Source organism: Panthera onca, chromosome C2, assembly GCF_046562875.1.
Source record: "Panthera onca isolate mPanOnc1 chromosome C2, mPanOnc1 haplotype 2, whole genome shotgun sequence".
Lineage (NCBI taxonomy): Eukaryota > Metazoa > Chordata > Mammalia > Carnivora > Felidae > Panthera > Panthera onca.
In genome coordinates this window covers 153,690,552-153,821,062 of record NC_138347.1, presented here as the reverse complement: position 1 = coordinate 153,821,062, position 130,511 = coordinate 153,690,552, and the positions used below count along the sequence as shown (strand labels likewise).

General features: G+C 47.5%; 1 protein-coding gene across 1 annotated transcript; it reads right to left on the bottom strand.

Moving 5' to 3' along the window:
* Positions 1-44,671: 44,671 nt before the first annotated feature.
* Positions 44,672-123,769, bottom strand: TRANK1 (tetratricopeptide repeat and ankyrin repeat containing 1). Its single transcript, XM_078432524.2, has 23 exons — positions 123,512-123,769; positions 120,073-120,199; positions 117,372-117,522; positions 114,404-114,522; positions 111,629-111,712; positions 111,243-111,381; positions 108,611-108,745; positions 96,688-96,858; positions 87,794-87,955; positions 85,334-85,588; positions 83,296-83,472; positions 79,712-82,642; positions 74,221-74,420; positions 73,768-73,905; positions 68,742-68,888; positions 66,660-66,816; positions 63,377-63,465; positions 59,550-59,653; positions 59,306-59,438; positions 54,065-54,210; positions 48,028-51,077; positions 46,765-46,863; positions 44,672-45,692 (listed from the first exon to the last, which is right to left on the bottom strand). Exons 1-23 carry the CDS (start codon positions 123,763-123,765, stop codon positions 45,592-45,594), a joined length of 9,069 nt encoding a protein of 3,022 aa, XP_078288650.2. The 5' UTR covers positions 123,766-123,769; the 3' UTR covers positions 44,672-45,591.
* Between the last annotated feature and the right edge of the window lie 6,742 nt (positions 123,770-130,511).

Genomic DNA, 130,511 nt, shown 5'->3' with positions numbered 1-130,511 from the left:
TAATCGAATTAGATTACAGTAGCTAGAAAACTGGACTGGGCCTCAGTCTGAGAAAGCTAGACTGTAGCACAACAATATGTGTAATCTGTATTGAATCACCACACTTGCCTTCAAAAAAAAGAAGAAGCAGTAAGTAAATGACATCCAGTCCTAAGATTCCAGAATAAGACATGTAGGCATGCAAAGTTAAAAATGTACATAGGCCCATGCGCATTTGCAAAATGTATCCATATGCATGGTTCATGACTATGTATGGGACACTGACCCTGACAGAGCTATGATGAAATTGCTAAATTGATGGCCCAGATCCTATCTAAAATTTTAAGACAAATGTATCAATGACTCCATTGGCCTTAAATAAATCCTTTCGGTTTGTCTAGATGTCAAATGAAGGATAGGTGACCTCAGGTAAGGTTGCTATCCTCAAAGATAAACAGAGAAAGTGGACGGAACGTTCCTGATTCTTACATTTAGTCGAAGGCTTGTTGCTCTAAGGCAGGGATCTGCCTACACTACATGGAACACTACATGGAACTCACCGCCAAATCTGGCCCTTTGCCAGTGGGTGTAAATAAAGTTTTATTGGAATGCAGCCACATCTGTTCCGTGTATTGTCTACGCTGCTTTTGAATAGTTGTGACAGACACTGTGTATTCTGCAAAACCAAACATATCTATTGCATCTTTTTCTTTACAGAAAAAGTTTGTGGACCCTTGTATCGTCAACACGTTTCTGTGGTCTGCCTTTGGATAAAATGGGGAAAAAAAAAAAAAAGCAAGCCCCCAAAGAGTACTTATTTGTTGCAAGCTTAATAACGTTGAAAACTTTTATGGAAAAGAAGTGAAAGCTCCTCATTCTCAGGTTCAAGGCAGTCATTCTGCTTTACTCCGGCCCTTTCAGTGTCCAACCGCTCAGTAGATTTACCCCCTCTCTGAACATTCTCAAAATCCCTACCAAGGAGAGAAGCCCAATGCTAGAGGGGAGACGAGCATTTCTGATCTATCAGGAGCTTCCATGAAGGGACACCTCTTGTTAACCCCCTAACGCTGTGAGATAGTAGGGTCATCTTACCGTTTGTCTCCATTTTCCCGTATTTTTAGACACTTAGGAAAGCTGAGAATTGGAAAGGTTAAGAAACTCATCCCAAATCACACAGCAGCCTTGTCGGTGGCAGAGGTCAAATTGGAACCCGGGTCTGTCTGACATCAGTGCCCATGTTCCCTCCACCGTGTCTTGCTGCCTGATAGATTTATCCATGTATTCCTCCAGTAAATAATTAGCAGGCCCTTCAGGAGTATCTACCGTGTTCGGTGACTATGTCACCATGCCAGGCATGGTGAGGACACAAAGATCCTCAGAAACAATGAAGAGTGACCGCTAACCACAGTAAGATACATTTCAAGTAAGATTGCTGAGACCCCTCCCACCTCAGAAGCCCCCTCAATCCACAGTCTAATGAAACAAATTAAGAGTAACTATATCCTTACGATAGTTCCATGATTTTATTTTTCTAAACGATACAGTGTTGAGTGTGCAGATCGTATCCATTATGTAGGGACTGTCGGCATCATGTCAGAGAATGGCTCATGAAATCTGAAGCAATTTCTCCAACGATTCAGTTTTTCTTTATCTAGATTACCTTTGAATTTATATTAACCACCACTCCAGACATAATTCTGGCGTCCTGTTGGCGTGGAACCCACCAGACTGTGATGAGTCAGACACAGTCACTATGCTGGGTTTTCTAACTTGGGTGTCATTATTTTTTCAGTATGGTCTTAGGCAATCTTTCTTGTCTAAAACTTAAGAAACTGGAATTTTATTCTACACTCTTGGTAGAGCATCTTAAATTTCCAGTGACAGCTCTGGTTACTTAAGATAATTATACTATTTCTTTCTACGGACCTTTCATAGCCGTATGAAGCCTTTTGTAGAAGCCTAAAAGTGGTAAAGAAAATAGTATCGTAAACGTTGCCACTCTAAATAATGTTTTAAATGTAAATAGTGGGCACCTGGGGGGCTCAGTCGCTTAGGTGTCTGACTCTTGGTTTCAGCTCAGGTCACGATCTCAGGGTTTCGTGAGTTTGAGCCCCGCGTCCGGCTCTGTGCTGACAGCATGGAACCTGCTTGGGATTCTTTCTTTCTACCTCTCTCTCTGCCCCTCTCCCACTCACGCTCTCTCTCTCTCTTTCAAAGTAAATAAATAAACTCTTTTTTTAAAAAATGTAAATAGTGAAACTCCAGTAGAAGCATCCAATGTGAATCTGTCTGTGACAAGTGAAGGATGCTAGGGAATGATGTGTGGTTTCACACACACGGGGGGGTTTTCTGCAAGTCGGAGGTTCAACGGTGAAGATGTAAAAGCTTCCCTTCACTGGAGCATCAATCTACTAAACCCCAATGCTCAGAAGCAATCTGTCTTGAACCCCTGTTGAACAGATGACTGGAACTTGTCGACACTTTTCATCATTTTCAGACGAAGCACAGTGAGAGCCACAATTACAGGCTACCCGGTTTCTCCGCACCCTCCCCAGAATGTTATGTGTCCCAGTGTGAAACTGACAAATTGTGAATTAATGGCTGAAAAAAAAGACTAAAGGCTGTGGATGTGTCACTCCCTGCCGTCCTCCTCCCAGCAAAAACAGGAATGAATGTCTTATAAAACCAGCCACAAGGATCAAGAGAGAGTTATGCCTGAGGAGAAAGCAGAGAGGGGTCGTAGCCAAAGTCCCTTAGCTAATGACAATACAGGGAGTCCCGTAAAATCAGCAGGATACAAGAGGAAAGGGCAGTCTGCACTGTGTGTGTGCGTGAACGACAGAAGTTCTTTTGGCCTAGATTTGGACAAAGTACTGAAGGGTGGAATCAAGCTCTTGATAAAAATATGAGAGGAAAGTTCTCAATGACCCTCACGCTCCAGGAGAAGAGATTTTCTTTTTTTTTTTTTTTTTTTTGGCACCTGTGCTGTGAATTGGAAAACAAGTGTCGGACTCAAGACTGATGGAGCCTCAGCCACATGGGAAGCCAAAAAGAATATTCAGGGCCAATCCATACACAGCTTGATCAACAGAGGATTGTCAGCGGTCAACAGCCCGCCCACTGGTCCTGGTATCATGTCGAAGGAGCCAGTGAGCGTCATGAACATGATCAAATTAGAGCGACCTACCGTTTGCTTTCTCAGCATGCTGTGACAAGGAACCGGCAACAAGAACAATTCTGCTTTTCCCACACTCAAGGGTGACTCAAGAAATGTGCTCCCATTAAATTACAGAGATGGAGATCGTAAAAATGGCTTTTTCATGCCATTGATAATATAAAAAAGATCTCTTCTCTGATTCCAAGTGGCAAGGGTCAGTGACATATTCAGCATCTTAGAGAGGCTGAACTTACAACCTCAAAGCTAGTAAATATATAGCAATTGGAAAGATCAAAGATAAGTTAGCAGAATTTCAGAGAGAGGTTGAGCTGTGGCACAAATGGGTCCATCACAGAATGGGATTTTTACCCAAAGCTTTATTTTTCTTCATTCATCAGAGAAAAGTCATTGTCATATAATTGAACATGTTGAAAGGTCACATTCAAACACTGCACCAGTCCATGAAGAAAAATCTTTCCTGGGCCAAGAAGTCAAACAAGAGCAGAACTGGCATGCCGGTGGGAATCTCTCCCAAGTTCAGACACCGATCCTCCAGGGCTCAAAGTGCAATGTCACTCGCAACCTGACAGACTCTGAGTATAATCTTCAGCAAGAAATTTTCTGGGTGATAGTCCAATTCCAATATCCAAACCAACTAACAGAGCTGTCAAACACCTGCTGGTATCCTGAATGCCTGCGATGGTGATTTAGTAGAAATAAAGGAGTTAGGAAAAAAAACAGCTAGAGAGAGAGTAAGCCCGACCTCCCGTTCATGCCGGGAGATAAAGACGCTCTTGTGAGAAAACAAAAAACACTCTTCTCCTACATGATCTGAACCTATTCCTGTATGTCCTGACTTTTTATCAACGTTTTTTTTGTTTTTGTTTTTGTTTTTTTTATTTATTTTTTGGGACAGAGAGAGACAGAGCATGAACAGGGGAGGGGCAGAGAGAGAGGGAGACACAGAATCGGAAACAGGCTCCAGGCTCCGAGCCATCAGCCCAGAGCCTGACGCGGGGCTCGAACTCACGGACCGCGAGATCGTGACCTGGCTGAAGTCGGACGCTTAACCGACTGCGCCACCCAGGCGCCCCATGTCCTGACTTTTTAATGTCATGCTTTGTAATATTTGAAAATTGTGATGATTTTTTTGAACCTTAAGTTGGTTAAGTTGCGTGATCCAAATCCCTAAGAGTGGTCTAAATTAAAAGACAGAATAAATTCCCAAAAAAAAAGCATGTTAAAAACAAAAATACCACCCGTGGCACAACTATGTTTGCAATATAAAAGCCGGGCAGTTTACTGCTGGGTCTGGATATCCATTGTCTTTTGTATGTAGTCCTTGAAGTTGTCTTTACAGTTGCATAGAACCTTCCTGGTTTGAAATTTCAAGAATGTTCCAAGTGTTCCATGAATCTTTAGACCATCCCACTTGCACTGAGAGTGGGTGGAAAACATGAGACCCGGGGAAATGAAACAGCCTTTTCTGTGTCACCGAAAAGACTAAGGATGAAAAAAAAAAAAAAAATGCCCTAACTTTGTTTTGGTTCACTTTAAAGAATATCATTTCTTGCAGCATTTAGCACCAAGAAAATTGGACAAAACCCCCTCAAATTAAGTTTCAGAGACGTTAGAAAAATGTAGATTTTTTTAAAGCTATTTCCAAGAAAGCATTTAAAAAGCACAATTATCTAACAAAGCAAAACTGATAATTATGTAATTCTACAGCACTTGGCAGCATGGTAACTTTCGTTCAAAGGAATGGGTGGGATTCGTTTTATTCCTTTGTGTCTACAGAGCTTCTTGCCTCAGATCTCCAGAGATCTCTAGGGCAGATCTCGAAGGTTATCACCAAGGAAATGTCTTCCAGGAGCAGCCACTGTATTTCAGTCTTTAGGAAAACAGAAGTTGAAAAGTGCAAATGGAAATTAATGGTAATGAAAATAGTCAAGATACAGTTTAATGAATGTTTTCTCTGAAAAACGAAAGCAAATGACATACAGTGACAGGAGACTTGGTTCCCAGAAGGATGGCTCCTCCTACACCTTGAACTTTAAGAAGGTCTCACCTTGGTTCTTAGGCAGGACCTCAGTTACAGAGCATCTATTTCATACTAAGTTCTGTCTTGCTAGTTTTACATGAATTGTCCTATTTACTCCTTACAACAACCTATTTGTGGAAATTGTCATTCCTGTTTCAAAACTGAATCTGATAAAGTGACTCTCCAAGATCACATGGCTAATAAGCAACAAAAACAGGATTTGAACCCAGATCTGCCGGACACCAAAGTCTACGTTTGCTTACCACACCACACTGTTGCCGGCTGGGAAATGAGTGTATTGGTTAGTTTTCACTGTGTAACAAATAACCCCAAAACTTAGTGACTTCAAATCGCAATCACTTATTTTGCTCATGATTTTATGAGTTAATGGTTTAGGCTGGGTTCAGATGGGCAGTTCCTCTTATGCTGGCTGGGCACCTGCAATCAGCTGATGGGTTGGCTAGAGGCTATCTGGTCCAGGGTGGCCTTGACTGGCATTGCTTTTCTCTGCTCCATGAGGTCTTTAGTTATACAACAGGTTAGCTCAGGCTTGTACACATAGTAGCTGCTCAGTGTCCCAAGAGACAAGTGGAAGTGTGTAAGACTTTTTGAGACTTAGACACATCACGTCATTTCCAGCACATTCTATTGCCCACAGCAAGTCACAATGCCAGCTCACATTCAAGAGAGGACACATAGACTTCACTTCAAGACAGGAGTTGCCAAGCCACATCATGCACCACCTCTGTGATTCTGTTTCCAGAAATCCACGGCCTTTCTCTCACCATGAGAAAGCATCGCAGAAACCTAAATTAAGGAACGTTCCTCAACATACCTGACCAGTGCCCTTCAAAAGTGTCAAGGTCATGAAAGATAAGGAAAGACTGAGGAACTGTTACAGATCAGCAGAGCAAACCCAGGGAAGCATGGCAACTAAAAGCAACATGGGTTTGTGAATTGGATCCTGAAACAGAAGAAGGGCATTGGTGGAAAAACTGGTGAAATCTAAGTAAATGTATAATTTTATTAAGATGTAAAGTGTACTGTTTGTACAGCAAGTTATAAAATTACCTGCTTATTCCTGACCTTAAAAAGAATGCTTTCTCTATTACATCATTAATAGTTTTAACTGATGGCATTTATTAAGTCAAGAAAATTCCTGTCCATTCCTAGTTTACTAAGAGCTTTTCATAATAAAGGTATGTTGAATTTTAGTAAATTTTTTCTGTATCTACTAGAACAATCCTATGGTTTCTATTCTTTGATATGTGAATAATTGACCATATGTTAATTTATTTAATTTCCTAGAATTAAGACAATCTTTTTTTAAGACAATTTTGTATTCTTCAAGTAATTCAACTAAATAACAGTGTATTAATTTTTTTTCAGACATTGCTGAATTTGGTTTGGCATTATTTTCTTTAGGATATGTGCATTGCTATTTATGAGTGAGATTCATCTATACATTACCTTACTTCATTCTTTCCTTATAAGAGTTTGACAGAGAGGTTGTACTAGCCTGCTTCTTAAAAATGAACAGAAGTATTCCATTTTCTTATATTGTCTACAGCACTAAATATAAAATTAGAGTTAATGTTATTGCTATGTTTTATAAAATGTTACTGTGAAGTCAGCCAGGTCTAGTATTTTCTTTGTAGGAAATACAAAGAAATGCTTGATTCAATTTATCATAGGACTATAAGACTATCTAGATTCTCTGCTGCTTTAAGAATAGGTTTTCATAAGTTATGTTTGCCTGAGAATTCACCCATGAATCTAATTTTTTAAATGTGTTGGCATAAGTTAATTCATAAAACACTCTCAATTTTCCATTCTAAGTATTTTCTAAATTCCATCATGATTTTTTTTTATGAACAGAAGTTGTTTAAAAATGGGAGTCTTTATTTTTAATCTCCAAATGTATGATTTTTCTAGTTATATTTTTATTATCGATTTCTAACTTAACTGTGTATAGGCATAGTGCCATTCTTTTAAAAATTGCTGTGGATAGCTTTATGGACTCACCTGCAGGCAACTTTTTTACATATTCAACATATCCTTAAAAAGAATGGATATTCATCAATTCTGAATGCAATGTTCTATATGTGTCTTCTAGATGATTCTTATTAACTGTGTTTTTAAATTTTATATATCTCTAGTGATTTTTTTTACTATTTAATCTATTAATTATTGACAGTTGTATTTTCTAATGTTGCACCATGATAGTAGATATCACAGCAATTTTCAAACATTCTCTTTTAAAGCAGAATACTTTTTTCAACTGAAATCTTACATAGAATTAAATTCTTTACCAGAATGTTCTTGGTAAAGATTCATTTTATATAGTCAGATTTATAACATACTCATGGTAAAATTAAGTGATGAACACAAGGAGACATTTTTGAGAACACAAAATTTTGAAATAAGAGCTTATGGAAGATAAGGTATTATGTAAGGCCCAGCATCCAAACGGCAAGGTGTCCCAAGATACAAAAGGGAAGGTGACCCAGATGTCTGTGGAGTGCGAAAAGTTTGTGGGAAAATGTTCAGCTTCAGTCACTCTCAAAGCAACATAATGCACTGGGGAAAAAACAATATAATGACAGAACTTCTTTTTGCCCAGAGTACTCAGCGCTGACCGACGCGCAGTGAGATGAACACTCGCAAGTGTTGCTTTTATACTGGTACAATCTCCAAAAAATAATTGGCTCTGGGGGCACCTGCGTGGCTCTCTCGGTTAAGTGTCCGACATCAGCTCAGGTCATGATCTCACGGTTCGTGAGTTCGAGCCCCAGATCAGGCTCCATGCTGACATTATGGAGCCTGCTTAGGATTCTCTCTTCCCCCTCCCTCTCTGCCCCTATCCCACGTGCTCTCTCTCCCAAAATAAATAAATAAATAAATAAACTTTTAAAAATAATAGTAATAATTAGTTTTGAGAGTCTGCAAAAAAAAAAAATATTTACATCCTTTCTCTCAGAAATTTCTTTTCTAAAGCTCTGTCCTGGAGAAATAATCTTAGGTACAGAAAGGTGAAAGAAGCTAATGTTTACCCCATGCCTACTCTGTGAGACGTTTTGCTAAGGGTTTAAGACCCCGAAAAACCATGCGTTAGATATAAAATAGATACTATTGATTCCGTCTTATACAACATCTAAGTAACTTAACTCACATCACACAGTTAGCCATTCTAGTCCAGCTTTATCCCATTCTGAAGACTCCAACTCTGTGTCTTTGAAATTTCTTGACGATCAAGAACTGGTAGTCAGAAGAGCAGCCGTCCCTCATACTTCTTGGTATCACCTTACCTTCCTTCCCTCTTACCTGGAGTCACAATGGCTCTGAGAAGCTGAGTGGGAATTTGAGGTTTCAAGAGACACAGCTGAAGCCCTCAGCTGGAGGACACCGATTACCTCCCACACACATGTCATCAGATGAAATTTTGCTTTATTTCCATTTGGGAAACTGTCAGCGGAAAACATCTGCATGGAAAGGAAATTCCGGGAGAAACCCGAGAGGGCAACTGTGGGAGCTCCTCGTAAAGTTCTCAGTTCTCAGTGAAAAGTCCGTCTTCAAGTGCATAGAGACAGATGTCAATGTGTCTTGGGAATTGCCCACAAGAAATCCACTCAGTGGGAAAAAAATGTGTTCCGGAGACATAAAAATAATGCTGCTGTTAATAGTCATCAGCGATTCCCGTGAGACCTAAATCATGGAACATCCAACGTGACTCAGGGATATTCCAGGGAATAGTGAATAAGATTTCCAAAGCCCTTTCTTTCTGCTCAGTCAACATGAGGCTGACGAGGCCCGTCAGGCTCGAGTGCTCTGGGTAGGCGGGGCAGGGGAAGAAGGCACTCCCCCCAAGAAAGGGACCCAAGGGAATGCCAGGCTACATCCTCCATTCCGACGTGGACTTTGTGGGCAAGAGCACTCTGAGTGACGGCCGATGTCTGCCATGCCGGTCTTGGGGTGGGAGCCAAAGATCGCTCAGGTGCGCACTTGCCTTGTTGAAAGTCAGAGATAAGGTCTGTTCTCCTGGTTAAGATCAGGCTTTATACCTTGGAAAGAAACAGTAATTTTTGGCTTTTCGAAAAGAATACAAAATACGAAAGACAGCGATGGCCACTCGTGACCATAGCCTATTTGAGCTTTGGCCAGGAATCAGGGTGCTGCCTGGCCTCCCTAGTTCGCCACCCTTCTCCTTACTGCTTCTCACACCCTCAGCTCTGCCGGCTTGGGAGGAGGGCTTTCTCAGCACGGGTACACTTAAGAACTAGGGGGAACCTTTGGATTCCCATAGGATTTGCATCCTTCCCAAAATCTGCGTGACGACAAGCCACAGAAAGAACAGGTCATAAGGAAATCTCCCGGAACACTTCACCCACCAGCCAGACCCACAGTCCCCAAAGGTTTCTGCGTTTCTGAGAATTCCCTCACGACCAACATAATAGTCATCCAGGTCCTTGCATTGTTTCATCTATGAGTCATCCGAAACTTTAAAATTCAGAGGCGCTAGAGAAGAGCAGAGAAGCATCAAATAAAAAATGAATAATAAAAAGGTCATATTCAATTGCTGTATTGTTTCTTTTTTCCAATTAAAACTTTCTTCTTTGGTCTTTGGAAAGTAACCAAAAAAAAAAAAAAATCTTAAAAGAAAATATATGTAATGAAAGCAACCTAAATATAGAAGGAAGGGGATGGCGGGTTCACGAGAAATTTTCCAGCCACAGTTTTTATGCCTCTCTCTCTCAGCCCCTGCATCTAATACACCACAAGTCCTGCCAACTTGCCTCCAAAGAGACGCTCAGATGATCCGTCTCCGTCTCGACTACCACCATCGTCTTCCAATCTGTCATCACAACCTGCCCCAATCACTTCCACGACCTCCTAATTCCTATCCCTGCTTAAATTTTCATTCGTCACCCACCTATCCCACACCAGAAGCTGAAGAAGATTTCTTAGAACACAAATATGATTGGATCATGTTCCTGCGTGAAAGTCTCCAGCGGCCAATAAACATTCGAAAAGATGTTCCCTTGTTTACTCATTAGAAAAATGGGCGTTAAAAACACACTGAGGTGTGCCGGGTGGCTCAGGGGGCTGAGTGGCCAACTCCCGATTGCAGCTCAGGTCATGATCTCGCTGTTGTAAGACCGGCCCCCGGTTGAGCTCTGCACTGAACGTGGAGCCTGCTTGGGATTCTCTCCCTCCCTCTCTCTGCCCCTCCCCTGCCTGTGCGTGCACACATGCATGCTCGCTCGCTCGCTCTAAATAAACAAATCAATAAACATTCAAAAAAAAAAAAAAACAACAACAACCACAATGAGATACCTCTACAAAACAACCAGAAGGGCTGAAAACAAACAAAGATGTAAAATGCCAAGTGTAGGTGAGTGTGGAGAGAGAGGGCTGGAATTCTCGTACTTGCTGAGGAGAACGTAAAATGATGCCACCGCTTTGGAAAACAATTTGATAGCGTCTACCGAAACTGAACATATAGCCATGCTGTGACTCTGCAATTACACCATTAAGTGTATATATCCAACGCTAACCTGCATTTCTCTATTATGTTCACGCATGTTCCGCACAGCACGGTTCACAACAGCCACCAGCTAGAAATTTCCCCAGTGCTCATCCACATTAGAATAAACCAAGGAGTGGCTCAGTGGGTTGAACGTCTGACTCCTGATTTCGGCTCAGGTCATAATCTCACCATTCGTGAGTTCAAGCCCGCTTTGGGCTCTGCGCTGACAGCATAGAGCCTGCGTGGGATTGTCCCTCTCCTTCTTTCTTTGCCCCTCCCCTGCTTGTGCTCTCTCTCAAAATAAATAAATAAACCTAAAAAAAAGAATAGATAAACCAAGTGTGGTATATTCGTGCCATGACAATGACCAATCTACATCTATGAAAATGACAGATGAATCTCATAGAGATATTATTTTGAGGGAAAGAAGCCAGAAACCAGAGTACATAATTGTAGCTATTACTACATCTTGTAATTCCATTACCTATTGTAATTCCATTTATATAATGGACAAAAACAGGCACACGAATACAGTATATGTTGTTGAAAGTCCAGATCGTGCTTCTCTGGGAAGGCAGAGTCAGGACTGGAGGCAGGCACAGGAGGAATCTCTCTTGGTTTCTGGGAACGTTCTATTTTCTGATCTGGGTGCTGATTATATGGATATGTCATTTGTGAAAACTTCAGCAAGCTGTGTGCTTACGTGCACTTTTCCGTATGTGTTTATGGTTAAATAAAAAGTATTTAGACGACTCCATCCCTTGCCATTAAGAAGAAATTCCAAATCCTCAGCCTGGCCACAGGACCGTAAATCATCTAGCAGCTGCCCACACCTCCAGCCTTCTTGTGAACCACTCACCCCTGGCTTACTAACTCTAGCCACTCTGACCCGGAATCAGTTCCCTGATGGTACCTCATGACTTCCCGCCTCAGTGGCTTTGCACCTGCCGTTCCCTTGGCCTGAAATAGTGGTTGGCAAACTGTAGCTGGTCCACAGGCCAATCCTGCCTGCTCCTTGTTTTTGTAAAGAAAGCTTTATTGGAAGGCAGCTAACCGTGCCCACTCATTTATATATTGTCTACAGTTGTCTGGTAGGACAAGGGCCACGGAGATTGTAAGACGTACAAAATTGAAAACATTTACCACCCGCCCCTTTAGAGAAAAACTTGCCAATCCCTGGCTCCAAACACTCTCGCTTGCCTGTTCTACCTTCATCCGTCTAACTCCTGGTCACCTTTCAGAATTCAACACACGTTCTTTGCTCAAGGAAGCCCAGATCCATATCTTACATGTTCCTGGACCTTTCTTCTACGGCTCTCCCCTCCTTCGGGTCCTCAAATGGCTTCTCTTGCTCTCAGAGTAAAATGTCAGTTGCTCACAGCCTATTCCCTCACATGATTTGGCCCATGTGTACCCCTCTCTGGCCTTTTCTCCTACACTTGCTCATTTTGATCTGATCTGAACGTTGGCCTCATTTCAAGACTCGGTCAAGTTCTTCTATACCTCAGGGTCCTTGCCCAGCCTGTACCCTCTGCCCCAAATGCTCTTGTTCAGCCTTCTATCTAGACGACATTTGCTCCTTCCTCACATGTCAGCTCAGTAGAGATCAGTCATAAGACAGGCTACCCCCTCGCTGGCTTTAGCACAGCCAAATGCCGGCAATGGCTCCTCACTGGGGTTGGGGCCGTGAGGTCCCACCCCCTTCCAATTTTGAGCCCCCTTCTTGACCTTGCCCACACCCACCCTTGAGTCCTGCTTCCACTTTCCCCTCAGCAGAGGCTTGCCCATTCCTCAGACACCACAGTCCCTCACAGAGAACCCACCTCTTGACTTCTCAGAATGGGCCTCCCCTGGGCACCACCCCCCGCTGATGACCTTCAGAGAAGTACCTCCCATGGTATCTTGCCCTCTGTCCTACCCCAGAACCAGTTATGCCCCTCACTAGGAAGGGGACAGAGTTCCCTCAAGGAGGGGCTCTGGGCCTTCTTTGTGCTTCAGACGTAGAAATGAACCACCCAGGGTCTCCACTGAGAGAGAACGTGTTGCCTACATCATCATTTCCTTTGGGGGTCATCTGCAGAAAACCCCCTCAGCTGAGAAGGGCTGGAGAAGGCCCCCTTCCTGGGGTAGCCCACATCGGTGACTGACTGAGGTAAGGGATTTCAGTCCAGGCAATTCAGGCCACCTCAGGATACTCACTCCAGGACACCCTGCCAGGGTGGCTGAGACCTTGTTGGCCCAGCATTGCAGTTTGACCTCTCCCTCTGCCCAATCTTGCTTGACCCCCTTCCCTCGCCAGATTTTGACTCTTAGTACACGTCTTGGACTCCACACTCTGTCTCGGCATCTCCTTCTGGAGAACCCAACGTGCAACACTTATTTATGTGGTATTATGGAGTGAGCGCAGAAGTTGGGGTCAGACAAATCTATGCCTGAATCCCACTGCTGGTTCTCAATGGCTGGATAGCCTTTGGAGAGTAATTTAATGTTCTAGCCTCTTCCTCAAATGGAGATGATAATACCTTCATTGCAAGTTGGCTTCTACGATTAATGGAAATTGTATTATGTGACAGATTGTTAATATGGAAGTTAGGAATGAGATCCCAAGCTTACAAATATCAGATATCAAACTGAATTGAAGGACAGGGCTTCCTGCAGGACTTTCAAAGTAGCTGTCCCAAAACGGACAGCCTGATCCTTGGAATTCCTCACACGTCAATTTATAAACAATATGACTTCAGAGTACATCTTAAAAGAGAGTAATTTTGAGACTCACTTCATTCCTGGAGGTAAAGACAAGTGGCACTTTTCACTTTGCTTTGAGACAAGAAAGAGGGGTTCAGAAAGCTGATTGCCCTACAGTTATGGAGATATGGTGGCCCTTCTCCCATCCCCATGAGGGAAATCAAGGGTCCAAGAGATGGGCTGGATGAAGTGGATGGGGGAGAGCTTTGACTGTAGTGGAATTATCCTACACTCCCTAACGGTGTCCAGGTAAAGAATGCGAGAGTATTTCTCACAGACTGGGTCTGGGGCCTGCCCAAGAAAGAGCCAGTCTAAGAATTGCCTTAGGTATTGTCTAAGAGGGAAACCTAGAAAGAAAAATGGAATTTAGCTCTGGAGAGGCTGAGGATACTGCCTGAGGGTCTAACTGTGTGACCTACATCATCTTAGCTGACCTTGAGAAACCAAGCGTTAACAGCTACAGTAAAGAAGACTTTACCTGGTTCAAGAGAATTGCGGGTTCACCCAGAGATGGGGCTTTATCCAGAAAGCACTCTGCAAGAAAAGGAGTCAGCGTCTTATGCCTGCCACATTCAGAGCTGCAGAGACCTGTATCTTACAAAAGCCCTAGTTCTTTCCTGACCTTTCTACCCCTATTCTACTCTAGAAGGGCCAGAAACCAATGTTATCAGACAGGGGCAGCAACAGAAATATGAGCAGAAATGCTCACACACCAATGAGCGTGAATTAAAAAAACAGAAACAAAAAACCCTGATAATAGCAAATGCTGGTAAGGATGCGGAAAAACTAGAACTCTCATACAGTGCCGGTGAGTGCAGAATGGTTTGGAAAAGAGTTCGACAATTTTTTATGAAGTTGAACGTACACATCCTGCATGAGCTCACCTACCACGGTTAGGTATTTATTATCCAAGAGGGGTGAAAACCACAAAGGCTTGTACTTGAATGTTTACTACGCTTTTACTTTTCCTCGTCCCAACCCGGAAACCCCCAAACACCCATCAACCGGCGGACAGAGAACTTAACTACAGTACATCCGTGTGATCGACCACCAGTACAATGGAACGAACTGCTCTGTGCGATGCCACATGGATGATCCTCAAATGCATTTGCTAAATGAAAGAAGTCAGACACAAAAACTTCACGTGGGTGGTTTCATTTCCGTGACAAATGGAAAGGCAAAACCGTAGGAACAGAAATCGCATAAAGGATGGAAATGAAGGGCAGGATTGGCTACAAAGGGGCACAAGAGCTCTTCTCTCAATTACGTAGTAAACAACAGCACTATGGAAATCAGAGAGCAAAATGAAAAATTGAAAAGCGGCAGAGAACTTGAAGGAAACACCACATTTGAGAGTGTTAAGACAGAGCTACCCTTAGTGTAATTTATCTCCTCAAACAAACCTAAAGTATGACTCATTAAGAGATAATTAAAAGACTGGTGGGCAACTCTGAAAAGTGAGGGGATTCTCATCCAAATCAGATAACGAACACACCAACTCATATAGGGGCTCAAAAATGTTCCCGTGCTCTGCTCAAAAAAATGTTCAGGGAGGAGGAAGCTTTCGTGCACAGAAATATAGCCGAATCAACCGTTAGAATCAATAACGGAGTTCATCGTGGTTTTCAGAAACAGCTGGTATATAAAAACCAATTATAAGGGAGACGGCATAGGGAGATGATTATTTGATGAGTAGAGTTTCGGTTTTACAACATGAGGAGAGTTCTGAGATGGAAGGGACTGATGTACAATAGTAGGAATGTATTTAATACCCCTGAGCTGTGCACTTAAAATGGTTAAGATGCTCAATTTTATGCTATGTGTATTTTACCACAATTTTTAAAACTGAAGAAACAATCAATAGCAATTCACTTTGGGGCAGTATCTACTAAAACTGAGCATATGTAAACCCTTTGATGGAGCACCTCAGCTCCTGGCTGTATGCTTTACAGAAACATGTACAGATGTTCACCGAAAGATATGTTTAAAAATGTCTGTAAGCATTGTTGTTCACAACAGCCCCCGAACCACAAGCCACCCGGACGCCCGTCAGTAACAGAATGGACTAAATAGATGGTGATATAGTCACATACTGCACGTGACTGTATCAATGAAAGTGAATGATTCACAACCCCAAGCGACAATACGTATGAATCTCACAAACACAAAATTGAGCGAAAGAAGCCAGATACGCATTGTCTGATTCTTTTCACACAAGGTATAAAAATAGGCGAAACTAACAGAGGAAGTTCGAAGTCAAGACAGTGGCAGTTATCACAGATGGCGTTGTGACTTGAAGGAGGCACAGGCGGGTGCTGGTCACGTTCAGATTCTCCATCTGGGCGCTGGTTATGCGGCTGTGCTCAGTTGGTGGAAATTCATTGAGTGGTCCCCTTATGTGCTTATTTCTCTGTGTGGTGTGTTTAAAAGAGATAATCCCATTTCTTTACATAAGCAAAACCCAATTAGATAATCTTCTAGGAAATAAAATAATATTAAAGGGGATCAGAATATGCCACCCTAAAGTATGCCGCCTTGGCATAAGGATGAGTTTGGGTTGAAAGCAATTGAGAGGAAACAGACACAAAGGAAGCTCTCTACCCTCCCCCCCCCCCCATCTGCCTAAGGGCAGGGTATAAATTTCCCTTTGTTAAGGTAACATAAATTTCTCTTTGTAAAGGTATCTCCTCCCTTACCAGGAAGGGAGGATGAGTCTTAGATTCTTAATCACCAACTCTTATCAGTAGAGAAAGCAGGGACTTGAATCTACATAAGACATCTTACTGAATAATCATTATTTTCCATTAGTTTCCCCCGTATATTTACCTTTCCACATTTACCGCTCCTAAAAGAGCAGAGTCAAAGAAAGAAAAGAGCAAATGCCACCACCCCACCCCTCCCGAGGGGCAGAGAGGGCTCCCACACAGACCCAGACGGTAGTTTCCAAATTAAAGCCTGGGAGGCTTACGGAAGAAGTCGACTCGGTTCTTCCATCACCTGCATTGTTTTATCACCTGGATCACAAGGGGCCTTCTGCTTCTCCCTTGGAGAGAACTCAATGCCCTGCTGTCCGAGAGTCATTCCCTCATGCAGCGGGTGCATGAAGCGGGTGAGTGCAGCGGGTGAGCTCCACCGGCAGGGAAGTAACTGGCAGACTCAGCCTGAGCAGCCCAGGGGCAGAGTGGGCCTGCACGCCCAGATGCAAGAGACTGATACAGGGCCTGGGAAGGGCAGAGGACCAAGAAATGAGGAAATGGGGATGCACCGGTGTCATTAAATGACCGATAACTACAGTGGATCAGGAGACTTCGGTCTGAAAACGCGGCTCCTGGAAGGGGCAAAGGTTGAGGCTGAGAAAATTGCAAGATCTTTTCCCAGCGTCTCTTCCTGGCCTGGTTCAATGATTTTATTTCACTGCCCTCAGGCCGACATATCATTCCCTGGCCATACTATCTGTCCTCAACTGTGACATTCCACAGCACGGGGTCCGCCTCTCCCTCACCGCCTCGGGACTAGGAGGAGACACTGGACACACTTTGTGCCGGCAGGAGATCGGGGCAGATATTCCCAGCGTTCAGGTCTGGGATCCGGTGGTTTAGGAGAGGGCCTCGAGGCGCGAGGGAAGCTAATCAGGACCGAGCAAAGTTTGTGACATTTGTGAGGGTAAATACGATTTTCTTTTTAAAAAGGCTTAATTCTTAAGCCTTGTTGAAAATAAGGAGACTTCTCTTTCCCCTTGTTTTTCTTTCAGATTGTCTCTCTCCGTCCTTTTCAAATGTGCATATACCTTCATAATGGCTACATAAGCTTCTTGCCAGCCTCCCAGCTCAGGCGTGTTTCCCCCAGGGCGTGAGAACCATCTTTTGGGAGTGCAAACATCAAGAGAGAAAGCACCCCTACTTCCAATTCCTGTGGTGTCTAAATTCCTAAGTTCCATGGGCATCTGGCTCTGATTCGCAAAACAGTCTCCGGCCGTAATGATTGGAGAAGTTTGGTTCATGAGTTCGAGCCCTACGTCAGGCTCTCCGCTTGGATCCTGCGTCCTCCTCTCTCTCTGCCCCTCCCTCCCCCATTTCTCTCTTTCAAAAACAAATAAACACTTAAAAAAAGAGGTTTGAGAAGTTTGTTTCTCCTGCAATAAAACCAGCCGAGGAGTCTCCCCAGTGACCATGCTACTTAGGACAATCATGTGTAACATAAGATGCTGTCGGGAGTCTGGGTTAAGCCTCAGTCGGTTAAGGCTCCGGACCCTCGGTTTCAGCTCAGGTCATGGTCTCCCGGCTGGTGAGTGGGAGCCCCTCATGGAGCCCTGCACTGCCAGTGTGAAGCCTGCTCCCGATTCTCTCTCTCTCTCCCTCTCTCTCTGCCCCTCACCCACTCTCTTGTTCTCTCTCTCAAAATAAATAAACTTTATTTTTTTTAATTTTTATTTGTTTTTGAGAGAGAAACAGAGACAGATCGTGAGCAGGGAAGGGGCAGAGAGAGAGATGCAGATCTTAAGTGGGCTCCAGGCTCTGAGCTGCCAGCACAGAGCCCGACGCGGGGCTTGAACTCATGGACCGTGAGATCATGACCTGAGCTGACGTCCGATGCTTAACCGACTGAGCCACCCAGGCGCCCCTAAGCTTTTTTTTTTTTTTTTTTTTTTTACTTTTAACGTTTATTTACTTTTGAGAGAAAGAGATCTCCACTATCCTTGTGGAGAGGATTTGCGGGTCAAGAGAAGATTTTGTTTTTAATCTATTTTCCCAACACCTCCTAGTTTAGGGTTGGTGGTATAAGGGAGAAAGGGGGGGAAATCCTTCTCTTCTACGGATCATGGGTTCTCCCCTGGGCCTAATAAATTGGACTGACAAAAGACAGATCTACCAGAGAAAAGTAAAGAGAAGTTTATTGACATATGTATCTCTCATACAGATGAGCATACCAGGGATGAGTAGTAGCTCAAAGGAATAGTTAGAATTGAGGCTTAAGAAAAGCCTACATTGGGGCGCCTGGGGGGCTCAGTCGGTTGAGCGCGCGACTTCGGCTCAGGTCATGATCTCGCAGTGTGAGTTCAAGCCCTGCGTCGGGCTCTGTGCCGACAGCTCAGAACCTGGAGCCTGCTTCGGATTCTGTGTCTCCCTCTCTCTCTGCCCCTCCCCCCGCTCATGCTGTCTCTCTCTCTCTCTCTCTCTCTCTCTGTCAAAAATAAAAATAAACATTAAAAAAATTTTTTTTAAAAAAAGCCTACATTTTCAGAGAAGTGGCAAGACAGGAAAAAGCGTTTTGAATTCTAAAGGCAGCAAACTGGGGTGCCTGGGTGGCTCAGTCAGTTAAGCATCTGCCTCTTGATTTCAGCTCAGGTCATGATCTCACAGTTCAGGAGGTTGAACCCTGTGTAGGGCTCTGTGCTGACAGAACAGAGCCCGCTTGGGATTCTCTCTCCCCTCCTCTCTGCCCATCCCCCACTCTTGTGCGTGCTCTCTCTAGGGCGTGCGTCCTCTCTGTCCTCTCTCTCTCTCTCTCTCAATGAATAAATAAACATGAAAGCTTGATGAGTGAATGTTTGCCCTGGGGAACAATATATGGTCCTGAGAAAGGAGCTCTTTGCCAACTGTACAAATCCGGTTACGGGAATTCCCTGACACAAATGAGGAAGCTGTTGACCGGGTCAAAGCCTTCATTCCCAGGCAGGAATTTTCTGGAGTGGACAGGTGATCTAATTCTCTGTCCTGATTGCTAAGCTATATGGATAAAAGTGGTCTGGGTGCTCACAAGAAGAGGCACGATAGGACCTGAGCTTTCAGCCCGAGCAGATGGTGATCCCAGCAACCAAGTCTGGGTCTGGAGGATGAGGGAAGGCCACACGGGGCCAGAATTACACTTGAATTTGGAGGTGTTAAGACTGAAGTGGCTATAAGCCACCAAGGTCGAGAGTCTGGTGGGCAGCAGGTGTTTATTGCTAAGAGCTGAGTTGTTGTCTAGGGGAAGGGAGTGCTGTGAGGTGTTGGCGGTTTTAGTCAAGCCATAGGAGCATTTCAGTGAAAAAATGGCAGACAGTGCTTCTATCCATAGTCCTCCATAGCGCTTTCAGGTGTGGGTCTGCTGGATCCCAGATGGAGCCAGCTTTCAGCCTGTTCCATGGAAAGTTCTCTTTAGAAGGAGAATTCTAAAAAATTTAAAGGAACCAATTAGCCAAGCAGAGCTAAAGAAGTCTATGTTCCAGACTTGACTGAAGACTACTTTAGTTTGGAATCCAATGAGCCTGTCTTCTGAGGACTAGGAGTTTGGATGAGTTTGTTTTAAGAGGATGGGTTTTGTAGAATTGTCCTAAAAGAGATACTTATTTCGTAAAGACTCCCTAAGATAAGTCATGGTTGATGGTCTCTCTTTGCAAGAACTGGTTCATCAGGGACAAGGGTAAGGCCAAGGAGGGGTCTGGAGAGGGGGCAGAGAGGAGCCTGAACAGGCTGGGGTTATGTGGGGGCCCCCTACTGAATGCTAGCCTTGAAGTAAGAAAGTAAGATCAGCAAGATATTCCCCCCCCCCCCCCCACAGGGAGCCAGGAACTTCTGAGTGGTAGTTTCCAAAGTATGGCTCTAGAACCATACGCTTAAGCATCACTGGCAGCTAGAGAGGGTTGCTGGTTAACAATTCACCTCCTGAATCTAAATTCTGCTGGTAGGACCAAAGATCTTCCTGTTCCACAAATCCTCAGGCTGAATCTCAGGAACGACAAAATTTGAAAACCACTCTCTGGGAATAATCTATCTGTGTCAAAATCTCAGCCAGGCCACTTATAGCTCTGTCAATGGTGGCAGATTAGTTAACTTCTCAAAGGCCATGTTCCCACTTCCATTGAGACCCTGACAAAAGGTCTCCCATGGGCCAGACTCTCCTCAGGCTCCTCTGAACAAGGCCTGACTTTTGGACTTCTGCATTCGTCGTGGCATTGTCCAATTTTAGCAAGAATATTTTGCTCCTTTAACAACTGACCATCTATCAGCTATGAGAATTGAATAAGATTAGATACATAAAGCAGTGAGTGCCATCCCTGGCACTTAGGAAGTGCTAAATAAATAGTAAGTAGCAGCAGTGGGAAAATTATAAGGAGAGCCCCGAATTATTAGGAAGGAAAATGCAGACCCTTAAAGTCACCACAGTTGAAGACAGATCTTTTGTCTTTTGCTACAAGTATGAAAGCCTAGAGGCATCCGGTGGCTACAGACCTAAACTTGATCCTATATGCCAACACCAATGGGTTAACTACCACACTCAAGATGATCTGTGCTCAATAAACTCACTGTCTTAGACCCTTCAGTACTAATGGTTTCCCTAGGTTTGTCCTTTCCTAGATGAAGCCTTTTGAACTCCATTCTGCTTATCCCCAACTCTCTGAGACCTGGCTCCAAATCTGAGTAGAGCTTACATATGAATTGACATGACCCTTCCAAGGTACCACGTCGGGGAGGTGAAGTCAATCTGGCTGCAACATCTGTCAGCCCATTGATTGTCAGGGTTGATTTGGTTGATCTGGCTGGTTAGGTGAGTGTCCCTTTCCTTCCTCACCACTCCATTGTGTCCTTCCCAAAGTGGTACGCTTGGTCAAAGAAGACAACCTTCCCTAGTAGAAGGCTGTTCTTTGCTAGCTGTGCTCCTCTGCTTAAAACCTTGAAGATGTTCGGTCAGAATCCTTGCAGGGGGCCCGAGTGGAGTTCTGTCTATACCACTTTCTCCAGCATGTTGATGCAAGGAGCTGCAGGCTCCCGTCAGCAATAATTCATTAGAAACCTAGGCTGGGGATCAGGGGTCCCTAACAGATCAGTTTTCACTAGGATACACTGTGGCCACAGATATCCCGGTGGCTTATATCAGTGGTTTATTTATCACACATCTGGCATATCTTCTGCAGCTCAGTTTTGACTTTTCTTTGTCGTTTTCATGGAACAGAATCCATGGCTAGAAAAGCAAACCCTACCATGGCAGAGAAAAGAGAACAAGGTCAAGATAGCACAATGGCTCCCAAAGTTTCTATGGCAAACAGCACACATCGGTTCCATTTACATTTCCTTGGCCAGAGTAAGTCATTTGGTTAAACCTGATACCCTTGGGATCAGAGAATCTTTTCCTCCTACATAGAGGACACTGCAAGTCACATGGCAACCATCAAAGATAAACGTCCTCTCATAAGGAAGGACAGCCAATAATTAGGACTGATAATGCATTCAATACATTTTCCCTCTTGGTCACAAATATTCGCTTCTTTGCCTTACACAAGCAGAATCCAGTCATCATTCGTCCAAAGCAAATATGCCAGAAATTCTTTTTAACTGCAGCACCAGGCTCAAAGTCCCGGATCTCATTATTGCAGGTTATAAAAATAGCCATTAATTCCTGCCCCTCCTCCCGTCTTCAGCCTTGCAAAGGGATATTGCAGATCCACAGATGTTCCCATAAAAGGGCAAGTTTATCTCTTCACCCACTGAATCTGGGCTTGGCCATGGGATTTGCTTTGGCCAATGGGACGTTAGCAAACATGACACAGGCAGAGGCTTCAAGAGAACTTGACCATGGGGCTCACCCTGTTGCTGCACTTCGATTAGGACCTTGAGACCACTATATAAATGAGCCGAGGCTCATTTACTAGATGGTGAGATAAATAACCCAGTGATCCCTGCCTTAGCTAGCAGCCAGCCAAACACCAGACAGGTGAGTGAGGCCATCTGAGACCAGCCAACCTCGGCCAACCCGCTAGCTGAATGCAGTCACTCAGCCGAACACAGCCCTAACTGCAGACCCGAACAACCATGAACTAAATTCAGGATTGTTGTTTTCAGCCGTCAAGTTTTGGGGTAGTTTGTTATGCAGCAAAGGCTCATTCAGGATGGATTCCACATCGGGTCTCTAGGTGATTCCTCTTGATCGGATCACCCCCTAAATACACAAGGTATCGTGCCTGTACCGTCAACTCTGGTTACGTTATGCTGGGAAAAAACACCACCAACAACCACCTAAAGATCTCCGTGGCTTACGGCAGCAAAGGACTATTGCTTGTCCATATTACACGTGGGCCATGTCAGCTATGGATCTACTCCACATACCTTCTTCATGCTGGGATCCAGCCTCTCCCTGGGACACAACACTCTCATGGCGGAGGGAGAGGCAACGGTGGAAACTCCGATGCCTTTAGAGCTTCTGTTTACATGTGGTAAATGGCACAGTCCATTGGCCAAAAAGCCAAGATGGCCAACTCTGATGTCATTGGTGGAAATGTCGTCCATCCACGGGCAAGAGCAACAAGATGGGCAAATGAGAAACCCGGGGAAGAGAAAGAGCTAACAACCAGGAATGATACAATTTACCAAACTGGCGTCCAGTTCTCTAGCTCCAACTTAGCTCTTCCTTCCCTGACCTCAGTTCCTCTGCCACAAAGTGGGGAGGGAGGGAAGGAGCGGGGTGGGGGGGGGGGGCGGGGGAGGAGTGAATCTCTGAAGTTCTTTTCCAGTTCTGGGCACCTGGGTGGCTCACTGGGTTGAACGTCTGGCTCTTGATTTGGGCTCAGGTCACGATCTCACGCTCATCGGATCAAGCCCTGTGTCAGGCTCTGCGTTGAGAGTGTGGAGCCTGCTTGGGACTCCCTCTCTCCTTCTCTTTTAAAAAAATTAAAAAAAAAAAAACATTAAAGCTCTTTTGCAGGCTTGCTGCTTATTTCTACAGTGACCATTCCCAGTTTTATGTTGATAGGCTATCGATCGCACATGTGATGCCAAGTGGCACAGCACCCCACCAGTGTCCCTCACCTCTGTGAAGGCAGTCAAGACGCTTGGACTTCCTGTCTCTCACACGTAGGCGTAGCTAACACAACCAGCTCCTGGCTCCTTCCACCGTCCCTAGGAATTCCTGGCGACTCCCCCTTGAAATCTCACAGCTGTGTGAGAGTTCGTATGTGGCTGGGGGGAAGCCTCACTCCTCCGGTCCCATTGCTTCTAGAACCTCACCATATAATCAGGGTGGATTCTGTCCGCCCATCGTGAGCCTTCCTGAATCGCTAGCTCCTACCCAGACCAAACCACTGCATCACAACATACACGTATGATTTTCTGTACCAAATGGTCGGGACAATCTCAGAGTACTGGAAACTTGAAGGAGTACCAGAGCAGCATGTTGGGGAAGGTCATTAAAAAGATGTGCCCACCGGTTGACCCGTGAGCTAGACCCAGGAGCTCAGCGACTCCTTACCCCTTCCTCTTCCTTGGAATGTGGGTTGTATTTGCCCTTCCTGCTCCCAGAGCCTGATGCGAGCACACAGCCTTGAGACAGCGATGTGTTGAAAACACCTGCACGGTATACAGGGGGCTTCCGGCCTTTTCCAGAGGGATGGTCCCTGTGGATGTTCCCAGCTTCCTCAGTCAGTCTTTTTCCTACTGGATTCCATTTTCATTATCCTCAACAAGGGTCTCAACTCAGTGTCCCCGACTGCTACCTGATTTAAGTAACTTTACCCTTCTAGGGCACCTGGGGGGCTCGGTTGGTTAAGTAACTTCACCCTTCTCACAGAAGGAGGGGGTTCCTGCACCTTACAAACTTTCACAGTGCTTCAGGCCCTTTTATGGCTGAACCATGGACATGAGAGGTGTCCCAAAAGACAGTACAAAAGATACAGCCCTTACAAGATGCAGAAAGTTTACTCGCAGAAAAAGCCTAAAAAAGCAAAGGGTTTCGGGGCACCTGGGTGGCTCAGTCAGTTGAGCGTCTGACTTTGGCTCAGGTCATGATCTCACAGTCCGTGAGTTCAAGCCCCGCATCAAGCTCTGTGCTGACAGCTCAGAGCCTGGAGCTGCTTCAGATTCTGTGTCTCCCTCTCTCTCTGCCCTTCCCCCATTCATGCTAGGTCTCTCTCTCTGTGTCAAAAATAAACATTAAAAAAAAAAGGCAAAGGGTTTCATTGTCACAGGTGGTAAGAACTGTGCAGGGAAAACCGTGTCTCCAGTCTCTCGTGGGAGCGTGAGATGTCTTCAGTCACAGACCCACTAATCTGTGACACTGAGCAAACACTACTGGAATGAGAATTTCCAGCATAGACAAGATTACAAAGGTTGAGATGACAAGGGTCCTTATGCGCCGGGACCTCTTACGACAAACTCCCCTGAGAGCTGGCTGTGTGCTGTGTGTAACTGTATGTCTCAGAATCCCTGTCTATGTGACAGGCCACCAATGCACACTGGTAGGTATGCCTTCTGAATGGCAGAAGCCAAAGAGAACATTCTCGCTGGTCACAAAGCTGAGTTCTCAGGACGCAGAACAAGACAAAAGGGAAAAACCCCGTCCGGTTTTTATGCAGACGACCCACCACAAAGCTTGTGTAAACAGACGCCAGTCTGATTAGAACCTTGAACTCACCAGTCTGTTAGACCAGCTTGAACAGCAGGCTGATGCATCCTATGCCTGTGTCCTACCCTTTGGGGTTTTTTTTTTTCCCTTATGACAAATGACACAACAGACAGAGACAAAGAAATATAGTAACCATCCCTGGGAGGAAAGGGATCCGTAAAAAGCGAGAGTACGCGTAGCAAATCTTTAACAGAGTCACCATACCCAAGGGACTAGTTCCACAAATATTTTCTCCTGCTGATTTAAACTCGGACAAAGACTCTTGCACCTCGGGGGGCACCACACCCTGCAGACAGAGATTCAGGAGGCTGATGTAGCAGGAATTCTTACCTTCCTTCGGCTTTGTGTCAGAGGTCCCAGGATCTCTCATCCACAACAGTCCCAGGAGCGAGCAGAGCCTGCCAACTGTGCCCAAACTGTTGGGGAAGGGAAGTTTCTCCCTACCTTTCCTGGTTCTTTTGGCTGGTGTACTAATTAAATCGACCCAAGACACATTAACAGGAGAAAAAAGAAATTTAATCCACGTGTGCGGAATTCTCATAGATGCACAACCTGAAGAAGCGACCAAAGTAGGGAGCTTTGATACTTTTTAAACAAAGACACAATAAATTTGTGAGGAATTGACGAGGCAAAGAAGTTTGGGGTAGGGGTAGTACATTAGTAAAGAAGCGACAAGTTGCATTTTGTACATTCTTGGCCTCCAATTCCCCATCTCCAGCAATAAGGGTGTCGTCTCCTTTTCTCCTGGTATAGGGAGGGTCCCGTCCACATGGGAGATTCATCGTCCTGCTTCCAGGGAGACAAAAGAGGGTCTGAGTGTCCTTCCCACATCAGCTGTTTCTTAAGTAACTTTAATTAAAAATAATCAATACACCGCTTTGGCTATTTGGGGGCAGACTGACCTGGGCCCAATTACACCTTTTCTGTAAGTTTGAAATTGTTCAAAATAAAAAATGCTAAAAATAAAGCCAGAGTGAAGAAAGCTAGGGGGAAAAAAAAATCCCAGAATGCTGATTTACACAATGGGTAAAAAAGAAACAAGGTCTCTCTAAGGGGCCACCTCTGTGTTCAGTGGTTTGGCTAAAATGGCCGTCTGCTTGAATTACACTGATTCATTCATACAATAAATATTCACTATGTCTGAATATATTCTATGTCAATGCTATGCCCTGTGGATACAAGAGTGAACAAAACAGACGTGATCCCCCATCTATAGAAGTCAGTGAGCTAGCTGGGGTTACAGGCAAGTAAAAAGGCAATCACAGCATATTTTACGGGCACACACAAGTGCTCAAACCCAGACTTTGGAGATGATGTAGTCTTCCCAAAGGGAATAAGGACCAAGGAGAGGGTGAGCAAAAAACCAGAAAGGAAGCTGATTTGCAGTGTGTGCAAATATGTATTAAAATATGTTTTCTATGTTCTCTGACCCAAAGGATAGTGAGTGCTAAAATCTCAGCCCTCTTGGAATCATCTGAGCCCTGATGTGGCAAGTGTTTGAGCAGAGCAATGATGTTCCTTTAGAGATGTCTCTCCAGGCATTGTTCAGCTCTCCATAAAGCAGACTCACCCTCCTTCCCCCATTCCATGGAGGTGGGCATGGGTGGTAGACCAAAAACCATCTTCCAAAAGTGACACAGCAATGCATCCCCGGAGCTCTGGGGATGTGCCTTATAAACGGTTGCTATGACAACAACCAACCGAGGCAGTTACCTAATGTGTGCTTCTCAACTGGCTCTGACCCACTTGCTCAGTGCTCGTGCTCCCCTAAAGGTTGCTCCCAAAGACGCCGTGTTTTACTGGATGTCTGGGGAGTCCTGTGCTGAGATAGTGTTACGGAGACTTGGCGTATGGAATGTGAAAGAACTCAAAAAGGAATAGCCACGGCATTTGGGAAAGAGACTAGTAATATAAAGTGATACGCATCTGTATTAAAATAACAGATTAAAGCTTAATGAATCTGGGGAGTTCATTGTGCATGAATCAGCATAAATTCAAGACTTTTAGACGTCTTGCCTTCTTTTGAAATTGCCATGCTCTGCTTGGAACATGCCTAGAGCAGTCTTGCAGCCCAGGTTATAGGACGTTGACCATTTTGCATGAAGGCACAGAGTCCTAACTCTCGGTCTGTGAAAGAAGGTAAGACTGAGTCACTCTTTGTACATCAGCAATGCCATCTGAGTTTTCTTGTTAGGAGCAGCATTGGGCTGGACCAACTGGGGACAGCCTAGAAGCAATCCATACTGGTGGGACTGGACACAGTATACTGGTGGCATTGGTCAAGCAGTATCTACCCTAGCCCCTCAGAGAAGCAGAGCTTGTAAAAGAACCTTGAGTCCCTGTAGGCTGGAGGAAAGATGTTCCTTTTTCTCTCACAAAACTGAAGAACTGAGTGGGCTGCCTGCCTACAAGGCTATGTTGAATAAGAGCCTTGTAGACGCTTCAAATGTGATGCAGCTGCAAAGCCAGGTAGTGCCTGGTTGAGATCATGAGAAATCGGGCTAAAATGTGGGGCCACACCCAGGTTAGCTGGGATATGCCTGTCACTTAAATGCCTTCAGGCTTGTCTGGAGGGTTCCAGTCCAGTGGGCTTGGAGGGCCAGCATGCTAATAATGAACACTAAATTCTTTCTGGGAACTTGTTCAGGAAAAACGTAGAGAAGAGCCATGGGGATCCGTACTTGATCTATTCCCACGGAAGGCTTATACCAAGAAGTTATACCAAGTATAACTGGGGATTTTCGAAAAGTAAGCTCTCAGAGCAGCTGACACAGAACTATTTGCTGTGAATGTCACCTGCCACAGTTGTGACACTTGGTCCTCACATCCAGCCAGTCCCGACCCCTGGGCTGATCTAGGGCGTGCTCCCTAGCCCTACCTCCTCTTTTTCTTTTATAAGCTCCCTTATTGCGAAACGTTGACAACCCAGCCTCTCTGCACCCTTGGGAAAGGATGGAGGGAAGTTTAGACAGGCTCCGGGAGGCTCATCACCCCACCCCTGCCCCTCCAATCATTCACTTGTTCAAGAAATATGTATGAGGGCCCTAGGGGCGGACACTGCTAGGTGCTGAAGATGTAGAAGTGAATAAAGAGATAATTCCAACTCTCAAGGAATTGCCATTCCGTTGGGAGAAGACAGACAGTAGAAAAGAAAACAAATACACAAGATAACTTCTAATTGTGAGAAAAAATCTAAGCAGAAAGCTTGACAGAAAGTGGCTGAGGGGCTAGAGAAGGTGGACCTCTCAGTGGCCTCTGGCCTAGTATGCTGGTGGCAACCAAAGGCTGCAGCCCTCAGCCTCCAAGGAAGAAGGGAACCACCTTGGGGGCGGGGGGTGGCATGGGGGTGGATCCCTCTGTCACTTCAGCAGATTTTGGCATCTGAGCCTTGTGGTCAGGCAACCCAGCCAGGCCACGGGCAATCTTGGCCATGAGTTTGGAGCCCAGGTAAGCGAAGCCAACTTCTGCTAAGCAGGAAAGCTCTCATCCAGAGCATCTTTGTGCCCGGGTGGCCTTGCCCCATAGGTCCTTGAAAGAGAGAGAGGAAGAGAAGCACTTTTGAGGGGGCAGAGTCAGAGGTCCTAACCCTTGGTCCGTGGAAGAGGCAAGATTGAAACATCTTTTCAAAACGGTGAACGTTGGAGTGCCTGCGTGGCTCCGTCGGTTAAGCCGACTTCGGCTCAGGTCATCATCTCTCAGTTTTTGAGCTCGAGCTCCACGTCGGGCTCTGTGCTGACAGTTGAGCCTGGAGCCTGCTTCCAATTCTGTCTCCCTCTGTCTCTGCCCCTCCTCCCTCTCAAAACTAAATAAACATTTTTTAAAAAAACGATTAATGTCAACAGCAACAATGCTTAGCAATAGACTAGGTAACTCTTGGTCAGAAAGATCACCCCCTGTCTCTTTCGATTACCTTTCCCCCCACCCCCTGCTTTCAGCTGACTGGCCCTTGTCTTCCCTGCACTCCCTGGTCCCACCATACGTCTGGCAAACTGACACTCAGGAGAGGCAGTCAGCAGCAGGGGCTGTCCCCAGATGGCCAAAGGGCTCCGAGGTGTGGACACCTATACCGAGCAGGAAAGATGCCCCTCCCACCCCCATGCTGACACCCCCCAATCACCAGCATTAGGTACATTCCTTCAACCTCAGCGGAGGACGGTGCAAGCATACTACTCAAAAATCAGCTCTTAAATCTTGTTGAGGATCCCTGGTATGTGACCAGTTTCTTCTCTGTTGCTCCTTTCAAGATTCTCTCTTTGGCCTTCGACAGTTTGAGTATGGCATGTCTACGTGTGATTTCATTTTCAGTTACACTTTTCACCTCCAAAATTTCTATGCATTTCCTTTTTTTATCAGTTCTGTCTCTTTATCGATGTCCCCTATGTCATGAGAGCTTGTTCGCCTGGTGGTCTTCAGATCTTTGCCCGTGATTTCTTTTAGCTCCTTGAACATACTTAAGACAGTTGATTGAAATTCTTTGCCTGGTAATTCCAATGTCAGGGTTTCTTTGGGGGCAGTTTCTATTAATTTCTCTTTTCCTACGAATGAGCCGGACTTTCTTGCTTCTGTTAATTTTTGCGGAAATTGTACTTTTTTAATGTTATAACCAGCAACACTGGAAATCTGATTCTCTCCCTCCCCTGGTGTTTTCTGTTGCTGCTGTTTATTATAGTCGTTTATTTAGGGAACTAACTTTACAGTCTGTATCATTTTTCATGGGTGGTCTGAATTCTCTGTTCCCATAGTGGTCAATTAATGATGAGACAGAGGTTTCCTTAGATGCCCTGAACGACAACGCTTCTAATCTTTGGGGAGAAGTTTTGTGTGCTTGGTGAGGCACCTGTTTAACATGCAGCCACACGCTTTAGAACCCTACCTTAACCTTCACTTCCGGCTTCTTCAGAGCCTCAAGGTCAGCAGCAGGTTAATCCTGAGGACCCTCTTGTAGTCGTTCCTAAGAGCGTGCGTACATGCCTGAGTCTGCACGTGGACTTCCATCGTTCCAGAAATTCGTCATAGCTTTTCACAGTCCTTTTAGGTATCTCATTACCCAGCCTTTCCTCCCGAGCTTTGAGGTTACTCTTTGGTTGGCTCTAACCGTTACCTATCACCTCAAGCAGCAACTAAGACATTAGCCTGTTAGCTTGTAAAGTTTTCTTTTTTGGTGTGTGTGTATTTATTTATTTTTGAGCGAGAAAGAGCACAAGCAGGGGAGGAGCAGAGAGAGAGAGGGAGACACAGAATCCACAGTGGGCTCTGAGCTCTGAGCGGTCAGTGCAGAGCCCGACACGAGGTCCGAACTGTGAGATCATGACCTGAGCTGAAGTCAGAAGCTTAACCGGCAGAGCCCCCCCGGTGCCCCAGTTTGTAAAGGTTTTCGACAAATGGCTTTCGGGAAGCAGATGTAGCAGTGGGCCAGGTCCAAGTTAGGCGAAATAAAGACAAGCTTTTGAGCCAGTCTTCCAGGGAACCACCATACAGTCAGAACAAATAATGAATGTAGTTCTTTGTGAATGAGGTTCATTCTGTTTCCTCTGGTACTAAGAATAAGTACTACTGAAATGGGGAGTAAAGAATGGGGTTGGGATAAGTTAAAACACCGCAAAGCTCCTTATCGTTACCAAGAATCAGCCATTTTTCTTGAATAACTATTCTCTGAGTTGCTATAAGCCTTTGGTTAATTTCCAGAGTTTCAAAACATTGCTTCTCACAGATTTGGCCCATTGTTTGCTGCTTTTATAGAAGGATGGAATTTAGAGGGCTTTATTGCATTGTTTTGTGACCTCTTCACCATATTTTTTGACATATTTTTTCAGCATATAGTTTCCAGCTTGATTTTTTTTTTTTCTTTCAGTACATTAGAGATGGGTTTTCTAGCTTGCATTGTTTCCAACAAGAAATATGCTGTCATTCTCACCTTTGTTCCTCTGTTCATAGTGGGCCTTTTATTCTCTCTGGCTACATTGCAAGTTTCTCTTTACCATTTATTTTAAGAAATTTCATCGTAATGTGCCTTGGTGCGGTTTTGTGTGTGTGTGTGTGTGTGTGTGTGTGTTTTGTTGTTGCTGTAGTCAGTTTTTGGTTTCATTTGCTTTGATTTGTGTGTGTGTGTGTGTGTGTGTGTGTGTGTACTTGGGTTTCATTGAGCTTCTTGGATCTATGGGTTTATCATTCTCATCAACTTGGAAAATCTGTCAGCTGTTAGTTCTCTCTATATATTTGGCTCCCTCCTTCCTTCAAGGGCTCCAAATGAAGTTACATTTAACCATTTGAATTTGTGCCACTGGCGGGCTCACTCGTGCTCTGTTCTTTTGCTTTGTTTTGTTTTGTTCGGTGTTCTTTTTTTCCCCTATGCATTTGATTTTGGATGGTTTTGATAGTCATACATTCAGGCTCGCTAATCTTTTCTTCTGATCAGCTGTCTGATCAGCTGTTAATCCTAGACAGTGCATTTTCATTTCACACAATATAGTTTTCATCTCTAGACGTTCAATTCAGATATTTTTTTAAGATCTTCTGTGTCTCTACTTAACATATTCAATCTTTCCTCTAGTTTCCTGAACACATGGAGTATAGTCATGACCATCGTTTGATGTCCCCATCTACTACTTCTGTCACTCGTGTCATTCCTGGGTCAGGAATGATTGATTTTTTTTTCCCCCTCATATGGGCTGCATTTTTCTTCTTCTTTGCCTTCTTAATAATTTTTTGTTGAATGCTACACATCATAATTTAACTTGTTGGATGTATCGCAGTCTTACAAATACTCTCGAACGTTGTTTTGGGGCACAGTTAAGGAACTTGGAAACAGTCTGATCCTTTTAATGTTAGATAGGACTGGAGAGTCATGTAGCGTAGGGTCAATTTTTCTCACTTCCGAGGCAAGACTTTTCTTAGCCCTTTTGGGATGCCTTATGAATTCTGAGGTATTCTACTCTGGTTTTGAGAACAGGCACTATTCCAAGCCCTGGGTGAGCTTCGTGCACCATCGCCCCCTCTAATCCTTTTGAATGGCTCTTCCTCTGGCCCCTGGTAGTTTCTCACATACAGTACTAAGCTAAATACCTGACCAGCGCCCTCTGCATATCTCTGGAGTTCTCTCTTCGTACAACTCACTTGTCTCCGGCACTGTGTCCTGAGACTTCTAGCCACTTTGGCTTTACCAGACTCCCAACTCCATCCCAGCTTAGGGAGACTTCTGGTCTCTGCCTAGCTTCTCTCTCCATGCATCATGTCCTAGGAATGCCCTCCAGGCAGTAAGCTGTGGCCATCATAGGGCTCACCTGATTTGTTTCCCACGTCCCAAGGCTCACTTTCCTGATGGTCAGAGTCTGAAGTGCCATTGTGTCATTTACTATTGTCCTTCTTTTGTTGTTGTTCAAGCAGAAAGGTAAGTCAAGTCCCTTTTACTCCATCTTTTTTCTTAATCGAAATATAGTTGACACACAATGTTATGTTAGTTTCAGGTGTATAACATATTGATTTAGCAATTACATACCTTACACAACACTCACCACAATAGCTATCGTTACCCTATGTCATCGTACAAAATTATTACATTATGAATAGACACGTCACTGAAAAGTAAACACAAATGGATTTTAAATGTCTGAAAAGGTTCTCATAAGCTCACTGATAATATGAGGAATGAGTATTAAAATTCAGATTACTGGATATAACTATTCCATGGGCAAAGGTTAGTAAGTGTAATAACACTTTGGTAAAGATATAGGAAAATACATTTCTCAGACATTGTAAAATTAATCATCTCAATTAACCATCAGCTCATGGCAATTTAGCAAAACCTATCAAAATCTCAAATGCACACACACTTTAACCCACCAGATCCATTTCTAAGAATCTATCCTACAGACATGTTCTCGTATGTATGCAGAGATGAATGAACGACATCATTGTTTATGATGGTAAGAGATTGGGAACAATTTAAACATCCATCAGTATGAGACTTGTTAAGCTATGTATGTTGTAATTGTAAAAAAAAAAAAAGAGAGAGAGGGATGTTTAATTAATTAATTAATTAATTTTAATTAATACATATAAGGTATGTTATTAAGTGAAAAAGAAAAAGGGCAGTAGCATTGGAATGAAAACTAAAAAGTCAGGAGGAAAGAAACCTTAATATTCATAGTATATTCTCGTGTAATTTTAATGTTTTGTCTTGTATGCGTAATTGTTGCGTTTACAGGCAAAAACCCAGTTGAAAATAACCAATTTCAAAATATATTATTCCAAAATCGCTGTTTTCAGTTTAATGATCAATAATAAGAGATAGTTTTATGAAGACCAATCTAACTCTGGATGTAGCAGTATTTGGGGGAAATGGTAGATTTTCATTAATAAGCCCAGTTCTTGGTTCCTCCTTGTACCCATGCCCTTTGTCTTTCTTAGATAACTTGTTCAGGGGTCTCTCACTATGGGTGGGACATAATTCCCCACTCCTGACATCCACGTGGCTGGCTTTGGCCAATACCGTGAGACTGAGGGTGGAGGTAAGCTCTAAGCCTGGGCTTCGAGAGACTCTGAATTTCAGTTTTCTCCCTGTGCTTCTGCTTTCTTCACGAAAAGGACAAGCCCAGGCTCACCCACCGGTCCCAGGAGGGGAATGAAAGCCAGACGGATCAGATCTATTCCAAATGAGACTGCTTGGCCATGCTTAGCCCAGAGCAAAGCCCCCTGGTGACCCACAGACACATGAGCAAGCCTCGCTAAGCTCGGCCAAGCCCTGGCTCATGACCTGTGAGCTCTAATAATGAATGACTGCTGTTCTCAATGGTTGTTAAGGTGGTTTGTTACACAACAACTTCTAACCAATTGGGCTGGTGTCGAGGTGTTTGAGATATTACCCTGGGTGATGTATGGTGAGACCAGAGAGAGAAAGTTGAAAGACTTTTACAGCTTTGTTACTTACCGTTCCCTGGGAGAACACAGCACACCATGCAGGGCCACTCAGGGAAGCACCAGGTTTGGTCAGGAGGCAAAACGAGAAAGGAGAACTGTGGGCACTGTGGCTTCTGAAGGAAGGAAGGGGCAGGCAGGATAAGCAGGTTTAGGACTGGCCAGTGTGAATAATTTCTGGGGCATAGAGTCTGTCCTTGACCGTTTGGTACCTGGCCCTGGGAAATTGGGGCAGCTGTATGGTAGCCCGTGTGTGTGGTGGCCCAGGTGTAAAAACCTGATAGGATCGAGGGTGGATTTAGCTAATCAGGAAGAAGAACTAACCAGCTTCTAGTTAGGACCTCAAAACTGGGTCAGGGGAGTGTCTTTTAAAACTGCAATACACAGGGTCGTATCCCCTGTGGTCTTACGGACTTTATCCTGTAGGATATGTGCTAAGCAGAAGCCAGAAGCAGGAATCGTGAGGAGAGGGAGGAAGCCGTACCACTTTTTCTGACTTAGCCTTGGAGGTAATAGTTCCCGTCTTCTATATTCTGTCCCTTAAGGTAGTAGCAAAGTCCCACTGGTGCAAGAGGAGGGAAAATGAAGCATCTCTTGGTGACGGGTGTCCAAGTGCCGGTAAAGCATGTGGACTAGAGACATTTCTGTGCCGATTTTTGGAAAACACAATCTGCCACGAGGGGGTGGAGAGAGAAAAGTTGAAGACGGGAGGGGAGCACAGGAGCGATGAGGTGGGGGTGTCTCTTAGGCGGGAACGTGCAGAGGGGCACGAGTGAGTTCAGCCGCGAAGAGCCCAAGGGAGGAAGCGAGCAGTCGCTGCCCCGTCCGTGGTGGAAGCAATGCTGGGAGACGTGGTAGGCAGCTAAGAGCTCCCACATCCTGCCCGACAATGTCATCTTCTGTAAAGGCATCTGTGCTACTGATGCGGGGGGGGGCGGAGGTTGATGGTTTAACAGGAGTTGAGGGAGTCAGAGGTACCTGAAGCTGTATCGGGTCTGGCTGGGGTGCATGGCTCAGGCTGGCTGGCGGGAGGGGCCAATCCGACTGCTGCCAAGGGCATGGAGGGGGGAGCCAGTAACATCCCTCGTGTTTCTACCAGTGAGGTGTGGAGCTGTGCTCGGAGAGGGGGTGAGGGAAAGACTCCGGCACACAGCCTCGCCCCCTCACACCTCAGTTTCTACATCCGCAGAGCGTTCACTGCCTGCCTCTCAAGGTCACTGGGAAGATTAAGCACAACGACAGCCCTGAGCTGCCCGCCGGGCACCGGGCGCTCCGCACAGAGGCCACAATTGCCGTGCTTGGGTAGCTCGTGAACATCCTTGAAGGAAAAGGAGCTGAGCGTCCATTCCTTGGCCAGGGACAGACTGATTCTCAGGCGTGGAAAGTATCTCGTGACACGAACGCCTGGGAGCATTTAGGGGGAAGGCGACTAAGTTTGACGGGGGAGATGCCTCACTTCTTGCTTTGCACCTGACGGAGCTCAGAGCCTCCCACTCACAGCCGGAGGGCTTGCAGCCTGGGTTTCCCGGAGAAACCAGCTCGTTGTTGCTGCAAGGGAAGTGCGTCTGTTTGAAGCTAAGACTGACATACAGCCCCAGATTCGGGCTGGAAAAAAGCCAGGAGGCTTGCTCTTCCCCCTGTACCGGGGCCTCCATGCATTTACTCTCTCCATGTCCCTTCTCAGAAGCCAGGCTTGGGGGGGGGGAGCCGGCTCCTCTGCCAGCCTGCCCGGCTGGCTGGCAGGGCGGGGCAAGGTAGCACAGGGGGACAGGGAACAAAGCAAGCAGCACTCAAACATTATGACAGTCCCAGACGCAAGCGCTCGAGAGCACGCTCTTGGCCCTGATTCTGTTTTAAGCTGTGAGCCAAAAATGTGTCTCATCCAGATGGGAAAATCTGTCTAGAATAGCAATTGTCTGCACCCACACGTACACACACACACACACACCCCACCACCACCACCGCCAGCACCAGCCCCATCAAATTTAGGGGGCTGTGCATTACTCCTGGCCAAGTAGTAGGTGCTTGGCTCCCAGGCCTTCCCTGCCCTCCCCCTCCGCCCCGCCCCGTCCTTCTGCCCCTCGGGGGCAGCTCCCGGTTCACTCTGGACGACCGCAGCGTTCACCAAAGATTTTGTCTTTACTTCCTCCAAAGCACATGTCCGACTTCGTTCAACAAGCCTTTATGGAGCACTTTGCCGTGGGTCAAGCCCCATGCTTACCACCAGGACAGGCCTCCAGAAGCTCCGGATCTAGAGCTGCGCTGTCCAACAGAACGTTTTGGGGCAATGGCAACGTTTTAGACCACAGAACCCCCAGCCACATGTGGCTACAGAGCACTGGAAGCGTGGCCGGTGTGACCAAGGAACCGAATTTTCAGTTATGTTTCATCTGAGCTGATTTTACTTAAAATCCCCATATGTGGCTGGCGACTGCTCTACTGGGCAGTCCAGGCTAGATGGGGACAGGCAGGCGCACTAAAGCCCTATTCCGCCTCTGCTAAAACGGCGCAATGGAGGTGTGGAGACTGCCTGCCGGGGAGCAGCGCGGCAACCCCTCCCCTGAACAATAGGAGAATTTCCACGTGGGGGGTTAGGGAAGTCTTCCTGGAGGTGGCGGCCTGGAGGGGGGGGGGGGGGAAGGGGATTAAGGGAAGGAAATGTTTCGACAGGTGAGTCTGGCTGGGAAAGGGACTTCCAGGCAGAAAGTAGCAATGGGCAGAAGTGCAGATGCTGGAAAGTGCAGTAAACCCTCGGAACGAGTAGGAAAGACAGGAAGTGCCTTGGGGGCAGAGGAGTCTGGACAAGTGATAGCCTGATCAGCAGGCTGGTGTCCAGGTGCCTCTGAGCAGTGGAACGACGTGGCCAACGTGAGCTTTAGGAAGCAGACGGTGTGGCTAAGCCACAAATAAGCCACAAAGCTGAGCAGCCCCGGACGGGGCGGGTGCTGGTCCACAAACCGGCACCGGTATACTGAGGGCGGTGTGACCAGAGGATTTCAACGACACGTTGCTCTCTCAAGGCAGTGTCCTTGAAAGCCACTCCCACCATGGGAAACATGGTTGAAACGAACATTCCAAGGACAGGGGAAGGGGTGGAGGAACCAGATCCAGCTTGGAGGTCATCCTCTCCATGACCGCCTCCAACAGGGTGCCGTAGTCCAAGTGAGAGGGAATGAACACCTGAGTCAGGACGGAGGAAACAGTTGGGGGGCAGGGGAGTGTGGACTTGTCTTCCAAGGACACTCCGGGCACCTCCTACTCTGTCCCACATCCCTAGCACCCGGCTACATTTCAGTCCATGAAATCGACTGTCAAAGCACGTAGTAGGCGTCCAATAAGTGTTTGCGGAAGGGTGGATGACATTGAGCAATCTCTCAGGCTGGGTGATCGATTACAAATTAGCTTTGGGAATAAAACCGAGTTGGAGAGTCATTCCCTCAGTCTCCAGATAGCTCCTGGGTGCCTACTGAAGGATGCGCGCAGAGGCACGGGGGACGCCACAGTGGAACAGCCCAAGTCCTGCCCTCGGGGAGGTCACGGTCTTGTTGAGGGACGCAACCAGCCTCTTCTGAGACTCCTGACTGAAGGGAAAAGGGCCCTTGATGGAAATTGAGAAATCAGGACCAAAACATGGCCCAAGGGGCAGAGCACTTATTTGGGGCGCTTGAGTTTACTGTGCCACTGACACTTCAAGGCAGAAAAGGTCAGCAGGTCCTTGGAAGAGGCGCTGGGGCGGGAAGACTTCCTATGAAGTCACGAGCACAGCAGGGAAACCGAGGCTGCAGGAGTGAGGGAGATGTTCAGGCAGTAGGATCAGAAAAGCGCAAAGGGAGGCAGAAGAGAAAGCTCACTGGACAGCCTCTGGGTCCCCCGCAGCCAGCCAGCTGTCCACACCCCACTTTCAGCGGTAGAGTCAACCGGATGCCATCAACCCTCAGTCCCCCCTCCACAGCCCAAAGTCACCATCACAGGCTCCGCCCTCTGCACTTGGGCCACTGGGGCTAAGAGCTCCAACCAAAGTCATTCTGCCTCAAGGGTTGCTCAGCAAAGCTGAGGCCTTTACCTGGTGCTATAGGCTGAGCCATGGCCCCCAAAATTCATGGATTGAGGTCCTAATCCCCACTGCCTAAGAGTGTAACTGTATTTAGAGATAGGGCCTTTAGGCTAATTATGATGGGCTCTAACCCAATATGACTGGTATCCTTACGGAAAGAGGAAATTGGGGCACAGACACGCAAAGAGGGGAGACCATGCAAAGATACACAGAAATGACAGCCATTTCCAAGCATAGGAGAGGAAGCTTCCAGAAAAACCAAACTGCTGGCACCTTGATCTCTGACTTCCAGCCTCCAGAACTGTGAGGAAATGCATCTCTGTCGTTTTAAGCCCTCAGTCTGTGGTACCTTGTTATGGCGGCCCTGGCCAACTAATTCACCTGGTTATCATCAGTGGCGGGGGGAGGTTTAGCCAAAATGCCTCTAGTTCTCTCCTGTCAGACAGCCCCCTCCCGCTGTGCAGTTTCTCTCCACCCCCAACCCCCACTCTCAATCCCTGCCTCCTCACCCTGACCCCATAGGCCCACTACCGTCCCTCAGGATGAGACAGGGATTTGTAGACCCTTCAGATGGCAGGCTCCCACTTTATTTGTTTAATTGACTCCCATAAAAAGAGTAGACAAAACAGTGTTTGTCCTTTGGCAAAGACTCCTTTTCAGACATATTTGTGGAGTGCAGTTCACTTGAACTAAACGGCAGTGGTTTAATTTCACCTGGACACCCCCGGACAGCCCGTGCACTCTTTTCCCTTTAAATTATATGCAAAGGAACAGACGGAATGAGAAATTCAACCACATGTACCTTCTTCCTTTATATCCCAGCCCTCCATACACACACACACTTGCGCGTGCAGGCAAGCGTTCAGAGATGCTATTCTCTACTCCTGGCAAGAGTCCTGCTCACTCAGAAGCTGTGCCCTTGGTGCCCAGGCCACATTCCCCCTCCTCAGCATAGATGGCCTGACAGCCCGGCATCTCCAGAGTCTATTTTTGTTCTAACAGGATCTCTGCTGCTTTACAATTTTTATTTGAAAGCCCTTGATAGGAGGAAAGTGCTTCCAGGAAAGCACTTCAGTTACAAACCTAGATCTCCCTGAGAACTCTAACCCAATTTGGGTTCTTAAGGTCTGGGTTTTGATGAGCCACAAGAGCTGATGACGAAACTCGGTGATCCTGCGGGTGGTTCTGAGGGCTCAGGTGTGTGTCATCAGGGACACAAAGTCTGGGATGACCAGCTGCCTTTCATGCAGCTCTTCTGGTCTCAGAGCCCTAGCAGAAGAGCTAAAGTGTTTTTCCCCTACGTCTGCCCCAGAAGCTCTGAAAAAGCTTGAAAAAAAAAGTTGAAAAAGTCACCCACCTCATCTGTAGTTCCGTTTCCTCCCTTGTGAACTCGGTAGCATTCCGTGTGAGGGACTCTTTCCCTTCCTTGGATGTGCCAGACCCCCTGTATTGTCCCCAGGGCCCTCCCTCGAGGCCAACAAGACCACCAACATGGCGGCAAGAATCCCCAACATCGTAGCTCTCACCAAGACAACGGACTTTGTGAACTGTGACAAAAAACAGATGCCGCCCCCTCCTTCCCCCAGTGCCAGATTAACACCTGCAAGTCGGCAATCGAAGAAGCCAAAGGACTCCAGAGAAATGGAAACACGCTGACGTTTGCTTGAAGGGAAACTGAACGGAAGGGGAAGTTGGTGGAGTAGAAGATCGAAGAATAGTGTTTTGATTCTCAAGAAAACCTCCACCCTTTCTGTCTCTATACACAAACTAACTTCTCTGTGGTCCCCACGCGCTGGGGCTGGAGCAGGTGGGTAGTCCTGAGGGACAGGGCTGGCTAGAGCTCCCAGAGCCTCAGTCTCCCTGGGTGGGATGGGGATGGTTGTGGTGGTAGTTACGTGAGCCAGTACTGAAGTACTTTTTCACTAAGTGACAGCCATTATGATTGTCGTAGCTCTTTGCCTTGTCTTAAGCCCCACAGCTAGATGAGTGTGTCTTCACAGCTCAGGACAGATGCCAGGGAATGTAGCAGGAGGGTATCATCAGTGGGGAGACTCAAGGTCAAGGTTGCTGCCAGGGGGTTAGAAGGTGTAGAGCCAAGAGTGTTAAGAGCAGGAGAAAGAGCCACCCGTGGCTCCCCCTTGACCCAGCACATTGGCGGGGAGGAAGCTCAGGCAGATTTGAGCAGGGGGCTCCTAACTACTGGAATATAATCTGGAGACGGATGTGGATGTGGATATGTACTCTTTTTGCAGGTTTGGGGCAGAGCGTTTAGGTAACAGTACAACGTTGTGGTATTTCTCTGGTCATTTCTCCTCACACATCTGTCTCCTTCAGGGTCCTTGCAGGACAGGAATCCAGGATTCATAGATCCTCCTGCCATAATAGCCATCTCAATGCCTAACATCTCAAATTCCATCTCTCTCTCTCTCTCTCTCTCTGACACACACACACACACACACACACACACACACACGCTCACTAAATTATCCCTGGCCTTCTCCAGCAAGCTGATCTGGGGTCTGGGATGCCTTGAACGTCCTTTTGGACCAACACCATGCAATTGCCAGACATCTGTGTCCCTGGGATCATCCTTAAGTTTATGACCCAAAGGATGGGCAAATCCACACAGCAGGTACAGTGGCCGCTCTCCCTGCAGCCACAAATATCTTTCCGAAGCAACTGAGACTGGCTTTGCCTGATCTTGTCACTCTAAATATGCTTTGGAGATCCTGACCGCAGAGCGCAAAGTCGGATGGCTGGCCAGAGGCCGTCTCCCCACCTGGCAACTTCTGTAACAGCACAGGGGTTAAGAGCTCATGGGAAGGCTCCCTGTTTAACCCGATAAACTTTCAGTCCTTCCCACAGCAGAGAAGCTGGGTCTGCCAACAACAGGAGATAGCTGATCCTCACTCCCACCCACCATCCGGGAAAATGTGTCTCCCACTTGCTAAGGGGGAGGGAGAAGCCATCAGCAAGGTACCGGGCGTTCTTTAGGTGGGTTGTTGTCTAGAAACGTCTCCTGGTGCTGCAGAATTCTCTGTTCTCTGCCTGACACGTCATCTGGCCCTCCTCAGTGGTGCTGCGACCCGAATGACTGATAGGACCTTTTGGGGGGAGGGGTTGCCCTTGGGAAGCAGGGTACTGTCACCGCTGTATCTTTGAAGTGAGACGTAAGATTGAAATTTGGCTCCTTATACTAGTTATGGGAATTCAGACATGCTCTTTAAAGCCTCTGAGCCCATTTGGGCATTTATAAAATGGAAATAAGGACACGAGCTTGTAGCTTGTTTGTAATTGCATTATACTCCCTTATTCCCTGCTTTTCTTCCATCGATGGACCAAGAACGGGAAAAGATTTCAGGCAACAATCTGTTTCCAGGGCAGGGAGGGGTAGTCACGAGTAGAGACCAGCTCTGGGGAAAGAGCTGGGGCAGCTTTTGTGTGCCCTTTACGGAGGTGGGGACATTTCTAAGAGGGCTTTGTTTCCAGGGACTTAACCTTCTTTTAGAGACCGAGGCTATTTTTAACCCAAGTTTTAGTGATTCTGCAGGACAGCTGTTTCAGGGAACTATGTAGGCCAGTCCGTGATATTTGGAGTCATGGTTTTAAGGTTAGGGAGTGGGATGGGATGGGGAAGAGCTAGAATAAGTCTGGAGTTTCCGGAGGCATCCACAGAGATCTACACTTACCCTGAAGAACACTGTAACCCAAATTCACTTTGTGGCCACTCAAGTGTCTAGATGGGCTGAACAGAAGAACGTTCTTTCATTACACTTCAAGTTAAGTGTCAGCTTCTGCCCTCTCTCTGTCCCCATTTGCCATGACCAAATCATGATGGAGAACAGATCGGCAATGCCCATGTTGGAGAGGCTGTGGGAGAAGCGATCTCTCACACCCTGCGGTGGAAACAAGACCGGGACAGCCCCTCTGGAGGCACTTCGCCAACATTATTAAAATTCAAACTGGAATCACCTTTGAACTTGACATTCCACTTTTTGTTTGGGGGGATTTAAAAAATTATTTATTATTATTAGATTATTATTTTAATCGTGGTAAAATGCACGTAATATACAATCTACTACCTTAAACTTTTGTGCGTGCAACACAACAGCATTAAGTACATTCACATTGTGCAATCGGTCTCCAGACTTTATCTTACTGAAAGTCTCTACCCATTGAACAACACCTCCCTATTTCCCCTCCTCCCAGCGTCTGACAACCACCATTCCACATTCTCTCTCCACGATTTTAAGCACGCTAGGTGATGCATATAAGTGGATTCGTGTAGTATTTGTCTTTTTGCAACTGGCTTACTTCACATAGAATCATGTCCTCAAGGTTCATCCATGTCATAGGGTGTGTCCGAATTTCCTTCCTTTTTAGGGCCGAATCATATTCAGTTGTATGTTTATTACCAGCATTCCTACTTTCAGGGATTTAAATTAGAGAAGCATTACAGCAAGTGTCCGGGAGCATCTGGGACGGTGTAAAATTGGAAGCAACTCACGTATTCAGCTGGGGGCATGGCTAAAGACCATGAATATGGTCCAGTTTTTAAAAAGAGCTAAATGTGCTGGCGTGGAAAAATGGCAAACACCAATGGCTCACTGAAAACTCAAGCTAAAGTGGAGGCTGTATGGTTCAATCCACTTTTGTAAAAATAAATACAAATTTAATTCCAAATTGGTGGTGCTGGTGACTGAGGACTCCGTAAGAGCTGGATTTTTAAAAATAGTTTGGATTATATTTGCCGTCATAGGAAACAGTAAAGATATTTTTAGAAATCGAGACGGAGGGATGCAGTGGACGAATCCTTGTTCAAATAGACGGTCAGAGAAGAACGTGCTTCACCCACTCAGGTGTTTCGGTGAGAGTGTCATATGGCCCGTGCCGATGATAATCCAGTAAGAAAAGAGGCTCTTCTAGAAACCCGAGAGGCCACGCAGATCTACCTTGGTCCCGTGCTTCCTATCCTAGCTGAACCCCATCCCACTGGCATACATGTGCAGCCGGCTGTGAGGAAGAGGGACCCTCAGTGTCCTTCCTTCCTCCAGTCATTACAAGACTGGCCCTTTGTCCCCAGAGAGAATTTGAGGAGAACAAGGGCTCTCGGCTAAGAACAGTCAGGCCAAAGCATGTACGTGTTGGTAGGAGCCATCCAGCCCCTTCCCTTCCCCCAACAATCCTCAAGGGCCCCAAACACCACCCTAAATGGTTAATGCTGACTGCAAAGAAGTGGGATCCATGTCTGAGGCAGTTAGGAAAACAGCTGATTGTTCATGATGGGGTTTTGGAAGGTCATCTGTCCCTGAGAATCCACCCTCTTGACTGGGGAGGTAGACACTAGCTATGTCCACGCTTGTCCAGCAGCGAGGTACACAGTGGGGGGAAGGACCACAAAGCAAGCTGGGGGTGGGGGTGATCACGACAGAGCTCCAGCCTGGGGGGACCCCTGAGGCGGAAGAGAGTTAACACAGTAGGTCTGTTAGCTTTTGAAAGGCTTGCTCGGAAAGGTGCCCCTTGGCTGGCGTCTGGGAACTTGAATTTCTGGAAGGTTCCTGCCGTCCTCAGAACCGATAACCGCACCTCACGGTGCTCACTGTTTGTACACCGTAGTTCATGCGGAACACCTGCTTTCCGTCTGAGACTCTGGGACTTGCTACGTGCTAGGCAGAGGACGCCTACATGAGCAGCCCCCGTCAAAAACTCTGAGCACTGAGTCGCTAATAATTTTTGATCGGCAACAATTCACATGTGTTGTCACACTTGTCAGTGGGGGAATTAAGTGTATCCTGTGGGAGTTCACCGGGAGAGGACCCTCAGAGGCCTGCACTTGACATCCCCCTCGACTCCGCCCATGTGCCTTTTCCCTTTACAGATGGTGCTCCGTAGAGCTTTGGCTGAGTCCCATGAGCCCTGCCAGCGTTCCCGAACATGAGAGTGCTCTTAGGGACCCCTTACACCTACCCCCTTCCCGGACTTCCAGGCAAGGCCTGGGACACCAAAGCCCCTGGACCGGGTGGGGCCTGAGGATTGAGGTCATCGGGGGAAATTGCTGACCATACTGCTGAATCCCATTCCTCTCTCCCCAGCCTCTGCACCCCTATGAGTCGAGGACCCCTATGAGTCGAGGAGGTAGATTCTCGGGAGTGGTTCTCTCCAGGGAGTTCTATCAGACACCGTTGACCCAGAAGGTAGCAGGCTCATCTGGCCCAGTCATGAGCCTCCTGGACCTTGAGGCATAGGATCAGAGGACAGAGGACGCTTTGTTTCTGGAGACTCAGCTGTCCTGCTCATCCAACGCAAGCAAATCCTGAGATCCCAGAGCCAAGACCTGAGGGTGCTCGAACCCATGGCAAAAGCTACAGAGCCACTGGGCATCAGGGCACGCACAAAGGGCTCTGAGACCATTCAACTCCCCTAAAGGGGAAACTGAGGCCCCACTGGGTTATGTAAATGAAGCTGCCACCCACATGATATGCATTTCTATCACTGCTGTTTTTCCCATGTCACCGCCTCTGTCCCACAGCAGACCCCGAGCTCCCACGGACTCAAGTGCCACATCCAGGCACTCAGTGATCTGACCACCCCAGGTTACACAGCTCAGTGGGGTCAGGAGAAGATTTGACCCCGGGTCTCCTGCCTCCCGGGGCAATGTTCTTGTTGGGGGCAGTCCCAATAGGCAGCAGTGACAAAACTCCCACAGTCCACACCCTAAACGCTCAGGAGACACAGGCAAGCCCTCAAGACACCGCAACCAGCTGTGAGTCCCCGGATGTCTTCATTTCAGAAGGCGTCAACCAGCTGGCCAGAGAGAACCAGCCCCAGGATCCACCCCTTGACTGAGTGGAGACCGGAAATAAGTCAACGGACAGCTCCACGTAAGAGAAATGATTTCACTTTATAAAAATGTGATAATATGGCAAGATTTGATTTTTTTTTTCCGGCAAGTGAAATTTATAAAAACCACCTGGAATAAAAATTAGAAACAAGGAAATAGAGTCATTTAGAAAGACAATAAAGAGAAAACGCTAAGCAGCAAAAGCAGCAGCAACACGGCGGGGGGGGGGAAGTTGGCTCTGCTGCGAGGACAGATCGGGGAAGGACCGACGTAAGCCGAGCTTTCACACAGGCTGAGCTGGGGGGCAGGGCAGAGGGTGGGCAGGAAGCGTGAGCGGCACGAAGGCCTCCAGAATGGGACCATACGGATGGCCGCTGGCTCAGTGGGAGTTGGGGGTAAAGCAAGAGCCTCCTTCAACCAAGAAAGTGAGACACATTGGGCTACATACAAACACTTGTGGAATGTCTGCACCATAGCCAAGGCAGAGTTAGGACCACCTCGGAGAGGCAGGCTGGGAATCCCCCACAACGCCCCCCAAGGCTTGCCTTCTAGGGCAAAGGTCCTGAGGCTCCCACCCATAGGACGCTGGGGAGTTCTTGACTACATTCTGAGGTAGTCTCACCGTCACTCGCACAGGTAGCTGGAAATGGTCACAAAAAATGGGGAGAAGGAGGGCAGAAAAGTTGCACGGAGACAAGAGGCCGTAACAGAAGGGCCCTGGCTGTAAGCAGGTTCAGAGATGAGCAGAGGGTGGCCTGGGGGTAAGGAGTGGCCAGCAGAGGGCCTACGTGGACCCTGGGCACACGCAGCTCTTGTAACGAGAATAAAAATCAAAGGCATGGCTAGACTCCCCCTTTTAAGCTAATTTACATTCTTTTCCCCCCCCATCTGCCCCAGCACTCAGAATTCTAAGTCAGGATGGAATGTTCTGAAGGCTTAGGAGGCAGCAGCCGAGCGGACATTAGTATTTTCTCGGCTTTCCACCTTTCCGCGAACGCCTTCGAGGACGGAGTTCACCAAAGTCCTCGGCTTCATTTTCGTAATCATCTTCCTGGACAATACCTGTTTCAAAAGCCAAAAAGAAACAAACACAACACTGGGAACAAAGCACAGAACGGTGATTTTTTTTTTTTTTTTCACACCACTGTAAAACAGAACGTGCTAATAAAACCTAATGTCTCTGTAATTGTTTTAAATTAAAGGGCAAAAAAGCCTGGGTCAGAGCCAAAGGAAACACCCTTCTCTAGAATTAAGTTCTTGTACAGGCTGGTGCCTCTGCCCTGATTTCAGAGGCCCTTTAAATGGCAAAGAAATCAAACAAAAACCCAAATTCAACCACAAACTCGAGGTGGTATGCCAGTCATCTCCCTTTTGAAACAATCACAAAAATCATGGTCCTGGCAGGGAATATATTCTAAGGATATTTTTCCCCGACACAGATTTTTGGGCCAAGTCCCTTTTAGTCTTCCCCGGCTCTGGGGTCTAGATTTTCCAGTAGCATCTGGATTAGGAGGACCCACAGAAGGGCAATCTGGGGCATATGAAATATACGGGCTAAGAAAAGATTAGGTCTGGCCAAGAGGGGGTGGCAGTTGGGATGGGCAAGAGGGATGATACAGAATTTGGCAAGATCGTTCTGTCAGGAGAGAAACCTGACTCACTCCGTACAAGCCCTTAACCCTCTAGGAAGGGGTGTGTAAGTCTCCCCTGTGATATTGTTTTGCTCACAAATGCGTTGGCGTTATATCCCCAAGGCCAGAACAGCGCTGACACAGACTAGGCCCTCAATAAATATTCGCGGACTTACATGAATGGTTGACAGAGGCGACCCTGTTTGCCAAAAGACGGCTCTTCAATACTTTGTCTACGCGTGGGAGTCACTGTATTGAGCATGAGTAGTGACTGGGTGTCATCGATAGGAGCCCATGAGCGGCACAAGAGATTTTGGAAAAAGCAACTAACATGAGCCCTCGGTCAGAGGGGGGAACTCAGATGTTACTCGACTCACTGGGGGAAGATGACCCTAGACAGTGAGTGGACGTTATAGGTGACCCCACTTCGCGTTGACCTGGGAATGAGCGGAACCAAGAGCCACGAGACCCAGAGCATCGCCCTGGGATAATTGGCTCCTTACCTTCCTCATTTAAGTGGAGCTCTGCCTTCATCAGCCACGCCCGCGCATCCCTGACGGACGGGATCAACATGTTGACCAAATGAGCCATCACCTCCTCTGCTACAGGAACCAAAGAACAAGAGCTCTGAGTGAAGGGGCTGCCGCAGGAACCAGGCAGGCTGGGAATCCCCCACAACACCCCCCAGGCTTGCCTTCTAGGGCAAAGTTCCTGAGGCTCCCACCCATAGGACGCTACCAAAGCCCCTACCTCCCAAGGGCCGTCTGTGTGCTTCCTCTGAGGGGGACGACGGGATAAGGACCCACAGCCACCTTCTGCCACCTCAGACGTAAATTGCAATTAAATGCTAGCCTGACGCCATCACTGTGTGACGGTAGAGGCTGCCAACAGCAAACCTTTCAGGGAACCTCGTTCAGCATGTCATTAAACCCACAGTCGGCTGAGCATCGGACTTCGGCTCAGACCATGATCCTGCAGTTCACGAGTTCGACCCCTGTGTGGGGCTCTGCGCTGACAGCTCAGAGCTCGGAGCCTGCTTTGGATTCTGTGTCTCCCTCTCTCTCTGCCATTCCTGGCTCATGCTCTGTCTCTGTCTCTGTCCCTCCCCAGAATAAATAAACATCAAAATGTCCTTAAACCTTACACTGGAGTGTCTGGATGACAGAATGAGTTTTAAACACGAAACTTCACTTATTTGGTACATAACACGACTTGCACTCGGTGTTGCTAGGAAATCGCGAACAAGGAAGTTAGAGGAAATCGATTCAAAGGCCACATAAGAATTCTTACTGTTAAGGTCTCACGCCGGGTATGGTTTAAGAACCCTCCTAAAAAGGAAGAGACCAGCTATGCAGCCCCATATCTTAGTCAAACGTTCAGAACAGAGTAGGTGCTCAAGAAATGGTCACTGGAGAACAGATCGGAAGCTTGAAGAGTTTCCTCGGGACGTTAAACGCCCTCCGTAGGGCGTCCTTGTCACAGAACTTGAAACGCCCTCCCGACGTCCTCGTCACAGAACTAGTGAGCAAGGCCCTCTCTTCTGTGTGGTGCCAGGGAAACCATCCCGACTCAAGATAACCACATGTTTTCAGTGGGGTGGGGTGGTTCAAATAATGGGGGTTTGCCGTGGTTTGAGAACACCCGCTCCTCACTTGTATTTCTGCCAACGCCAAGCTCTGTCATTCCCAGGACTTGATCTGACATGTGTTCTCAAAGCCTGGGTTCTGACACGCCCCCCCGGGCCCCAACTTCTGGGGACGCCTTACCACCAGCCCAGGCCTTCCGCCTGTAGAGGTCCTCCACCGTATCCGAGACCTTCTTGATGTTCTCCTGGACCTTCCTCTGCAACATGTGGCTGTGCTCTTTGGAGCCCAGGTGACTGCGGATCCACACGCTCTGCTCAATGTCCTGCACCAGCAGCTTGCCTTCGTCGATGGCCGGGTCCACCTTCTCATGGAAAAATTCGAAGTACCTCTGGTAGGCCACCTGCTGCCTCTGATGGCTTTCCAGGCGGATGTGCTGCTCGTAAGACTCGCTGTTCTTCTCCGGACCCTCCTCGTCTCCCGGCTCGGCCGTGGAAGGGGCCACGGCCTCCGCAGCCGCTCCTTCAAGTGCCTTCCCGGGGCCGAAATAGTTGTCAGGACCTCGGCTGAACTTCACCCCACACAGGTCACACTGGGTCCTGTCGATGTCGGCCTTCTTAAAGTTCCCGGCCCCGGGCTCCCTGGTCTCCTCTCGGAAGCACTCCGCCTGGGTGCTCACCCTTCTCCTCCAGCTGATGCACAAGGACACGACCAGGCACACCCTCCTCAACTTGCGCCGGACGGAAGCCTTCCGCTGCTTCCGGGAAAGAATGGCGGCGAGGACGGGGTCTCGGTCTTCCGACGCCAGCTCGTCCGTCTCGTCCTGACCGATCTCACACTCGGGGTCAGCAAGGTAGTCCGCGGGCTCCACGCTGGGCAGGCGGCTCAGTTTCACCTCCTCGTGGTAGAGGCCGCGGACCACGGGCCCTTTGGCGTGCGCGCTGTCCCACCGCCAGCAGCAGTCCATCAGGTACTCTTCGTCCCGCTCGAAGAGCAGGTCCCGCAGCGCCTCAGCCACCGACTTCACGTTGCCCGCCATCAATGCCCGCTTCGCCGCTTTCAGGAGCCTCTCGGGCACCCGGTCGGGGCAGTCCCTACTCATCAGCTGCAGCCTCGTCTGGATCTCCTGGAAGTGGCGGCACAGGAGAGGCTTGCAGTACGGCTGTAGGACCTCCTCGGCGTTGACCAGCATCACCAAGCACAGCACCAGGGTCCGCTCTGCCTCCCCGGACACCACACAGTCTATCTCACCGAAGGCGTCGAGCAGGACGTTGAAGTTCCCATTCTCTTGGCCGCAGAGCACCTTGACGAGGTAGGAGAGGTGGAACCGGAAATCCTGAATGGCTCTGGCCACGTCCTTAGGCTTGTATTCCTGAACGATGGAGAACACGTCCCCGGGCTCCCTGTCCTTCTTGCTGACCAGGAACTCCCAGTAGTGCAAGAGCGCGATGTAGCTCTTGGGGAGGCGGAGGATGGCGTTCTTCCGCAGGCGGGCCAGGACCACCCCGCAGTGGACGAACTGGAACTCCAACAGGGCCACCGTGTTTCCAATGCTGGGGATGAGCGGTTCCTTGCACCTCTTGACGAGGACGTTCATGAAACGGAAAAAGAGCCTCTTGTAGTCTTCTGGGTTCCTGTACACGTAGAACTGGTCGATGCAATTCTCCAGCAGCCGGATGAAGCACAGGTGGGTCTTCTCGGCACCGTCATCGTCCTTGTTGGGCGCCAACATGCCGAATTTTCCTTCTATTCCCTTCACCTTGCCGCCCCTCCCCCTGCCCCTTTCCTCCTTTTCAGCCTCTAGAGCTTTGAGTTCCCTGTTGTAGTTGTCCTCCTCCTGACGGAGCAGCTTTTCGAACTCCTCCGGATAGTTGGAGGAGACCAGGAACGCCTGCATGGCGTTCAGCCACAGGTCTGTAGACTCCCGGCGGCTTCGTGCCCTCTCGTTTTGAAACAGAAGACGGACGTACTCTTTCAGAGCTGCCCTGTACGACCGAAAGGATTTGTAGTTCGGTTTGAGGATCTCTTTGCAGGCCGTGGGGTTTTCTGACAACACTCTCTGGTGGAAATGCTTAGGGAAGAGGACGTTCAGGAAGGATTTGCAAAGGCCGTACATATAGCCAGACGAAACGTAATCGATTTCTTCGAGTTCCTCTGCTAAGATTTTAGGGAATACTTTCTTGGCTTCCAAAAGCAACCCGCTGATTGCCACCAAGTGTATCTTTGACTGAACCAAACACTTGGCCTCGCAGCGCCGCAAGGGCCTGTGGAAATCTTTACAGTTTTCGACCTCACATTTCAGGCCCACGATAAACCTCACGCAGACGCCTGCGTAGGTCTTCCCAAACAGGCTCTGCGTGATCTGACGCAGCCTGCTCAAAAGGTGTTTGTTGAGGGCCAGTTTCACCTGGTCGGTCGTTACCAAGAAACAGTCTTTTGTTTTCTTCTCTCTCAGGTTCACATCCAGGTCAAGAATGATTCTTGATATGGGTCCAGGGTCGTTCTGAGCTATCTGGCAATACTTGGCATCCACCTGAGAAATCCCAAAAAACTCGAAGCAAGACTTGACCATCTCCTTCTCGGCATTGTTGGTCACTCTTTTGAGGGCCCTGACCAGATTGAGGAGGACTTCCAAGCCCCCCGGAGCCAGGGCCAGGACCTTCTCAGGCTCGACCTCACACTGGCTGGCAGCTTGGTAGAGTGCCTCCACCACTCCCGCCGAGTGATTGAGTGTGTCAAACTTGAAGAAGGCGTCCTTGAGCTTTTGAAAGTCTCTCAGGATTACCCCCTGAAGGAACTGGGCCTCGGCAATGCTGGCCAGCTGGTTGGTTTCATAGCAGAGGTCAAGAGCTTCTCTCAGAATGGCCTTGGTATGTTCCACGTCCGAATCCCTGGCCACATTGAGGCGGGCAGCCCCCAGCAGACACGAGGCCTGGAAGTCCTTGTCGGCAGTCAGCTGGGCAGCCTCCAACAGGCAACCATGTTGCTTCATCAGCAAGGCGGCCTCTTCTCTCCGACCCTCCCCGTTCAGCAGGTCTGCAGCTTCCGCTAGCCGTCTGCGAGACTTCAGGAACACCAGCTGGTCTTCTATGTCCAGCTTCGAGAGGACCGCCATCATCTCCTTGATCTTGTTTGCATTCAGGTACTTTGCTGCGGCTTCCAGGTAAAACTGACCGGCAGAATAAGACAGCTTGGATATGGGAAGGGTCTTGGCCCTCAGCATTTCCTCGTACCTGCAATGACAGACGACCCAAATGTCAGCTCATTACCACCCAGGAGAAAATCTCCTCCAAGATACAGCACAGAGCAAGTCAGACACAAGTCCCACCCACGTGTAGATCTAAATTACAAAACAGGGCCTAAACTTATCCGGCATCTTTACGAGTGCTTCATTTCGCGGGGGTAAAATGAATTCTTTATTCTCCAAAGGAACGAAGTTTTGTATGTTCAATTAATGAAATGTTACGGCGTGACCACCTAAGCAAATGGAAGTTAGGTTTGAAAGTCAGTCTGAGAATTTAAAGAAATAAAAGTAAATAAAATTTTGAGAAGAAAACTAAGTAGATAAATGAAAGTCAATCTGAAGGGCAACGATTATGCATAACCAAAATTATCCCTGTAGAAAAAAAGAAACCCTTAAATTTTCATAAAAGCACGATCCTCATTTTGGGCCGACAACCCCACTGAGTTGGAGACAGGACTAAGGAGAAAGGGTGAAGACAGAGCATGACACGCCAGCGTGACATTAACGACATCAGTCTTCCTCTCATCACCCAACCTCTGATTTTTCTCTTCTGCCAGGTACGAGCGTGGTTGATAAGAGTGAGATTAACGAAGCTCCGAATGCTCCCCTTTACTCTGCTGGTCAAAGTCAGTACCTCCCACACTACCAATTTTCAAGGCACTGGAACAATCCAATAAAACATGCGTGCTTTTGAACCCTGATAGGACAAAACCCGTCTCCTCACAACCAGAGAAGTGCCCAGGCTCCTTATGATGGCTCAGAGTTATCCTACAAACATCTGCTTTCCTAGCTTTTCCTCTTCTACGAGAGGTCTCCCATGAAGGGTTGTAAATAAAGATGAAGAAAAGGAGTATACTTCACACGTGAGCTTCGGCTAATGGAGTAATGAGTACTTTCAGCAAGTGTAAAGAACTCCCCGGGTATTTCCTTTTCAAATCTACAAGGTCCACAATGCATTTTGGGTCATGCCGATTAGCCACTGAATTCTACACTCAATATGCACGGTGCTCAAAGGACACTCGGACAGATCTAACGTGAGTTTCCAGTTAATACTCAGATTACACTTAGATCTCAACTCAACACATAGGAACTCTCAGCTGTATACCTCAATCAAGCTGAAAAAGAATAATGAGAGAAAAATATGTTTCTGGGGAAAATCTGTGACGATTCAATGCTCTGCTGAAAACCTGAGGGCAGAAGTTTAAATAACTAATTAAAACTTAAAAAAAAAAAAAACCACCTCTTGGTCAGTTTTGTCATATGACTTCACAAGGGAATTGGTCTGGTCAATTACTCATATCACGACTGCATAGCACCCTGGTAACTATGTGCCCAACAAATGTCACAGCTGGCACCCTTTTATGGAGTGATAGTTTGTGTCCCCTGAAATTCATACATTCGAGCCCAATCTCCAGTGTGGTTGGATTTCGAGATGGGATCTCTAAAGGAAGTAGACTACGGTTAAATGAGGTCACAAAGGTGGAGTCCTGATCCAACAGGATTAGTGTCCTTATAAGAAGACACCAGAGAATGACCTGTCTTTTGCAGTCTCTCTCCATGTGGAAGTGCCAGGGAAAGGCCACCTGAGGACACAGTGAGAAGGTAGCCATCTGTAAGCCAGGGAAAGAGCTCTCAGCAATAGCCCAACCGGCCGGAGCCTTGATCTTGGACTTCTAGCCTCCAAAACTAGGAGAAAATGAATTTCTGTTGTTTAAGCCCCTCAATCCATGGCATTTCGTTCTGGTTGCCTAAACGGACTACTACATACCCGTTGCGTATATCATAAACGTAAGGGTACCAAAGACCCTCACGAAGGAATATGCTCACTTTACCAGCCATGGCACAGAACACCTACTTTTCCATTTCCAAAACTAAAACTCGAGGTACTGGGCACCTTTATCGAGGTGCTGGTTACACAAGTAGATCTATGTTTTGAGAATTAGGTGCACCTTTTTGACTACATATTATACTTTAACAAAAGCTAACTTCCCAAAAACCTGAAGTTTGAACACCTGGGTCCGTTATGTTCATTTTGTCACATGCAGAATTTGGTAGAAAGCAAAGAAAATGTAGAACCAACCCACACCCTGCTTCTCCAGGAGCTGAGAGTAGACTCAAACAGAAACACAGAATAGCGGTCTCTGTCATTCTAGCTGCCCCATACCACCAAGAAGATCTCTTCGGGGCACCAGTAACATGCCATTTCTGTATTCCTTGTCAACCATTAGCCCTGCCCATCTCGACATCATCTTTGGAATATGAGCTAGATAAAGGCTCGAGAAGGCCTCCGGTGGGTCATGTGTGAAGCTTATGAGGGTATGTGAACATACATTTCGTACACATATGTATGACTGCATGGCTGAGGGTCTGCCCATAGGTCACGGTGAAGCAAAGGCCTGACTGCCCACTAGTGCACTTACCTTCATCCGTCCATTCAGCAAAATTGCTACCTCAGCAGGTAAGGGTAGAGGACAGAACCATCATTAAGCACAAAATTGCCATGTGTCTTATATACACACTTGTAACAAACCCTTCATCATCTTCTGCCTCTTCTCATGACACTGTGTCAAAGCTTATAAAGAGAGTAGAATATATTAAATGTGAATATATTAAGAGCGTGTATGTTAAAGGCACTGGAATGGCTGCCGATGAGAGAGTGGGAACGGAGACCGGCCATGACGAGGAAGAGGATGAACAAACTGAAACCAATGGTGACTCTGCTGGGAACTGGAGATTATATTCCACTCTTTTTCCTCCCGCACTTCCCATTCAGCTCCTCGGTTAATCCTTTAGGTTTGGTTCTTGCTTTCAAGGAGCTCTTGACCCAGCACCGAGGCCACCACTCGAGTGGAAGGAGGGCGACACGGGCAGGGCGCTTCAGAAGAGCAGAATAACACCCTCCAAGGCAGGCTGCCCCCAGAGAGCAGCGGGAGGGAGGGAGCGGGGTGGGGGAAGGGAGAGAATAAAACCACCTACTTTTCGGCTGCAATAGCAGCTTCTTCAAAAAGCTCCTGTTCGCAGTACATTTTGAGTGCTAGATCGAATTCCTGGATCTGCTCAAAGCATCTGAAAGCATCTTTGTAGCACTGGCTTCGCTTATAGAAATAGGCCGCGTCTTTTATCTAGGACAGAGTAAAATACACTCTTAGAGTATTCATAGCATAACTTTTGATCTTAAAAATAAGCCAATACCACGAACAATATGTCTGCTATTTGTTAGGACCCAGTGAAAAATGCTAAGACATAGGCGATATTAGGAAAACAATTTCTTTATATAAAATTACATAAAAATTATATATAAAATGTAATACATATTGTATTATACATATTATATATTGTATAGAATTATTTATAGAGTGAAAAATAAAGTTATATCCCAACCTCACACCATATACAAAATTAACCTTCAGATAGGATAAAGACCTAAATGTGAAAGCTATTGGATGAAAACATAGGAGAATATCTTTGTGACCTTGAGGTTAAAGAAAGTCTTCAATAAAACCCAAAACACATAAACTTCCTTTGATGGAATCAAAACTGCTGAACAAAGGGTATGTGAAATAAAGTTAACAGAGAGAGGGCAAACATGAACATCCAGACCAGCGCCATCAAATAGACCTTGCAGTGAAGATGGAAATATTCTATAGCTATGCTAGCCAATATGGTAGCCACTAAGCACGTGTGAAGAGTAAGCACGTGGAATGTGGGTAGCATAACTGAGGAACTGAATTTTTCATTTCATTCCATTTCCATTCATTTTAACTTTAATTTCCACATGTGGCTAATGGCTATCATATTTGACCAGACAGATCTAGAACATAAAATGGATTCTTTCGACCACAAGACAAAGACTTTCCTGAAATCACAACAGAAAACTAGGCAAAGGATACAAACAGGCAGGTCACAGTGGGGGAAACTTGCGTGACTAACAAATCAATGAAGATGCTCAAGCTCACTGATAGAGAAACGTCAATTAAAACCACAGTGAGATACATCCATGAAATTGGCAAAAATTAGAAAACCAGAGCCCACTGAATGTGGTCAAGAACATGGGGCACGTGGAACCGTCCTGCACAGAGTGGTACGGCTGTTCTAGAAAGCAAAGTGGCTTCCACTTTCGCTTGGTGAAATTAAGTATATGCGTACCCTAGGGCCAGCAAGCCCATTTCCAGCAGTACCCAGGACCGGCAGGAGACGTGCTGTGCCACATAGTACTGTGTGTGGCAGCCGGGAGTTGGTGGCAACTTGGACGTTCACTACTAGGGAAATGGAAAAGTCAAATACAGGGGTCACAAACCTGGCCGGACCTCAACACTATAGCAGGGGGTGGAAAGAGTAAAAACCAGAACAATATGCTATTTACAAAAGCTCAAAACATACATGTATAGAAAATACTAGAATTTGTTATTCAATTAGGCATGCATATGGGGATGACACGTTACATTCACTGGAATGGCTGCCAGTGACGAGAGAATGGGACCGGAGACTGGCCATGAAGAGGAAGAGGATGAACAGACAAAAACCAACAGTGGGTTTGCCGCGAACAGAAGATCATATCCCGCTCTTCCCCCCACACTTCCATCCAGCCCTTTGGTTAATCCTTTGTGCTTGGCTCTCGCAACGTTTCCGCAATTCCCCTTCCCGGCACCCCACCGCCATCATGGCAACCCAAATCACATCCACTGGCCTGTCTGCTTCTACTCTTGTTGCCTACAGACCCCCCGCAGAGCCTCCAAACAACGAGCTCCGTGTGGCTCCTGCCATCAGAACCTTCCACTGGCTCCCTGTCACACGTCAACAAAATCCAGTCCCCACCACGGACTTGGAGGCCCTACATGACTTGCTCCTGCCGCCCTCTCTGGCTCATTTTACCACTTCTACCCCACTCACTCTGCTCTGGCCCAACCAGCTTCCTTGCCGTTCTTCAAGCTCGCCCACACGCTCACACCTCGGGGGCTGCTGCCTGCAAGGACGCTTGGCCCACGATGCCCTCCAGGTGTTTGCACCGTCTCTGCTCACAAGACAGCTCCCTGCCCGCCCCCTGCCCAAAACAGCAACACCCGACACCCCTCTCCCCTCACCCAGCCTCATCACCACTGGCATCTTCTATGCTACTGGCTTGTCCGCTGTCCCTCTCCCACACTAGGAACGGAAGCTCTGTCAAGGCAGAGGCCCCTGTATTGTCGCCTACCGACCACTGAGCACCCGCAGTGCCCGGCACACAGCCCGGGCGCGTCTGTTTGTTGAATAGTTCATTTCATAATTCTACTTACGGCACCTGAGGTCCAAAGAGAAAACAAAACCAAAATGAAATAAGCCAAAATATATTCCAGTCCCTCCAGTAAATTTTAGTTGGCTTTTATTTATCTAGACCATCTGCACCAAGTGCCAAAATTCAAAGAAGATTCAGGTATGAGGGGTGTCTGGATGGCTCAGTCAGTGAAGCATCCAACCTTGGCTCAGGTCATGATCTCACGGTTTGTGGGTTCGAGCCCCACGTCGGGCTCTGTGCTGAGAGCTCAGAGTCTGAAGCCTGCCTCCGATTCTGTGTCTCCCCCTCTCTCTTTGCCCCTCCCCTGCTTGCACTCTGTCTTTCTCTCTGAGGAAATAACTAAACATAAAAAACAAGGAAAGATTCGGGTGTGAGGTTCTTCTAAGTCCCGAGACCTCATAGAGCCGGGAGCATCTAGACCCATCTCGGCCACATGAATAAAACCCCATAACCGGATTACCTACCACCCCACCTCTTTCTTCCCCTGACAATGCTGATTACTCTGAAGGAAACCCCCCCCGTGTGAAGGCAGGCCCTGCCAGGTGCCAAGCGTGTGCCCAACCGGAGAGAGAGCAGAGGGCTGGTTCTATGCAGCAGCTCCCTGAGCGGAGGGCTCCCACCTGCCGTCCAGAGCAGGGGCCTTGAGAAGTTTCCGAGGGAGCCAATGTCGCTCTCAGGAAAAAGGCAAGAAGCGGATGAGGCAGAGGAATCCTTGCAAAATGGTCTTGCATCCCCAGGGTCCCCTCAAAAACACTTCTTGGCAGGGGTGACACACATTTAGGGGCTGGGAACAGGGGGGCAATTTGGTCTAAGGATACAGACGAAGGCTGCTGCCCAGCTGGTCAACGTGAATCGTGCCAGTTAGTGTGGCAGGATGACCACGTGAGGTCTGAGGCTGGCTGAGGGCTGCACACCCTTCCAGGGAGGGGGCTGGGACCAGACCCTTCCCTGGCTGGGGCTTGGAGCTGCTAGAATGTACTGGGGAGAGGAAGCAGACGAGGCTGCCACCGGTGGCCAAACCCGCGGAAGGGGAGCAGGGTGGCCTCCACGTTCTGAAGGTGCTGAAGTCCCGGAGGAGGGAGCACAGGCTATACTTATGGCCTCCTGGTCCCTGAGCCCCCTACTCTCAGAGGAAGAGCTCTCCAGGCTGGGGGTGGGGGTGGGGCGGTGGGCAAAGTGAGTCGATAAGGAAAAGGTCTCTGACTCAGTCAAGGCGGGCACTGCTGGGCAAAAACGGGAAGCAAAGGCTGAGGCTGGTTCCCTGTAGTTGTCAGTGAGTAGGTCCAAGGTGGCGACACAGGGCATTGAGGATTTGGTAGCTAAGGAACGTGGAAAGGTTAGAAGCTATGCTAGTTCCCGGAATCTTAGGACCCAAACTCCCACCCAGAGGGGAATCCCTATCCCATCCCCGTCTCCCACACCCTAACAGGTCGCACACCCTAATAAATGTGGGGCCGGGCAGGCAGCACCATGAGGGCCTCATGCTCTTTACACTGACTTGGGGGCCACATTTCAAAGTCCCCAGCAGGTGCCGCTCCCGCCCCATCTAATGCCCGGGATGCTCTGCACATCCAGGAGCTACTAGGTTTCACGGGGAGACGAGAGGCGTGGAAACCCACTTTCCTGCTGGAAAGCCTTTTACATGGCGGAATACCACAGCCCGAGCTGGGCATTCTAGAGCAAAGCTTCTCGAACCACCTCGCTCTACACCTCCCATCCCTCACAAGGGATACACTGAACATGAACCGTGTGAGTTCAGATAATGCCGTACCGCACCCTTGAAAGCTGCTCCGAGAACAGATCTTAAAAGGTTTCATTGAGGGGCGCCTGGGTGGCGCAGTCGGTTAAGCGTCCGACTTCAGCCAGGTCACGATCTCACGGTCCGTGAGTTCGAGCCCCGCGTCGGGCTCTGGGCTGATGGCTCGGAGCCTGGAGCCTGTTTCCGATTCTGTGTCTCCCTCTCTCTCTGTCCCTCCCCCGTTCATGCTCTGTCTCTCTCTGTCCCAAAAATGAAAAAATAAACGTTGAAAAAAAAAAAAAAATTTAAAAAAAATAAAAATAAAAATAAAAGGTTTCATTGCGAGGGAAAACAATCTTTGTACGGTGATGGATGTTAACTCAACCTACTGTGGGCATCGCCTCGCAGCACGCACATGTATCGAATCATTACGTCGTGCATCTACAACTGATAGTTTTCCATGCCAATTCTGTCTCGAGGAGAAAAAGGAATCCCCAAAAAAATCATCACCACTTGGATGTCACGGCAGTGCCGAACTGCCCTAAGTCTCTCACTGGTCACTTTCACCTTTGGTGCTAATCTTGGTGCAGACACGTGAAATTGCGTGACCCGCCCGCCAGCCCGCTGACCACGCAGTGAGTAGCTATGCTCTAGACCATTAGCTCTGCCCAACAGAGCTTTCCGCGATGATGGAAATGTTCTCGTAGCAATGCGCATTTGAAACGTGGCTAGTGGGACCGAGGAACTGAATTTCTTATTTTTCGACATTTTAATTAACTTAAATTATAAATTAAATAGCCACCTGTGGCTAGCGGCCCGCCAGATGGGTTGGCAACTAGAGCAGTGACCGAGAACGCGGGAAAACCGCCATGTCATGCCGGGCCATCGCCACAGGCAGACTCCAGCCTGGACAGGGAGGACAGGAAGGCAGGACTATGCCAAAGCCCATCGGCCCTTTGATTTGAACACTCGGCCCCTCTGTGATTGACACTGGATCGCAAACCTTCACAGGGACGTGGACACGCACACACATCTTTGGAGCCGTGGAAACGCTCGGGCGCGTGGAGAAAACGACTGCCCTGCAGTCCTCGGGGCTGCCGTGTCCCTCTTTGGAGGCCCGGGGCCCCTCCCTGACGCAAGCGGGGGCTGAGGGAGTCGGCTCCGGGGTGGCCCGGTTCTCCCAGCGACAGCGCAGGCTGGGCCTCACCTTCCCCAGCCTCTCGCACAGCTGGGCAGACAGCTGGAACTCCTTGGCGCAGCTCAGGCACTTGAGGCACAGCTTTGGCTCGTTGCACTCCAGATAGGTCTTGGCCAGTTCCAAGAACTCCACCTGCTTCTCCCTGGAGGAGGAGACAAAACAGAGTGCCCGCGGACCGGCGACGGAGCCCCCGCTAGGTTTCACCCGCGGCTCTCACCAGAGCAGCCCCGAGATGACCCCCCGGGACTCTTACTTGGGGCTGACTTTCTTGGATTTCATGTTCAGGGCGGTGTTGTGGGCCAGGGCCAGCTTCTCCTTCTCAAACGCACCTCCTTTTTGGTAACACTTGGCTGCCACCTGGAACGGGCAGAAGGCTTTGATTCCCAACAAGGAACTGGAGGTGACGTATGGAACGAGGGTTAAACACACGCACGCGCGCGCACACACACACACGCACACGCCCGTGTGTGCACCGACAAGGGAGTGAGTCTCACCCCGGCCCAGCCTGAGGGGAGGAGCCGGAACGTGCCGATGAGCTAAAGAAAACGACCTCAAGGGACAAAGCCCAGTAACGTTACCAGCGAACCCTTCCCATTCAAAGGTTCCTTTTGGAAGTGTCCAGAATCCATGGAAAAGGGATTCAGGGCCTAGTTTTACAGGCCGCCGTAAGTAACACCCTCACTTAATCTTCCAAAAGCCACGTGTGAGAAGCTTCATCGGTCTCGTCGTATGCGCTAGCAACCTCAGGTCAGAGACACGGAGCGTTGGCCCAAAGGCACCCACACGGGTTTTTTCTAGTCCGGAACCACAATAGCTAACTGGGAGTGTTGGTGGAAGAGCTGGGAACACAGAAAGGGGGGTAGGGATGGGGATAGAGACGGGGATCTTCTGAAAGATAACTGGCCAGACCCCCGGGTCATGCGCCTCTGTGTTGAGCGCGTAGAAGGTGGGCATAAAAGCATCACAGGAGAATGGCCTGGACCCCCATCCCGGCCTGCAGAAAGCTGCTTTTCTAAAATAGGAATGCTGACGCCACGTCTCAGCGCACAGGCTACAGGGCAAAAAGTCAGGTTTGGTCCAGCAGGTAAAGATTAGGTCTCAGCGTGGGCGAGGGAAGGATTAAGTAGATGGGACAACATCTTGTTCCCTCAGGCTCTTTGCTTCAGCCTCCCCAGCCTCATGGGCCTCCTTGTGTTCCAATGACCTGTGCCACACTCCTGGCAACCACCCGGCCTTTGCACATGCTGCTCCTTCTAACTGAAACGCTCTCCCGTTCCTTCTCTGCCCAGTTGACTTCACTCAGCCCATAGGACTCAGCTCAAGGCTCCTACTTGGAGCATCCTTCCTGGCCAACCTGTCCAGGACAGCTGGTTCTAAGGGCAGCTCATCTCTCATCTGTGACACGTGCAGCAGGAGGAGCCGTGAGCCCTTCCGTGTGTGTCCTGCTCACCATCGTATCCCTGCAACCTAAACGCAGTGTTTGGCCACTAGTTCAACAGGAGCTTATCGAGTGAATGAACCTCTAGTGGTTGCCATTTATATGGTGGTTCTGGAACATTCACTGACATGCAGCCAAAAACTCAATAAACGACCTGGGTCCTGAAGTCCTTTCGCGGAGTCAAAACAAAATCAGGTGAGGAGAAAGCTTTTTATAGCATTCTCGTCGGGGCCAGCTCCCATAAAAAGATTTTAGATTCGAACGTTCAAAAGGTCTTTTTAAAGGGCTAAAGAACTAGAGGGACCCCTGGGTGGCTCAGTCGGTTAAGCTCCGACTTCGGCTCAGGTCACCATCTCCTGGTTCGTGAGTTCGAGCCCCGCGTCGGGCTCTGTGCTGACAGCTCGGAGCCTGGAGCCTGCTTTGGATCCTGTGTCTCCCTCTCTCTCTGCCCCTCTCCTGCTTGCTCTCTTTCTCTCTCTCTCAAAAATAAAATAAACATTAATAATAACAATAATAATTTAAAAAGGGCTAAAGACTTGGAAATGCTTGGGCGACATGTATAGGTTACACCAACACTGTTCTGAAGGGAGTAAAGGGAAAGACCGTCTAGTTTTCCAAGTTCATATCCATACCTGCTGCCCATATTTCCCCTCTCTGCTGCTGCCCCCAAAGAGAATCTTGGTTTTATAACAGCATCCAAGTTATAACAAAGATGGGCAGTGGGTAAAGTTTCAGAGCTCTGTCCACTTCTGGCAGCTAAATCCTACATATTCACCCCTTAGGACGGATCGCAAGGTGGCGACAGTCCTTCAGTGCTCCCGCTAGCGGTCCACACCCCTTCACAGTATAATTCTGCAGCTTTTCCCAAGACTGCTGCCTATGTCTCCTCCCTTCAGATCTGGGCTGTGACCTACTCTGGCCAACACAACACAGCCAAGTAATACAGGGCCAGCTCCGAGGCCAGGCTTCAGGGGGCCTCATGGGCTTCTCTACTCTGTTTCGTTCTGTTTTTAATGTAATTTATTGTCAAGTTGGCTAACATACAGCGTTACATACATAGATTCCCGTGATTCATCGCTTACACACAACACCCAGTGCTCCTCCCCACAGGTGCCCTCCTCAATGCCCATCACCCGTTTTCCCCTCTTCCCCGCCCCCCACATCAACCCTCAGTTTGTTCTCTGTATTTAAGGGTCTCTTATGGTTTGCCTCCCTCTCTACTCGGAATGCTGCTCAGCCCAGGCTCATCTGCTGGACGATGAGGGGCCCGTGTCCCCATTCACCCCCATCACCTGAGCCAAATGCCAACTAACCCCCAGAAGCCGACCTGCTTGCCGACTGGCTGCTGAGTTCAGACGTGGGTGGCCTGGCTGAGACTTACAGGAGCTACAGCCGAACTCGGCTGCGGGTTAGCTGCCCACAGCACTCCCCGCTCCCTCCCATGCGTCATGGCAGAGCCCGCCTTCCATGAAGGGCTGAGACCGCAGGATGGGACTGCCCTCCCAGACTCCCTTGCACCAGGCGTGGGCACGTGACCTAGTACCGAGCAGTGAGATGTCAGAAGAAGTCCACGGGGGACTTCCTGATAAAGAAAGAGACCCCTGAGAAGAAAAGTGCCTGCCCTCAGCCCTGCTTGGGTTGCTGCTGGGGAGGATGGGCTGCTTAGCCACCTGCTGCAGTCATCATGTCACCTGACAAGCTGCAGATGACACAGGGAAGGAATGAGATGGGGCCCAAGATGAGCTTGTTGGGCTGAAGGTGTCTGTGCCTTGTAGGTGGAGACATCGTTACCACCGCATCACGGGAAACACACAGGCCCTGGGGCCTCACCTGAGACCGTGTGACGTGTAGGGATGCTGACCGTGGGAGAGGGATGGGGCTTCTCACGCTGGCTTCAATACTTCAAAAGGACCAGCAGCGATAACGTTGCCCGGAGGAAGGCTGCTCACGCTGGCAACACGGCTCGTGGCCCAGAATTGGTTAACTCAGTCTGGTGATAAAGCTTAACCCATGCTCACTAGCCCCAGACTGGCAGTCAGGTCTGTGTCGGATCAGTTTGAGAAACCAGTGACCAACCTGTTACTGTTTTATTTCCTTTAACGTTTATTTATTATTTCCTTTGGGAGAAAGAGACACGGGGAGGGGCGCAGAGAGAGAAACCCAAGCAGGCTCTGCCCTGTCAGCGTGGTTCACCATCTCACTGGCTCATGAGATCATGACCGGAGCTGAAATCAAGAGTCGGCCGCTCCACCTACTGAGCCACCCAGGCGCCCCCAATCTGCTACTATTTTAAAACGCGGTGGGATGACAGCAAAAAAAGTGGAAACGAAGAGCACAGGAGGAAAAGAAAATTAACAGAAGAGTCTGTGGGTGGGGCAGAAGCCATGACACTCCCTCTTCCTACTGGTACATGCTGGCACTTGGCCACAGGGAAGGGACGTCACCCTTGCGCTGGGGAAGGAGCAGGACAGGAAGCTCACTTCATCGCGGGGCGACCTGATGTTTCGGAAGAAGTAGCACAACAGCCATAACCTTTGCCCTATCCTGGTGATAAGGTGGATGGCGGAAAACCTGCCTGTGAGGCCTTGATGAGGTCCCCAGTCACAAAGACCTCACCCCCAGGCTCCTGGTCCAGCACTTACCTTCCAGCACTGGTGTTTAGCATAATATTCTCCTTGCGCGATCCATTCCTCAGGGGTTGAGGTCTTAACAAACATGCTGTCATCAAAGTCTGAAATGAAAAAGAAAAGTGGGTTTGCTTCTCTGGGCATTCATTCCCTTAAATGTGCTCTTATGGGCTGAAGTTTGCCCCCCTCCCTCACCCCAAAAATGTATATGTTGCAGCCCTAACCCCCAGGGCCTCCGAATGTGATTATACTCGGAAGCAGGGCCTTGCAAGAAGTTAGTAAGTTAAAAGGAGGCTGTTAGGGTGGATCCTAATCCGATCTATGTCCTTATTAGAAGGGAGATTAACACAGAGAAAGAGGGGCTCACACGGAGGGAAAACCACCGACAAGCCAAGGAGAGAGGCCTCAGAAGAGGTCTGATCAAGGTGCTGACACTGTGGTCTTGGACTTCTCACGTGCAGCGCTGGAGACAAATACCGTACTATTCCAGAACGTAGACGATCAGGTTTGTGGTATTTTATTATGGCAGCCCTGGCAGACAAATACACCTGTGCTGTCTTTCTAGTATTCGTTTTAATACATAGCTTAGGGGCACGTGGGAGGCTCAATTGGTTAAGCATCCAACTCTTGATTTCAGCTCAGGTCATGATCTTGTGGTTCATAGGATCGAGCCCTTCATTGGGCTCTACGCTGACACCACAGAGTCTGCCTGGGATTCTCTTTCTCTCTCTGCCCCTCCCCGTCTCGTGCTCCCTCTCTCTCTCTCTCAAAATAAATAAATAAACATTAAAAAAAAAAAAAAAAAAAAAAGATCGATGTTAGCTTACCAAGCCAGGTTGTTGCGGGTTTTGGAAGGGGGAAGTAGGGGTGAGAAAGGATGTTGCTCAGTTTTTGAACTTCAGTCTACCTTCCTCCCCTATGGCTATAGATAGGAAGACAGCAAATTCTGGGGCGCCTGGTGGCTCAGTCAGTTAAGCATCCAAATTCAGCTCGGGTCATGGTTGCGTGGTTCGTGAGTTTGAGCCCTGTGTCAGGCTCCGTGCTGACAGCTCAGAGCCTGGAGCCTGTTCCGGATTCTGTGTCTCCCTCTCTCTCTGCCCCTCCTCTGCTCTCACTCTGTTTCTCTCTCTCTCTCTCAAAAATAAATGAACATTAAAAAAAAATCTTTTTTTAAAGCGAAGTCTATTCCTCCTTAAAAATCCAAAGCCATGTAGCTCTTAGCAAACTCCCACACAGGGGCTTTAGCAAGGAACAAGGTAAGAGCGCTTTACAGTGTTTTCAAATGCCCAGACTTTGCCCTCATGGTAAGCAGTGTGTCGCATCCCCATTGGTGGACGCAGACTATCGCAGCCACCTGCTGTCGGGCCTTTCTGTCGTCACATTAGCCTGCTGGAGACTAGATCACACCCCGCCTGCAGCCCCGGAGCATCACCAGCAGTGGGCAACCCTCTCTGCTGGTTCTGAGCCACAGCTGCAGGAAGTACATGAAAGACTGAATACCAGCACCAGGCTGAGAGGCCAATCTGGGCTAGAGGGGTCCGGGATCCCCGGGCCCGTGGATATCAACGGGGGCAGCAAGGCGGACCTGCCAGCTTCGTTTAAAAGGTGCAAAATCCTTCCCGCCAGCCCTCTGCCATGCCCTGCAGCAGTGAGTGCAAAGACAACTTCGCAGCGTCTTGTCCCGACTCCCCGAGTGCTGTCAGCACCCGGGGGACATTTTACCTTCACAGCAGAGCTCCACAGTAGCTCGGCACAGGGCAATGAACTCTGCCGGCCCATGATGAAGAAACCCAAAAAACACAGTCACTGCGCTCAGCCCAAGCTCCCCTGCACAGTGGAAACAGATGTTCTCACAGACTTTCCCATGTGCAACTTACAACACAGCAAAGACTGCCCTTTTCTTGTATTCTTCATGCACCAAGATGGAAAATAAATTGTGATCTGGTTTCATTCTGAATGTTTAAATTAAGGAAAACTGCCTCTCCTGATGATCTTTTATAACAGGTGCCAGAATCTATTTTGAGACCAAAAGGAGTTTGCGCTGCAGGAAAGGCCAAGAACAACCACGGGAGGCCAGCCCACTCGCTCCCTTTTCGCTGAAGAAGTGAAAGCCCGGGGTGAGACAGTGTGCCTGAACAAGGTCACGTGGCCGCATAGGTAGAAAGTTCTAATGAGAAGCTAGGGTTTTTTAACTCCAAGACTTCAACTTCCCCTGTTACACCTAACCGCCGGGGCCCAGGAATAGAACGTCTCACCCTGGTCCCCAGCTGAGCCATTGGCTGTAACCAGAAATAGTCTCCATACAACTGGCTGGAAAATGCTCAGCAAATCAGCAGACCTCTGCACCGTGGCTGAGCCCTGCGCCTCCCCCCATCCTTGGAGAAATTAACTGTGGCCTAGAGGAGCCAACTCAACAGCTAACCCACAAGAAAGACAGCAATTTTCTCCTTTATGAAGGGCTGATTGTTTCTCCGTTAGTTCTCCTACCGGGAGACCTCCATTCCGGTTTTTAATTAGCCAGTCTCTGTAAGTTATCACAACAACACACAATATTGGTTTGGCTTTCTCAACACTGCAAACAGCACAGAAGGGAAGAAGTAAAAGGCATCCATATCTACTCAACAACCCACACTCACGTGTCGCAGGACCAGAGGAGCCGCCATAAACAGCTCCTCGTTGGTGGACACTTGACACTTAGGTTGTTTTAGTTTCTGATAATTACAAATGGTGCTGTGATGAACACTCTTGTGCATAAACTTTTGAGGTTTCATACAGGAATGTTCTAGAACAGTCTCCTAGAACAAGAATTGCTGAGTCACTTTTAAAGCTGCACATTCTTTATTTTGATGGGTATCGCCAATCAGCTGTCCAAAGACCATAGCAATTTGTGTTCCCCCAACAGAGCCTATTTCTTCTCACCCTCGCCCATGACCCTCACTTTTGCTTTTTTTTAAGTAGGCTCCACACCCAACATGGGGCTTGAACTCACGACCCTGAGGTCAAGAGTCAGATGCTCTACTGACTGAGCCAGCCAGGTGCCCTCTGTGACCTTCACTTTCAAAGGACCAATAAAAGATCTTCCCTGCAGGAGTTAACCTCCCCCCATCCCATTACAACCACACTTTCCCACATACCTTAGCGGTAAATACGAACGCTCATTTCTCAGAAGAATGTGCAAAGGAAAGAAAGCACGCTCTCAAAAACCTATACCCTGTATAGGTTTCACAGGTATCGTAAGAAGAAGTCAGGGGTAACCGGTTTTGTATCCAACAGCCAGAAGAGTTTAAGGAGATCTCACCTTTATTTTCATCTGTCTTCACAACCTGGACAAAATTTCTTCTCATGAAATATTTGAAAGCAGGAGCCCGCTTCTCTGGGTTTTCGTCAAAGATCCAGAGGTTGACCCGGGCCCGTGTGATAGCAGTATATAGCTGCTTCAGCTCTCCGTTGAGGAGCTAAATCAAGGACAAAGACAGACAGCCTCTTGTTTAAACCTTCAACACAATACACTTCGATGGGCTTACTCATGTGGGTGAAACACAAAAAGCCAACGTCAGTATAGCCCAGGCACGGGCGGGACACGAGGAACTCAACTGTGGTCACAGCACAGGTAAGCAGAGCTCTAACAAGGGAGCACAACCCTAGCACGGGACTGCCCTTGGACCTAACGTAATTTTATATTTTGAAATATTTACAGGTGCATAGGGAGTTCCAAAGACAGTGTAGAGAAGTCCCAAGCACCTTTCATTCAAGTTTTCCCAATGGTTACATCTTACACAATTACTGTAACTTACTTTTAAAAATTAAGCCACTCATACACGTCTACAACCACTGTCATTAGTACAAAATTACTCATGACCTATGCCACACTTGAGGGCAACAGATATAAGGGTATTATGATTTGAGCGTGGAGAAGGCCTACTTAATTAAATAATGCACATTTCAAGACAAGAGCCGATTTGTGGCTACCTAGAAGTTTGCATAGCTTGGCAGTGATTTAACTTCTGATTCTGCAGTGCCCGATGACTGCTGCTCTGCTTGGTTGTTTTGCACTTTGTATGAGACGTTAAACTAGGGCAGGAGTTTCTCCCAAAATTTTTGGTTTTGCTGGCTCAATTTTCTGTGATGTTGCCCTTACTCTCTTGAGGCCCCATCAACCTCCCCCAGTCAAAAACTCTGCAGAACTGTTCAGGTTTAGCCTCTTTCTCAGTGAGGTAGCTGGGGTGTAGGGAAGGGGAAGCCAGGTCCCTTAACAGTATATGCGTGCAAAATCTGCCACCCCAAAATGTGGATTACCATCTCTTTGGCATGTGGATTATTATTATTCTTTTTGAGAGAGAGATAAAGAGAGAGGGCATAGTGAGCGAGAGGCAGAGAGAGAGGGAGGGAAAGAAAGAGAGAGAAGCAGGACTCACCCAAAGCAGGGCTCGTGCTCATCCGACATTGGACTCGAACTCACAAACTGTGAGATCATGACCTGAGCTGAAGTCAGATGCTTAATGACTGAGCCATCCAGGCACCCTGGGCCAATTATTTTTAAGAAATGAAAGGCTCAGGAAGAAACTTTGACCTTCTCCCTGACTGCCTAAAAGAATGTAGACAGAGGACCTGCTCCAGGAAGGGGCCAATCACCAGAGACAAGTACAGTATAATATGAACAAGGGGTGGTAAACAGGAACAATGGTAGCAAACTCTGTGTAAATTCCTTTCTGTGTCCCATTGTTTCTGGATGACCCAGCAAACATTTGCTTACCAAACGTTTATCTTTTTCATCTTCTTGTGAATTACTTTCTTTCCCTTTGAAACCCTAAAGCCCTACCCGCTTCTCCTTGGTTCAGGGTGACGTATACACCTCATTTTGCTTGTTTTCGGAATCTCAGGTCTATGTCAATTTGCTGTACATACATAATTAAGTTTTGTTGTCTTCTGTTAATCTATCTCCTGTCGATTTAATGTTTAGACCAACTAGAAGATAGAAGAATCCTCAAATGTAGAGAAAATTTTTTCTCCCCAACAACAGTTAAGGCTGGTATACAAGTCTCTATTAACTATTGTCCTGCATTTCACGTCTGAGTTCCCTGTCGGCAACATCAAAATTTCCAAAGAGAGCTGAGTGCCAGAGATGGATAGAAAGAACAAGCCTCCCCCTTCCACGTTCAAGACAGTGCCCCACCCACCAAGCCCCACTCTCTGTTGAGAAAAGAGAGTTTGCCAACACTGAGATCCCTGCCATGCCCACTCCCATCCTCCACTCGCCATTGCTGACGTACAAAAAAAACCAGTCAAGTACCAGACTCTGTTTTCAACCTCGTCTTCTCATCCAAACCTTGTTTACTGCCTCCCCATCAAACCAGCGTGTGGACAAATGGCAGAAAATCACCTTGTACATTTCTGGATTCATCACAACAGACCGACCCTGAGAGGAGCTGGGTTTTTCCAGGGGCACTTCAATCAGTGGCCGGTTTTCCTGTCTGGAGTCGGATGATGAAGGTGTAAATGAGGAAATGATCTTCCATTCCTTGTAAGCCTGAACAACAAGGACAAATTAGAGACCAAGAGAATATGCTTTTGAACTGTACACACAGCTTCACGGTGAATTAAGCCCCCTTTTCCTGGCCTGGGGCCCTCAGCCCCAGCTGTAAGGAGGCGGCCATCCTATGGCCTCAGTTGGGGGGACCTCAGGTTGCACAGGCAGGGAACGGGGAAGCCACCGTGAAAACTCCCCCGGACACTCGGCCAAGACAGCTGAGAAGCCAGGCACACGTGCCCACTTCCAGAAGGAATGCTAAGCACCCAGGAAGTTTCTTGTTTCAGTAACTTCAGCAAGCAGTATGGAGGGAGGAATCCAGTGTCCTTCACCCCTTTTCACAACGTGTTAGACATGCCACTTAGTGTCAGCTGTGAAGACATATATGACAACACTTCTAACTATTCAAGCAAAGATGGAACAACATTCAGGAACTGTGGACACAGTAGAATGATGTCAGAAAGAACATATTTATATCTCAGTTCTTTCTCTTCTCAGCTATGTGACCTCAGACAAATTGTTTATTTGTTTCCGCTGGTCTCCTACTCCTGCTCTGAAAAATGGGGGTGATAGAACTACCCAAGTTTGGGGGGAAATAAAAGGAGATCATCAACATCAAGTGTCTAATAATACGATGCTTGACAAGGAGTTGATATTTTAGCCACGCGTCCCTTTATCCAAACTCATACCACAAAGTGACTACGTAGACCAGAAGTTGGCAAGTTTTTTTCTCTAAACGGTCAGGTGATGAATATTTTAGGTTTTGCGGGCCATGTGGCCTCTGTCACCACTACTCAACTCTGCCTTTATGATGCAAAACCAGCCAGAGTCAATTATGTAGATGTATGGGCATGGTGTGTTCCAACAAAACATTGTTTTCCAACACTGAAACTGAATTGAATGTGATTTCCATGTGTCATGCCATATTATCTTCCTTGGATTTTCTTTCTAACCATTTAAAAATGTAAAAACCACTGTTAGGCCACAGGCGGTACAAAAGTAGACAGTAGGCTGGATTTGGCCGTCACGGCTGGCAGACCGTGGCGAAGCTAAAGTGCCCAGAATACATGCCGGACTTAGAGGGCAGAATTCCCATGAAATTTCAGATTTCAGACTTTACTGCGTCTTGGGAAAGTGGCTAGTTAACTGTCCCTAGCCTTTACCTTTTCCATTTATAAAATGGTGCTACCCAACGTGGATGGAACTGGAGAGCGTTGTGCTAAGTGAAATAAGTCATACAGAGAAAGACAGATAACACATGTTTTCACTCTTATGTGGCTCCTGAGAAACTTAACAGAAGACCAGGGGGGAGGGGAAGGGAGAAAAAAGAAAAAAAAAAAGAGGTTAGAGTGGGAGAGAGAGCCAAAATAAGAGATTCTTAAAAACTGAGAATAGGGGCGCCTGGGTGGCTCAGTCGGTTGGGCGTCCGACTTCGGCTCAGGTCATGATCTCACACTCCGTGAGTTCAAGCCCCGCGTCAGGCTCTGTGCTGACCGCTCAGAGCCTGGAGCCTGTTTCAGATTCTGTGTCTCCCTCTCTCTCTGCCCGTCCCCTGTTCATGCTCTGTCTCTCTCTGTCTCAAAAATAAATAAACGTTTAAAAAAAAAAAACAAAAAACAAAAAACTGAGAATAAACTGAGGGTGGATGGGGGATGGGAGGGAGGGGAGGGTGGGTGAGGGGCACGGAGGAGGGCACCTGTTGGGAGAAGCACTGGGTGTTGTATGGAAACCAATTTGACAATAAATTTCATATTAAATAATAATAATAATAAAATAAAATAAAAATTCATCCTTTGAGTGACAATAAATCAATCAATCAATCAATCAATCAATCACATGGTTCTACCTTCTCAAGAACGATGAAAACATGAAGCAGAATACGGTTCATGACATCCCTCAAGTCACTCCAGGACTTACGCTATAGAAGTATTAGGGTAAATGCTTTATACGCTGCCTACTACGTAAAAATGGCCACGCTACTAACCAATTGTGAGATGAATCACCACGCTCTGAACAAGATGTGAATCATGTAATCATTTGAGTGGTTGGAAGTTTAAAAAAAAAAAAAAAAGCCTTCCAGACGTCCTTATGACTATGGGCCTTACAGAGCCGCTCACGGTCACTGAATTGCGTGCCAACGAAGGCAGGCAAAAGACACAAGTGTTCTGACATGTGCGAGGCTCTCCTGGGGGACAGCGCGAGGACCAGACCGGCTGACCTTAGAAGGGCTTGTGAAGCACCAGCGTATTTTAAAACCACTGAATGAGGAGCAAAGGCACTCATCGGGCACGTGACTAACCCGCCTCCAGGAATAAAACACACTTTACTTTCAAGACAGGGCCTTTGAGGAGTGAGCACGTGTCTTTGTGGCAAGAATCCGGGCCTCCAGCACCTCTGAGCATCAAAGAAGCAGGATTTAACTCTTCCAGCTCCTTCTACTGGGACTGAGAATTGGGAAGGCCAAAGGTGGGCCTGTTCTCTAAGTGATTAACCCATAAAAGCTGTGGTTTCCAAAGTCCCTCCCGTCCTCTTCACAGGCCAGGGTGAAGGAAAGGAGTCCCCACGGGGGCAGAGTAAACGGCAGGCACCCTTCCAAGTCCCCACAGGAGGAGAGTGTGGGGGTGACTGGGAGAATGACTGCTGCTCCCCCCAGTTGAGGCCAGATCCTAGAAGAGAAGGATTTGGTGTAACCATTCTTGGTCCCTTTCCCGTCTCAGAAGATGGCCCTGGCACCTACAGTTGAACAGGTCACAACAAATCCTCCAGACCGAAGACTCACAAACGAGGCAACAAGAACTCCCCACCCCCCACATACACACGCTCAAAGAGAGTGTCTGCCAGAAACACAAACTGGGGGTAGAAGAAGAGGCCAGGGATGGGGAAGGGAACTCTCCACGGTCGCCCGTATCAAAACACCATTGCTCTGCAGCAGCCTTCAGCCAGTCACCCCGAAGGAAACCCCACATGAGGAGCCAGACTACAGGCGACTGAAGACTTAAGTGATCCCTGTCTTTCCTCTGCTTTAATTAAAGCATTTCCTCTCATTTAGAAATGAGACGTTTGTTGGGCTTGAGTTTGTCCGTGATAACAGGGGGTGTGCTCTGTGCCGGGGAAGGCATGGTTACATCCCCCGGGAACGGAGAAGCACCCCATCAGAAGCCTTTTTAGAAATCTTATCGCATGCACAGATGAAGTGGCGGTTACCAAAAGATTCCATTTGGCATTATTTTCGTTTCATGCGACAAACGGAGCCATTGGTGGGAGCACAGGGCCAAGATGTTTTCGCCTTTGTCATTTACAGGATCAAGGTGAGACAGGATAACTGGATTTTTCTTTCACAAGTAGAACTGACCACAAGTTACAGATCCCTAGGCCCACAGCTCCTCAGGCTTCTTACTGGCACAAGCATACAGCTGGCACTTAATAAAGGACAGGAACAACAAAGTCTTACCCCTTCCTCTTTCAGCAGAGCCTCGGTCCAACCATGACCAATGAATGTATTATGAGAAGAAAAGAGTTAGTCCTCAGAGATTAAAAACGGTTCCAGGGTCAATGAGAGTGCATCTGATTGCCTTAGCAAAAGTCAATAGAAAAAGAATGCACTTAAGGTCTGGCAATGTCATACTCATTGTGGAAGATTCTGGAAGCCCATTTGCATGCGGGGCTTTAAAAGGAAAGGAGTACAGAGGAAAGATCTCGAGACTCAGAACTGAAAGCATCTGAGTTGGTCTCCGGGCTCTGGCACCTACATCATGACTATTTTCCCACAACCCTCAGCTCTACCTGTAGAATGAGGGTGATGAAAATACACACAACCTCAGAGGGTTAGAGGAGGATAACGGGAAACAAGGCCTTCAAAAAGTACTTCATAAGCCGTAAAGTACCCATAGCAATATTAGTCCTAGGTACCATCAAGGCAATCATATTTTTTAAAAGACCGGAAAGAAAACGCTAAGGACCCCATGTGAACGGTCAGTTCCGGGACAGATTTTAAGGTGTCAAAGCTAACAGTGCTCCTAAATCAAGTACGAAAAACAGCGCCTTCAAGCATGCACGTGTGCAGTGGGAAGTCTGCAACAAGGACAAGGACACAGCCAGCTACGTCCCCAGAGAAGACCCCACAGCACAGTCGGCATCCAGCCTGAGCCCCCATCAAAAGAGAGTGGTGAAGAGAAACCAGCGGCTCGAGTTGCTGACTCTACCCACAGTGTACTGAGCTTGGGAAGAAAGACCCTCCCAAGGACTCGGGAGCCAAGTCAAAGCAGTGGGCTGGCACGGAGGTCACTGGGGGTCAACCCAGGGACTCTTTCACCGCCATCGTCCACACGGGCCGCAAGCAGTGGTGAAGCCATGCCAGAAGGGAGCTCCCAGGCGGGGCAGCTGTCCTCATCCCCCACATTACCTGATGCAGTGGGCAGGAACCAAGCCTCATTTGTCTTCCCGGAGTTTTCTCTTTCTATGAACTGAACTTGCCCAGTTCTGTCCTCATAGGGTGGACACTGCTAACCTTGCCTTCCTTTGTAAGGCTCTCCTTAGAGCTCACTCCAACTGGAGCATCCTTGGGAGTCAAGGATAACAGAGCTAGTGAAAACTGGAAGCTGGCGCTTGGGTACCAGGCACTCGGAAGAAGATGAATACAAGAGAGTAGGGCAGGGCGAACCAGCCCGACACACTAGAAAACCACCCGCAGCCATTGACAAAACCCGTATCCAAACACAACAAGCCCCCCCCCCCCACCACCAAATGGATGATGCTCTAAAACGGAAACCAGTACCTGTGACAGACTCACTTCTACTCAGCTCCAAGTTGCCTCTCCCAGAGCGGAAGCCCAGCTCATACATACGCATGCACAGCGTGAACAGAATTCACTATGACATACCTCAGAATCAGTAAAAAAGTTGTAAAGGAGCACATCGTCAAATTCTAAGCCTTTGGCTTCATAAACGGTGAGCACAAGTGCTAACCCCAGCTCTTCTGGAATTTTCTCCTTTGCCACTTCATTAGCTACAAGGATTACCTGGGGAAGGAGGGGAGGAGAAGAAGAAGGTAGGAAAGAAAAAAACCATCAAATTCTACAAAGAGAAATCTGGTAAAAGCTCACTCTATTTCTGTGGGAGGCAAGTAACGTCTTTAAACGAGAAGTGGCCGGCAAGGAATTGGTCAACCAGGCTAGCTGAAATATTTATAACCGTTCACTCGCCCATCTCTGATACTCACCCATTCAGGAAGAGGGGCTATTGAATTCTACACTGTGGAATAATTCGGCCTCCCGAACCTTTTCTCAACTGCACACTGCTTTTTATTTCACAACACGCATTCCCCAGAAGCTCACCTGGTGGGCTCCAAATTCAATGGGCTGGGTTTTCCTTTTGTTCCCTCGGAGCAAAATTGCCAAGTCGCTTACACTACAAGACTCCAGGACAGTTGGTTTGGGACCATCAAAGAGGCCAGAGTCCCTGGGGAGGCGATCAAAAGATTCTGGGAAATAGAACTGAAGTAAATCCACCACTCCAGAGGCCAGATTAAGGATTCCTGACATAAAGGAGAAAACACATGTCACATAATGAACAACACAACAACATGACTGGTTTTTTTTGTGTTTTTGTGCTTGTGTGTTGGTGGGGGGGGGGGGGTGGTATGTGTGTGGTTTTGTCCTGAGAAGCAGCATTGGCCCTGAGAGTGTGGATCACTGCAAGCCAATTTCGGGTTCCCATTAGGTTACCACTTTGACCCTGTGCGGAATCACTCTGGGGACAGGGGATGAAGGCAGAGACGCGTTGCTAAGGTGTTGGTGGGATCTCATTCTCGACCTACGTTCATATTAGAGAAAAACACCTCATAAAGAAATGTCAAGGCAGAAATGTAATTTGAACAATCAGTGTTGTTAGGATGCTAATATAAGGGGCTGGTATAGATGGTGAGGAAACAAAAATGATTCTGACCCTTGGAGCTTGGAGCACTGGAAATGTTGCCACGGTAACTGCAGTGCTGGATGTTAGCTGGGGGCAGCAGCCAAGGCCTCCATCACCTTTCCACCACATTTATACCCAGCTGAGATAGGACTAAGATGGAGAGCGGTTTTGCGAAGAGCTTTCTCCCTGGGACCCGTTTCTCACTAAGCTCCTGTCATGTCTTGTCCTGTCTTGTCTTGTCCTATCTTAGCTGGTCAGCTGGCTGAACACTACCGCACAACAAACACCTTCATAAAATTATCTCATTTAATCCTCAGGACCGCCCAGTGAGATAGACCAGACAATCCCACCTTTATGAGCAGAGACTCCCAGGGCCAAGAAGTTAGCAAACCCCTCCAAGTGACAGGATTTGAAGCTGAATTGAACACAGATCATCTTGGGTCTCTCCGCTGTTCACAGGGGCCACGTGTCCTTTGCCTAACACCAGATAGAATACTACGTCTTTGGTAAAACGCCACGAAATGGGCATACGTGTCCCAATTGCTATCATCACCAAATAATAAGGAGAACTTTTACTATCCAATAATAATATTACTAGATGTATACAGTGAGACCACAGGTGGAAACTACTGAGTCAAAGCAAATCAGCCGCTACTGAGGCTCCCTCCCCCTTAAGAGCTAGCAAAGGCCAGAGATCCATACTCATGGGAGCATCAGAAAAGGGCAGGGAAGTGCTCGCTGCAGTGATAAATGGGAACCCACTTCAATGCCTTCTAGAGAAACTTAAGCGAGCACACCCAAAAAATAAAAGATGGTTCCACCGTAAAAAGGAATGAAATTCTGGCACATCCTCCAACACAGGGGACCCTGGAAAACGCTATGCTAATCACGTAGCCAAGGCCACATACTGGACGATTCCTATGACATGAAATGTCCAGAACAGGCAAATGCAGAGATAGAAAGTAGATTAGTGGTTTCCAGAGGAGGGAGGGTGAGGGGAACGGGGAGTCACTGCTAATGGTACAGGCTTTCTTTCTGGGGTGATGAGTGACAATGTTCTGGAATTAGATGTTGGTGACGGTTGTACAACCTTGTGTATATATTAAAACGACTAACTTCCATATTTTTAACAAGTGAATGCGGGAGCACCTGGGTGGCTCAGTCGGTTAAGCATGTGACTCGGACTCAGGGCGTGATCTCACAGTTCGTGGGTTCGAGCCCCATGTCGGGCTCTGTGCTGACAGCTCGGAGCCTGGAGCCTGCTTCGGATTCTGTGTCTCCCTCTCTCTCTGCCCCTCCCCCTCTCACACTCTGTCTCTCTCCCTCTCTCTCAAAAATAAGCAAACATTAAAAAAATTTTTTAATAAAAAAATAAATGAACAGGTGAATGCTGCACTACATGAATCTCAATTTTAAAAAAAGAATACAGCATAAGAGAAAATATTCACTAAACACAGTGTATATTCACCACATAATCAATACATACAGGTGCATGATAAATGCATATCATGTATATTTTTAAAAGATCCAAAGGACATGAAACAAAATATTAGCAGTGAGCGGCCCTACAGGTAGCTTGTAATTTTTTTAAACATTTTCTGTGTTTTACAAAGTCCCTATATCTAGTACATCTAATCTGGGCTTCTCCTGGTTCTATAACCAGAAACGTATACACACAGTCTTCCCTCTATCCCAAGAGAGGAGGTGGGAGGTGGGGTCTATGCAGTCGCTATCCTCACGGGTTACTTAGCCAAAGTAACCAGAACTGGTCCCAGGAACAACTCCCCCTGCCAGGCTCTACCATGCCAACCATAAAGGCTGTTGGCCCCGGACCAGCAGCGCTGAACCAGGGGGTCGACCAGAATGAGGAGCTCATTCAACTACTCGTGCCAGATCCTGCCACTGGATCCAACGACACAAAATGGGTGTCACTGAAGCCACTCCCTGGGGACGAAACGAGGGAGTCATCCAGTCCACACACAGTGCCAGGCAGGGTAGGAGCTCTGCAAATGATTCCTGAACGGATGAAAAAGGGTCAGGGCTCTAGTTCCTATACGAAGAGCGTAAATTACTTTGTGCCAGCTCTTCCTACACAACCCAAGTCTCAGGGATAAGACCACAGAAGAACAAGAAGTTGAACTGCTCAGGCCCAGCCAGGTCCCACAATTCAAATGCAACATCTGTGAGGTCTTCTGGAGCCCGGGAAGCTGGGCTGAGTTCTGTGGCGTCCCCTGCACTCTGGGAGGCCACCTGCCTTCCGATCATTTTCTGACTCCTTGGCTGAACAAATCAGAATGTTAATCTAATTTCACAGTGTGTGTGTGTGTGTGTGTGTGTGAATGTGCATGTCTATGTGTATGTGTGGTATGTATGTATTTTCTCTTTCCACCAAACCAAAGCCAATCTGAGATGCATCTAGAAAAAGAGCATCTATCAAATCCTACAAGAAACATCAGACGTAAATGGTGAAATATTAGAAATGGTCCCATTAACTTCAGAAATAACAGGCATCTGTTATAAAGTCTCCAAAATCTAGTACATCTTATGTGGACTTTAACAGATACCTGTTAAAGCTACTACTTAAGATCCTAACCAATGAAATACAACAGGAAAAAAGAATGATCAATATAGAAAAGAAGATAAATACCACCCTTATCTGCAGAAAAATGCCAAAATCTAAAAGTTAGAATGTTCAGCAAGATTGTTAAATTGACCAGATCAACGTATAAAACCCAACAGCATCCTCTATACCAGTCATAACTGACTAGAAATGTAAAATAAATAACTGAACGGGAAAAGGGGGCAGCCATGAGAGTAACAAAAAGTAGAAGATCCCGAGGACCAATCTAACAGCTGTGTAAAATGTCTGCGGAAAATGATAAAATATTACTGAAGGCACTAAAAGATCTGAATAGAGAAACATGCCAAGGTCATGGCTCAGAAATCCCAAGGATGGAGAGATGTGAATTCTTCCCAAAGAGCAATAAATTCAATGAAATTCCAATCAAAATTACAAAGAGTCCGAGAATCTGATGACTATGGTAAATGTGATATCGTGATAATAGTACAAGAACAGACAAATGAGACAAATCAAAGAAAACCGTGAGTCACAGATGCAGGAGAAAAGCAGCCTTACAAATCAGAGGCAAAGGTGGGCCAAGAAGTGAATGGCGTCAACACAGCTGATTCTCCTTATGGAAAAAAGTCAAATTAGATCAGAGAAGAAGGGTTAGTTCAACAAAGACACTGTCACACCACACACACATTTTAGATAGATTAAATTTAGTTAGTTAAATTTACCCAAATTTAAATACCCGTCTACAGGGGTGCCTGGGTGGCTCAGTCAGTTAAGTGTCTGACTTCGGCTCGGGTCATGATCTCCCAGCTTGTGAGTTCGAGCCCCGCGTCGGGCTCTGTGCTGACGGCTCAGAGCCTGGAGCCTGCTTCGGGTTCTGTGTCTCCCTCTCTCTCTGCCCCTCCCCTCCTCGTGCTCTGTCTCTCTCTCTCTCTGTCTCTCAAAAACAAATAAACATTAAATACCTGCCTACATATAAAAAGCAAAATTTAAAATCACTAGAAGATAATCTAAGAGAATATCTTAATAACTCTAGATCAGAAGAATTTTGTAAGACACAAAAGAACAGATCTTAAAAGAAAACATTCATAGGTTAAAATTTAAAGTATCTTCCTACTAAAGAGCACCATTAAGTACATACCATTTTACCGTAACAAAGTTAAAAAGACATGCCACAGAATTGGGAAAAAGATCTGCAATAAACATACTCAACACAGGATGTGAAGGCAGAATTCATAGAGAATTCTGAACAAATCCGTAAGAGAAACAACTCATTAAAAAGGCAGGCACAGGAGAGCAGACAATTCACAGAATACCGAATAGCCAGTGAACGCAGGAAAGGATGCCACATCTCAGGAAAATGGAAATTCAAGCCACACCAGATGTCATTTCACACCTACCCCAGGAGCAAAGCAAGAGGCTATAACACAGATCCAGAGAGATGTGCTCAGGAAGGTTCACTCCGGGATCACAGTGAAAAACTGCCTAACGCCCGTTAACTGGAAAATGAATAACAAGTCGTGGTACAGCCATAAAATAGGACGCTGACGGGAGTCACGACTGCAGGGACTAGAGCTCCACATTGTCCATATGCAGAAATCTCAAAACATAGCATGAAGCAAAAATGCAAAGTGGCAGGAAGATATGTCTGGCACGATGCCATCGGATAAAGTTTCTAAGCGTGTAAAATGATAGTCTCTTGTTCACGGACACATGCAGGACACAGGGGGGTGAACGTGCGAGCATCCTGTAAACCATAAAGGAAGGGCTCCGGCGCGGATGTCGTGTTATTCAAACCCTCTGCCCCTTGGTGTTCTCTGTAAAATGGGAAGGATGCCTAACCGGCAGGGTTTTTGTGACGATCAAGTACAGGTGCTCTGCATCAGCTGCCTGGCGCCAGGAAGGGGCACAACTGAGGTTCAGGTTAAAGGCACCTGAGTGTGTGCTATTCCCGACTGCCTCCTAGCCCTCTCTTTTGGCTTCTCCTGGAGAGAAGTGCCGCTTTGGGGATTAGTAACTGGTCATCGGCATATTGCCGTATATGGCACAAGCTCCTGCTTCCCAAGTGTTTTAGCAGACGTTCTCGAGCACTTTCAGTGCTCCCCTGGAATGTTCTCACGTCATGGCAAGGTCCCCAAGATGCACCTTCCACTCGGCCGCAGCTTGAATTATCAGCCTAAGGATGAGCGGCAGCCGAAACCACAGGATCTCTCGTTCACGGGCTCATTTCCTCACAGACTCCAAGATACTCCCCTCACTTCAGCTAACAAGGCCCAGCAGTGCCAGGCCAGCGCCCAGGCACCTCCCCTGCAGGCAGGCACGAAGCCCGGACATACCCGAATGGGACCTGTAATTCTGGTACAGCTGGTGGATCTTCTTGGGCTTCCGGACGGCACACTGCTTGTCCGCGGTGCTTTTGCTGGCGTAGTGGAACAGAGAGCGCAGGTCGCTGAAGCGGAAGGCCACCCCCTTCATGATGCTCTGGGCCGTGTCCCCCGTGAGGAACATGGCGTTGGGGTCATTGATGCATTTCATCAGCAGCGCCAGCTCGGCTTGAGTGAAGTCCTGGATCTCATCGCCATAGAGCTCGTGGATGGACCACGGGAGCACCTTGACCTTCGACAGCCTCCGGGACAGGTTGTACAGAACGTCCTCTTCGTCGAAATAACCTTTCTGAGACCTGATCTGCTGGTACAGGCAGAAGAGACCGTAGATCTCGCTCCGGTCTTCCTGGAAATTGGGGCACCGCTTCCTCCCTAATTTCTTATATGCTTCTTCCGTGAGTCTCCCCTGCGGGCAGCTGAGGGCCTCAAAGGACCCCTTCAGAAAAGATTTGATCTCTTTCCAAATCAGTGCAGGGTTGTAGGAGGTTTTCCCTTTGGTCATTTTGGGCCATATTTCATTGGCGAACACCTCAAATGTCACATACACCCGGGGGTCACGGTCGCACGGACGCATTTCCGCCGCCCTATCCTCCTCACCATTGTCGCCGTCCGCCTCGGCCTCCTCCTCCTCCTCCTGCCAATTGGGGATGGTCACCTCCTCCTGTGTGGACCATCCCACGATGCTTCTTTTCAAGCTGCCGTCTTCGTTTCTCAGAAAAAATGGTTTGGGCAGAGAAGCGTCCAGCAGGAGGAGCAGCTGCTTGGAAGTGACAAACAGCGGAAAGTTCTCGTCCCTCAGGTCCTGGAGTTTGTGGACGTTGGGTTCCGGGGGTCTGTAGTGACTGGTGGCCTTGGTAGACTTGGAAAGCTCGATGAAATTCCGCTGTACCTCCCGGCACAGGACGTGGTTCTTGGTCACGAAGATCTGATGTAAATGCTCCAGCTGGCGGAGATGCTCTGGGGTGCGCGCTTCGGCCCCCCGGCCAGGCCCCCCCGGCTCCCCGCCGGGTCCCCCCGCACGGGCTTCAGGGTCCTGCTCCTCGTCTGTGCCGTCCACGGCTTCCGCCTCCCGGGAGCCCTCCGCTTCCTCCTCCTCCTCCTCCTCCTCCTCCCCTTCCTCCTCCTCCTCTTCCTCTTCCTCCGGACCCGGACCCTCCTTTCCGGGGTCTACTTCCAGCCTTCTCTTCAGCCACATCTGTCCGGCCAGCAGCGGGCTTCCCGCCTGCCCAGCCTTCTCCCAGTAACCGTGGAAATTCTTCCACAGCCGGTACAGGCAGCAAGTTGTCTTCCCGGTGCCGCTGCGGCCGATGAGGATGATGGGCTCCAGCGGCCTGGGGTTGAGGCCGATCACGGCATGCTCGAGTTCGCCCACCCGGAAGGGGTACTCCACCGTGGCCGTCGTGTCATTGAGGATGTTGAAGGCCATGCTGGTGCTGAAGCTGTGGAACTTCATGATGTTGTACTCTGTCTCCACCGCGCTGGCGGGCGGGAAGTACTCGGGGTCCGCGTGCCCCCGGCTCTCCTCGGCCTCCGTGTCTTCCACGTAGCAGCGGGGTATGCGCTTGAGGACCTTCACGTTGGCCGACACCTGGCCTTGGTGGATGCCCTTCAGCTTCTTCCGCAGGACGCAGGACCGGCCCCGGTTATAGGCGCTGCAGATGGCCCTGATGGAGTCCGACAGCTTGCAGTGGTCCAAGACGATGTCCCAGATCCGGATGATTTCTGTGTAGACCCGACCCGACTTCTCCGGGCAGCGCAGGGTCCGCTCCGTGGTGATGACCTTCTCCGGGTTCTCGCTGCATCGAGGGGAGAAGTCGATGGCCAGCTCCCAGAGCATCCGGGCCCCCTTGTCCAGCTTGGCCTCGAAGAGCCGGATGCTTCCTTTCAGATGTTTCAGCCGCTTCTGGAGGCCTTGGGTCCACTCGCCGTTCCCCAGCTGCTGGATGGCTAGGATGACTTTCTTCTTCATGACCTTAGTCATTACCTTACTGGACAGCTTCTTCAGCATTTCCGAAGTGCACTCGATCTCCCATGTCATGTTCTCGAAGTCCTGGAGGCAGGCCTCGATCTCCTGCGTGCTCCAGCTGTCCAGATCGTCACTGCCTTCTCTCTCTCTGGGGCCAGCGGGAACGAGCCGCGAGGCCCCGAGGCCCGCCTGAGCAAGTCCGCCCCCTGCCTCGAGGATGGTGTGGCTGTTCCCACTGGAGTCGGAGCCTCGCGCCCCCAGGGCTCGCTGGAGCTCGTCCTTCTTTACCTCCCTACCAGCTCCTGTCTCCAGAGGCTCAGAGCCCTGAGAACAGTCCTCTGGGAGGGACGGATTCGGTTCAAGCTGCTGAATTAAACCCGTGATGTCCCGCACCAGCCGGTCTCTCAGAGAGCAGGGCCTGACGGCCCCTGGCTCCTGCTTCGTTGCCTGTGCACCCGGGAGAGTCTCCCAGCTGTCGGGGACCACAGCTCCTTTGGGCAGGGTCCTGGCGTTGATGCTGCACGACAGAGACTTGGATGAACCCTGGGACCTGAGCTGAGACGTGTGACTGGGGGCGGCGGGCCTCGGGAGCCTCCCCGAGTGGGCGGCAGAATCCTGCCGGCTCCTGTGCCTGGACTCGGCCAGAGCTTTGTTCCAGGCCAAGAGCAGGGCATCGTTCTTCTTGATCCGGTGCCGCGCGTCTTTGCCTTCTTTGTTCTTCAGGTTGATGTTGATGTCAAACTTCACCAGCAGGTCTATTAGCTTCTTCATCCGCTTCAGCATGCCCTTCTGGAAGAGGATGTGCATCAGCGTGTTTCCGTTGCTGTCCTGGGTGTTGGGGTTGAGGTAGCAAAATTCAGCGGGGTTGGACCAGAAGAGATCCAGCAGGTGGCTGAGGAAGTTAAAACCGACGTCAGCTGAAAGACACAAACCAAACCCTGTGAGTGCTCCGTCGCTCTCCCCAGGGCACAGAGACCCCTGGATTTGGAGAGACGCCAGCCAGGGGCATCTCAGAACACGAAACTTCCCCCAAGTACTTGACAGCCCAGGGGTTCACAAGCAGGGACGGTCTGCTCCCCGAGGGACACCTGGCCTCGTCTGGAGACACCGTTGGTTGTCACACTTTGGGAGGCGGGATGGGCATCTAACGGGTAGAGGCCCAGGATGCTGCTAGACATCCTACAATGCACGAGACAGCCCCCACAGCAAGGAATCGCCTAGTCCAAATGTCAATAGGGTCAAGGTTGAGAAACCCTGAAATAGCTTCATAGCATTCCTGACATAAGATTTTTGTCAGGGCCCCTGAAAATGGTGTCGATAACCGGGAAGTATTCGTCGGCTACGGACAGCCAGGTGAAGAATCAACCCGCGCCGACCATTCACCGTGACGGTTGCCCCTTCTCATCAAGCTATGGGTGAGGGGCCGGGAGACAACAGGTGGGCCTGACCAGGAAATGGGCCTTTTTCAGAGCGCTGGCTTTCCCCACAGGAAAGACAAAAAAGCACGGCATCAGTTCTAATGCCCAGCTGCCCCTCCGAGGAGAAGACTGCTTAAAAAATAAAGGCCTACCTCTGATATCTAAAAAGATGTGGAGCGCTGCATGCAGAGGGGTATCACCTTCCGTGAGGGTGATACCGCGGGGGTCCGCACCCTTGGTCAAGAGAAGAAAAGCCAGCTCAAAGTCCTCGTGTTTCAGGCACAAGACAAGCGGCGTCTCCTGCCTGTCCTGGAGACCCTCGGGCAAGGCTGAGGAGGCAGAAGAGAAGGACACCCGTGAGCTGCATCCCTGTGACGGGGTACAGCCTGGCTCACCGGAGGAGGAGGGGCCCCCTTCTGCCACTTACTCCGAGAGCTGACGCCAACCCGGCTTCTGAGCCCCTCTTACCACCACCCCTTCTGGGAGGCGAAGGCTTCCCAGAGCCCTCCGGGTGAAAGCCCAAGTCCGCGGGCCGTGCCGCTCCCCACTCTTCTGCTCCCCCTCACATCTTCAGCACTGGCCGGGAGCGGGGACAGGGCCCGTGAACAGCGGAAACGCCGGGGCCTGCCCGCCGCCCTCCCTGACACACAGTCGGTGATCAGGTGATAGGAGTATGGCTTCCCCGAATCTTTTGCGTCTACCGAGCTCCTTCTTGAGGCTGCCCTTCTACCCTCAAGTGCCATCTTCCGTGACACCTCTCCACCCCCGACATCGGCTTCCTTCTAGCCCCGTCCGCACCCCCTCTGCACCGCAGGCTGCCGACCTCCACCCCTACACTCCGCACACGCCCCCGGCAGCCACACATTCGCTCCGCCCTTGCCCCCCCAGAACCCGATTCCAGGGAGGCGCTTCCTAAGTGCTCGCTGACTCGGGCACGAAAGAGAAATCCCATGACGGCCAGGGTCCAGGCAAAGGTAGTAGCAACGCTCTGCTCGAGGAATGGGTTTAAAGGCATTAAACTACGGGGGGCATTCCATCTACCTCCTGGAAAATGTGGGTACAGCCAACGCCTGCAGGCTTTGTGTGGCACTTTGAGAGCGGAGGACCAATGAACGGCCTTCCCCCTTAAACAGCCAAGCAAGCAGAAAGCCACACAGCCACGGTGTTCTTCCAAGAACCTGCATGCATGAACTCATTTTATCTTCAAAACAACCTGAGAATGGGGGGGCTGTTATCATTCTCATTCTATAAAGAAGGACATGAAGGCAGAAATAGCATGCCCGAAGCCCCACAATTTGTAGTGGCATTAGTTGGGGGGCGGGGGGAGGGGGGGAGAGGGGGGAAGAGAGGGAAGTGGGAGGAGGCTGGTGCTCCCAAATTAGTTTTAAAATAAACCCAATCCGGGCCACCTGGGTGGCTCAGCCGGTTGAGCGTCCGACTTCGGCTCCGGTCATGATCTCGCGGTTCATGGGTTCGAGCCCCGCATCAGACTCTGTGCTGACAGCTCGGAGCCTGGGGCCTGCTTCAGATTCTGTGTCTCCCTCCCTCTCTGGCCCTTCCCCCGCTTGCACGCATGCTCTGTCTCTCTCTCTCTCAAAAATAAATAAAAGTTGGAAGGAAGGAAGAAAGAAATAGAGAGGAAGGAAGGAAGGAAGGAAGGAAGACCAACTCGACGGCTCACTCCGGACATACACTGACCCACATACAGTGATTGTGCTGATTACAATGGCGGATGTTTCCACCCAGCAATTATTTGGCCATGTCTTTAAAAACAAGCACCAAATCCCAGTCCACTGACTAGAAAAGAATGCCAGACTTTGACAGGGATGCACACAGCATCCTGAGCGGAGGGAAGAGTCCGGCCGGCCATCAGAAGGAAAAGACTGCCGTGGGCCACACCCAGGGCCAAGGGCCCCTCCACGCACCTGAGGTTCCTCACACAAGGCAGAGGACAAGACAAGAAAGGTAAGTGGAATTCACAAAGACGCACAGAGTTCCTACAGGCCAGCTACAGGCCAGCACCAACCGACAGGGCATTAACCCGGCCACTGTTGCAAAATGAGACGCTCCCCAAGAAGAGAATGAGGCAACATTTAGAGGAATCTCCAAAACCAAGTGAAAGCCCCGCGACCAGCGGTGGCCTGACATCCCAGGGGACAAGCCTCCAGGGCTCGTCACGGGCCTTCTCACCTCCACTGTCGATGAGGCAGCCCAGGAGCTGTATCCTCCGAGGGTCCCAAGCGCTGAGGCGGGGGATGAGGGCGCAGAGGTCAAGGTCGGAGAAGTTGCAGCCCTTGAGGAGGCAGTCGCCCAGGGGCGGCTCCCCATTTACCTTGCGGGTCAGCAGCAGAAGCACTTCAGGCCACTTCTGTTTCTCCAGCAAAAACTTGATGAAGGTGTTGGCGCAGTCACGGTTAATGTCACAGACCAGGTCAGGAGGAATTTCTTTGAAAAATAAGAATACACCACACGCCCCAAAAAAGGTGCATATGATTTCTGAACGCAAATACCGCTCAACACATTTAGGCATAATTAACAGGAATTTACCGGTCAGTGTTTGTAAGCACTGGGGAAAACAGAAACAAGCCATTCCTTTGAGCACACAACTCAGCCACTCATTAACATCAGTAGCAGCACCGGCCATGTGACCCTCTTGGGAGGGTTAGAAACACTCGAAGGAGAGTAGAGCCTGGCCCCGAAGGAGGGCAGAAAGATGACTGTGTCTTAGAAGAAGACGTAAGTCAGGCCACTCTTCAGAGGTTAGAAGGGCAAGAGCCTGCCTTAAGTCTTGCATAATATTAAGAGTGTCTTCTGCTTAAGGAACACTGAAATGCAACGAGGCACTGTAGAATAATTACATCAACAGTTGCCGGATGGGAGCGAGAGGATGGTTTAACCCAAATTCCTAATTTCACATCACAAGATGCCAAGTGTTTCCATCTGATCTCTGATGTATTCCATCAGAGACAAGATAATGTTATCCCAGTTCATGACGCTGGTATAGCCCATGGATGGGAAACTTCTAACAGAGGTCCTCAGTAAGTAAATTGCCAGATTCAGCAAATAAAAACATAGGATGCCAGTTAAATCTTTCACGTACTATTTGGGACACACTTAAGCTATATTCATTGTTTATCTAAAATTATAGGGGCGCCTGGGTGGCTCAGTCGGTTAAGCGGCCGACTTCGGCTCAGGTCATGATCTCGCGGTCTGTGAGTTCGAGCCCCGCGTCGGGCTCTGTGCTGACAGCTCAGAGCCTGGAGCCTGTTTCCTCCCTCTCTCTGACCCTCCCCTGTTCATGCTCTGTCTCTCCCTGTCTCAAAAATAAATAAAACGTTAAAAAAATTTTTTTTTTAAATAAAATTATAATTCGAGGCGCCTGGGTGACTCGGTAGGTTAAGTGTCCCACTTCTGCTCAGGTCATGATCTCACAGTTAGTTCGTGAGTTCGAGCCCCGTGTCGGGCTCTGTGCTGACAGCTCAGACTGTCTCCATCTCTCTGCCCTTCCCCTGCTTGTGCACGCTCTCTCTCTCTCTCTCTCTAATATAAAATAAAACATTAAAAAAAATTTTTAATTATAATTCAACTGGCATTTTGCAGTTTGTCTGGCAATCCTGGCAGTAAGAAAGGAGGGAGGAAGAGAAGAAGGGAAGAAATCAAGAGTTACCTAAATGAGAGCAATTTAATGTGCCTTGCTAGTTTTTGCTTCCCACCTTTCTCGAAGATTTCTAAAATAAACACTCACTTTAATATTGAAAATAGTCATTTGAAAACGAGAAAAACAGGACCCTGGACGAGGTGCTCTACGCCCATCATCTCAGCAGGTAGGGACCCTAGCTAACCTGCTGCATACCCTGAAGAGCATTTTCCTTCCACTGGCTACTCCTTCCTGCGTTCTCTGGAAAATTAAGAAATCTCAGCCCTTTGGATGGTCCGAGTGAATGCATTACAGCCCAATTTTAAAAGTACTAACTTTCACCTACTTAGGGTTTCTAGAATCTTCCCTAGTTATCTAGAATGTGTCTCTGAAGTTCTTTTCTAGAACTTTCCTGATTTCCCCCTAATGAAAAAAATTACATTCAATTCTACAATAACTTTATATCCCGACATTAGCCACTATCTATAGAAGAGAAAAACATCTGTAGTATTTAAAAAACGATCATATATGTAAAAGTAACTGTTGAAGGATACATGATAAACCGGAAACAGAGGCTGATGCTGGGGGTGGGATTTAGGGACTAAAGTTCAAGGTGCATGATCTAGACTTTCCACTGAATAATGTTCTGTGCTGTTTGAATGTTTTACATGTAGCTCATCACTTTTATTTTTTTTAATTAATTTTTTAAAGATATTAGGAAACAGGGGGAGCCTGGGTGGCTCAGTCAGTTAAGCATCTGACCTCGGCTCAGGTCACGATCTCTCGGTTTGTGGGTTCGAGCCCCCCGTCGGGCTCTGTGTTGACGGCTCCAAGCCTGGAGCCTGCTTCGGATTCTGTGTCTCCTTCTCTCTCGGCCCCTCCCCTGCTTATGCTGTGTCTCTCTCTGTCTCTCAAAAATAAATAAATGTTTAAAAAAATTTAAGGATACTAGAAAAGAGTTTTAGTGAGCATAAATCATCTTTGGCACAACCGAACGTTGCGAGCAAAATTACCTTGCAGAGAAGAAAGGAGGCGTAAGAACCTTTGAACTACTTCTTGCTTCAGAAAGTTTTTATGCAGCAGCCGGTTTCCTGAGTTCATGTACTTGACCAGCTGCTCAGCGGCCTTCCGGAAAGTGTCAGTCTCGCTAGCGGGTCCATCACCATTGGTCAGTCCTACAAAACAAGCAGACGATGCTTCTGAACACAGGGGCCACAGCCATGGCAGGTTGCAAAAACAACCCCAGGTCTCCACCCCTCCGTGTACGCCCGTGCTTTGCCAGGTGACTTCGCATCACCTTCCATCAAGAGGTGGAGCCTTTTCTCCTCCCCACCCTGGCTTCTGGCCTGGCTTCTGGACTTCTAGAATGCAGTGGGTGTGATTTTGATGCTCGTTCTGAGGCGGGGTCTCAAGAGGCCTGGCTTAGTTCTATTTGCTCTCTTGAGACCCAGGCCTCTGCCATGGGAATAGGTCCAGTCTCGTCCTTGGGAGGACAAGAGACAGCGTAGAACAAAGAGGAATCAGTCCAGCTGTCCAAACTGAGGCTCCATAGACGTGAAAGGGCCTGGCCAAGACTGGCACGTCCACAGACACTTGGAGGAGGAATTCAGTTAAAGCTACGAGAACAGCCCAGCCTAAACTACTGACCTGCAGGATCATGAGCGAAATAAATGCTGGTTGCTTCAAGAGACTACATTTGGGGAGCGATGTGTTACATGGCTATAGATAACTGACATAACAACAGTTCAGGGAAGTAAGACAGCAAGAGGAGGGCTTAGCACCACAGTAACATCCAACCATACGCCAGCCACCCGTGAGTCTTACTGGCAAGCAGGAAAAAGCCAAGAGGAAGGAGCCACCTCTCTGGCCAGAGAATGGAAGACAATACCCCCTTGGTTCCATTTACTTGAGAAAGTCGCCATGATTAGAAAACCTCCGCGGAGACAATGTTGAAAAGGGCAAATGTTTTATTTTGCTATCAGGTGATACACTCAGAAAGCGCTCGTGCTTACAACGGAATCTTACTGAGCACATAGGTTGTGTGTTTTCACACCCAGTGGAAAGGGCCTGGCCCACGGCGTCAAGTGCCATCACATCGTGCAGAGACGAACGAATATTCAACGTCATGTTCTAATAGAGCAGGGACGCTTTAAAAGAGATGAACTAGTTGAAAATGAGAAAAAGATTGAAAGCATCCTGTCTTCATCAGCTTCCCCAGCAGCAGGCCCCGAGTCAAGGATTTGTGTGCAAGCTGCTCATGAAGGAGGCGACCAGCGGAGAAACGGGGGAAGCAGATTAGGGGTCAGGGAGGAAGCCAGGTGGCCTTGCCTGAACCCACAGGGGAGCTCCAACGTGAGTACTCCTAACAGGTGTCCCCATGAGAAGTCAGGGAGACGGGCTTTCAAATGCTCACCTCACTGTGTCACTGGCTACAGGCTGCCCTGAGAGCGTGTAAATTCCCAGGCACTCCTGGTTTGAAGGAACACAAGCAAAACTGGCTCCATAAGCCGGTCTCCTTGAGAGCAAGCCTTGGGTGTTGGCTTCCCACACTGAAGGCACAGCATGTCAGGGAGCACACAACAATGGTGAAAGGGACCCAGGATCCAAGCACAGTTCCAACATTACCTGCTGTGCCTTCTGATATACACCTGGATCCCCTTTCAACACATCAAGTCACAGCACCAGAAACACACACACATACACCCACACAGCAATACATACTGACCTCGGGGACAAACGCACTTTGACCTCTACTCAAGAGACCTCCAGGTGCCAGACAGAAGCAAGACCCACTTTACACCATCCTCCACAGAAAAAGAGATGGAAACTGCGTGGCAAAGGAAGATCTACATCACCTCAGCCAGAGACCCAGGAAACGTGTATGTGGTGTAACACTGACTGACTAGCACTCCCAGATCGGCCCTCCCAAGTTCATCCTAAAATGCCAACGAACACATAGAAAACAGTGAAAATTCACAGAACAACAGGACCCTTGGAAAAGGAGCCACTTCCATCAGTCTCGTGTGCCCGACCTCACGCCATCAACAGCTTTTCTAGAACATCATTCTTCCACTAGGGAAACTAGTATAAAAGTCTTCTTGAAACTGAACAGAAATATACTAAGCTTGACAATACAGACAATTAGATGCGGTTGTATAATAAACGCATGGTTGTGTGGTTCTGAATAGTCAAGCAGTGGGTCAGAGAAAATTCCACACGTCAGGAAAGAAACCAGAGAATGATATCAACAATGTAAAGGTGCGTAAAAGGGGGCTCCTGGGCAGTTCAGTCAACGAAGCGTCCGACTCTTGGTTTCGCTCAGGTCATGATCTCGTGGTCTGTGAGTTTGAGCCCCACATCTGGCTCCGTGCTGACAGTGCGGAACCTGCTTGGGACTCTCTCTCTCTGCCTCTCTGTCAGCTCGTGCTCTCTCTTTCTCTCTCTTTCCCTCTCAAAAATAAATAAGTAAACTTAAAAAACTGTTTAAAAAGACACATAAAAGGAAAGGTGCTAACACACTGATGATGGTGTTTCTGGGCAGACACAGGCGACTTGCTTATTACTCTGAATCTGTTTTGTTCTAAATTTTCCATAAGCTTAATAAGAGACAAGAGAAACATCAGAATATAAAGTTGCTTATACATTATAATCACAGATTTTTTTTTTTAAGATGATTATGTAAGTGCTGAATAACAACAACAAAAAGACTGGATAAAATAAATGTTTGTTTTTACATAAAAGTCTGTTTTTACAAATTTTCTACAATGATCAGGTTTACTAGATATATATATAAGCAGATTTAAAATTAAAAGTTGGGGGGGCGCCTGGGTGGCTCAGTCGGTTAAGCGTCCGACTCCGGCTCAGGTCACGATATCACGGGCCCCACATCGGGCTCTGTGAGGCCAGCTCAGAGCCTGGAGCCTACTTAGGATTCTGTGTCTCCCTCTCTCTCTGTCCTTCCCCCACTCGTGCTCTGTTTCTCTCTGTCTCTTAAAAATAAATAAACATTTAAAAATTTTTGGAAAAAAATTAAATCAAAAGTTAGAACGAAAAGAGATCTTCTGGAGTTGCAATCGTGCTCAGAAGTGTTAGAACATAGAAACAAACCATTTCAAAAAGAGATTTCATTTTTGCCTGAAATTCTTCTTTCAAGCTAAAAAAGGCAAAACCGGTTAAATTTTAGTACACACATTTTATCAATTTAAATTTATGTACTCATTTCACTTTTACAAAAGAAAAGAAAAATGTATAACCTTAAAAGCATGGAATAAGACTAAATGACCAAATCACAAACATATTAATTTGGGGGGGGAGGGAGGTGAGTTTATGGAAAATTAATATTTTCTTGTTTTCCTTTTCTATACTTTGTGAAATTTTTAAAAAGAATGCATTGTTTTTTTAATAAGGAAAACATATCAGGAACATCTTTTAGGTCGATTCCTGTATGTATGAAAATGGGGCACCATCTCGGTGCTGAGGGCTGGTAAGATGAAAAACCAGGGCCTCTGAGCCCCAAGTTCCGTCTACGGGGGAAGCCCACACACACAGAGAGAAGCTTCTCGTGTCCTCCGAGGGCTGTGCACAACACAATGCAGCTGGCTCCCACTGGAGCCCTGGAGGGAAGGCCTCAGAGGCCTGGAATGGTCCTCATTCTAAGTGAATCAGATAGTACAAAATGAGGAAAATGAGGGCTCCGGTCCTGAGAGAAGAGCGACGGAGGCCAGAGCGGTGGGCCTGCCGCCACCTGGTGGTGGCCGTGAGAGGCAGGGAAAGGCAGTTAAGAGTTTCCCTCGCCACGGTTTCAGTTACACGGTCGACGGTCGACTGCGGTCCAGAAACAGACGGTGCTCCTGCTCACAAATCGTCAGAAGGTCAGTAGTACCCTAAGGCTCTGTCGCAGTGCCCACCTCAGACTCATGTCGCCTCATCAGGCAGGCATTTTATCGTCGCACATCATCACAAGAAGGGCCAGAAGAGTACAAATAAAGTGTTTTGAGAGAGCGAGAGAGACCACATTCACCTAGCTCTTCTTACAGTCTAGATTGTTATAATGGTTCTGTTTAATATTAGTTATTGTTTTCAATCTCCTGCTGGGCCCTAATTAAACTTTATCATAGGGATGTATGAATAGGAAAAAACATAGGACATCTGGGGTTCAGTACTGTCCACGGTTGCGGGCGTCCACGGGGAGTCTCGGGACGTGTCCCCTGCAGATGGGGCGGGGGACTGCTGTCTGTAACCCTGACTCTAGGACTAAAGCTTTGCTCCTCCAAATGGGCTCTAGCTTCCCCAGGTAGTTTGCAAGAACTGCAAAATCTCAGGTCCTGCCCAGAACCTGCTGAATCAAAATCTGCATTTTAACAGCCTCCCAAATGGCTCCCATTAACATCAGAAGCTCTGGTTTAGAGAACAGCACAAGTCTTCAGGAAGACCCTTTATTTCTCACCTAGGTGCAAAAGCCATCCTCTCCAAAGACGTTGTCGCCATAATCATCAAAACGGGGCGCAGAGACACCCAGGATGAGCCCAGGGTGACAGCTTCTTTTACCCTACTCTGTACATTAGAATATTGTCCGTCTGGGTACGAAAAGCTAGGGTCTTGAAGGCGCTTTACTTGGGACCCCAGATGTAAAAAACAAAACGATTAAGTTCGTGGACTCAGGTCAGGAGCAAGGGTCCCCAACTCTCTAGCAGCACCCTTCCCAAAGATAGTGTGTTTCGAACCAGCCCATTAATGTGTGAGGATGGGGAAGGATTAAAGTCCATAAAACCCTAATCTTTATGACTGGAGAGTTACCTTTATGCCCATAGCCCTGGGCCCTCCCTCTGCCTGTCTTCTCAACTACTACGCTGCTGAGAAAGACCACGCTGGGGCTGAAGTCTAAAACTACACTGTCCACTACGATGGCCACTAACTTAATTAAGTAGAATTAAAATGCATTAAATAAAATGAAATTTCCAGTTCCTCCGTTGCATGGGTCACACATTTCAAGTGCTCACTAGCCGTATGTGACCAGAAGGCTATCACATGAGACAGAGCAGATATAGAACATTTACATCACTACAGAAAATTATATTGCATGGTACTCGTCTACAAAGATTCCCGGGCCCCACCTTAGATTTTAAGGTTTGTGCAACTGGCAAAAATCTTAGAAATGAAATTTACGCACACTACTCTACACAGCCGTATTGATGCTCAATGACGTTCAATACAGACATATTCCAACGACTTCTATAAGGGTTCCACTGCTCGGAGTCTTTGGGAAATACACTACCAGAAGACTCCAACTCGCTAGCTCGTCCTGACAACTGTCATCCTCCTCTTCTCCAATTTCTATCTATCAGTTTCTTTTGCCTTTTCTGACTCAGGGTTTCCCTATGGTTTCAATACTCTTCTACACGGCAAGAAAAAATTCGTGGTTGACGGTCCGGAAAACTTTAAAGTAATATCCAATAAGCTTACCAACGCAGGCTGTAGGTTTCACAGCATCCACCGTCATCACAAACTACTCAGTGAGACAAACGGCAGGCTTGGAACAAGGCACATTCCTCTTGAATGTGCTTTTCTTCCCATGAGAGTATAATTGAATTCTAATAGGTAAGAAGGGAACTGGCTGCTATTCTACTGAATCTCTTCTCCCAGTTCCAAACCTAGGCCACAAATTTAGTTGGTGAAGGTGGAGAGAGAGGAAAGGAGAACAAGACCCTGTCTCAGAAACTGAGATGCTTTTAGGATTAGCAGATACTCAAAGATTCTAGTCTAAAAAAAAAAACAAAAAACAAAAAACAAAAACAAAAAAAAACTTGAAAAAATCAAAACTTTGAAAACTAAACAAAAATGAATGACTTAATGCTAATGTCTGTAGCCCTAAATATAGCATACATACACACATATACAATATTCTAAGAATTAGGGTTAGAACTAATTGCAAACACAAAATTAAACATAAGTGAAAAATCTGCAAACAAATCGGCCATTTTCTACCATCAACAGGTGGTCCTTTTTTGTTGTTATTTTAAAACCTGGAAATTCACTGGCAAAGAAATCTGTTTGGTTAGTGTCAGTTTCTCAAACAGTAGAAACCATCCCGAAGCTGAGATTACAGACATAAACCTCTCAGGAAATAATTTCACAATGATTTATTAATTACACTACCTTACAGAAGAAATCACAAAACCATTTAAAAACTAAACATGAACAAACTGAGGGTGGATGGGGGGTGGGGGGGCGGGTAGGAGAGAGGGGAAAATGGTGATGGGCATTGAGCAGGGCACTTGTGGGGATGAGCACTGGGTGCTGTATGTAAGCCAATTTGACAATAAATTATATTTAAAAATAATAATAAATAAAAAATAAATAAAAAATAAACATGATATGTCACAGCTTTAAAAGATCATTTATGAGAAACAGAGGACTCTGCAAATACACTTCAGTCCCCTCATTCCCACGATCTCATGGAAACAACAGAAGATATTTTAAACAAGTAAATGAAAATAAAAACATAGGGCAATGAGGGGCACAGGGATATTAAATGAAAAGCAGTTTCTCCCCCAAATAAAACCTTCCGTACCCTGGCAATTGTGATGACCTTGCCTGTCCCACTGCCTTTGGTTCCAACACACACACCCAATGGGCTTCCTTCACCTTGTCACCTACTTACCCACTCCAGCGGGGGGCAGTGTTTCCGGGGGAAACACATCCAGATAACTTCAGGAAACACACACTAACCATCTATTGAGGATTAGGCAGTCTAGTTCTTCATTCATGCACAAAAACCATCCAAAGATCAGAAGATAATTAAGGAAGAACAATAGCGGGGCCCCAGGGGCGGGGCAGCGGGGCTCGGTTGGTTGAGTTTCCGACTTCGGCTCAGGTCACAATCTCAGGGGTTCGTGAGTTTGAGCCCCACATCGGGCTCTGCGGTGACAGCCTGGAGCCCGCTTCGGATTCTGTGTCTCCCTCTCTCCCTGCCCCTCCCCTGTTCGCACACTGTCTTTCTCTCTCAAAAATAAACATTAAAAAAAAATTTTGTTATTTAAAAAAAAAAAGGAAGAGCAATAGCACAAAAGAGAAATAAGAAAATGAATCTACTAACTGCCAAAGAAACAAATAATTCAGAGAAGAGAGGATGACGTTCTTTTAGGAAAGAAATTCTTGATATTCTTTTTTTTTAATGCTTATTTGCTTTTAAGAGGGGCAGTGGGGAGCGGGGGGGGGGGGAGAGAGAGAGAGAGACAGAGGATCCAAAGCGGGCTCTGCAATGACAGCAGAGAGCCTGACGCGAGGCCCGAACTCACGAACTGCAAGATCATAACCTGAGCCAAAGTCAGATGCTTCACCAACTGAGCCACACAGACGCCCTGAAATTTGCAATATTCTCAAATGCCATTCAAGAACAGGCGCGAATGCGGAACAAGCACGAGCTGCCATAGATAAGAAAAGAAAGAATCAGAGAACAAGAGTTGCTAGAAATTAAAACTGAGTTTCCAAATTAAAATATGCAAAGAGCGAGCTGAGTTATAAAAGAAACGCTGGAGACCAAGTTAAAGATCTGGGAAGAAAAAGCACCTAGAAAACATTTGGGAAAAATAGAGAGACGTGTTATAAATTCAGGAAGCGCAGCCATTTAATGGTAGCACCAAAAAGGCATCGGAGGGGAACAAAATGCTAAAAGATAAATTTCCCTGTGCTAAAAAAAGTTAGATTGAAAGGGGCCAACAAGAGCCAAGCGGAAAGAACGAAAAAGGACCCACACCTAGAAATACCCCGGGACATTTCAAAACTCGAAGGTCAGAGAAAGTCCTAGAAGGGAAAGTAAACAAGACTGACATCAGATTTCTAATCAGTAGCAAATGGAGGCTAGAAGACAATGACAGTTTCCCCAAAGTTGGGAGGAACAAGGTTTTACAGAATATTCTATCAATCTAAGACCCCACACACTGATGGACACACCAGAAACAGCTGCCCCCAAATCGACATGCCACATGTGAAACACACTCCGATTTTAAAGACGTTAAAATGTGGGGGGAAACTGCAATTTAGAATCGACAAAACACAATACCTGTGTTCAAGAAAACACTGCCTATACTCAACCAGTGTAAGGACAACATAAAGACATTTTCAAAAAACTCCATAAGTCTACTATCCATGTCTCTCCTCCAGGAAAAATACACACATCCACACAATAATGTATATGTTTTGTTAAACCGGGATGCTTAAATAGTATCACAATTAAAGAGCAAAGTTTTCGGGACATTTGGTGATTCTTTTCTACAGCTTCAGCTAGGCTACCAGTTGCAGAACATAATTTACATAATCATTTACATAACCACACTACCATGTAAATGCCATTTACTAGAATTCCATTTCTAGAATTCATCTGTGGATGAAGCACAGAAAACTCAGCGGTAAGGAGCAGAATGTAAACGACACACATAACATTACTAGGCAAAATACAACAATTAGAGCTAACTTGTTGCATTTCATCGGATACGGCAGCCAGTCAATAGATGCTGTCCCATACTGATAAACCATATGTGTTTAAGAGATACGAATGTATTTTAAACTGTTGGCTGTAGTTGCTTCTGGGGAGTAGGCTTCATTTTTGTTATCTCCTGTTTTGTATGAATATATTTTTTTTTTTACTGTGTGCATGCATGGAAAAAAAAAGTCACCTATACCGCCCAAAGGCGGACCTAGCAAAGTTACCAGAATGTCACAGACACTCTGTAAGTAAGAGTTGTCTTACTGTATCTTCCCAAACAGGCAAACAAGTTTTCCAAAGTTGAGGGGTCTCACCTCCATCATCATATACTAAGAAAGCATAAAGTGATTCGCATCTAATATCACAGACCCAGTTTTAGCACCTCCCCCCCCTCCAAAAAAGTTATTTCACCGGAAGCTGTACCTGATAGGTCCTTGGAACACGTGGCCAGCTTTTCCAAGTGACTGTTGATTTTCTCGATGGCTTTGAAGTTCTTATTCCTCTTCAGGACATCCATGGCAGACCGGGACTGTCGATCCAGCAAGGTGGGGTCTGCCCCAAAGCTCAGGAGCATCTGTACATCCTCTGTTTGTGCTAGAGCAGGCCAAAACGACAACAGGGGATTGGCGAGGTTCCTTCTATAAGGAGACGTCCCCATGAAGGCTCTTCCTCCCAGTTCTCTGCCCAAGCAGCCTGGGGCAAGGAGACCAAGGTCCCTCTGCTTCTAGAATCTTAACTGCTGGCCTTGGGCAATCCACCCAACTCCCAGAGCAAGAAGTCCTGTGTGGAGTGGGTAGGACAATAGCTTTTAAGAGGTTCAGAAGTGCTCTCCTCTCTACCTTTCTCCCCTCTCCTTGGCAACACGCAAGGAGAGGGGGGGATCTGGTTACTAAGCAACAGTTACAGCTGTAAGGATAACAGCAAGCTGTGACTTCAGATTTCTTTATTCCCTAGAGGGGAAACAGAATATTCTTCCAGAAAAAAAAAGGGGGGGGGAAAAAAAGCCTGTCTGGGGATAGAAGAAAGTGGCAATTGCTTTCGCATCAGGGTCTTTTTGTTGTCACTGTTTCCACCCTCCCAGTCCCAACCCTCTGGCTGCCAGCTCCATTTGCTGCTTTGACATATCTGTTTGCCGAGCACCAAGGTGCCTCTGTGGTCACGGATGCAACAGGTTTCCGAATGGAACGGGTGTAGCCCTGGGGGTACAAAGACTTATGTGGGCACAGAGAGTTAAGCAAATCAACGCCTGATCCCCAACTTCCAAGCCCATGTTTTCCTAAAATTCACCACCTTGACAAGGCACCTATCCAGGCATCGTCCTGTTCACGGAGCTCCCTTTTCCCATGTCCCCAGTCACAACTGCCTTTCTCCTATTCACAAAAATGAGACAAAATTACAAAGTCAAACTTCTTACCCATCAAGGATCTCACTAGGGCAGGCAGAATTCTAAGACAGCCCCCAACTGCCCAGCTGCACTGGCACAATCGATCAGCACTCTGTTTGTGGGTTCGAGCCCCGCGTCGGGCTCTGGGCTGACAGCTCGGAGCCTGGAGCCTGCTTCGGGTTCTGGGTCTCCCTCTCTCTCTGCCCCTCCTCCGCTTGTGCTCTGTCTCTCTCTCAAAAATGAATAAATGTAATGGGGCGCCTGGGTGGCTCAGTGGATTAAGCGTCCGACTTCGGCTCAGGTCATGATCTCGCGGTCTGGAAGTTCGAGCCCCGCATCGGGCTCTGTACTGACAGCTCAGAGCCTGGAGCCTGCTTTGGATTCTCCCTCTCTGTGTCTCCCTCTCTGCCCCTCCCCTGCTTGCTCTCTGTCTCTCTCTCTCTCAAAAATAGACAAACATCAGGGGTGCCTGGGTGGCTCAGTCGGTTGAGCATCCGACTTCGGTTCAGGTCATGATCTCACGGTTTGTGAGTTCGAGCCCCGCATCGGGCTCTGTGCTGACCGCTCGGAGCCTGGAACTGCTTCGGATTCTGTGTCTCCCTCTCTCTGCTCCTCCCCTGCTTGCTCTCTGTCTCTGTCTCTCTCTTGAAAATAAACAAACATTTAAAAAAATTTTAAACGTCAAAACGTGATGAGACTTCGCACAGGTAATCAAGGCCCCAAAGCACTTGACCTGAAGATATGGAGATTATCCTGACCTAACCGCCTGAACTACATAAAGGTCAAAGGTATACAGGTCAGGAAGAGGGCAAAGAATTAAAATACAAGAGGGGTGTGATGCACAAAAGAAAGTCTCCCCTGCTGGCTTTGAGGGGGGGCGGGGGCACATGACAAAGAATGTATGGGGCCTGTAGAAGCTGACGCAGCCTCTGGCTGCCAGCCAGCAAGGGAACGAGAACCTCAGTCCTACAACCGCAGGGCACCGGTTTCTGCCACCACCGTGTGACCCCGAAAGAGGGCCCGGAATTCCAGATGAGAACAAAGCCCCGTCAGTACCTTGACACCAGCCTCAGGGGACACCGAGTGGAAAACTCAGTCACGTCATATCAGACGACTGTCCTACAGAACTGAGCTGTTTTGAGCCACTACATTTACAGGGATCTGCTACACAGCCTAGAGAACTGACCGCGAATTCATGTACTGCCCCAAGGAGGTGAAAATTCCTGGCCCGCACAGTATCAACAGAAGGGAGGAGCAGGTGACCGCCAGGTGACTCTTTTCGAAGGAACTACAGGCTACCCCCTCGTACTGTCCTCCGAAATTATTATTTTTCTCTTTAATAATTAGTTACAGAAGATTTTAATAGAGTGCTGTGGCTTTGATGATATCTGGAGTAGCAATTTTGTAATAATTAAATCTAGAAAAGAGACTAACTCTAGAGTTTTAAATCACAGGAAAAAAAAATTTTTTTTTTTTAATCTAAAGCCATATAAGTATTTTTGTTCCAGAAGAAGATCACTGGACGGCTGATGAGACTTTCAGGCATAAATTATATTAGGGTAAACTTCTCTCTGAAAAGTAAACGAGAGATATGATCCCCCCCAAAAATGAATGAACAATTTGATATTTTTGGCTACTAAAGAGCTGGTCCATAATTTTTTACACAGATGTTAGAGGACATCAAAATTGCTGTAGCATTTATATTCTAGTATATGCAAATGAAAGAGAGAGAGAATAGGTGTATTTTAAAATATCTGTGTACACAATTCTGAAAATTACCTTTTCTTACACATTTTTGACTCACAGATAAAAAATTCTAGGTGTCAACATGAAAACATGTAAAGTGCATAGGTTTTCAAGTCTTGAAGGAGATAAAGAGGCAAAATTTGAAGACACACTAGACTTTTTTTTTACTTGACTAGCACCCATTACCCTTTTTCCTGGTAACAACAGCCCAGTTTTCCTTTGAGAAGCACCTTTTCCAGCCTACCTGACTTGATGTGAGTAAACACCAGACAGACACACATTCTACCACCATGACATCCTCCACAACGGCCTCGGCCGGGGCCCCAGCTCTGACCCCAACCAACCCCAGCCCCAGCCCCAGATCCAGGGGCAAACGCCTGATCGGGATCTGGACAATCAGATCATTCCATCCCGGAGCTCTGCCCCAGCCCCAGCTCCGGGGAAAATGCCTCACCAAGAACTAGCCAATAAGATCATCCCATCCTTCTGGCTCTACTGATTGGTTCATGGAGGGCATGTGACCAACGTCAAGTCACCAAGACTCCTTCCTAGGACTTGAGCTGAAATACTGAGTGGAGGTATCCTCTTTGGCTGCGATTGACAAATAGGCATAAGATAAACTTAATATCAGCTGGCTTCAACTGAAAGAGAGCCTGCCTAAGAAGGAACCTAACACAGAAGAAAGCAGAGCTGAGAGGTAGAAAGATTCTTGAAAACACCTTTAGAGTACCTGGACCCAACTCTGGACTCTTGAGTCACATGAGCCAATAAATCCCCTTTCTTGCCAAAGCCAGTTGGAGCGTCTGCAGCTTATAACCAAGTCCAGTGCAACTACTCCTGGCCTGGCTTGATGTCAGTTGTAAGAGATGACCGTTTCTAGGCTTTGGGTCCTGCTGCTGCCGGGCTCTGGTAATTCCCTGAGACTGTACTCCTGGGCCTCCCAAACCACATTGATCCAGAGCCAAGAAGACCATAGTAACAACTGCCACCCACCAAAATGCCGACAGAACTGATGATTTCAGAGGCTCGATGATGCTGCAATTATTTTAAATGGTGAATTTGGAATTCAGGCCACGTTAAAGTCGCTGGAGAGCTCCTGACTCTCCATGTATCAAAAAAGTATTAAAAATGGAGAAAACTCATACACTGTTGGGGCAACCTTTCTGGGGTTCAAATTAGCAATAGCTTTCAAAAGCCAGATACATGCCAATATGCTAACATCCTAAAGTTGCACATATGTTTTTATTTATACATTCATAGAATATTTGTAGGAAAAAATCATAAGATATTGGTAACATTGGTTTTTAAGGCTAAAGGACAAAGACTCTCAATACTTTTTGTATCTTTTGAGTTGTGAATGTAATCTATTTAAAATTTAAATAAAATGAGAGTCATCCAAATAAATAAAATGTACAATTCTTTGAACAAACAATCCCTCAACTAGGAAATAATCCTACAGATACATTCCCAGCAGTGCACAAAGATGTATGTAGGAAAATATTCTCTGAGCTTTATTTTCGGTAGCAAAATAACTGAAAACCATTTACACACCCATCAGTGAAGTACAGCCATGTCAGAAAAAACTGTGAGCTGTTAAAAAAAAAAAAAAATGAAATAGCTATGCAGTTACTAGTAGGGGAAAATGGCCAAGATTATTGTTCAGGGAAAAAGCAAGTTACTCAATAAAATGTAGAGTATGCCCACATTCATATTTAAAGCAGGAAAATAAAAATTGGATACACACACACACGCACATGTACACACAGGTACACACATGTATATATCTCGGCAAGACTCACGAAAAAATGCTTGGTAGCTGACTTTGTGAAAGAGAATTTACTTTTGATCACATATCTTTTTTAAATGTTTGGATTTCTTTTCAACCAAGAGCATGCCTTTCAATTTTCTTTTTTGCTTTTAAAATATTTTTTAAATATTTTTAAATGTTTATTTATTCTTGAAAGAGAGACAGAGTGTGAGTGGGAGAGAGGCAGAGAGACACAGAATCCGAAGCAGGCTCCAGGCTCTGAGCTGTCAGCACAGAGCCTCATGCGGGGCTCGAACTCACGAACCGTGAGATCATGACCTGAGCCGAAGTCGGACGCTTAACAGACTGAGCCACCCATGTGCCCCTTAAAATATTTTTTGATTGAACATACCATAAAATTCATCCTTTTTAAAGTGTACAATTTAGTGGGTTTCTGTGTATTTATGAAGTTGTGTAACCATCACCACTATCCACTTCCAAAACATTTCATCCCCCCAAAAAGAAACCTTATATGCATTAGCAGTCACTCCATATTTCCCCTGTCCCACCCCCAGGGGCAACGTGGAATCTGATTCTGTCTCTAGGGATTTCCTTATTCTGGACATTTCATATAAATGCGATCGTGCAGTATGTGGTCTTTTGTGTCTGGTTTCTTTTATTCAGCATAATGTTTCTTTTTTTTTTTTTTTTAATTTTTCAATGTTTATTTCTGAGACAGAGAGAGACAGAGCATGAGAGGGGGAGGGGCAGACAGAGAGGGAGACAGGATCTGAAACAGGCTCCAGGCTCTGAGCTGTCAGCACAGAGCCCGACGCGGGGCTCGAACTCAACATAATGTTTCAAGGTTCATCCATGTTGTAGCATGTATCAATATTTCCTTCTTTTTTATGGCTGAATAATATTGCACTGTATGGATGTACTGCCTTTTTTTGTCCATTCAGCAATTGATGGAGATTTGGGTTGCCTGAACTATTTTGGCTCTTATCCCATAAGGCTGCTGTAAACCTTCACGGGCAAGTGTTTGTTGGAATACGTTTTCATTTCCATGAGGCATATACCTAGGGGTGACATTGCCAGATCATATGGTGACGTGAGTACCGCCAGACTGTTTTGCGAAGCAGGTGCACCATTTTTGATTCCCAATTTTTCTACATCCTCGTCAATAAGTTCCTGTCATCTTTTTGTATCTCAGCCATCTTGGTGCGAAGCGTACTTTTAATTTTTAAACTAGTTTTTGAAAGGCGATTCAAAGAAGCCTCCGTGAACAGGCAAAGAGACTAGTAGACCAGGAGAGAAAGTTCAGAATTAGTGGCATCTCAGATCCCTGAGGTCTTGCACACTTTAAAAATAAATGATGCTGAAAAATAAATAAAATAAATAAATAATGCTGAGACAAATAAGTGGACATCTGGAAAATGGTAAAACTAGATCTTTGCATGAAACTCCAATGGACCAAGGATCTAAATGTCAAAAAGGAAACCGGGCACCTGGCTGGCTCAGCCAGTTAAGCATCTGACTCTTGATTTCAGCTCAGGTCATGATTTCATGGTCGTGGGATTGAGCCTCGCGTTGTGCTCCATGCTAAGAGTGTGGATTCTCTCTCCCTCTCATTCTGACCTTCCCCCGCTCATGCTCTATCTCTCTCTCAAATAAATAGAAAAAAAACTTAAAAAAAAAAAGAAAGAAACCATACAGGTACTAGAAAAAAACAGAAGTCTTTAACTTTGATGCAGGTAAAGATTTTCTAACTCTGACGCCAAATACAGAAGCAATAAATCAATAGATCAATAAATTTGACTACATAAAAAGAATCAAATTTGCATGACAAAAAAAAGAAGGCAGAAGACAACTGAAAAACTGGGAGAAAAAAATTCATAACTTATACCATAGACAAAGAGCTAATGAACAAAGAATTCTTAAAAATTGAGGGCAAAAGACCAAAACTTCTATGGAAAAAGGGGAAACAGACATGAACATATAACTCACCAAAAAAAAAAGTATGTGTGTGTATATGTGTGTGTGTGTGTGTGCGTGTGTGTGTATAAATGGTTCTCAAATGTATTTTTCAACATCCAAACTCATACATAATTAGAAGGTAAACAACCTTGAGATACCAAGTTTTACCTCTCAGACCAGAAGAAATTTAGAAATCCGACAACAAATTCTGTTGGTGAATCTGTGGGGAAAGACGCATACATGGCAGGTAGTTGTGCAAACTGACACAGTCCTTCCAGATGGAAATCTGACGATATCTAACAGAACTAAATATGCACTTATGATATGGGGTGACCTTCAGGACATAACTGTTAATGGAAAAAAAAAAGCCAGGTGCCAAACAGTATCTGTAGAAGGGGACCCTCCATGTAAAAAAGGAGATGTAAGAAAATACACGTGTATCTGCCCATCACTGCAAAGGGAATCCAGAAAAAATAGGCCTGATATAAAAGAAACTGATCGCTTACCGGGAGCGGATGGGAGAGGGGCAGAAAGCAGGGGGGAATTGGGAACTGAGGGTGTCAAGAGAGGAGTAGGAAATGACCCTTCTCTGAGTATATCTTTTTGTAAAGTTCAGACTCCTAGAACCATAATAATGTTTCACATATGTGCCTTTCACATACCAAAACATAAACAAAACCAATCAGGACATGAAAAGAACCCTAGAATGAAATGCAAACACTGAAAAAATAATCCTCGGGGTACTACAAATGAGCTGCATACCTACAGTGAATAGGGTGGGGAGGAAAAGAACTTAATATCTTGACTGGATGCCATAAAGTTGAAGACAAAAAGAACTGAACACAGACGAACATAAAATGAACATAAAACAAACATAAATCTAGTTAGTGGATGTGTTTCTCAAAGAGGCATGGGATAGCAGGTCTGAAACTCATAAAAGTGAGCACATAAGTAAATATATTGTAGAAGAGAGCGGTCACAAATTTTAAAAGGCTAAATGACCATGGTGTTGGTCTGCAATCAGAGGTATGATAGGGCTCATCAAAGGAACACAGAAGCCAATCCGAAGGAAAGAGTGCCTCATGGCCACAGCTGGAACAATTTGGGCAACAAAATAAATAATGATAGTATTAGATTTTATCCCATAGAATAAATATCCATGAGTCCATATTAAAATACACATACATACATACATACATACATACATATATCGAAGAGATAGCTCTTCATAGCAAAACAATCCCAAGTAATAAATGTAGAAGGAAAGAAGAAAATTAAAAATCAACATTAACCAAAGGTCACAGTAATAGTCGATGCTGACAAGATCCACCAATGGATACTAAAATTAGTGTGCAAAAGTTTAAAGGGAAACAGTATTTGCATAGACGGTATTTGGAGAGTTCACACTATCTCCTACAAGGTATTTAACAACTATGAAAGGAAAGATGGTAACTTCACAATGGAGAAGTCCCACAGATCACAACTTAACCAGCCAATCAAGGCTAACGTCACAGGACATACTGCCATCACGAACTCTTGGATATAACGCTGAGAATAACACAAAATTATTTCCGTAGAATTCTTACCAAAAATGCCTGACTTTATTCCAATGATGAGAAAGCATCAAACAAACTCAAACTGATAGATCATCTACAAAACGACTGACCAGTACTCTTCAAAAGGGTCAAGGTAACAGAAGCCCGAGGAACTGCCAAAGACTGGAGGATACTAGGGAGCCCCGACAAGGAAGTGAGGTACAGGTCTCCGAACGGAAAAAGGGCATTCATGAAAACAGGGGTGAAATTCGCATGAGGTCTGTGTATGTTGATAGCATTCTGTCAAAATTAACTTCTTGATTTTGACGATCAAACTCTGACACGTAACATGCTAAGATTAAGGGAAGCTGAGGGAGGGTATACAGAAACTCTCTGAACTATTTTTGCCTCTTTTCTGTATGTCTAAAATTAGTTGAAATTGAAGATTTAAAAAAAAAAAGCTTCTTTGATGAAAAAGAGAAGCATCCTGCGAGAGTAGTGAAGCCTCATTTGGCAATGCCCGGGGGACAGCCCATGTTTACACCTGCATGGAGAAAGGAGCCTCTCTTTACTTCACGTGCTTATTCTCCCATGTTGCAGAAAGTCCGAAGGTTTCTGCCTTTGTAAGAAACAGTATAAAGTTGTGCCGTTCCATATGGCAGCCGTGAGGCACAGATGGCTACTGAGCACTTGAGATGTGGCTAGTCTGCACCGAGATGTGAGCGATCATATGCTGGATAGATGGGCTAAATAACATATATTGGATAAGCTAAATATACTGGCTTATATATATATAGGCTATATATATTGGCTAAATACATAGGCTAAATATATATAAACATATATTGGATGGGCTAAATAACATCTATTGGATAGGCTAAATATACTGGCCTATATATATATAGGCTATACATATTGGCTAAATACATAGGGAAATATATATAAGCATATATTGGATGGGCTAAATAACATCTATTGGATAGGCTAAGTATACTGGCCTATATATATATATAGGCTATACATATTGGCTAAATACATAGGGAAATATATATAAACATATATTGGATGGGCTAAATAACATCTATTGGATAACGCACATCGGATAGATGGGTTAAATAACATACATGACGAAAATTAGTTTCACTTATTTTGCCTTTACTTTTTCATATGACTACCAGAAAATTTAAAATGTTATATGTGGCTCTCATTATGCTTGTACTGGACAGTCCTTGTATAAGTCCCAGGAAAGGAAATGCTTGCCAAGTTATCAATGCAGAGAGTTGGCACCCGAGGCGCTCCATGCATGTAAAATACCCCACATTGCACAAACCACCTGGATTTCAGGAGACTTGGAGCTGCGTTTCTTTGCAAACTGAAAAGTCCTGTCTGGAAATACTTTTGGGGGGGGGGGGCATTTTCAGAGTAGGGATGTGTAAGGAGAGCACAGTGATTGGAGACACAGACGTTAACCATAAATTACCAGGGTAATTATCATTAGCTGGAACCAGATCACCCTAGTCCACAAGGGCCAGTAGTCGAATGTCTAGAAATGCTACAAGATGGTTGATCAACATAGTCATTTAAACTTACAATAAATAGGGGCGCCTGGGTGGCTCAGTCGGTTGGGCGGCTGACTTCAGCCCAGGTCACAATCTTGCGGTACGTGAGTTCGAGCCCCGCGTCGGGCTCTGTGCTGACAGCTCAGAGCCTGGAGCCTGTTTCAGATTCTGTGTCTCCCTCTCTCTGACCCTCCCCCATTCATGCTCTGTCTCTCTCTGTCTCAAAAATAAATAAATTTTAAAAATTTAAAAAAAAAAACATACTTATAAAAAAAAATAAATAAACTTACGATAAATAGGTTACATTAAAAACAAAACTCGGGGCACCAAGTCTTGGTGTATTTACACCAAGAAAATTGGCAAACACCACAATTCAGGGCTTTTCCTTCTGAAGAACCCACTTGTCAAACATTTGCCAGGATACCATTGCCTTTAAGAAGGTACTAAAATAGGAAGTAATCCTACATGGTGGAGAAGTAGGGGGATCCGAAGTTCCCTCGTCTCTCGAACACAGCAGTGTTGAGTCCAAAGGACTTTGAACTGCAAGACCCCGGGTAGCAAAGTGACAGAGATGCCTCCAGGGACCTACCAGGACAAATTGGTGGACCATAGGTGCGTGACTGCAAACTGGGAGAGATACAATGGGCGGCAGAGAAACAGAGGGGAGGGATCCCCTTCTGCAGAGAGACAAAGAGAAGAGAAAGGGAGGCTGGGGAAGCGTAGGACTGGATCTGGACAAGAGAAGAAGGTAGTAAAATACACAGGACACCAAAAAAGACAGTAACAGGTGCCGGCAAGGATTTAGAAAAATGAGAACTTTCGTGCGTTACTGGTGGGAGTATAAAATGGTGTAGCCACTTTGGAAAACAGTCTGGCAGTTCCTGAAGGGATTCAACATGGTTACCGTACGGTCTGGCAATACCACTCCTAGGTATCTACCTAAGAAAAATGGAAATATATTCCAACACAAAAACACATACACAAACGTTCATAGCAGCATTATTCGTAATAGCCGAAGGGTGGAAACAAGACACGGGCCCATCCACTGATGAATGGGTAAATAAGATGTGGTTCACCTACACAACGGGGTATTATTTGGCAATAATAAGGAATAAAGTCCTGATACATGCTACAAGGTGAACATCGAGAGCATGCTCAGTGACAGAAGCCAGTCACGAGACTGTATGGTTCCATTTGTGTGAGATGTCCGGAAGAGGGAAGTTCCCGGGCACAGAAAGTAGGTTAGTGGCTGCTTAGGGCTGGAGAGGTAGGGAGAAATGGGAAATGACTACTGATGGATCCGCGGTTTCTTTTGGAGACGATGAGAATGTTTTCTAACCGATCGTGGTGACGGTTGCATAACACTGTGAATGTGCTAAAAACAGGGAATCGGACCCTTGAAACAGGTGAATTATATGGCACCTGAATTATATTTCGATAAAGCTCCAAACAGTATCTGTAGCACACCCTTTCTCCGTTTCCCCAGATGTGGGTTCCTGGGACGCAGTTCTTTGGGGATGACATTAGAGAAACAATCCTCGCTGGGCTTCCCTGGGACACGTTGAGGAAAAAAGACTACAAGTGCCCGGGACGTCCCCAACCAGAGCCCTCCAGGCTGCGTCTAGTCCACAGGCACGTTTAATTTTGAGCAGACATTTTATAATCTTGAGTTGTCTTATTTTTTTAAAAATCCATCTTTCCAGGGGGCACCTGGGTGGCTCAGTCGGTTGAGTGTCCGACTTCGGCTCAGGTCATGATCTCACTGTTCGTGGGTTCGAGCCCCGCATCGGGCTCTGTGCTGACAGCTCAGAGCCTGGAGCCTGTTACGGATTCTGTGTGTGTGTGTCTCTCTCTGCCCCGCCCTCCCTCACTCGTGCTCTGTCTCTCTCTACCTCAAAAATAAACATTTAGAAAGTACATTAAAAAAAAAAGAATCAACTTCATCCTTGCATGCACCAGCCTCACTCTTCCTCGTGGCCTGTCTGGCCTTGGCAAGTATGGAGGATGCGATCCCTGCGTTCGATTCTAAGTGGCCAGGAAGCAGGACCACTTCTGTGGTCTGGCTCGTTAGCGTACATTTGGCATAAAATAAAGCGCTTATAGTAACTGTGTGATGAGGGAAGGAACAGGGCAGCCAGAGGCCCATATCCCGGAGACATTCAACCCCACAGCAGCCATCGAAGCCGAAAGAGCATGGGGACCCCAGCCCATCTTCCTTCCCTTGACCCGCATCTTTCCTGCATATAGCCTGCCCTCCCAGGCATGCTTAGGTCGACAAAAGGTTTAGCCCTCTTGAGCCCACCCCAGGAGGAAAAGGGTAAAAACGTGTGGTCAGGCTCTCTAACGCCTGAGGTCAGCCAGCCCACAGCACCCCCTCCAGCCTGGTGTCGCCACTTACGTTTGATGAGGTATCCTGGGTAGTGAGCCGCGGCAACGATGTGGAGAACGGTGCAACCATCCCCGTCCTTCTGGTTGATGCGGCCTTTCCACTCGGGCTTGTGGTCCATCAACCACCTGAAAAGATGGTTTTCCTCTGAAGGGAATTAAAATGAGTTCCTGATGTTATTTTCCACACACAGAAAATCAATCTGAAAGCACATCGACACGTACCGTCCTGAGGGAGCCAAATGGGGACTCCGACACACGTGTGCCACTCACCACGAGAACGGGAGACACGGAGTTTGTAAACTAAAAGGACGAGTTCTAACTTCAGCCAGATTTCCGAGCAGCAGAGCCCGAGACCAGGGTTCTTGTACGTGTGAGTTGTTGACAGGGAGCTCAGGAGAAAGAGCGTGAGGGACGCAGGGCGGGGCAGGGGAAGGAGGCGAGCAGAGATGTGGTCTCCCCTGAGTCGGCCTCAGCCTGACCCCACAGGGAGCTCTGCAGCATGAGCTGCACCACGGTGTTGACCCACGAGGAGGCAGGGGCTAACCTTTGTGTCAGTCAGTCAAGAGCTCCAGAACACCTCTAGGGAGGGCGTGTGGTTGAGGGGGGAGCGCCTCCGGAGAATGGGGGGCTGATTGGCCAAGAGCAGCTCTCTGGCCAAGGAGGCAGTTGTGGAACAGCAGGTGGGGATGGGGGCACTAGTCGTAAAGAGGCTCCAGGCAGGGCAACGGTGCCCGTGTCAGAAAGCAGGTCAGTATCCGAAAAGGTTACCCTAATCAATACTGTTAATAAGACTGTTAATCAAGACTGTTAATATTTTTTAATGTTTATTTATTTCGAGAGACAGTGCATGTGCATGAGCGCACATGCAAGCAAGGGAGGGGCAGAAAGAGAGGGAGAGAATCTCAAGCAGGCTCAAGGGCACTCAGCTGGGCACCCGGTGCGGGGCTTGATCCCATGACTGTGAGATCATAACCTGAGCTGAAGTCAAGAGTCGGACGCTCAACTGACTGAGCCACCCAGAAGCCCCGATGGGACGTATATTTAAAAGTTATTTTCCCAAGTTCCTTCCTTGGAGCTCCTGGGATCAAGGAAAGCCACACACTTCTGCCAACTCTTTGAACACGGTTTGTCACCACGTCAGTTTTCCTCTGAGAAACAAATCAGGGATAACCTTGAATGCTTGATCGTATTGACACGTGCCTGTACCCATGGGAGCTAATGTAAAGAGCAGACACAGCGGGGAATCATGACTTTCACAACCAGAGGCACACTTCTCTGGGCTCCAGATTCCTAGTTTAAAACTGGGAGGACTGGGGGCACCCGGTTGGCTCCGTCGGTCGAGCGTCCGACGTTTGCTTTCAGCTCAGGTCGTGATCCCACGGTCGTGGGATCGAGCCCAGAACTGGACTCCACACGGAGCGTGGAACCTGCTCAAGATTCTCTCTCTCTCCCACTCTGCCCTTCAAAAATCAAAAGTAAAAATTAAAAAAACTGGGAGGATTGGACCAAATTGCTTTTAGTCAGACTTTACTTTTAAATGTTTGATCCACCCGTCCCTGCGCAAGAATAAAACCTTTCATGGACTCCACAGTACATGAAATGGAAATCTGGTTAAAGGAAAGTGGGGGCCCAGGTCTTGGAGGCCCTGCCCACCCCCCTCACTCCTTCATTCCCAGGAAGGCAATCCAGCCTAGAAGAGGAAGACTGTCTAGACAATTCTCTTGCCTCTTCTGGCTCTAAAACAGTATGGGTAAATGTCTAACTCTGGTGCCGTACATGCTTGGAAAAGAAAAACAAGCTTTTATCTTGTGTGTGCGTGCGTGTGTGCGTGTGTGTGTGAATGATAAAATTTAAATATTTTCAAATTGAACTCCTATAGCCAAGTGGTGAAGACTTAAAAAAAAAAAAAAAAAGAATTCTATGAAAATCGGAGTCCTTTAAAAGAACCACAGCAGACGTTATCAACAACAGCCAGTGTTGAAGAGTGTTGAAGCGGTCGACTCTCCGGCTAGAGACAAAATGAACCCGAACAAGGGGAAAGACCACACGTGCCTTCCGAGGCTCGGGGAGCTCCGCCCAGCAAAGGCTGTCTGTCCCAAGGTCCCTCCTCGGGTCTCAGTGCCCCTGTGCTGCCAGGATCTGTCTAGGAACACAGAATCCTTTCAGCCTGGGCCCCTGTAGCTACTAGGTCCCGGGCGAAATAAAAACAAGGCTGTCTGGGGAGCCCGGGTGGCTCAGTCAGTTGAGCGTTTGACTTCGGCTCAGGTCATGATCTCACGGCTCGTGAGTTCGGGCCCCGCATCGGACTCTGTACTCACAGCCTGGAGCTTGCTTGGCATTCTCTCTCTCCCTCTCTCTGTCTCTCCCTCTGCCCCTCTCCCCCTGCTCGCACCCTCTCTCTCTGTAAAATAAAAAAAATAAAACGTTTTAAAACCAAAACCAAACAATGCTATCTCCCTGCTGCCTTTATTCATCTGAATAATCAAACCATTTGAATATTCAAATCGTTTGAACATGCCACCTTCAAGTGGCTAAATTCTGGCTAAATTCTGGTGGCTAAATTCAAGCGGCTAAATTCAGCAGAGCTCGGAGCTCAGAGCCGGGAGGGCGGCTTGGGTGGGGTGAACCAGAAGAACACTCACTTGCTTGGATACAGAGCCGCATGAGGGCATGAAGAGGGTACGGTCCTATCGTCTCGATACTCGCACCGATGGAGACGAGCCACTGCACTAGCTTGGGCACCTGTTCCATATTCTCGTAAAGCCCAATGAAGACATATTTCTGGGGGGGGAAGAAAAACACAAAGGAAGAATCATGGAAGTCACTACATCAATATTAAACGTCAAACCCCTTCACTCATAAAATTTGGGATCAGCAAAACCTAGATTCGCTGTGGCCCACGCCTGAGATCATTATACACAACCGATATGCAGTGAGGCAGCTGAAGTCCCCTTATCCAAGCAGAGGTCCCAAATACAAGCCCCGAGTGGCCTGACTTAAAACCGTATGTTTCAAGAAGGCACCTCACCTCAAAGAGACTCTTCAGTGATAACTCTGGGACATGGATATTTCGGGGTAGCCGGTCCTTTCTCGCTGACAGAAGTAGGAACGACTGGTGAGAAGGGAGAAAGAGAAAAACCTGGAATAATAATGCTCTCCACGTAGGTTATTGGAACAAACGTTACCTTCGGGGTGAAAACAAACAAGCAAAAACCAAAACAAAATACCCTCCAGCCCTATCTCTCTCTCTCTCTCTCTTTTTTAAATGTTTATTTGTTTTTGAGAGAGAGACAGAGCGAGCACAAGCCGGGGGAGGGGCAGAGAGAGATGGGGACAGAGGATATGAAGCACGCTCTGTGATGACAGCAGACAGCCTGATGCGAGGCTCGAACTCACGAACTGTGAGATCATGACCTGAGCCGAAGTCAGATGCTTAACCAGCTGAGCCACCCAGGCGCCCCAGCCCCGTCGCTCTTTTTAAGTTACGTGCCAAGCTTTACAGCCTGAGCCATGATAATCGAAGTCCTTCCGTCCGGCCGATGTCCTGCTCCTGCTGACAGCTAAGCTCTCTCCACATTTCCTCAAAGCCTGCTGCAGACGGGAGCAGCTGACGTTAAGCAGCATTGCCGAGGGCAGAGTGGGTAAAAAAGTGATTCTCTGCGAAATTCTGAAAGCCGAGCAAGCAGAGGAATCCCATCCTTTACGAGCATCTCATCCCAATTAATTCTGTAGCACACGGGTGTTTCATAAGCCCCAAGTGTTTGGGGTCCGTTAGACCCCGGCGAGCAGAGTGTGCTGGAAAGGTCCCTATCAGCGAGTGACAGCTGGCTGCACATCTCTCCCCAATTCCACACCCGGTAGCCCTGTTCGTGGCTTCAGGTTGGCCATGGCTGGAGTACTGATGCTACAAAGATTGGCAAACACTACAAATCAGGCCTTTTTCTCGCAGACAGCCAGTTGTTGAACCACTGACCCAATCTAGAGTCAATGAAGAAACTGAATCCCTCAGAAAGGTTAAGCAATTTGTCCTAGGTCACACAGAGAGGTCCCTCCTGAGATCATCCAGGTGTGCCAACAGGTCTGAGGGCTCCAGGTTCTGGTATGGCCGTGACTGGGGACCCAGGCTCCGCATCAGTCTCCCTCGTGTATGCCCAGTGGACATGGGGACCACAGGGACTGAGCCTATGGCCACATCTTGTTTCCAGGTTCCTTCAGCCTGCTGCCCTCTCTTTACTGCTCACCCTGAACACACAGGCCCCAATCTCAGATGACATACTCAGGGTTCTAACAATCCTGATTGCTGACCCGGCTTTTTTTTTTTTTTTTTTTTTGGTCTCTGTTTCCAATATGTGAAAATGACCTGGGCCCCACTGCTGGGGTATTGGACCAAGTGCACCTGCCCCTTGGGCTGCCTTCTTGGGCCTTCCCTTCCCTACCTACCTGCTTTCTCAAGACCTTGGAATATGGGACTGAGTTTCAGAGAACTCGTGGCTGGATTTTAGGGGATGTCCCATGAACCCCCTGAAACTATGTATACAAAGAGAACCCCATAGATTTCATTAGATTTCCAGTGGAATCCATGAGCTTTCTAAAAATTGAAGAATTCTGTCTTCTAAAGTCATTCGCCCTGCCTGGCTCTAGAGTCCTTATGGCTTGCCCTGGCTTTTAGTGACTTTTCTGGACTGCCAGGCTTTAGAAAGCCCAGCAGGCCCTTCCTGACCTAACTCCCATCCTCGGCCGCCTCTTTTCACGAGCACGGAGAGGCCACCATCAATGACAACTATGCACTGGGCACGTAGCACAGCCAGCTACCATGAAGCTCCATTAGCTCAGTGCCTGGCACATCATAAGCCCCTGACAAGCATTAGCTAATATTATTATTAGGCGTTCTTGCTCCGGTATTTCTAAACTTCACCAAAGCCCCGAGGGAGTAAGTTTATATCCTGAAACTTACAAATGCGGAAATGAGGCCCAGAGGGGAAACAATTGGTCCAAAACAGAAAGTGGAAGATGATGATTCGAGGAGGCATCTGTGTCACACCAAAGCCCAGGCTGCGGGTGCACTGGGCACCGGGAATCCCTTCCACGGATTCCCCGCCTCGGGCCGGCTCCTGCAGCCTCACTGCTACCTGCGGGCAGCGGTCCCTTAAGCCTACACAGAAGCGCTGGGGGCAGCACAGGCAGGTCTCCTGAGCCCACACTAGCAAATGCAATATAGAAGAGATTGCATGAGGGCGCCTGGATGGCTCGGTTGGTTAAGTGTCCAATCCTTGATTCTGGCCCAGGTCATGAGCTCACGGTTTGTGAGTTCGAGCCCCACATCGGGAGGGAGTCATGGCGTGGAGTCTGTGTGGGATTCTCTCTCTCTCCCTCCTTTGCTGCCCTTCCCCTGCTCGCGTACTCCCCCTCTCTCTCTCTCAAAATGAATAAGTAAACATTAAAAAAAGATTATATGAAGATGAACATTCCAAAATTTATTTTCCTCATTCCATATTACCATTGGCATCTGGACTTTACACTTTTGGGATGACCATGGAGACATAGGGCAAGGAGGGAGGGTGATACACGTTAGCTAATATTATTATAGGTGTTCTGAATACGTTTCCTATCTTAAAAAAAAAAAACTGGCTAATTAATATACCTCAGTGACTTTCCACTTTTAATGATGTGTCAGTTAAAAAGTTATTTTGGCATCAAGATAAACAAATAATAAATTACAATCCCCCTCCCCAGTGCCAGCAGAAAGAATCTGTTTGATCGAGAATGTGCTTTTCCCACAAGAGAGTCATCTCCTTTTACTTACGTGCCATAATCCTTTCTTTGCCAACTTTTCTATTACAGATTGCCACACTTCTGTTGAGAATCCAGTAGTAAAAATATGATCGAAACAGGGCAAGAAACTTTGCAAAACAATGGGGTCGCCTGAAAGAAAGTTCCATAGTTTAGAAATTTTAACCCAGGCAGAGTCTAGAACATTTGGGAAAAGGTCCTCTGTTTAGGATCACACATAAACAAGTGGTAAATTAAAGATATCAGAACGAGAGGCATTCTCGGGCACCAGGGTGGCTCAGTGAGTTGAGCCTCCGACTCTTGACTTAGGCTCAAGTCATGATCTCATGGTTTGTGGGTTAGAGCCCCACTCTGACAGTGAAGAGCCTACCTGGGATTCTCTCTCCCCCTCTCTCTCTGCCCCTCCCCTGCTCACACATACACACACACACACACACACACACACTCTCTCTCTCTCTCTCAAAATAAATAAACTTTTTAAAAAATAAAAAAGAAAGAGAGGCACTTGCAAAGTAAAAGTCCTATATAATTGACTGAAGCAGCAATCATTTTAAGTTCAGCTATAAACTCAATGCCCCAAGGGTTAAGCGGTATAATGTGAGCTAATACTCACTTAGCTCTTCTATATGTGAAGCCCAGTGATATGTGCTAATATTTAATCCCTCAAACATACCGACAAGGCACTGCCTATTATCTCTACTTAGGAAGAAATAGAAGCTCAAAAAAGTTAAAAAAAAAACTCACTTCCCTTAAGAAAGATGTGACATCATATGAGGCATGTTAAGATACAAAACACATGAACTAAGGGAAGGGAAGCAAAACTAATATAACAGGGAGGGGGACAAAACATAAGCGACTCTTCAATATGGAGAACAAACAGAGGGTTGCTGGAGGGGTGGTGGGAGGGGGAATGGGCTCAATGTGTCAGGGGCATTAAGGAATATACTCCCTAAATCATTGTTGCACTAGATGCCAACTAACTTGGATGTAAATTTAAAAAATAAAGAAATTATAAAAAAAAAAAAAAGAAGAAGAAAGAAAGAAAGAAAGAAAGATGTGACAAATATTATCCTCAATCAACCAATGAGAAACAGAGACAAACGAGGCCAGGCTTCATGGCATGTCACGCAACCAGTTAACGACAAAAACAGAGATGGGAACCCAGATCCACCAACTCTCTTATTCAACACACATTCTTCTAACCTAGTGGCCCAATGCATCTCATGATCCTCCAAAAGCCACATTTCTCAAACCCATGGGTGAGATTATCCAAGGAGACGAGGCAGGTGCCAGAATAGCATCGCACCTCCTCCAGGATTATCAATTTCCACAGAGAGGTAACTATCAAAATAAATAGATGTTGCACAAAAGGATACAAAATTTCCATAGGCATATTTTTCAAACTTTAGAAATCGGGCCGTGGGCATCCATTCACCCTCCAAACAGGAGTCCTTTGGCATAAAAGTCTGGGATGAGTTGCCCTACGGAGTCCTACGACGTGCCGCTCTCAGGATGGGAGCAGAATGGAAACCGTCCAGATTTCTTAGGGGAGCAGTCGCCAAGAACGAACGGTGACTTTACAAAGATGCAGAAAAGACATGAGAGATCGAAGGGGAATGGCCAAGCCATCAGGTTCAGAGGAATGGGACACAGGCTCCGTCACGGCAGTGAAAGGGTGCCTGGAAAGCTGTGACCCATCAGCACTCATCTGGGCATCTTCCATTTCTCTGCTGGGGGACGTGGCTGTGTCTACCTCCAACCACCCCCCACTCACTGCCTGATGCGGCTCTCACCCCCCATCTGTGCCAAACTTGCCAAAATCTGTGGCATGCTGGCCACAGACCACACAAGCTGCTTTCCCACACTCCCAGTGGGAACAGGTGGCTCTGTCACAGTTGAATTTATTTCCCCACCTCTGAAAGCCAAAGACCATTTGCCCACCGTTCTAACATGTGCCGTGTTTCACATCCTAACATCTCTAGAATGGGGACGCGTGTGACGATTGAGTTTGTCTCTTAGTGGCAAAGCATTTGTTTCACTGGCACATCTTAAATGGGTACAGTCTTAAATGTGATCAAACACAATATTTGAAAACAATGGGCTGGTCATTGGCAGAACTTTTAGACTGCGCCAAGATAAACACAGAAAGGTTCCGTGGTCACTGGCAGGGAGTACATTACATTGTGTTACGGCTTTCTGTCTTTGTCTAATCCAGGCCACTGACAAAGCCGGCTCACGGGCCAGGTCATGAGAGTAATAACTCAAGGCGGTGACGCAGAAAGCCCCCGTGCGTCACTGACCATAGCGGCCGAGACGCCGGGCACCGCGGCAGCTTCCGTGGGACCCTCCATCAGCCCTTCCAGGCTATTCTGACAGCGAACAAAAATATTGCCTCCACGTATGGGATAAATCCATGCAAAACTCATAGGAAAGAGCACAACTCACGTAAAACGAGTAGTATGAATAGGGAAAGATCTCTCAGTAGCAACACAGAAAACTGAAGTCTGAAACAAGAGTGGCGGAGCTCTAAGTGATTTCTGCAAAACGATTTCGGTGTTTTTACAAGAACCTGAGCCACCCCAACTTCCAAAATGTTTTCTAATGTGAAAATCAGTTTCATTCAAACTGCATACATCAGCCACAAAGAAACCCCCTGGAATTATCTCTCCAGGAGCCATTCAAATAAAATAACAAGGACAAAGAAAGAAAGAAAGAAAGAAAGGGGGGGAGAAAGAAAGAAAGAAAGAAAGAAAGAAAGAAAGAAAGAAAGACAGAAGGAAGGAAGGAAGGAAGGAAAGAAGGAAGGAAGGAAGAGGAAGGAAGGAAGGAAGGAAGGAAGGAAGGAAGGGAGGGAGGAAAGAAGGAAGGGGAAGGAAGGAAGGAAGGAAGGAAGGAAGGAAGGAAGGGGAAGGAAGGAAGGAAGGAAGGAAGGAAGGAAGGAAGGAAGGAGGAAAGGCAGATTTCCCGTGGTTCCAACTTACTGCCCATAGTGGTAAAGACTCCCACAAGGAAATCAGCAATCTGGATCTGGTCCGGGCTGCCCTGGAGAAGTCGCAGACCCTCGAAAAACATTCGAGCAGCTTCGTAAGGCTGAAGCAACCTCAGCAAGGAGTAACCAGCCCGGTAGTATCCCTGGGACAGAAGAAAAGCAAACCCGTAACTCACCCATGCCTCTAACCAGCTGCTAAAAGGAAAGGCAAGATTGATGACATGGGGAAATGAGCTGGAGAGGTTTCACTTCTGTGTCAACACAGATTTCTAACAAGCACTGGCTACAGGATTTCCACGTTACGTTCTGTGCCACAGTTTTCCTGTCATTTTTTAACTGCCAAGAAAACAATCATTTCCAAATGCATGACTTCTGCATCTAACGTAGGACAGAGCGAAGGAAGCGGGCCCGCTTCCAAGTACATGTGTGGCTTAGTTATTCACGCAACAAATCACAGCCCTGGCAAGAAGAGAATGAAAAAAAATCCTCCGACGACAGCGTTCCAGAAAAGAATGAGACTGTCATGTAAACACAGAACTTGTTCGCTGCACCTTTCAATCAAAGTCAACACGACTTCCACGGGTACACGGCTGGAAAAAAAAGTTGTCATGACAAGCGTTGAGGTATATCTAGCTCCACGTTATAGGCATTGCATACCGGAGGCAAAAATTGTTTATTTCTGTGGAGAGGAAAATTACAATGATTGTTGGAGGAAAATGGCTGACTTTTGCCTACATAAAATGGTGTGCCTTGAGTAGGAGCAAAATGCCATTGCCTTCCCCCTCTTTGATTCTCTAAAGGAATCCACACCAGGATCTATCACGACAACATTCTAAGATAACGAAAGGTGCCCAGCAACTGGGTTCACACAAGAAGCAAGCACTTAAAAATTCCACTGAACACCAAATCTCTGACTATTGATTTGTTTTCACCTTCATTTGAAACGTCATTAGATGACGACGAGGAAAAAAAGGGTTGGGAGAATGTCTGGGTTTTTTTCGCCCAGCCCAGTAAGCTGGATACAGAATTCCCCGCTTCCTTCCCTTCCTCAGATTTTAGTTTCTTTCATCTTTTATTTTGGTGGGGAGAGGAAAGGGGTTCAGAATAGGCCACCCCAAAATATGGCACTTCGGCCTAAGGATTATCTTGAGCCCAAGGCATTTGAGATTCAAAAGATGTGGAAGGAAACCTTCCTGGAGCTCCCCTGATCTGAGTAAAAGCAGAAAGTCTAAGAAATGAGGACTGCCATAAATTTTCTCTCCCAGGGAATTTTTATGGCCATGAAGAAGATGGACATTGGCACTGAGCCGGCCCAGCGCTGCTAAACATTACTAAGATAGCCCTTCTCTCCCCTCTCATGAGTTTCCCCCACGTGTGTGCATGTGCGTTCCCACAGTCCACAGCCCCCCGACGTCTAAACCCCTCTCCTTTGTCTGTCCCGCCTCCACACTTTACCACTCTGTTAAAAATGTATAGGGGCGCCTGGGTGGCTCAGTCGGTTAAGCATCCGATTTCAGCTCAGGTCATAATCTCGCACTCCATGCGTTCGAGCCCCGCATCGGGCTCTGCTGACAGCTCAGAGCCTGGAGCCTGCTTCGGATTCTGTGTCTGCCTCTCTCTGCCCCTCCCCCGCTCCCACTCCGTCTCTCTCAGTCTCAAAAATGAACAGATGTTTAAAAAAAATTTTTTTAAGGACAGGCTGAAGGTGAAATAGGCAAATCCCTCCCTCGAGGATGGAGAACATGCAGGTCAAAACCCCCCGCCCCTTCCCACTGTTCCGTACACAAAATGCAGATCCCTGAGAAGACAACACAAACTCTTATGTCCTGAGTGCCAACAACTCGAACCAAGGCCTCCTTAATCCTTGAAGCGACTCTGAGACCTAAGCAGCCACTCCCTACACAGTCGGGGAAAGGAAGGCTTAAGGAAGGAAACGCATTTCCTCCCATGCTGAAACCAGTCTGCCGCACAGCAGAGCAGCGGGGAGAAAGGCCTACGCGTTTCTGACCTTGGAGCCTCGCCATAAATGGTCCGTATCACTCACGTGACACTTAATTGTCTGTGCCTCAGATGGCTCCAGAATGGCAACTCCTTTATGGTCTCCGATTTTGCTTTTTGTCCTCTCCCCAACTTGACCGAGAGTTCCTCAACAGCTGGGCTGGCGTCTCCCTGGCCTTTTGCTCACCCTGAGGCAGGAAGAACTGGAAGACTGACAGCATTTTAGCTGCGGAAAACGATCAAATACTCATTTAAATACTCATTTACCGATCTTTGTTAACCCCTGGTGGGGGGGTGGGGGTGGGGGTGGATTGCTGGCCATTCGAACCTCCCCCCACCCCCATCCCTCCAACGGAGCTGATTTCCAAGTAAGAAGTGCTTCGAAAGAAGTAATCGGTGCCATGTGGGTCCGCCCAGCTTGCACCTGCAACACAGCTTAGCTCAAATGAAACTCGGAAACATCAAAGTACACTTCGGACTACGAGTAGTGGTGAAACTACATCAGAGCACAACGAGCTCCACCTGCAAGGGCATTGCCACACCTGGCCCTCAGTGTTCCCGGTCTTCTCCAGACAGGCTCGCACGCCCTACGGGCACCTGTGTGAAGTGCAAAGGATTGAATGAGATGCACTCCTCATATTTCCATTTTAAAAAGAAGGGAGGAAGGAGGCAGGGCCCCCCAGCTGTCCCCGTACCTTCACATAGGTTGGATCCCACTGGAGACATTCCTTGGCCGCCACAAAGGCCTCATTCCATTTCCCGAGGCTGTAAAATGCACTGGATTTGTTGCACAGCAGGACGGCCAGCTCCCTGGGGGGAACCCTGTCAGAAAGAACCAACCGGTGGTCAGTAGAGCCCGAGCCATCTTTCTGCAAATGCAGAAAACCACCTTCGAGGTCACAATTCTGGGGCTGACTGCCACCATCACCAGCTAAGGTCCCAATTACACCGATCACATCTGACCCCCCAGCCCCCAGAAATCCCGGGGCATTGGCAAAGTGCAACCACTCCCAAATCCTCTGCTCCTTTTCATGACAGATGTTCTCAACACCTTGGTTCTACCTCTGACTGATCTCCACGGATCTTTTCATTTTTTAGAGACCGTTGGTGAAGCTTCTGTGAAAATGGTGACTGGTCCTGGGGCGCTGGGGTGGCTCAGTCAAGTGTCCGACTTCAGCTCAGGTTATACTCTCACAAGTCATGGGTTTGAGCCCCACATCAGGCTCTGTGCCGACAGCTCGGAGCCTGCTTTGGATTCTGTGTCTCCCTCTCTCTCTCTGCCCCTCCCCTGATCATGCTCTGTCTCTGTCTCTGTCTCTCAAAAATAAGTAAGTGTTAAAAAAAAATTTTTTTTTTTAAAGTTAGGTGATGCAGATAAGCACAAATAAAAAGCAAAGTAAACATCACCTCTACAACTGCCCCATCGTCAGTGCTTTGTTTCCGGCTTCTGTCCCCTTAAGTTGAAGGGATGAGGCCCCAGAGGTGCACAGAAGAGGCAGTGGGGCGGTCAGTGGCTGATCGATCAGCAGGGGCTGACTGCAGGTGTCCCGCCCAGATAACCTGGGCCGTGCAGCCATCCACAGCTGCAGTGAGCACTGGCTGCCACTAGGGGCTCCCATGGCCCTGTTCTCCAGATTCGCCCTCAACCTAACGGGAGCTGCCCTCTCCCCGGGAAGTTGTGCCCCTGCTGCGGACTAAATTGTGCCTCTCCGTCCATATGTCGAAGCCCTGGCCCCCCGTGTGATGCTATTTGGAGATGGAGCCTTTCAGGACGTAATTAGGTTTAGATGAGGTCATGACATGGGGCCCTCATGATAAGATTAGTGCTCTTATGTGAAGAGACCCCAGAGAGCGTCCTCTCTCTCTCTCTCTCAATCTCTCTCTCTCTTGCTCTGCCGTGTGATGATGATTCAGAGCGAAGGTACCCATCCGCAGACCAGGAAGAGGGCTTTCACCGGAAACTGAGCTGGCCAGCACCTTGATCTCAGACTTACCAGCCTCAGAACCATGAGCAGTAAGTTCCTGTTGTTGACTCCGCCCGGTCAATGGCATGTTGTTTTGGCAGCCCAAGCCCCACTCCTGAGGACAACTCCCCGGGGCCAGACAGCCTACAACAGAGGGTTGGCTGGCATGGGAACCAGAAGGTCAGCTCCCTGGCCCCAAAGTGGGACGGGCTCTGCAGTCCAGCTCATGCGCCAGAGCTCCCCAGGGGATCAGGCTGAAGCTGCCTCCAGAGGACGCACCGTCCCTGCTCGGAGCCCCTGCCCCTGCCCCATCCTCCTTCCCTCAGTCCCCTTCTCCTGAGAGCACTTGCTCAGCAAACCAAACGCACCTAAATCCCTATGTCAGCCGGCAGCGGCAGGGGGGAACAGTGGCAGGAAGGTTATGAGAGATAATAGGGGAGGGTCCGGGCAGGGGTCCCGTTAGTGGCCCCACGGTGCGGGGTCAGTCTACAGCCATAACCGCTACACCCGACTGCCTGTTTAAGAAAGTCAAATGCTTTGTGCTCGGGGCCCAGCTCTGACACCGTTCTGATCTGAGCCGGGAGGGGCGGAATTACAGGCCCAAATCAATGACACTCAACCCACATCCAGCTACTGTGTAGACACCAAGGTGACAGAAGGCAGGAGGTGGGAGCTGGGATTCAGTAATTTCATCCCGGGGCATTTCCCAGTACAAATGTAGGCCTCAGGCACCCCACAAATGCCAATCTCGGCCTCCTCTACGGCAGCGGTCCCCCAAGTATGGTCTGGGAGTGTCTGGTGTGCCCCAAGACCATCTCAGGTGGCCCACAAGGTCAAAATATTTTCCCAACGATAGCAGGCTGAATAATAGTCCCCCAATAATGGTACCACTTGTTGGCCAAAGAAACTTTGCAGATGTGATTAATTTACAGATCTTGGGGGGAGATTGTCCTGGATCAGGATACAACCACAAGAGTCCTTATGGGAGAGGGACAGAGGGAGACGTGGCTGTAGCAGAGGAGAGAGTGACATGACGTGGCAGCACACTGGGAAGAGACGCTTTGAGGATGAAGGAAGGGACCACAAGCCAAGCCGGGCAGGCAGCCAGCCAGAGCCGAAAGAGGCAAGAAATGGGTTCTCTGCAAAAGACCAGCCCTACCAGCACCCCGATTTTAGCTTCGGGAGACTCATCTCAGCTTCTGACCGCCAGAACTATAGGATAATAAACGGTGTTTTCAGCCGCTAAATTGTGGTCATTAGTCACAGCGGTAACAGGGGACCACGCATGTGTCTTTTTCACACGTTCTCTCCCATGTGTGCGGGGAATCTTCCAGAGGCTACACGACGCGTGGTATCACAGTGGATTGAACGCAGAAGCAGATACGAGAAGTCGGATGCCTTCTGTTGGGACGGACATTAAAGAGGTCTGCAAAAATGAAAACTGGGCCAGCCACCCTTCTCACTAAATTTTCAGCTTCGGAAAACATACTTATTTTGCATTATAATGTGTTACTTCCGTTAACATATAATGGGCTTATTACTGATCTTTTCAATAGATGCTTAAAAACGTATTTTAAGCTTATCTCCATTTTATTTTATTTTATTTTATTTTTTTTTATCTCCGTTTTAAATTCAAATACAGGCTCTACTGAAAGCTACACCCTACACAGACAACAGCTCTTAGCTGTTAAGCATGCTGCGATAATAAAAATGTTTGGGAACAGGTCTCCTGAAAGCCGAGGGGGCAGAGGAAGGGGTGGACCTGAGTCCCCCTGGGGTACACACGGTAGCCTGGGGGTAAACATCACAGATGATCAAGAAAGTGAGAGAGATGGCCATTGAGAGAGGCTGGGGGCTGGGATCGTCCCAGGAACTCAGATTCCCACAACCAGACAGAAGGGGAAATTGTGCAATGCTTACCAACAGCGTCCTACGTTTCACTTTCTATTTCTCCGGTACTTGGTATTCTCTGTGCAGTTTCTGAGCTCACAGCACAGAGCAGATAAATAGGAAGTGGGCGAGAAAGAAAACAGAAACTAGGCGGCGTGATAAGAAATGAAAACATAAGCGGCAGAGTGAGTTTCCTTCCATTTGCTACAAAACAAACAAACAAACAAACAAACAAACAAAAACAAAAAACGAAAGGTGAGGAGTAAATCCCAGCACTTACCCCCACGGATATAACTGCAGGAGAATCTGGATGGCCTCATCATACTTTCTGATGGCCAGAGAGAAGTTCCCGTTCTTAAGAACTTGGTTGCCAGATTCTTTCAACAGCTCAGCGTAAGCTGTGGGGTCCATCCTGTGAGCAGAGAGACGGGGGGAAAAGGCTGGCGGCCCGGCCGCTCTCCCTTCACGTCTGCATTGCTGACTGTGTGGAGAGGCACTTGGTTCATTCTGGCCCCACCCACCTGCCAAGCACATCCTGACAACACCCCTCACCACCAGGGGACCACACGGGGCTCTTCTTTTTCCGACCTCAGTGGCAGCAGCCGGGGTGGGGGTGGGGGTGGGGGGGAAGGGGGGGTGGTGTGTATTCCATTTATTCTGTGCTAATGGCCCGGCCAGGCACTGAGTGGTGAGGCTGCTTCTGCCCACAAGACGACTGACACCTGGCAGGTCGTGTGTGCCCCAGAAGCGGCGGCTGTTCCCGAAACTGGCACTGTTGTTACCTTCTTCTTTACCCACCACCACGGCCCCCGTAAGGAGGCGCTGTCCCCACGGTGCAGAGGCGGAAACTGAGGCTCCTGGAGGTTCAAGTCACCTGCCCCCGGTTCCGACCCGATGGCCAAGTTTCTGCTCCTGACCACTGCACCGCATCGACTACTGGTAGCGGCGAAACTCAGTGGATAGCCCTCCCATCCTCTTGGAAGGGGGGAAAGGTCTAGAGGCCTCCATATACGAGGGGTTAGGACACAGGGCCACAGCCACTGCCTCCTCCGCCCTCTCCCCTTTCTCAAACACTCTAATATAATCCCCAGAGTATTTGTCCCCGAGATTACTTCTTGCAGGTCGTACCTTCTGTCTTACTTTGTCGCCCTACAGACTAGCATATGAGGGCCATTTAAATATTCATGGTGTAACAGATTGGAATGCCAAACCCAGAAGGAATGCCAAACCCAGGCAACCCAGAAGGTTGCCTGTTACTGATTCTCTCTGATGTGTAGTCGGAGACAAGCGTCCAGAGCCTCACCTGCCCACGGACCCCAGAAGTGTTTGCTGAGCAAAGGTAGTAGAGAGGAGCTTGAACCCATAACCCCAAGATCAAGAGTTGCATGTTCTACTGACTAAGCCAGCCAGGTGTCCCAATATGCCTCTTTTAGAAATAACTCCCCGGGGCACCCGAGTGCCTCAGTCAGTTAAGCGTCCAACTCCCGATTTCGGCTCAGGTCACGAGCTCACAGTTGTGAGATCGAGCCCCACGTCATGCTCTGACCTGAGCACCAAGCCAGCTTGGCATTCTCTCTCTCTGCCCCTCCACTGCTAGCTCTTTCTTTCTCTCTCTGTCTCTCTCAAAATAAATAAAAACTTTAAAAAATACTTCTCCACTGCAAGAAAAGGCCACAAATTTGTCCAAAATGTGTAAGGCTGTAAGCCCACAATTCACAGAGGAATACAAGTAATTTCTAAATATATGGAGAGTGAATAAAAAAGATCACTCTCACTAGAGAGCAAAGAAATGAAGAATTACAGCAACAAGGTATCATGGGGAAATACTTAAACAATTAAAAGAATGACCCCAAATGTTGGGGGCTGTCATATACCGCTTAGAGGGGAAATGTACTACATCACGGACAGATTCAGTCTTACGGATGTTTGCCACAGTGAAATGTGGAAATAACCCTAAATGTCCTATGACTCGTAATGGATTTGAATCGGTTATAGAATACCCATATGGGGGGGGGGGGGGCACCTGGGTGGCTCAGTCGGTTGAGCTTCTGACTTCCGCTCAGGTCATGATCTCACAGTTTGTGAGTTTGGGCCCCGTGTCAGGCCCTGTGCTGACAGCTCGGAGCCTGGAGTCTGCTTCGGATTCTGTGTCTCCCTCTCTCTCTGCCCCTAACCCACTTGCATTCTGTCTCTGTCTCTCTCAAAAATAAATAAACATTAAAAAAAATTTTTTTAAAAATATATCCATATGGGAGAATACCATTAATTAAAAAATCATGTTGTAGGGGCGCCTGGGTGGCTCAGTCGGTTAAGCGGCCGACTTCAGCTCAGGTCATGACCTCGCAGTCCGTGAGTTCGAGCCCCGCGTCGGGCTCTGGGCTGATGGCTCGGAGCCTGGAGCCTGCTTCCGATTCTGTGTCTCCCTCTCTCTCTGACCCTCCCCCGTTCATGCTCTGTCTCTCTCTGTCTCAAAAATAAATAAACGTTAAAAGTCATGTTGTAAAAGAACATTTAATGATTGGCTATGTTAGTAAATGAAAAGTACAGTCTACATAAATAGGTGTATAATCCCAAACTGAATTTTTAACACATATAATATATTGAAAATATGCCAAAATGAAACACCATTGAGATTAGGCAGGGTTTTAATTTTCCTTCTTGTACTTTTCTGAATTCCCAGCTGCTCTCCAATGTACATTAATAATCAGAATATAAATGTTATTAAAATGAGACTCTTTAAGGGCTTAATTGAAGAATTCAAATACAAAACATTTCCACTCTATTTACGAATACAATAAAAACAATTCATGTCAGAATTTTCGGGTTGTTTCCACCAACAGTGGGCTTTTAATGTTAGGTGAGCAAACGTCAAATGCATTCCTTCTCTTGTTTCTGCTTTTTCTCGGTAAGATGACGTCACAGGAAATAGGGGGATTGCCAGCCACACAGAAGGCTTTTTGCCTCTTTTTTTTTTTTAAGTTTTTATTTATTTATTTTGAGACAGAGACAGCGTGAGTGGGGGAGGGGCAGAGAGAGCGGGAGAGAGAGACAGAATCCCAAGCAGGCTCCGCACGGTCAGCGCAGAGCCCAAGGCAGGGCTCGAACTCACGAAAGAGCGAGATCATGACCTGAGCTGAAACTGAGAGTCAGATGCTTGACCGGCAGGGCCGTCCAGGCGCCCCGCCCCCGCTTTTGGCTTCTTATTAGGATTTATTAGCAGCCACGGTCTCATGATAGGGAAGAATGCTTTATATCTCTTCCTTAGAACACAGAGGGCTTGGTGGTTGAGTCTGCTTTTTTTTAAGCAACCGGGCAGTCTGTTTATAGGATGAAATTGTTAAGTACAAATGGTAATGACATACAGTTGATGGCTAATACGTACCAAGTGCCTACTATGTGCCTGACATCAATCACGCCATTTCATTCTTACAAGAAAACCCACGAGGGAGTCATGACTGCATCCCTGTTTGACACACAGGGACACTGCAGCAGAGAGAAGTTAAGCTACTTGCCGCGGTGACACAGAAAGTCGTGGCACTACAGTGCACACCTAGGTGACGTGACCTTGAACTACAGTCTGAAAGGCCAGGACAGGGGCTCAAAGGTCAGCACCCAGTCAATCCCCAAGGCATGTGATGATTTGGCTGGCACCGAGCCCTCACTTCCAGGGTCTTTTTTGGTGTGATGAAAGCCCAAAGTAGATAGTCTCACAGCTGTGGTGCTGGCTGGCAGTCATTTTCACTGTGTCCCCATCAGGATTCAAGGTCCAGTTGTGGGGAGGTGTCATGGGCTGCCTGGCTACACCCAAGGAAGTAGAAATAAGAAAAATACAAGTGCCCTCGGTAGATTTTTTTAAACCAGCAAGTCTGAAACAAAGCAGATCCAGGTTCTTATAGCTTTTATTACTTGTTGTCTATATACACATGAAACCCTGTAACTGCCTTATAGGAATAGAGCAAAAACTTCAGACGGGGCTGGGCATGGGGCCACTAAAAATGGGCACAGGGAAGCTTTACCTTCATGCGTCATCTGAGCACTAGAAATCTTGATAGCAAATTCACTTTTCTTGTTCTTGGGGTTTTTTTTTTTTCTTTTTTATGAAAATCCTTTCAAAAACCCCTGCAAAGACAGTCAATGATTTAAGACGAACCCTGGAATGCTGGGGATAGACAGTTCCGAACCAAGGCCAGGGGGAAGAGTTCTTAAAACTGACTCCTTCCTACTCCCCACAGGAGAGAAGGTGGCCACAGACAGTCTGGGATAGAAATCCAAAGTCAGAACTCATTCTGGAGATTCCAATTTGTTTTCTTTGCCCTTCTTTCTTTTTTCTTTTTCTTCTCTTTTCTCTTCTTTCCCCCCTCCTCCCCCCGGGGGAAGGCTTGTAAATGCTGATGGGGAAGACTAGAGGTTTTCTGGAGAAACTCACCCAAATTTTTTTCAAAAGGCCTGTGGAAAAGTATGAGGTGCTGGACCCAAGCTTTTCCTACCTGGGTGTTTAATTAGAACAAGAAAGACCAGATCACCGTGTGCACCCCGCAGACGTCTCACCAGCCTGCACCAACCCACCAAAGCCCAGCTCAGTGGCCTGCCATAAACCCCAGGGCTGGCCTAATCCAGCCAACCCCCTTTATCCAACAACTTTAAATGACTTCCACCTTAATTTATAGCCTCAATTACCCCCAACTACATGTTCACCAAAGTCAGGATGGTGATTTGAAAACCAATGGACTAGTTCAGCATCAAACCACCCTTGTGAAATTTACATCCTAAACGTAAATAAATAACAATCTCCCTAATATGTGGGGTCTCTTGACTGCTTTTATTTATTTTTTTTTTTAAATTTTTTTTTTCAACGTTTTTTATTTATTTTTGGGACAGAGAGAGACAGAGCATGAACGGGGGAGGGGCAGAGAGAGAGGGAGACACAGAATCAGAAGCAGGCTCCAGGCTCCGAGCCATCAGCCCAGAGCCCGACGCGGGGCTCGAACTCACGGACCGCGAGATGGTGACCTGGCTGAAGTCGGACGCTTAACCGACTGTGCCACCCAGGCGCCCCTCTTGACTGCTTTTAAAGCTATGCCTCTTTTAATGAAATTTTCACTTACTCACCCAACATATTCGTGCCTCTCAAGAGGATCTAGAACTTTAGATTACTCCAATGTTAATATTTACATGGAATTAACCTGGGTGAGGCACTGTCCTGGGCATCGGGGGTTTCGTGGTGAAAGGGCAACCACTATTTCACCTGCAAGAAGTTTATTGTCTGTTAGAGAGATGGACATAAAATAAATAACCACACAAATATTATAGCTAACGGATTGTTCCTCTGAAGCAGAAAAGTAGAGGGTAAAAGAAAGCTTATAAAATGAGAATATAACTTTAGAATGGGGAGGGCAAGTGACATGTAAGCCAAGCCCCAAAAATGAGTAGTTGGCCCAGTGAAGAATAGGGCCAGGGGAACAGTATATGCAAAGGCCCTGAGCTTCATCGTTCAAGAACTGCCAGGGGGTGGGGACAGAAGTGAGGCTGGGAAGTAATTGGTAATTGCTGTAAGAGATAAATAATCTGGGATCATGAAGGCCGACCAAGGATACCAGAATTCATCTTACATACGATTGAGAAAGCAGCCCTGTCCACTCCAACTTTCTATGATGACGGGAATGTTCTGTTTTGTACTGAGACAGTGGCCACCAGCCACCTGTGGCTATTACGCATTTGAAATGTGGCTGGTACAGAAGAACTGAACTGTTTGTTTCAGCTTCACTAACCTTAATTTACACAGCCACCTGTGACCCATGGCTACCATACTGGATAGGACAGCACCAGAGGCTTTTGAGCTGGGGATTAACAAAAACTAACTCCCTCATGCTGGCTGCAGGCAAGATGGAGAGAAATGAACCAGTGTAAGGCACATTCAGGAGGCAGACACTCTCCATGGGACTAAAGGGCAGGAAGAGTCAACTCCAAAGCTTTTAGTCAAAATTAGCCTTGCGTTACAGAAATAGGAGCTCTAGGGGTCCCTGGGTGGCTCAGTCGGTTATGCGTCCGACTTCAGCTCAGGTCATGAGCTCACGGTCTGTGGGTTCAGGCCCCGCGTCGGGCTCTGTGCTGACAGCTCAGAGCCTGGAACCTGCTTCAGATTCTGTGTCTCCCTCTCTCTCTACCCCTCCCCCACTCGTGCTCTGTCTCTCTCAAAAATAAACATTAAAAAATTTTTTTTAAAGAAATATAGAAAGCTCTGGTTTCAAACACAAATGGATATAATGTTGAATTATCTTACACACACACACACACACACACACACAGCCTCGCCCTGAGGATCCATTCTGATGGCACTGAATCCAACGGTGTGAAGTACCCAATTTGGGGAAACACACAGAAGCCTGACAATGGATCACGTGTGACCGTCAGGGATGTGCCAGGTAGAAATATATTCTACAGGAAAAAGAGAAAAAAGGATCAAGAGAAAATCTCTAACATTTTAAAATATATTTACAAAACTTATCTGATTTTTAAAGGATGATACTAACATGGGAGTAGGCAGATGGGTGGGACAAAATAGAATATCCAGAAACAAATATATACTACTATCAAAGAACTCCATGTGTGATAAGGACGGAGTTTTAATAGATAGGAAAAGAATGAGTCACTTTGGTACAACTGGCTGACCATCTGGAAAAGAAGTTAAATTTCTAACTCATACCGTGTGCTAGGCTAAACAATGGACACACACACCCCCGCCAAATCTGCCTGCGCCCCAATCCCCAGAACCCGTGAATGCAAAAGGGACTTTGGATATGTAGTTAAGATTATAGGCCTTTAGACAAGGATATCATCCTGGATTATCTGGGTGAGCCCAGCCTAATCACTGAACGCTTACAAGCAGGAAACCTCTCTGGCTGGAGTCAGGAAGATGCCAGGGAAGAAGGCGGGAGAGATGTGGCACATGATGTGGAACAAGGGAAAGCCCAGCCCCATCACTGACTGCCTTGCTGGTGGAGAGAAGGCAACGTCAAGAGGAAGGGAGGCAGCCCTGGAACCTGACAGAGGCCCCTGGGTGACAGTCAGTGAGGACACAGGGCCCTCAACACTACAGCTATAAGAACTAGATCCTGCCTGCAACGTGAATGAGCCTAGAAGGCGCTTCTCTGCAGACCTTCCTGTAAGAGCCCAGCCAGCCAACACCTTGACCTCAGCCAAGCTAACCCAGACTTCGGACCCATAGACTGTGACACAACCCGTTTATGTGGCCAAGTCTGTGGCATTTGACACGGGGGCAA

Bases quoted from the DNA above. Each gene is read 5' to 3' on its own strand.
- TRANK1 (XM_078432524.2), bottom strand. From the start codon at position 123,765: ATGTGCTTGGCAGGTGGGTGGGGCCAGAATGAACCAAGTGCCTCTCCA. The intron at 73,906-74,220 runs GTGAGCTTCTGG...CTCCTTCCCCAG, and splicing joins TTGAATTTGGAGCCCACCAG to GTAATCCTTGTAGCTAATGA. The intron at 51,078-54,064 runs GTAGGTGGTTTT...CTGTCATTGCAG, and splicing joins GCTGCTATTGCAGCCGAAAA to GTACGAGGAAATGCTGAGGG.